The sequence below is a fragment of the Ornithorhynchus anatinus genome, chromosome 5 (assembly GCF_004115215.2).
Source record: "Ornithorhynchus anatinus isolate Pmale09 chromosome 5, mOrnAna1.pri.v4, whole genome shotgun sequence".
In the NCBI taxonomy this organism is placed as follows: domain Eukaryota; kingdom Metazoa; phylum Chordata; class Mammalia; order Monotremata; family Ornithorhynchidae; genus Ornithorhynchus; species Ornithorhynchus anatinus.
The window spans coordinates 65,401,468-65,524,309 of NC_041732.1; the positions used below are offsets into that span (position 1 = coordinate 65,401,468).

The following is a 122,842-nucleotide window of genomic DNA, read 5'->3' on the forward strand; positions in this document are numbered from 1 at the left end:
CCCCATGGATAATTTGGTAGCAAGATCAATTAAATCGACTTTCTCTTCCCCTGAATCAGCACAAACTGCTCTTAGATGAAGCTACGCTTCAAATAATCAGTCTATCAATCAGTTGTATTTATTGAGTACTTGCTGTGCACAGAGCACTGTGCTACGTGCTTGGGAGAGGTGGTTGACATGTTTCATACCCATGAATACATAAATACTGGATATGTACAGAAGTGCTATGGAGCTGAAGAAAGGAGTGAATAAAAGGTGTAAATCCAAGTGCAAGGGTGACATAGAAGGTAGGGGGAGAAAAGGAAATGAGGAGTTAGGTGGAGAAGACCTCTTGGAGGAGAGGAGGAGAGGTGCTTTTAATAACGTTTTGAAGGTGGGGATGGTGATGGTCTGTTCAATAAGAATAGGGAGAGTATTCCAGGCCAGAGACAGGTTGTGGGAGAGGTACAGTGAGCAGGTTGACATTAGGAGCCAAGTGTGAGGGCCGAGTTGTAGTAGGAATTCAGGGAAGTGAGGTAGGAGGGGGCAAGGTGATTGAGTGCTTCAAAGCCTATGGAAGGAGTTTCTGGTTAATGCAGAGGTGAATAGGTAACCACTGGAGGTTCTTGAGGATTAGGGAAACATAGACTAAATTTTTTTTAGAAAAATGATCTGCGCAGCAAAGTACAAACTGAAGTGGAATACAGGAGGCAGGGTCAATAAGGAGGCTGATTCAGCAATCAAGCCAGGATAGGATAAGAATAATGATTAATGTGGTAGGAGTTTGGATGGAGATGAAAGGGCTGATTTTAGCTATTCTGTGAAAGTTGAACTGAGAGGATTTGGTGGGTTGAATGAATGAGTGGAGTTGAGGATAACCCCAAGAAGATGGTGTTGCCATCTACAGTGATGGGAAAGTCAGGGGAGGATAGAATTTGGGTGGGAATATGAGGCATTCTATTTTGGACATGTTAAATTTGAGGAGTCAGTGGGAGATCCAAGTAGGAAAGCAGGAGAAAATACAAGACTGCAGAAAGGGAGAAAGACCAGGGCTGGAGATGTAGATTTGGGTATCATCTGCATAGAGAAGATAGTTAAAACCATGGGAGAGAATGAGTTCTCTAAGGGAGTGGGTGTAGATGGACAATAGACAGGGACCCAGAACTAAGCCTTGTAGAATTCCCACAGTTAGTGGGAGGGATGGATAGGAGGAACCCATGAAAGAGTCTGGGATGGAGCAGCTAAAGAGATAGGAGGAAAACCAGGAGAGGACAGCACCAGTGAAGTTAAGATTGGACAGTGTTTCCAGAAGAGGGTGGTCAACGGTGTCTAAGGCTGCTGAGAGGTCAAGGAGGATTAGGATGAAGTAGAGTAGATTTGTGGAGTAGATTTGGCAAGATTATTGGTGACTTTTGAGAGGACAGTTTCTGTGGAGTGAAGGGGCAGAAACCAGAATGGAAGGGGTCAAGAAGAGAATTTGAGGAGAGAAAGTGGAGACAATGGGGATAATAATAATAATGATAATAATAATAATTGTGGTATTTGTTAAGCATTTACTATGTGTCAGGCACTGTACTAAGCACTGGAGTGGATACAAGCAAATCAGGTTGGATACAGTCCTTGTCCCATGTTGGGCCACAGTCTCAATCCCCACTTTACAGATGAGGCAACTGAGGCTCAGAGAAGTGAAGTGACTTGCCCAAGGTCACACAGCAGACAAGTGGAAGAACTGGGAATAGAATCTTCCAACTCCAAGGCCCGTGTTCTATCCACTATGCCTTGCTCAAGGAATTTGGAGAGGAATGGTTGGAAGGAAATGGGGTGCTAAATGGAGGGAGCTGTGGGGTCAACTTGAGGGTTTTGTTAAGAAAGGGGAGACATAAGCATGTTCAAAAGTAGTGGGGAAAAAGCCAGTGGAGAGTGAACAGTTGAAGATGGAGGTCTTGAAGGGAAAAAGGGAAGGGACAAGCACTTTAATAAGATGTGAAGATAATGGGTCTGATGCGCAGGTGTAGGGTTTGGATTTTGAGAGGAGATGGAGCTCTCCTCTTGAGACACTGCTGGGAAAGTTGGAAAAGATGACTGAGTGGAAGTTGAAAGATGGGAAAAATCAAAGAGGTGAGGGTGAAGTTATTTATTGCCATTGTTCTTGTCTGTCCGTCTCCCCTGATTAGACTGTAAGCCCGTCAAACGGCAGGGACTGTCTCTATCTGTTGCCAACTTGTTCATCCCAAGCGCTTAGTACAGTGCTCTGCACATAGTAAGCGCTCAGTAAATACTATTGAATGAAAGTGTGCATTTCTATAAGATTTCATTGGTTGGAAAAGATCAAAAATGAGTTAAATTCATTCATTCAGTCATATTGATTCAATACTTACTGTGTGCAGAGCACTATACTAATAATGTTGGTATTTGTTAACTGCTTACTACGTGCAGAGCAGTGTTCTAAGCGCTGGGGTAGATACAGGGGAATGAGGTTGTTCCACGTGAGGCTCACAGTCTTCATCCCCCTTTTACAGATGAGGGAACTGAGGCACAGAGAAGTGAAGTGACTTGCCCACATTCACACAGCTGAGAAGGGGCAGAGTTAGGATTCGAACCAATGATCTCTGACTCCCAAGCCCGGGCTCTTTCCACTGAGCCACGCTACTTAGCACTTGGAAAGTACAGTACAGTAATAAAGAGAGCTCCCTGCCCACTTCTTATTCATTAAATGCTCAAACACAATGGATTGATTGACTGGATAGGAATTTAAGAACATAGGAGAGTTTTACCCTATACATCTGCTGGTGAAGGGCTCACCTTCCCCTCATTAATATTGATATTTGTATTTGTTAAGCGCTTACTATATGCAGAGCACTGTTCTAAGTGCTGGGGTAGATACAGGGTAATCAGGTTGTCCCATGTGAGGCTCACAATCTTAATCCCCATTTTACAGATGAGGTAACTGAGGCCCAGAGAAGTTAAGTGACTTGCCCACAGTCACACAGCTGGCAGGTGGAGGAGCCGGGATTACCCTTTCTAAACTTCAGGATGGAAAACTGGAAATTCTTGCCCAGGAATCTACTGGTATATTTGCTCTTACCTCCATTTCTGAGCCTAAAAATCCATGTCCCAACAGAGGGACGAGTATGTGAGTAAATACGGTAGTATGGTAGGGAAGCAGCTACTGGATCCTTCCTCTCACCCCACCCCACCCCACATTCCTTGTGCTTGGAAAGTTTTTCTTCTGCCACCCAAGAGTTTGGAGCGGTTAACTTTTCTAGGAGGGAGTGAAGTGACATAAGCGGTACCCTGGGAGGTAGGATTCCTGTGTTCTATTTGCAGCACCCGTTCCTGACTCACAGTGCGACCTTGAACAGGTCACTGGCCTGTGAGAAGCGGGAAGTGGGAGGGTGGGGAAGGCAAACAATAGACGTTTGCCAGCCCTCTGTTTAGGGGGCAACTGGAATAATAATATTTTCCTAGTGAGCTTGATGCCAGTTACCCCTCTGACCTCCAAAAGGTTTTGGAGAAACTTTAGGGACACGAGAGATAATAATGATAATAATTCATTCATTCATTCAATAGTATTTATTTAGCGCTTACTATATGCAGAGCACTGTACTAAGCGCTTGGAATGAACAGTTCGGCAACAGAAAGAGGCAATCCCTGTCTAATGATGGGCTTACAGTCTAATCGGGGGAGACAGACGGACAAAAACAAGACAACATAATCACGATAAATAGAATCAAGGGTATGTAGATCTCATTAACAAAATAAATAGGGTAATAAAATATTTGCAAATGAGCACAGTGCTGAGGGGAGGGGAAGGGAGAGGGGGAGGAGCAGAGGGAAAGGTGGGGAAAGAGGGCTTAGCTGAGGGGAGGTGAAGGGGGGTGCAGAGAGGCAGCAGAGGGAAAGGGGAAGCTCAGTCTGGGAAGGCCTCCTGGAGGAGGTGAGCTCTCAGTAGGGCTTCAAAGAGGGGAAGAGTTTTAGTTTGGCAGAGGTGAGGAGGGAGGGCATTCCAGGACAGCGGGAGGACGTGGCCCAGGGGTCGACGGCGGGATAGGTGTGAACGGAAGGTGGTGAGGAGGTGAGTGGCAGAGGAGCGGAGAGTGTGGGGTGGGCAGTAGAAAGAGAGAAGGGAGGAGAGGTAGGAGGGGGCAAGGTGATGGAGAGACTTGAAGCCCAAAGTGAGAAGTTTTTTGTTTCGTGCGGAGGTCCATAGGCAACCACTGGAGGTTTTTAAGAAGGGGAGTGGCATGCCCAGAGCGTTTCTGCAGGAAGATGAGCTGGGCAGCGGAATGAAGAATAGACTGGAGTGGGGAGAGACAGGAGGAAGGGAGATCAGAGAGAAGGCTGACACAATAATCCAGCCTGGATATTATGAGGGCTTTGTTATTGACAAAAATTAGACAAATTAGGAAGGGTTCGTTTAGTCGATGAAGAAATGAAAGACTCCAAGAGAACGGGTCAAAGAACAGGACAGTAGCAAAGTGGCAAGCAGCCCGTTCACCCCAGTGGGGTATGAGTGACTGCAGCGCCCCGATCCTGGGCTGCTCTGCCAGCTTTATTGGTACGGCGGAACTCCCACTGGCACAGGGCACCCAATCGGGGCTAGGCACACATAGTAACAGTAGCCAATCAGTAAGCACTTTCATGATCCCATGACACCCGACCGGCCCGCACGAGAGTGGCGCACGAGGTTTGAAGTGGCACATGGTAGAGGAGTTTCACGTGGCGTGACCATTTTACAGTCCGCATGGCACAGGCAATGGCACAGTCATGTTATAGTTCACATGGCGTAGGTCCCGTGACTTGGGCTTGAGGCTGGCGTCACCATCACCATCTATGAGGCGGTCCTCAACAGTCCCCCCTCTGCGTCCTGGTGCGTCAGGGGTCCTGGCTGTATAATAATAATAATAATAATAATGGTATTTGTTAAGCGTTTACTATATGTCAAGCACTGCTCTAAGGATTGGGGTAGGTACAAGACCATCAGGTTGGACACAGTCCCTGTCCCATGTGGGGCTCCCAGTCTTAATCCCCATTTTACAGATGATGTCACTGAGACACAGAGAAGTGAAGTGACTTGCCTATGGTCACACAGCAGACAAGTGGGAGAATGAGGGTTAGAACCCAGGTCCTTCTGAATTCCAGGTCTGAGCTCTATCCACTATTCCATGCTGTTTTCTTTTATGATTGATTCTTCATGTGATCAATCAATCAATCAGTGTGGTATTTATTGAGCACTTACTGTGTGCAGAGCACTGTATAGAGTTGGTAGTTTAATCTTCCATTAGATTATAAGCTCCTTAAGGGCAGAGATCAGGTCATCTACCTCTATGATACTCACCCAAATGTTTAGCATGTGGCTTGGCACCAGGAGGTATTCGATAAATACGATTAATTGATGATTGGTTGACTGACCCCGAGTGAGATGGACTAGGTTGAGAGAAGTGTCCAGGTCCAAAAGAGGAGGGATCGGGGGATAAAACATGGTGAACCTGTTGGGGAATCATGCCAGTCATGATCTGGGACTGGCTGGGATGGGATAGGGTTAGGGGTTGTCCCCACTACCTCTAGTGGAGAGTTTCACTAGCAGAGGCTAGAAGAGCAGAAGCTGGTGCAGGGGATCATGGTGAGGGACCCCAGTGGAGCAGCATCAGTGGGAAACCTGTTCAACTTGCCACCTGCCAGCACTTAGTCTGACTCAATTAGTACTTTCATCTACATCCAAAAATAGCCACCCCCCAGTTCCCCATTTTCAGACGCATCCACCCACTGTCTTCCAGGATCTCTGTACTTTCAGCAGCCCTTGCCTGACTGTGCAGAGCTGGGCTCAGAGGGAGCTGATGCACTTAGGATTTGAACCCAGCTCCGATAATAATAACTGCGATATTTGCTAAGCATTTTCGATGTGCCAGGCACTGTACTAAGCACTGGGCTAGATATAAGTTTTCCCCTTTAGGATCGCACCTGGAGAGCTTCCAGTCTCAGCTTTGGGAGGGAGAGTCAAGCAGAGGCCTATCCATTCCATTCCTAGCTAAGACAGTAGCTAGTGAGTGGAAGGGAGTCTGCTGAAGTCAAAACTCACCTATGCTGAGCAGCAGTAGCATGGGAGACAGCCGAAGGTGGAGATTCAATTTACTGTGCGGAAAAAGGCAATGGTAAACCACTTCCATATTTTTTCCAAGAAAACTCTTATGGAAACACTACCAGAATGAATGCAGATGGAGGAGGGGAGCTCTAGAAGAGAAGTGTCCAAGGAGTCGCTATGGGTTGGAGAAGAATAGACAGCAGATACTAGGTAATCGGGTTGGACACAGTCCCTATCCCACATAGGGCTCACAGTCTTAATCCCCATTTTCCAGATAATGAAAATGAGGCCCAGAGAAGTGAAGTGACTTGACCGAGGCCCAAAGAAGTGAAGTGACTTGCCCGAGGTCACACAGCAGACGAATGGTGGAGCCGGGATTAGAAGCCAGGTCCTTCTGACTCCCAGATCTGTGCTCTAACCACTAGTCCAGGTGAAGCCAGCCTGCAGAGGGTGAGCTGGGATACCTGAGAGGGGAGGGGTCTTGTTCCTAGACATTTGGAAAGGCATCCCTTCCAGAGACTCCCTTTGGCTTTGTCCAGAAGAGGCTGCCCAGGCTCAGAGCTCCAGACCATTGAAAGTACCCCACTAGGCTGGGTTTGGAAGTGCCTTTGTTGAATTTTCTTGTTTAAGAATCTGGTCTTTGTTGAAACAAGAGTTCTCAGACCCTGCGTCTGCTTCTCAGGAGTTGTGAGGATGGGTGGGACTGGTCCCGGGGGGTCCTCACTCAGACAACCTTTCCATGGTTTATTTCTGTCCTTCAGGAACAATTAAATTCCGGGTGTTTGGTCCAAAATAGCTGACAGCATCACAGCTTTCAGTAGGCGCTGATAGGGCTTCCCAAAATAGGATTTTCAGAGCTAGGGGGAGGAGGAGGTGGCTGGTGAGGGGAGTGGTGGGAGGGAGAAGGCGGGGGTGGGGAGGGGGAGAAGGGAGGGTAGTCTCCCTGGCAAAGGGAGCTTAGACCAGCTGTTTGAGGCTGCAGCCTCCTGCCGTGCCTCCCCTACTCAGCTTTATAGCATTGTGCCCTTTAAAATACAGCTCTTGGGGTGAGAAAAGGGGACCCCTACCATCTGTTCTTGGAGAGGGGAGAGTTAGGCCTAGCAGGAAGAGAAGACAAAATTAAACACAAATCTGCCCAGATGCAAACAACAGTTGCACCACGTGATCAACCCCTGGAGTTGCTAGAGCCAAGAAGTCTCTGAGCCTCCCACTTCACTCGGCTGTTTGAAAAATGACCCAGGTGGAGTCTGGGGCAACTGAAAGTTTGACCCAACCTGTTCCTCTGGGTAGAAGAGACCATCAGGCTGAGGTGCCCTGCTGCTTCCACTGAACATGGGAGTGACTGGGAGAGTCAAGCATCTCTGCCAGTCCCTAGGGGTAAAGTCAGTCAGTCAGTCAATTGTATTTACTGAATGCTTACTGTGTGCAGAGCACTGTACTAAGTACTTGGGGTAGTACAATAAAATATAACAGAAACATTCCCACCCCACAACGACCTTACAGTATACAGGGGGAGACAGATATTAATATAAATAAATAAAGGAAGAATAGAAGCAAAGAGGAGCATTGGGGAAGCTGCATTGCCTGGTGAATAGAGCATGGGGCTGGGAGTCAGAAGGACCTGGGTTCTAATCCTAGCTCTGCCACTTGTCAGCTGTGTGACCTCAGGCAAGTCACTTCACCTCTCTGTGCCTCAGTTATCTCAGCTGTAAAATGGGGATTAAGACTGTGAGTCCCATGTGGGACAGGGACTGTGTCCAACCTGATCAACTTGTATGTACCCCAGCACTTAGAACAGTGCCAGAAACATGGAAAGTGCTTAACAAATACCATCATCATCATCATCAAGAGGATGCCTTGAATTAGCCCACCCTAAAACCATTCCAGTGTGGATTACACTTCAGCATAGTAATAAGATGTTTAATTAAAAAGGCAGCGGTTCATGTTTATGTCCCAGTTTATGTGGTTTTGGAATTGCTTTTAAGGATGTTTAATGAAGGGAATGAAGATAAGACTCAGCAGTGTCTCTTCGTCCTCTCAGTGAACCACCAATATATATGGATATATTAGAGCTCAAACTCGAGTGCCTCAGAAAATAAATAACTGTCGAATGTATAATAAATGCCCAGTAATGAAAATTTAGGATATTAGGGAACATTTCATTAACTACCAGCGAATCTTAAATTGCTCCTGGCCAAATTATGGGAATAGAGACTGACTTCTACAGAAAAAAAAATATGGACAGGGAGAATACACTGCTGCTTTCTGCCAATTCAGGGAATCCACTTGTTTAATCCACTCCATTTACCTCCTTACAGCTCTCCCCCTTACATTTCCCAGCAGAATAATTTCCTGCCTGAAAATCCCCACAACTGCCCCCCTCCTTCTCCTTCTGCTTTGACTCCCTCTCCCTCCCCCCTTTCCCCACCGCCCTACCTCCTCTCTAAGTCGGCTGCTATCTGATCTGTGATGATATGTGATCTCTTGGATACAACCATACACGCGCAGCACGCGCGCGCACACACACACACACACTACTAAGCACTGCTGCTCGGCTGAGCAAAATGTTTCTCCCTTAGTGCGCTTCATCTTTGCCCAGAAATCTCTTACAATGAGGCTATGCTTTCCTCTCTGCCTTCTGCCTTCCTTTCTCTTTTCCTGCCTTGTCCTCCTGCCCCAAGGACAGTTCTGTCCATCTGCTTGTGTCTGCGTGGACTACCACACCGTAGACTGCAGAGACCAAGGACTCCCCAGTGTCCCAAATCCATTTCCTCTGGATGTAAGGAAACTTCTTGTGGCTGACAACAACATCCAGACCATCCCGGCGGATTTCTTCATATTTTATGGAGATCTGATTTACCTGGACTTCAGGAATAACTCCCTGACCACATTAGAAGAGGGGACATTCAGCGGCTCGAACAAACTGGCGTTTTTAGACTTAAGCTACAATAACCTGACGCAGCTCGACGCGGGAATATTCAAATCGGCGGGCAAGTTGATCAGATTGAGCCTAGGGAACAACAACCTGGCAGATGTGGACGAGGCTGCCTTTGAGACCCTGGACTCACTCCAAGTGTTGGAACTGAATGACAATAACTTGCAGAGCCTCAACGTGGCCGTGCTGGATGCCTTGCCATCCCTCCGGACGGTCCGCTTAGAGGGGAACCCGTGGCTGTGCGACTGTGAATTTGCCAATCTTTTCTTCTGGATCCAGGAAAATGCCTCCAAGCTGCAGAAAGGTGAGCTCCCGGCTGACTCTGGGGCAAGAGTCTGGCTTGCTCTTTTTATATTATTTTAATGGTATTTGTTAAGTGCTTTCTATGTGCCAGGAACTGTCCTAAGCTATGGGGTAGATACAAGGGTACAAGGTAGATACAAGATACAAGGTATGTCAGTGACCACATGGGCTCACAGTCTTAACCCCCATTTTACAGGTGCGGTAACTGAGGTCCAGAGAAATTAAATGACCTGCCCAAGGTCACATAATAGACGAGTGGTGGAGCTGGGATTAAAAGCCAGATCCTTCTGACTCCCAGGCCCAAGCTCTACCCACTAGACCACGCTGCTCCTGTTGATCTGAATGTCAGTGCGCTGCTGGGTGGGGCTGGAAATGTGGTTTTTTAGCAGGGGCTTTTCAGCATGCCTTCGAGGCAGAGAGAGCTCTTCCCGAACAGATGTTCTAATCGGGTGAGCATACAGCGTTTCTCTTTACGGGGCCCAGCCTCTGAGAACATTTACCAGAGAAATAGAAATTCAGTGTAAAAGAAAAACAACCAAGAATCATAAGCCAGGTAGGCTTGCTTTCGGCACTGAATGCCAGAATAACCTCTTTAGAAGGACTGCACTGGCTAGACTTTTTTCTCACACTGGTCTTGAAGAGGGCCCTCCCACTGATGTCTGCTCGTTGTCAAGAGCTGTAGTTGCTGACCCATTTCTAAGACTGTTCTACTGCCTAAGTAATGGTGGTATTCACTGAACACTTATTATGTGCCAAGCACTGTACTAAGTACTAGTGTAGATTCAAGATTATCTGGATGGACTCTGTCCCTCTTCAGGCACACAGTCGAAATAGGAGGGCGTAGGACTTAATCCCCATTTTACAGATGAGGAAACTGAGGCCCTGAGAAGTTAAATCATTTGCCCAAGGTAACATAACAAGTAAGTGGCAGAGCCAGGATTAAATCCAGTTCCTCTGACTCCCAGGACCATACTCTTTCCACTAGGCAAAGCGGCTTCCCAAGTCTGAGGTCCCTAACTATTCTTCCCATCTTCATCCTTTTGAAGTTTTGAGGGGCACAAATTTTAAATCTGGTTTTGTACAACTGCAGACATTAAAAACCTGAGCTATGGTCTAAACTCATTTCTTCCTTTTTGTCTTTCCCAGTATCTCAGAAACTAAAGGAAGAGTGATACCTCCACTTTGTGTTTAGAGACATATTCTCAGTCAGAAACCTCAGAGCGCCTTGCAAACAGGAACTCTGAAATCCTCCCAGCATCACTCTAAGATGCTGGGGAGTTATTACAGGCAGTAAAGATTTCAAAATGAACTGTGCCTGTGAGTAATAATAATAATACTATTTGTTAAATGCTTATTTTGAGAAGCAGCATAGCCTAGTGGAAAGAACATGGGCCTGGAAGTCACAAGACCTAGGTTCTAATCTCAGTTCTGCCAATTGCTTCACTCCTCTGTGCCTCACTTCTCCTGTTCTCCCTCCTTCTTAGCCTGAGAACCCCGTGCTGGACGGGGACTGTGCCCAACCTAATTAACTTGTACTTACCCCAATACCTAGCACTTAAAAGATACCATTAAAAAAAAACTCTATGCTAAGAACTGGGGTCTTGTCTTATGCTGTCAATTTGTTTCCGACCCATAGCGACACCACAGACACATCTCTCCCAGAATGCCCTGCTCTCCATCTGCAGTCATTCTGGTAGTGTATACAAAGAGTTTTCTTGGTAAAAATATGGAAGTGGTTTATCATTGCCTTCTTCTGCGCAATAAACTCGAGTCTCCGCCGTCGACTCTCTCCTGTGTTGCTGCTGCCCAGCAGGGGTGAATTTTGACTTGTAGCAGATTACCTTCCACTCGCTAGCCACTGTCCAAGCTAGGAATGGAAGGGGTAGGCCTCTATTTGACTCTCCCTCCCATAGCCTAGACTGATAGAGTACTGGAAACTCTCCAGATGCGACCCCAAAAGGGTTGGAGGTTCTTTGCATGAAGCAAATTTCTCCTTTTTAACTTCAAATATTTTATTTTGAAGCCTGGAAGATATAAGATAATCAAATAGGACACAGGAAGGGGCTCACAATCAACAGTGGCTCCATTTCTAATTTTCTGGAGATCCTGGGCTAGATTGTTGACCTCTCTGTGCCTTATTTTATTCATCTGTGCAGTGGAGATTTCAGGCTGGTGGTTTGGATGTATTGCTCACCTACAAATTTTTTATTCTCCTCGCAAACATGCAGGCTGGCCAAAAATTATTTGAAAACATTGTTCCAGTCCCAAATCACTTTTACCCTGTATAAGAGGGCCTGGGGTCCGTTACCGATCAGTAGTGGGTCAGGAATAAAGAAATGCTGATATGTCTTTCCTTTCTTTTAATTACCTGGGTAGTGACTGCTACTGTAAATTCCTGGTTGACAGGGATCATGTCTTCAATGTCTACTCTATTCCCCCAAGTGCTTAATACAATGTTCTGCACACACTAGGGGCTCAGTACATACTATTAATTGATTGATTAGGAAAGGCAGGGTGTCGTAGATAGTTCTGGGCTGATACACTTTTATTTAATGCCTATCTGAGAGGCTGTTTTAATAACAAGCACGATGAACATTCCGTGCATTAGAATTTCCAAGGAACAGTAACATTCCCATTTAGCTGGTGGGAAAATTCAGACCCAGAGAACTGAAATGGCTATCCTTGGCATAAAGTAAGGAAGGGGAGAATTTGGTGTGGAACTCAGGACTCTTGATTAATAGGTTCCAATCATTAGTAGTGAATCTGCTTTCTGCTAATGGTCATGGTTATTATTATTATGTAGATGATTTTATTATAATAATAAATTATATTATCAATTATCAAGAGCTTAGTACAGTGAGAGAACTTAGTACAGTGCTGTTCACAGAGTAAGTGCTCAATAAATACAATTGAATGAATTTATTGAGCATCTACTGAGTGCAATACACTGTACTAAGCACTTGGGAAAGTGCAACAGAAGCAAAAGAAACACCTCTTTCAATAATGATAATATTAGTTAAGTGTTTACTTAGTGCCAAGCACTGTACTAAGGACTGCGGAAGGTACAAAATAATCAAGCCCCACATGGGGCTCCCAGAGTAAGTAGGAGAGAGACAGTTATTGAATGCCCATTTTGCAGATGAAGGAACTGAGGCTCAGAGAAGTGAGGTGACTTGCCTAAGGTCACACAACAGATAAGTGTCAGGGCCGGGATTGGAACCCACATCCTGTGACTCCCAGGCCCGTGCTCTACCCATTAGGGTACACTGCTTCCCTATGAAAATTGTCCAGTGGAACTTACAGTGTAATTACAAAAACACAAGGCACATACATTTGGACGTAGCATAGCATGTAATCATTTTTTTTTTCCTCCCATTGCTTTGAAAATAGGATGAGTCTCTTTGTTACACTATGACGAATGAGTCTCCTGATCACGAGCAATTCAGAGAGCTTGTGACTCTGAGCAGTAACACGGTCAGCCAGAAGTTTCCTTAGCTGTTGACAGTTAACTGGTGGTCTCTGTTAAATGGAGTTAACAGTCAGCTCACATAATTTTGGGAAGGTGGGAGAGGAGTGGGAGAGGAGGGAAGAAGGAGCAAGTAGGGATAGGCCAGACCTATGTGTCAGAGAGATTCATGAAGTAAAGAGTTTTTCCATAACCTAATGGATTAAAAACTGGACTATAGATAAAGAGACTTGGGTTCTAGTTCTGGCTAAGATGCTGTGTTACCTTGGGAAAATCACTTAACTACTCTGAGCCTCAATATTTTCATCTGCCATCTATTTCTCCCTACCTAAAAGGGATGCAGTAAGTATCTCTGAAACTTTAAAACTGTATGCTTCAAAATATTTTGGGCTTTTTAGAAGCTGCTATAGAAATTCAATGATAAGGAGAGAAAACAAGAGAGATATGAAAGCGGTTCGATGTTTTTTTTTTGTCTCCCTGTCTTCAATCTCCAGGCCCCTTCTTTCTTTTCCCCTCACTCCTCCTTCTTTCTCATATGTGATCCGCTGACTTTATCTGAGTTCTCCCTTTGACCTTGAGTGGTTCATTTGGCTTTGCAAATTCATGGTTGTTTGACAGATCAGGTTTCCTGTGTCAGAACTGATTATTTTGTACCTACCCCAGCACTAATTACAGTGCTTGGCACATAGTGAGCACTTAACAAATACCATTAATCAACCCCTCTCTCCTTCAGGGAGAAGAGACAAAGCATTGTTCCTCTATTTCAATTTGTCTAACACTTGCATACCATGGTGATTATTTTGCAAAACATCTTCACATTTATTGATATTATCCTCACACATTCCTGTAAGGTAGGAGGGATCAGTATTTATTATCTACATTTTGCAAATAAGAACACTATTATTACTTGACTCTATTTATTGTCATTGTTCTTGTCTGTCCGTCTCCCCCGATTAGACTGTAAGCTCGTCAAACGGCAGAGACTGTCTCTATCTGTTGCCGACTTGTTCATTCCAAGTGCTTAGTACAGTGCTCTGCACATAGTAAGCGCTCAATAAATACTATTGAATGAATGAATGAATGAATGAATGAACACTAAGGTCCAGGTTAGTTTAGTGCATTTCTTCTGGTCACAGAGCAGATTTAGAGCCGGAACTAGGAGACCAAACCAGAACCCACTTCTTTGGATTCTGAGACCTGCACTCTTCCTCATAAAGACCCATGATAATGCTAATGAGAGTTCCCAATGAAGGCAAAAGGTGTTGGCCCCTTGCTGTTTCCCAACTATGTCAGCGGATCCTAGGATTTCTCTGGGATGAGAGGAAATTTCTAAATAAATACTAACAACGAGGGAGCATGGCTCCATTGCCACTGACTTCAGTATCACAACATGATGCAAAGTCAGAATAGGATTCAAGCGAGGTCAAGTGCCCAAGAGACAGAGCAAGGAAACAAAGATTCAGATAGATACTCCAGAGTGCTGGCTATTTCTCAATCAGTCATATCAGTCATATCTGCTGAGCTCTTAATGTATGCAGAGCACTGTACTAACACATTCCCTGCCCACAGTGATCTTCATTTCAGCTCATCAGACACTCACTTAAGCATTCACTCTTGCCTCTTGGTGACTTTCTCCTTTGAACATTAAGGTCAGGATCTAGCTATTCCTGCCAGTTCTTCTATAGGTCTAGCATTTGATAATAATGGCATTTGTTAAGTACTTACTTTGTGTCAAAAACTGTTCTAAGCAACGGGATAGGTACTAGTTAATCAGGAAAGACACAGTCCTGGTCCCACTGGGGTCTCACAGCCTAATTTAAAAAAATAAAAAATAATAATAATTGTCACCATTATTATTACTGTTATTAATACTACTACTACTACTAATTGTGGTATTTGTTAAGTGTTTACTGTGTGCCAAGCACTGTTCTAAGCACTGAGGTAGATACAAGGTAATCAGGTTGTGCCATTTGGAACTCAAAGTCTTAATCCCCATTTTACAGATGAGGACACTGAGGTCCAGAGAAGTTAAAGGACTTCCCTGAGGTCACTCACCAAGCAAATGGTGGATCTAGGACTGGAATCCAGGTCCTCTTGACTTCCAGGCTCACGCTCATTCCACTAGGCCAAGCTACTCTTCTGTGACCCACAAGTAGGCTTTTGGTGTCCTCTTTCACCTACTTCATTTTATTTTTTATTTTTTCTCCAAATTTCATCTGTTTTTATGCCCTGCTGTGCATTCCCTCTGTTCTGTCTGTATTTCTTGTTTCTCAGGTAGGTTGTCACTGGTCTGCAATCACTCATCATATTCCAACTGGATTACTGCATCAGCTTCCCTTCTGATCTCCCAACCTGCTGTCCCTCCCCACTTCAGTCTATACTTCACTATACAGCCCGGATTATCTCTCTACAGAAACACTCTGGGCATAATCACCCGCCTCAAAAATCTCCAGTGGTTGCCTATCAACCTTTTTATTAAGCAAAAACTCCTCACTATTGGCTTCAAAGCTCTCCATTACCTACCTCACGTCACTTCTCTTCTACAGCCCAGCCCACGCACTCTGCTCCTCTAGTGCTAACTTCCTCACTCTGCCTTGTTCTTACTTGTCCCGCCATTGATCCCTGGCCCATGTCCTACTTCTGGCCTGGAATGCCCTCCCTCATATCTGCCAAACTAGCACCCTTCCCCCCTTCAAAGCCCTACTGAAAGCTCTCCTCCTCCAAGAGGCCTTCCCCGAATGAGCCTCCCTTTACCTCTGCTCCTCCTCCCCTCCCCTTCACCCCACTCCCTTCCTCTGCTCTATCCCCTTCCCCACCCCACAGCACTTGTATATACATGTACATATTTATTATTCTATTTATTTTATTAATGATGTGTACATATCTATAATTCTATGTATTTATATTGATGCTATTGGTGCCTATCTAGTTTCATTTTGTTGTCTGTCTCCTCCTTTCTAGACGGTTAGCCCATTGTTGGGTAGGGATCGTATCTATTTGTTGACAAATTGTTCTTTCCAAGCGCTTAGTCCACTGCTCTTCGCACAGTAAGCGCTCAATAAATATGATTGAATGAAAGAATGAATGGTCTGGAGGTTCTGTCAGATGGTGATGAGAGTGCTGGAGGGAGAGGGCAAGAGAAGGGAAGGAGTCACAGTGGCAGTAGAGGGAGAAGTATCTGGGAGAAATGGATCTCATGAGGAGAGAAAAGAGGGTCAAGAAAAATCCCTCTTGGGCTAAACAGGTTCTTTTGGCTTCTCCTAGGCCTCCCTCTATGTGTCCCACTTTGATCCCCAGAAACTGGTCCTCCCCTAAGCTCCCCCAAGTTAGCTTTCTACCTGGCTTCTGGAAGAATTTTGGTCAAAAGCTTCTAGTGCAGGTAGAAGAACATCTGATAGACACCTTGGTTGCATTAACACAGGAAATTTAATCATCCTAGGAATTGCTAAGCAGATCCTTGTATTTCTACATATACACTTTTCTCAGCAGTTCCAAAGCAGTTTATATACTTGGATCCTCCTTTCCCCCCAAAAGGGGAAAGAAGAGCGGGGAGGCTGGAATGGGGTGGGTACAATCTTGCATCCCTTTCTTTGACCCCCCTCCTCTTCCTCGCTGGTGTTGCCTATGCTTCCCAGCTCGCAGCCAACACTGTCAATTCTCCCTCTTTTCCCATCCACCCAAATCTGCACCCTCCCCATAGTCACGATATCCAGTAAAATGGCTAATGAGCTAGGGTGAAGATGAAGGAATGGGGAGAAGGGATGGAGGTATAAAGGGGAAAAAAATCTCATTTTGGTACTGGAAGAAAGCAAGTCCCCTTGTTCTCATGACCAATAAAGAGAAGAAAGGGTTGAAAGTGCAATTCTCAGAGGTAGATATTCACATAGTAAGTGTGATCTGGGGAGAGAATTGTTCTGAAGAATCCATTGTTTGGGCCACAAATCTCCTCGAGAAAGAATATGCTCAACATGGACAAGTCTTGGGTGTGTCTGCTCCAAGGGTGCAGATGATTATAGAGAATTGTCCTTTGGATTCAAAGGGGATGCTAGCACCAGTGAAGTTCACCTAGGAGTTTGCATTTGGATGAAAAGGCCAGTGTGGGATTCACAGTCCCAGCCACACCGTACCCCCAAAAAGCCTGGTATGTTTAATGTTTACAGTACCTAGTCCTGCGGGTTTTTTTGCCTCCTTGTCTCATTCCATATTGAGTTTTTACTCAAAGAGAGTCACTCCCTTCTTGATGGTAGGCAAGTCAGGCAGGCTTAACATCAGCAAATGACTCCCAGTTTTCAGCTAGCTTGTGGCATTGTCTAGGGCTTTGTTTAATTTTGTCCTTAAAATGATCTCTGTCCTCCTTGCCTTTGATTTCCCAGTTTCAGTTCTCCATATAGCAGACATTTGAGTATTCTGCTATAGTTCATTTTCAATCAGTCAATTCAAAAATCAATCTAACAATGGTAATTGTGAGCTATTACTGTGTGCAGAGCATTATAATCAATCATATTTATTGAGTGCTTGCTATATGCAAAGCACTGTACTAAAGAGTACAGTACAACAGAATTAGCAGACATGTTCACTGCCCATAATGAGTTTACAGTCTAGAGGAACTTGGGAGAGCACTTAAGATAGTACAATACAATAGAGATGGCAGACACAATTCCTGCCTTCAAGAAGTTTACAATCTATTAAGGGAGGGATTAAAATTAGTTACAAACAGGGAAAGCAGCAGACTATAAGGATCTGAATGTAAGTACTATGAAACTGGAAGTGGGGTGAGTAACAAAATGTTTTAAGGGAAGAGACTTAAGTGCATAAGCAATGCAGAAGAGAGGGTGAATAAGGTTGGGAAGTGAGAAGGCTTTTGGAGAAGGGTGAGAAGTCTTGTTAGAAGTGTGATTTTAGTAGATCTTTAAAGGTAAGGAGAGTGGTAGTCTGTCCAGTATGAAAGGGGAGGGATTCCAGGTCACAGAGAGGATGGGAGCAAGGGATCACCAGTGAGAGATGAAACTGAGGTGCAGTAAATAGAGGAACAAAATGTGTAAGCTGTATTGTATGAGCAAGACTAAGTAGGTGGGGGGTGCTGACTGAGTGCCTTAAAGCCGATGGTAAGGAATTTCTGTTTGATGCAAAGACAGAGAAGCAGCGTGGCTCAGTGGAAGGAGCCTGGGCTGGGAAGCCAGAGGTCATGGGTTCGAATCCCACTTCTGCCACTTATCAGCCGTGTGACTGTGGGCAAGTCACTTAACTTCTCTGTGCCTCAGTTCCCTCATCTGTAAAATGGGGATGAAGACTGTGAGCCTCACGTGGGATGACCTGATGATCCTGGATCTCCCCCAGTGCTTAGAACAGTGCTTGGCACATAGTAAGCGCTTAACAAATACCAACATTGTTACTATTATTATGGATGGGCAACAGTTGGAGGTTTTTGAGGAGTGACAAGATGTGTGCAGAATGATTTTTTTTTTAGAAAAATGATCCAGGCAGGAGAGTCAAGTATGGACTGCAATGGAGAAGCAGCACAGCTTAGTGGATAGAGCAAAGGAGCTTGGGAGTCAAAAGGACATGGGTTCTAGTCCCAGCTCTGTCACTTGTCTACTGTGTGACGTTGAGCAAGCCACTTCACTGGACCTCACTTACCTCATCTGTGAAATGGAGATTAAGACTGTGAACCCCATGAGGTCCAAGGACTGTGGCCAACCTGATTAGCTTGTATCTACTCCAATACTTAGAACAGTGACTGACACATTCATTCATTCAATAGTATTTATTGAGCGCTTACTTTGTGCAGAGCACTGTACTAAGTTCTTGGAATGTACAATTCGGCAACAGATAGACACAATCCCTGCCCAATGAGGGGCTTACAGTCTAATCAGGGGAGACAGACGGACAAAAACAAGACAACATAATCACGATAAATAGAATCAAGGGGATGTACACTTCATTAACAAAATAAATGCTGAAAGGAGGGGAAGGGACGGGGGACAAGCAGAGAGAAAGGGGGCTTAGCTGAGGGGAGGTGAAGGGGGTAAGGGGGAGGGAACAGAGGGCAGAGGGGGAGCAGAAAGGGAGCAGACGGAAAAGGGGAAGCTTAGTCTGGGAAGGCCTCTTGGAGGTGAGCTCTCAGTAGGGCTTTGAAGAGGGGAAGAGAGTCAGTTTGGCGGAAGTGAGGAGGGAGATCATTCCAGGACAGCAGTAGGATGTGGGCCAGAGGTCGACGGCGGAATAGGCATGAACAGGGGACAGTGAGGAGGTGAGTGGCAGAGGAGCAGAGTGTGCGGGTTGGGCAGTAGAAAGAGAGAAGGGAGGAGAGGTAGGAGGGGGCAAGGTGATGGTGAGCCTTGAAGCCCAGAGTGAGACCTTTTTGTTTCGTGCAGAGGTTGATAGGTAACCACTGGAGGTTTTTAAGGAGGGGAGTGACATGCCCAGAGTGTTTCTGCAGGAAGATGATCCGGGCAACGGAATGAAGAATAGACTGGAGTGGGGAGAGATAGGAGGAAGGGAGATCAGAGAGAAGGCTGGCACAATAATCCAGCCAGAATATTATGAGAGCTTGTACCAGTACAATAGCTGTTTGGATGGAGAGGAAAGGGTGGATCTTGGCGATAATGTAAAGGTGAGACCAGCAGGCATTGGTGACGGATTGGATGTGTGGGGTGAATGAGAGAGCTGAGTCAAGGATGACACCAAGGTTGCGGGCTTGAGAAATGGGAAGGATGGTCGTACCGTCCACAGAGACAGGGAAGTCAGGAAGAGGACAGAGCTCGGGAGGGAAGATAAGGAGTTCAGTTTTGGACATGTTGAATTTTCGGTGGTGGGCAGACATCCAGATGGAGACGTCCTGGAGGCAGGAGGAAATATGAGCCTGAAGGGAGGGGGAGAGAACAGGGGAAGAGATGTCGATTTGTGTGTCATCTGCATAGAGATGGTAGTTAAAGCTGTGGGAGCGAATGAGTTCACCAAGGGAGTGAGTGCAGATGGAGAACAGAAGAGGACCAAGAACTGACCCTTGAGGAACCCCTACAGTTAGAGGATGGGAGGGGGAGGAGCCCGCGAAGGAGACCGAGAATGAACGGCCAGAAAGATAAGAGGAAAACCAGGAGAGGACGGAGTCTGTGAAGCCAAGGTGAGATAAAGTGTGAAGGAGAAGGGGATGGTTGACAGTGTCAAAGACAGCTGAGAGGTCGAGGAGGATTAAGATAGAGTAGGAGCAATTGGATTTGGCAAGAAGGAAGTCATGGGTGACCTTTGAGAGAGCAGTCTCGGTAGAGCAGAGGGGATGGAAGCCAGATTGGAGGGGGTTCAGGAGAGATTGGAGTTGAGGAATTCAAGGCAGCGAGTGTAGAGGACTCTTTCTAGGAGTTTGGAAAGGAAGGGTAGGAGGGAGGTAGGGTGATAACTGGAAGGGGAAGTGGGGTCGAGAGAGGGTTTTTTTAGGATGGGGAGACATGGGCGTGTTTGAAAGCAGAGAGGAAGAAGCCATTGGAGAGTGAGTGGTTAAAGATATAAGTTAAGGAGGGGAGGAGGGAAGGGGCGATGGTTTTTATAAGGTGAGCAGGAATAGGGTCCGAAGGATAGGTGGAGGAGGTGGCACTTGCGAGGAGGGAGGAGATCTCTTCTGAGGATACTGCAGGGAAGGATGGGAAAGTAGGGGAGAGGGTTGGGGGGGGCAGAAGGGGGAGGGGTGACTTTGGGGAACTCAGACCTGATTGTGTTAATTTTCGTGATGAAGTAGGTGGCCAGATTGTTGGGGGTGAGGGATGGGGAGGGGAAGGAACAGGGAGCCTGAGGAGAGAATTAAAACTCCATAGTAAGCGCTTAGCAAAAACCATTGAAAAAAAAACTGGAAGGAGGTCAGTAATAAGGCTGAATCAGTATTCAGTCTCTTTAGGTGCCCCAGCCAACATAGCTGTGTTAAGGTAAGCATAGCTTTGATGTTGAGTTTACTTATGTTTCAGAACTGCACTGTGCTACCAGAGTTTGTAGAAACTCATGGGCCTGACTCCAAACCCACCCCGTGTTTCCTGAGGTCGTCATGTCAACTTGATTGGCAGAGACCAGCTCAGGTGTTTTCACATCTTCAAGGCCTCCTTGTCCAACCCGACCCCACTGCTGCCCCAGGTGGTGTCAGAGTAGTGGCAGGATGGCTGAGTTACCACTTTACAGATGAGAAAACTGAAGCCCAGAGAAGAGACTTGCCCTACAAACGTGTGGCAGAGCCAGGATTAGAATCCATGACCTTCTGACTCCTGGCCCTGTGCTCTATCCACTAAGCCATGCCTCTTCTCTGTACTAAGCACTTGGGAGAGTACAACAGACTTAGCAGACACAAGCCCGGCCCACAGAGAGCTTACCAGCTGTCATTCCTATAGATTCCACAACCAATCAGGAGAGCCCCTCAAGGAGGCACCTTTCAAGCACCTGCTCCCTGGTTCATTGTGGGCAAAGAATGTGTCTGTTATTGTATTGTGCTCTCCCAAGTGCTTAGTACAGTGCTTTGTACACAGGAAGCACTCAGTAAATATGAATGAATGAATGAATTGTTCTCTGGGAGCCCCCAACTTCCAGTTTACCAAGCGAACTGGCTGGAAATGCAAACAGAAAAATTGTGACAACCAAACTCATTTTTGCTGGATTGCAAATCAAGTTGCCAATAGATGTGCCTTTAGGTAGAAGGTGAGATGTGCTAAGCCCCTTTTCATTTCTTCCAGGTGGCCTAGTATAAAGAGACCCAATAGACAGGTCCAAAATGGGTAGAAGTAATTTGCTGCTGAATCATTGAAAGTTGAGTGGGTATGTTAAGGAAAACTTCTGAATAGATGTCCTGAACCTGATTATCAATCAGTCAATGGTGTTCACTGTGTGCAAAGCCCTGGACTAAGCACTTAGGAGAGTACAATACAGTAGAATTGGCTAGAGACAATCCCTTCTCTCAAGGAGCTTACAGTTTAGAGGGTGTTTTTCTACAAAACGAAAGTGATGTTTCTAGATTTTAAGTCATTTTCCTTGTTCCCTGAAAGACAGCTTCGAAGTTCTGATTTGTTTTTACTGGAGGATTTTTATTCCCCGGGTGATGCTGAGGCTCTGTGCAGTTTCCTTTTATGTTGCTGTCATTGACTTTGATTCACATGAACTTGGAGAGATTTGAAGTCTCTCCAGAAGCCTTCCTGTGGAGAACCAAAGGGCAGACATGCTTAACAGTCATCCACCAAACAGGGGCTCCTGAAAAGCCCGAGATCCCCAGGACCCAGAGAGAAAGCTAGGGGAAGGTCAGAGACTGTGCTGAAGATGTCCGCAACATGTATATATATAGAAACAGTTTCTGTTTGCCAACAGCAGGTTACCTTAGTTCTGCTTGGGCAGAGAAGGTTTGGAATACAAGAAACAGCTCAGAATTTTTTGTTTCTTTCCTGCTTCTATTTAGTATGTGTTGCATGTGTTTACGTTTTGTGGCAATACGGAACTGCTCATTCTGGCCACAGAAGGGCAATTTGATGTTTGTTTTTTTCAGTGGTGGTTTGGTCTGCTTTTTCCTCTCTTAGTCTCTGCTCATGTGGGAAAGGCCCTTTTTTTGTTTATATTCCGAAGAGCAGGTCCCGGTGTTGGTGAGAGACCCAATATAAAATTCACCCCAACACCAATTCCACCACTTTGTGGAGGAAGAGATTTGAATAAGAGGACAGGTATTCTGGCCAAGCAGAGAGAAGTTTCTGTCACTGCTCATTCTCTCTCTCTCTCTTGCTCCTCTCCTGACATTAATATCAAAGCCTTCAAAAAGAGAGGGATGTCGACATAAGCAGAGACCAGCTCAGAAATTCCTAGGATTCTATATGGGTCTAATACTGATGCAGTGATGCCTCATGGGAAGGGCAGGGACCTGGGAAACAGAAGACCTGAGTTCTAATCCCAGCTCTGCCACTTGCGTGCTGTGTGATTTTGGGCAAATCACTCATCTTCTCTGTTACCACGTTTACAAAATGGGAATTAAATACTCCTTCTTCTCCTTCCCCTTAGATGGTGAACCCTGTGGATTCACTTTTCTATAGTATTTGTTAAGCATTTATAATCTACCAGACAGTGTATTAAGTTTTGTATCTACCCCAGTGTTTAGAACAGTACTTAGCACATAATAAGTACTTAAAAATACCATTATCATTATTATTATTACCATTATGACTTGGGTTGATTCCTGAACAGGCCAGTTCTGCTTTGTCATTTGGTGCTTGAAAAGTTGAGTTTGCCTCAGTAAAGAACCACAAACTATTTCAGCTGGTGAATCCAGAGTTTTGAAGAACTTGACCTAAAGGTAAGTGAGAGAGTGAGTGAGTGAGTGAGTGAGTGAGTGAGTGAGTGAGTGAGTGAGTGAGTGTGTGTGTGTGTGTGTGTTATAGCATCTGCTGATTTGAGGAAACTTTGAAAGGCCATCAAGTCCACCCCCTGGCCTTCAGGAAAATCTACACCAAAACCATGCCCAGCGGATGAGTAGTTGTATTTTTATAGACCCAGAGATGAACACAGTAAGCCTTCCTCAGTCACCTATTCTAATGTTGAACAACCCTCACAGCTAGAAGATCTCCTTAATCTGGATCCTTTTGCTCCTCTTCCAATTTCCAAGGTTAGTTTGGCTTTTAGTGTCTAAAGTAAAAGTGTATTTGGGAGGTATTTGGTTATCATAGAGGTAAGATCTAAGCACATCAGGAAGTAGTAGATACGTTTTTGGTCACAGACCAGGCAAGACCCATGGTTAGTCAAATAAAACCTAACAAGCAGAGTGGGGTGGAGCCAACAATTATTTTGAACAAGACAGTTTAGCAGGGGACCAAACTCCACAGTAGCCAACAGACTAGCCTGGCATGCCGTCATTAGGAAAATGGTTACCTGTCCCCAAGCTGAGACTTCAGGAAAAAATCAGGACCCAGAAGCATATTAGAAAACAAGCCAACACAGCCCTGCCGATTCCTTGATGTTTGTCCTTGGGCAAGTCCCGTAACTTATCTGTGCCTCAGATTTCTCAACTGTAAATTGGGGATTAAATCATACTCCCTCCTATGTAGATTTGAGTCCCAAGTGGGACAGGGACTGTGTCCAATCTGATTAGCTCGAATCTCCCCCAGTGATGCGAACAATGCTTGACACATAATAAGGGCTTAACAAATATAATAACAATAATCAGCATAAGAAGGAGGCAGCTTGATTTTATACACAGGGAGGAGTGGATTGTCAGGTCTGTTGGCCGCACCCTTGCACTGGGATAATGTCACCTTGGAACTTGAAGAACAGCTGTATATAATGAGACACAAGAGACAATGGGAATTTTCTCTTCATTGGAGTTTCTTGGATTCTTTCAAAGCTACAGTGAGGTGGAGGTGCAGGTGGAGATTTGTATTCAGAAAACTGAGGCTGATAGAGACTACTGTAATTCCCAATCAGTGTTCTTCAGCTCATTTGTTGTCATGGCAATCCCACTGCACATGGAATCACGTAAACCAGTAAAGATGCTTCTCTGCTGTCCCCCTAGCATGGGTATTGGAGGTCAGATTGCAGAGTGTAATTTATGAGGGAATTCCTCCAGTGCAAAGTCAATCAATCAATCAGTGGTATTTATTGAGCACTTTACTACATGCAGAGAACTGTATTAGGTGATTGGGAGAATACGATAATACAGAGTTAGCAGACATGTTCCTGGCGCACAAAGAGCTTACCATTTAGATGGGAGACAGAAATTAATATAAATAATTTATAATACATAATTTAAAGATATGTACAAAAGTGCTGTGGGGTTGAGGGTGGGGTGAATATCAAATGCCCAAAGGTCACAAGATCCAAGTGCGTAGATGACACAGAAGGGAGAGGGAGCTGGGGAAAAGAAAGCTTAATCATAGAAGGCCTCTTGGAGGAGTTGTCACCTTAATAATGTTTTGAAAATGGGGAGAGTGCTGATCTGGAATATACAGAGCGGGAGGGAGTTACAGGCTAGGGAGAGGATAAGAGAAAGGGGTCGGAGACCTGATAGATGAGATTGGGGTACAGTGAGTAAGCTAGTGCTGGAAGAGCAGAGGGTGCAGACTGGTCTATAGTAGGATATTAGTGAGATGAAATAGAATGGGGTGAGCCAATTGAGTGTTTTAAAGCCAATGATAAGGAGTTTCTGTTTTATAGAGTGGTGGATGGGCCGCCTTTGGAGGTTCTTGAGGAATGAGGAGACTTAGCCTGAACTGTTTTTAGAAAAATGAACAGTGCAGGAGAGTGAAATATGGACTTGAATGGGGAAATACAGGAAATAGAGCGGTAAGGGAGGAGACAGACGCAGTAGTCAAGGTGAGATAGGATAAGTACTTGGTTCAGTGTGGTAGCAGTTTGACTGGAGAAGAAAGGGTGGATTTTAGCAATGTTATGAAGGTAGAACTAACAGAATTTGGTGACAGATTGAATATGTGGGTTGAATGAGAGCTATGAGTCAATGACAACGTCAAGGTTTTGGGCTTGTGAGACAGGAAGGATGGTGGTGGTGTCTACAGTGATGGAAAAGATGGGGAGGACAGGATTTGAGCGGGAAGATAAGGAGTTCGGTTTCAGACATGTTTAGTTTGCGGTGTCAGTGGGACATCCAGGGAGAGATGTACTGAATTTGTAGGGAAAAAGCAAAAATGTGAAGTTGTAGGGAAGAAGCGAAGTCAAAGTTGGAGATATAGATTTGGGAATCATCTGCATAGAGATGATAGTTGAAGCCATGGGAGCGAATGAGTTTTCCAAGCGAATGGGTGTAGAAGGAGAATATAAGGGGACCTAGAACTGAGCCTTGAGGGTGGGAAGCAGTGGAGCAGCCAGCAAAAGAAACTTGAAAAAGAGCTTTTAGAGAAATAGAAGGAGAACCAGCTTAACTTGTTTCTACCTTAGGGCTTAGAACATTGTTTGAGATATAGTAAATACTTAACGAACCCCATAAAAAAAAAATCCAAGAGAGGATAATGTCAGTGAAGCCAAGGTTGGATAATGTTTCAAGGAGAAGGCAGAGACGTCTACAGTGTTGAAGGCAGCTGAGAAGTCTAAAAGGATTAGAATAGTGCAAAGGCCATCAGATCTGTTGAAAAGTAGGTCACTGCTTAGAGAGAGCGGTTTCTGTGAAGTGAAGGGGGTGGAAGCCAGATTGAAGGACAGCAGGTGTAAACAACTCTCAAGAAGTTTGGAGAGGAATGGTAGGAGGGAGTTGATGAGATACCTGGAGTGAGTCTAGGGGTCAAGAGAGGGTAGCTTTCTTTTTTAACATAAAGGATATGTAAACATGTCTGAAAGCAGTGGGAAAAAAAAGCCACTGAAAAATGAATAGTTGAAGATGGCAAAGAGGGAAAAAGAGAGTGGGGGAATATTTTAAAAAGGTACTAAAGGATAGAATCAGAAACACAGATGGAGGGGATAGATTTAGAGAGGAGGTGAGAGATCTCTTCTTGGGTTACTACAGGGAATGCAGGGATAATCAAAGAGGTGGAGCCAGGGGGTGGCAGGGGGAAGGGGGGATTGGAGAGGAGCAGGGGAGATTTTAGGGAGATCCCACATGATGGTTTCAATTTTGTTGAAGAAGAGTGTGGCCAGACACTTCATTAGGGTAAAGATGGTGGGTGCCGGGGGAGGGGGGGTGGCGGGGATAGGAAGTTTGAAGAGGGAGTAAAATGTCTGGAACAGCTGGTGGGTGATATGGGACTGAATTAGGAGGGAGAATCCCTTCCCTGGCTCTGCAGGGGTTTGGTTCTCCACTGGGCCAAAAAGGAAACATTCTGGGGACAGAGATGTAGAGTCCAACCTTCCATTAATTCTCTGAAGCCTGCTCACCTTCTTGCCTGCACACCATAGTCTAAGTTTAAAGTATGCTGGCAGGTTGTATATCTCACTAGGCCGCTGGTTTCTTCCAAGCAGCAGAGAGCACAGCTTCAGATGCCAGCTGAAGCTGAACTGGAGCCTGGGTAAGGCGAATTGGAAGTATGTACAAAGAGGGTCTGGGCTTACCTAGGGGCCAGGAGGTCATGCCTTACACCCTAGCTCCTGGACATTAATGGTGGTATCCATTTTTTAAAAAATATTATTTGTTATATGCTTATTATGTGCCAGGGTCTGTATGAAGCACTGAGGTAGATACAAGCTAGTCAGGTTGGACACAGTTCTTGTCCCATTTGGGACTCACAATTTTAATCCCCATTTTAAAGGTGATGTAACTAAGAGCCAGAGAAGTTAAATGACTTGCCCAAGGTCACACAGCAGACAAATGGTGGAGCTGGGATTAGAACCCAGGTCCTTTTGACTCCATGGCCCAAGGCACTAGGCAAAGCCACTTTGGAATTTTGAAAGAGGACCCCAGACCCTTGAAATAACAAGTTCTCGAATGGCAACTGGAAGACAGTGTCACAGATGAACTACAGCCTGGGGTCGTCTCAACTTTGGGAAAGGTCAAGATCCAAAAACAATCAGCATGGACAGCAGCATGGCCTAGTGGAAATAACGGGCTTGGGAGTCATAAGACCTGGATTCTTATCTCAGATCCAACACTTGTCTGTTGTATGACCTTGGGCAAGTCGCTTAACTTCTCTGAGCCTGAATTATCTCATCCATAGAACAGAGATTAAGTCCTCCTCTCTCTGACTTGGTCTGTAAGCCCCAAGTGAAATATGCATTGTGTTCAACCTGATGATCTAACTGGCCCCGAGTCAGTGCTTAGTACATAAAAAGCACTTAGGTACCATGAAAAAAATCAATCAATGGTATTTTTTGAACACTTTCTGTGCAGAGCACTGTACTAAGTGCTAGAGGATGTGGGTGAAATCAGTCACCCTCTCACTTTGCCCCAGAAGTCCAAAGGATGCCACCCTCCTGAGCCATTGGCTTCAGGGAAATCTAGAGATTGTCCTAAGGCTTCCCAGCTTCCCCACTTCTCTCTTGGAGAAAGAGGACCTCATCCAGAGAAACAGTGTGGTCTAGTGGAAAGAGCACAGGTCTGGGAATCAGAGGACCTGGGTTCTAACCCCTGCTTCACCACTTGCCTGCTGTGTGAGACCTTGGACACATCACTTAACTTCTTTGTGCCTGAGTTCCCTCATCTATAAATGGTGAGTAAGTCTGTGAACCCCATGGGGTCATGGACTGTGTTCAACCTGATTATCCCGTATTTACCCCCAGAGCTTCATACAGTGCCTGAAACAATAATAAGTGTTTAACAAAAATACAAAAAAGAGGAAAGGATGAAAGATGTTTCTTTCAGACGGCATTAGGGCTGGCTATTTTTAATCTTCATTCTCTTGATATCTCTCCTGGTTAATCTATGGGGCAGTAACCCCTCTTCATCCCCAGCCCTTCAACCCAAGAAAAGTACACCATCCACAGAGTCATCAGAAGTTGTCACCTAGAGTCAGTGGAGTAGGAGCGGGGCTGATGCCACTCCCTTCAGTATTGTTGACATCTTTTTCCCAAAGTTGACCTTGATCATCAGCCTTGAACTAACTCAGGAAGACCTATTGGAAACAGGTAAAAGAGAGACAAGCTAAGGGAAAGAAGATACCTCCGCCAAAACAACTTAAACCTTAGTTAAAAGTTATGTTAAAAATGCATTAGCCATTAGGAAACAGGGTGACTCTAGCAGCTTCCCCATGTCGCACTAAGGGAGAGTTAAAATAGCAACTGAGATTTCCACCGGTAGGGTAATTTGGCTGCTTCTGAGATTTTTTTTGGAAGAAAGATACTATATAAACCCCAGGAATTAGTGCAATTCCAGTTCCCTGCATGCACAGGTAATTTGGAGTTGGCTGAAATACACTTCCTTTTGCCAAAACCGAAACAGCCTTCATTTTCCACACTTTGCAAAGTTCCTAGGAGCCTTTTTCTTCCCAACTGAAAACTATCCTAAGGCAAATGTATACAAACTCAAGGTGCCAACTGGTCGAGCTTTTTTGTCCAACCGAGAAGTCTGTGTGGGCTCAAACCTCAACACATTACAACCCTACAATGACTCATTTCCAATTTGCCTAAAGTTATTACACAGGTATCCTCATGACATCACATTCCCCCTTATTATGGACTGTGATTTACAGGTGCTGAATTTACTGTCAAACTGAAAAAGGAAAGCGTGTTACTGAATTCCATTTCAACCCCAAAACCTGCATACTCTTTTCTTTTTATATACTTTCCACGGACAATTTTGAGCAGGGGTGAGTCACCTTTCAGGGCTAGGTGAGAGTTCGGGACTTCAACAGTCTTTGTCAGGAGGGAGAACTTCCAGGAGGGTGGGGGCCTAAGCATGCAACTTATCCCCCCTCAGGTTTCCCCCCACCTAGGTGGTGAGAGGAGGCTCTCCTAGCCCACCTGGAAAACAGTCTTTTTTTTCCTCATGGTATTTGTTAAGCACTTACTATGTGCCAGGCACTGTACTAAGTGCCGGGGTAGACACAAGCTAATCAGGTTGGACACAGTCCCTGTCACACATAGGGTAAACGGTCTTAATTCCCATTTTACAGATGAGTTAACTGAGACACAGAGTAGTGACTTGCCCAAGATCACACAACAGATAGTTGGTGGAGCAGGGATCAGAATTCAAGTCCTTCTGACTCCCAGGCCAATGCTTTATCCGCTCCACTAGGCCATGGGTGAAACTTCTGGAGGTAGCAGCTTTTATTAATGGAATGGAGTGGAATTTGGAGCATGAGGTAATAATGCCGTCAGTCACCTGGGTGACCCCCAAATCAAATAGTTGTGGGCCCAAGGGAGAGTTAATCCAGTTTGACAAACACAAACTCCTTTGGAATGTTCATCCTGGACTTGAAATTGGAGAAAGGTGTGTCCTTAAGGAATTCTCTGATCTTTTAATTTGTTTGGCAGGGCATCACTAACAAGCCCAGAGAAAGCATCATTGCTTTCTCCCCTTTTCTTCATGGAACCACCAGCCCCCAATCCTAGGTAGAGGATGCAACCATCAGAAACAGCAGGAATAATTGCCCCAGCAAGCATCAGCCATGCCCCTTAGTTTGTAAATCTACCCGTCATCATTCCAGGTGGAAGTCCTGGAATTGGAGATGGAACGGAGGGAGTGAGAGGTGAGGGAAGAGGTGGGCCAGATGGCCAGCTGGGAATCAGAAGGAAGAATGAGTCTGAAGGGTAAAATGGGAGCTAGAGTGTCATGTATAATAGCTTATGAGTTGCACAAAGCAGCTGCAGGGCTGAGACAGGAGACATTAACATGGGGGGAATTGTAAATATCCTAGTTGCACTGGGAGTATTGACTATGGAAGAACCAGAGGCAACACCCCACCAACGCAGACATGCCAGAAAATGGCACATCTGCCCAATCCACCAAAGTCACCAATCTCTGGCACAAGGGCCGGAGGCTGCCTCTTCTGCCAATCTGGGCTTTTTTGTATTTCTTGTACTACCTTCAACATTCCTTCTCCTGCTCCACCATGCCACTCTCCCCTGACCGTCTGCACCTCTCAGGAAGGAATTTCGTAGGGAGGATGAGGCGGTAGCTTCAAGACACTGCCACGATGTCTTGACAGCACAGCTTGGTGGACTCCAGGCAGAAGCTACAGCTGGATCAAATGTAGCAGCTGAAATTGTCTGGTCAGGCGGTGGCATGTCTTTTCTCTATCCCCCTCCTCCCTGCAAACCACCACTCTTACAGTCAATCGATCATATTTGTTGAGAGCTTACTATAGGCAGAACACTGTACTAAACATTTGGGAGATACAATAGAACAGTTTTTTATGCTATTTGTTAAGCGCTTACTATCCTTTCCTGCCTTAACTCTGCCCTCTCCTCCGCCAGGCAAAGCTTCTTCTCTTCCCTCATCGACACCCATGCCCGTCACCCCCGCCGATTGTTCTGGACCTTTAACTCTCTCCTTAGGCCCCCTGTTCCTCCCCCTCCCCCATCTCTCACCCCCAATGATCTGGCCACCTATTTCCTCACGAAAATCAACACAATCAGGTCTGAGCTCCCCAAAGTCACCCCTCCGCCTCTCCCCTCCCCCCCACCAACCCCCTCCCCTACTTTCCCATCCTTCCCTGCAGTATCCTCAGAGGAGATCTCCTCCCTCCTCGCAAGTGCCACCCCCTCCACCTGCGCCTCGGACCCCATTCCCTCTCACCTTATTAAAACCATCGCCCCTGCCCTCCTACCTTCCTTAACTTCTATTTTTAACCACTCAATCTCCAAGGGCTCCTTCCCCTCTGCATTCAAAAATGCCCACGTCTCCCCCATCCTAAAAAAACCCGCTCTTGACCCCACTTCCCCCTCCAGTTATCGCCCTATCTCCCTGCTACCCTTCCTTTCCAAAATCCTAGAACGAGTCGTCTACAATCGATGCTTAGAATTCCTTAACTCCCATTCTCTCCTAGACCCCCTCCAATCTGGCTTCCGTCCCCTCCACTCTACCGAGACTGCTCTCTCTAAGGTCACCCATGACCTCCTTCTTGCCAAATCCAATGGCTCCTACTCCATTCTGATCCTCCTTGACCTCTCTGCTGTCTTTGACACTGTCGACCATCCCCTCCTCCTCCATACCTTATCTCACCTCGGCTTCACGGACTCTGTCCTCTCCTGGTTCTCCTCTTACCTCTCTGGCTGGTCATTCTCGGTCTCCTTCGCTGGAGCCTCCTCCCCCTCCCATCCTTTAACTGTTGGAGTTCCTCAAGGGTCAGTTCTTGGCCCTCTTCTGTTCTCCATTTACACTCACTCCCTCGGTGAACTCATTCGCTCTCATGGCTTTGACTACCATCTCTACGCAGATGACACGCAGATCTACATCTCCGCCCCTGTCCTCTCCCCCTCCCTTCAGGCTCGCATCTCCTCCTGCCTCCGGGACGTCTCCACCTGGATGTCGGCCCGCCACCTAAAACTCAACATGAGCAAGACTGAGCTCCTCATCTTCCCTCCCGAACCCGGTCCTCTCCCAGACTTCTCTATCATCGTGGATGGCACGACCATCCTTCCCGTCTCTCGGGCCCGCAATCTCGGTGTCATCCTTGACTCGTCTCTCTTGTTCACCCCACGCATCCTATCCGTTACCGAGACCTGCCGGTTTCACCTCTACAATATCGCCAAGATCCGCCCTTTCCTCTCCACCCAAACGGCTACCTTACTGTTACGGGCTCTCGTTATATCCCGGCTAGACTACTGTGTCAGCCTTCTCTCTGACCTCCCTTCCTCCTCTCTCGCCCCGCTCCAGTCTATTCTTCACTCCGCTGCCCGGCTCATCTTCCTGCAGAAACGATCTGGGCATGTCACTCCCCTTCTTAAACAACTCCAGTGGTTGCCTATCAACCTCCACTCCAAACAAAAACTCCTCACTCTAGGCTTCAAGGCTCTTCATCACCTTGCCCCTTCCTACCTCTCCTCCCTTCTCTCTTTCTACCACCCACCCCGCACGCTCCGCTCCTCTGCCACCCACCTCCTCACCGTCCCTCGGTCTCGCCTATCCCGCCGTCGACCCCTGGGTCACGTCCTCCCGTGGTCCTGGAATGCCCTCCCTCGTCACCTCCGCCAAACTGATTCTCTTTCCCTCTTCAAAACCCTACTTAAAACTCACCTCCTCCAAGAGGCATTCCCAGACTGAGCTCCTCTTCTCCCTCTACTCCCTCTGCCATCCCCCCTTTACCTCTCCGCAGCTTAACCCTCTTTTTCCCCTTTTCCCTCTGCTCCTCCACCTCTCCCTTCCCATCCCCACAGCACTGTACTCGTCCGCTCAACTGTATATATTTTCGTTACCCTATTTATTTTGTTAATGAATTGTACATTGCCTCGATTCTATTTAGTTGCCATTGTTTTTACGAGATGTTCTTCCCCTTGACTCTATTTATTGCCATTGTTCTTGTCTGTCCGTCTCCCCCGATTAGACTGTAAGCCCGTCAAACGGCAGGGACTGTCTCTATCTGTTGCCGACTTGTTCATCCCAAGCGCTTAGTACAGTGCTCTGCACATAGTAAGCGCTCAATAAATACTATTGAATGAATGAATGAATGAACTATGTAGCAGGCATTGTTCTAAGAGCTGGGGTAAATACAAGATAATCAGGTTGGACACAGTCCATGTTCCACATGGGGCTCACAGTGTTAATCTTCATTTTACAGATAAGGTAAGTGAGGTACAGAGAAGTGAAGGGACTTGCCCATGGTCATGCAACAGACAATTGTCAGAGCTGGGACTAGAACCCATTTGAAATCCTACTCAGCCAAGAAGAACCTTGAACAGATAGGTGAAGGGGTAAAAGTCCCAGAGGTTAGATGTGGATCTACGAAGTTGTAATCAGGCATTCTCGCCCATTCATTAGGGGCTTCATCCTCCTGTCATCAGAGTTTTCGGGTCTGGATGGCCCTGTTAGCCAAACTGAAGATAGATCGGACAACCCCTGCCCCTACAAAGCCTGGATAACAGAATAGAAATGAGCACTTGAATGAACCAGTTTGGTCACACCTGCCTACTTTCAGAAAGCCCAACTTTTCCATCCTGTTGGCAGTTTGTTCAGATAATTAGCTTCCTAGTTCGTCCCCTTTCTTATCATGGCAACTTCTCTCCTAAACCAAAAAGAACAAAAAAATAGATAGCAATTGAAATGAAATCAAAAGGAAAAAAAAACCTCCCCATAGCTTTGCCTTTCTAAGTTTTTTTTTCCAGTAATGTAGCTTCAATACAGACTGATTTTCAGCTTCTCCTTGTGATTGGGAGAATTTACATTCTACTCAAACTAGAAAATGAGTAACAAATCGCGAGAGATGCAAACTGAGTTGACACTTGAGTTGATAGGAGGGAGGGCCTTGGAGAACTTGGAAGGTATAATTGGGACTGTGCTAATTTTGCAAGTCAAATCAAATTATGCTGGTCTTAAAATTTTCTAAAATTAAGTTCAGACAAAGGGGTGCAATTTTTATTCTGAGTGTGGGAGCGGAAAGGAAGCAAATATTTATGATGGGGCTGGGGACTGGGAAGGAACAAACTTCACTGAGTCAACAGGACAGAAAACGACCATTTTGGATCTTTACAGTCCTGATTGGAAACTTTCAAGGCAAGATCTGGTATGAATGAAGCCATTAGATAGTAAGAGCCTTGAGGGCAGGGGTGTGTCTACTTACTCTACCTCATTCTTTTAAGTGCTTAGTATAGTGTTCTGCACACAGTAAGTGCTCAATAAATACCAGCCCAGCTCAAAAAGTTATGGGGACAATTGACCCCATTGAGCCTATGGAGTTGGTGCTAACTTTTCATTTTGAGCATAAGGAAGAAAAGAGGGCAGAGATTTCAAATGGAGTTAGGAACTGGGATTGGGGCAGGCTTCAAAAAGCAAACAAGCTAATCAAAGAGCAATCGAGCTACAAGCCTAGCATTCTGGTTCTCTTCAGCCATGGTTGGAAACCCTCAGATCTTTATATTAGAGGCCTGAGATGAGTGAGACTGAGAATCCATGTCGTCAGGGCAATCAACCCACCGAGTCCCCTTTGAATTGGCCCTTATGCTCAGCACCAGTGGCTACCAGGCTGGACAGGCTGCTTCCTCCAGGATACACAGAATGAAGGAGAGAGGGTCTCACTAGGTTTGTCCACACAAAAGTTCAAGACATTTCACACCAGAATAATAATTATAACTGTGGAATTTGTTCAGTGCTTACTATGTGTCAGGCATTGTACTAAGCACTGGGGTAAATGCAAGATAATCATTCATTCATTCTTTCAATCATATTTATTGAACACTTACTGTGTGCAGAGCACTGTACTGAGTGCTTGGGAGAGTGCAATACAACAATAAGCAGACGCATTCCCTGCCCACAATGAGCTTAAAGTCTAGAGAACTGTAAAATAATCTAGTCAGAGAGAGTCCCTATACTATGTAGGGCTTGCAGTCTTCATCCCCATTTTACAGATGAGGTAACTGAGGCACAGAGAAGTTAAGTGATTTGTTCAAGGTCACACAGAAGATAACTGGTAGAGCCAGGATTAGAACCCAGATCTTTCTGATTCCCAGGCCATCACAAGTCTGGCTAGAATACCTAGGTCAGTCTACTCTAGAGTGAATCACTTAGTTCAGGAATTCCATCGTCCACCTGTGGGATCTTGTCTTCTTTCTCTATAGTAGTCTACTCTCTTAAGAGCTTAGTACAGTGCCCTGCAACAGTAAACATTCAATAAATGCCACTGATTGATTGATTGATAGCAGAAGATAGACTTTGGGCTGCCAGAAAGTCTGGGAGCCCACTGCACAGGGCAACTTGAGGGTAGAGAAAATTGGAAAACAGCTATTTTTTGAGAGGAATTAATATAAGGAATACCCTGGCCTACCTGTTCTCTAGAACCAGAGGAATTGTAATGGTTAAGGATCTCAGGAACAGGGAGAGGTGGGTACAGGGACCTGGAGACCTCTAAATAGGTATTCTTCCATGAACATCTCCCCCATTTAAAGACCCCCACAACATTTATATTTTAGATTTAGTCAGCATTGGAGGTGGTATAGATTCTCAAGCATGGGCCTGAGAGTCAGAAGATCTTGGGTTCTAATCCCGGTTCTGCCATTTGTCTGCTATGTGACTTTGGGCAAGTCACTTCACTGCTGTAAATCTCATTTACTTCATCTTTAAAATGGGTATTCAGATTGGGAGCCCTATGTGGGACAGGGACTGTGTCCAAACCAATTTGCTTCTATTCACCCCAGCATTTAGTACTATGTGCATTGCATATAGTAAGCACTTAATAAATACCATTATTATTATTATTATTCTCTCCTTAGCTTTGTCACTGTGTTTTATTAATAATAATACTAATGTTGGTATTTGTTAAGCGCTTACTATGTGCAGAGCACTGTTCTAAATGCTGGGGTAGACACAGGGGAATCAGGTTGTCCCACGTGGGGCTCACAGTCTTAATCCCCATTTTACAGATGAGGTGACTGAGGCACAGAGAAGTTAAGTGACTTGCCCACAGTCACACAGCTGACAAGTGGCAGAGCAGGGATTCGAACCCATGACCCCTGACTCCAAAGTCCGTGCTCTTTCCACTGAGCCACACTGCTTCTGCATTAGACAAGTCATTTAACTTCTCTGAGCCTCAGTTTTCCTGTCTGCACAATGTATGATTACCACTCTGACCTGGATAGCAGAGGGAAACAACGGGCAGGACTGGTAGAAATATCTCCTCTAACAAACAAGTTGCTCGGTCATGTTGTTTTAGCCATTTCTGTCAGGGATGAATTAGAGCCCAGAAATTCAGAGCAGAGCTCTACTAGGCTTTCCATGAAACTGCATTTAAACAGTTTCAGGGATCAGTGCTTACGTGTATGTTTCAATCAACTGTTTTAGCAGGAAGAGCCCTTCAAATAAGAAATTTGGGCTTTTTACATTCAAGAGGAGAATACATTGAATAAATTCATTTTCAAACACATTCAAATAAAAGTGCATTCTACTCAAACGTAGAGATTTTCATTATGCATCGGAATTGAAAGTGCACTTTTAAAAATAGAACTCAGCCAGATAATGTGTGTTGAAAAGATCAAGTGGTTATTCAGGCATCACTCCAAGTGGAGGTCTTTAAAAATAGGACAGATTCTCACCTGTTTTCACTGCAGTCCTGCCAGAAAGTGAAGGAAGTTACAAGACAGATATTGTGAGATCTCTTCCAGATTCTTTGATTTACCAGTAAAGATCCTTCCACACTAAAGAAGCTGCATGCCCAGCCACTTGTTGCCTTAGGTTCTCAGGGACAATGAGGACCTCGAGACAGCCATTGCCTTCTATTCATCATTTTCTACGTCCCCATGCCCTTCACATGCTGAGGAGGTAATGCAGAAACCGATCAGGTATGGGCTTTGGCTTACAGTACCCAGGTAAAGGCCTGCTGAGGCGTAGGCTTATTGCATGGGCCATGCCTGATCCTTCCTCTGTTGTGGGCAGGGAACGTGTCTGCCAACTCTATTGTACTCTCCCAAGCGCTTAGTACGCTGCTCTGTGCATAGTAAGCACTCAGTAAATACCACTGATGATGATGATGATGATTGATGATCATGACTGGACTTTGGAAAGGTGGGCTGGACCCCGAATTGGACCTCTTCCTTGCAAAAATGCCAACCCCCAGGAGTTTCTGGGTATGGGGACATTTTCACTGCTACTGGAGTGAAGTATAACTCCAGAACATATACTCGTTTACACACAGCCCATCAGATGCTGATATTTTATTGAGCACTTATTTGTGCAGAACACAGTACTAAAAAACAATTCAGTTGGAAGAGACAATCCCTGCCCTCCAGGAGCTTCTCTGACCCTCCAAACTCTCTACCCCATCCTTCAATAAAATGAGGGGAATACAGTGAGAGAACTGCAGAAAAGGAGATAAAGGGTCAAAGGAAGATTAGTGAAATCAAACAATTTGCAAACAAATTGTAGGGTTTTTTGCTCCCCCAGATCTGCTTTTTCAAAATCCGCACTGAGTGGAATGCATGAAGTATTTGTGTTCAGCTATTGGTTGGGATTTTCTGGCCATTTCCCACATGAGCTAATGGCCAGTCTTCAAATGCTAAAGACCAGTCCTTTGATTCTAGAGACTGCAAAGCCAATCAAGTCATTGGCAAAAGAGTCAACGTTTTGCACCTTCACCAATCAACCACTTACTGAGGCATTATTGGCACTATTGCTCCAGTTATGAGTACAGCAACTTTTCAGAGTGTGTGAAAAAAACGCTTTTTTGGCCATTTAATGCCAAACTGACAGCAGCATGATGCCAATACTGCCAGCAGGCAATTGTCTTTGCAGGAACTGAAGCCTTTTCTGCACGTTTGCCAGCCATTCTTCAATCTTCCAACTGGGCCCGTCCACTCAGTGAAAAATTTATGGGTTGTTTTTTTTTTTTGCCAAAAACATTCACCATTAAAGGCACTGTCCCAACAGACAGGACTGGGCCTAAAACCCTGATCTCCTAATTCCTGAAGCAGTGTTCTTTCTATTGGTCAATCAATCAGTCAATCATATTTTTTTAATGGAATCTGTTAAGTACTTTCTATGTGTCAAACACTATTCTAAGTACTGGGGTAGATACAAGTTAATTGTTAGAAACAGACCTCGTCTCACTTCAGACTCACAGTGTAAGTATGAGGGAGAACAGGAGAATTGAGACACAAAGAAGTTTAATGACTTGCTCAAGTTCACACAATAAGCAATTGGCAGAACTGGGATTAGAACTGAGGCCCTCTCACTCCCAGACCAGGGCTCTTTCCAATAGGCCAGTGCTGCTTTGTTGGTAATCAATCAGCCAGTCAATCATATTTATTGAGTGCTTGCTATGTGCAGAGCACTGAACCAGAAGCTTGGGAGGGTGCAATGTAGACATGTTCCCGGTACACAATGAGTTTTCAGTTTAGACATTATTTTAATTATTTAATTATTGTAGCCTAATGGATACAGCATAGGCATGGGAGTCAGAAGGACCTGGGTTTTAACAAGCATCACCATTTGTCTACTCTGAGATCTTAAGCAAGTCTCTTAACTTCTCTATGCCTCACCTCATCTGTAAAATGGAGGTTAAAACTGCGAACCCTATGTGAGATAGGGATTGTGTCCATCCTGATTAACTTGCATTTACCTCAGCGCTTAGTACAGGGCCTGGCACATAGCAAGCACTTAACAAATATCATTTTAAAAAAAGTGATGTGGGGCTGAGGAAAGGGTAAATAAAAGGTGCAAATCCGAGTGCAAGGGTGACACAGAAGGGAATGGGAGAAGAGGAAATGAGAGCTTAGTAAAGGGAAGGCCTCTTGGAGGAGTTGTGCTTTTAATAAGGTATTGAAAGTGGAGAGAGTGATCATCTTTCGATATGAAGAGGGAGCGTGTTCCAGGCCAGAGGCAGGACATGGGCGAGAGATCAGTGGAGAGATAATAATAACAATAATAGTTATGGTTTATTAAGTGCTTACTAAGTGCCAAGCACTCTTCTAAACACTGAAATAGATACAAGGTAATCAGGTAATCCCATGTGGGGCTCACAGTCTAAATGCCCATTTTACAGATGAGGTAACTGAGACACCGAGAAGTTAAGTGACTTGCTCAAGGTCACATAGACAAGTGGCAGAGCTGGGGTTAGAACCCACATTCTCTGACTCCCAAATCTGTGTTCTTGCCACAAGGCCATGCTGCTTCCCTTGTTGAAGTACAGTGAGTAGATTAGCATTAGAGGAGCAAAGTGTGCATGCTGGGTTGTAGTAGGACAGCAGTGAGGTAAGGTAGAAGGGGGCAAGGTAATTGAGTGCTTTAAAGCTTCTAAGGAGTTTCTGTTTGATGCAGAGGTGATGGGCAACCACTGGTTCTTGAGCAATGGGGAAACATAGACCCAACTGTTTTGTAGAAAAATGATCTGGGCAGTCCATACTGGAGTGGGGAAAAACAGGAGGCACAGAGGTCAGCAAGAAGGCAGATGCAGTAATTAAGGAGGGATAGGATAAATGCTTGGATTAACAAGGTAGTAATTTGGATGGAAAGGAAAGAGTGGATTTTATCAATTTTGTGAATGTGGAACCTACAGGATTTGGTGACTGATTTAATATGGTGGGTAGTATGAGACAGATGAGTCAAGGATAACATCCAGTTTATAGGCTTGTGAGAAAGGAGGATGGTGGTGCTGTCTATAGGGGCAGGAAACTCAGGAAAGGACAGGGTTTGGGTGGGAAGATAGGAGTTCTGTTTTGGACATGTTAAGTTTGAGGTGTCAGCTGGACACCCAAGTAGAGGTGTCCTGAAGAAAGCAGGAAATGCGAGACTACATAGAAAGAGAGAGATCAAGGCTGGAGATGTAGATTTGGGAATCATCTGCATAGTTGGTATCAGTTGAATCAGCTGGGAGTGACTGAGCTCTTTCAGGGAGTGAGTATAGATGGAGAAGAGAAGAGGACCCAGAACCGAACCATGAGAGACTCCCACAGTTAGGGGGTGGGAGGCAGAAGAAGAACGCGTGAGTAAAGCTTTGTTAATAGATAAACCAACAGCACAAATGAAATATAAATAAAATTGATGAATCCTAGAATCCCAGAGTTGGAAGGAATCGTCCCAGGTCATTGAACCAGTCCCATATCTCCAAGCAGGAAAATATTTAAGCCAGTCACCTCTTTTCAAAATTATCTAGGGAGAGTGATTCCATAATCTACCTTGGCAGCCCCTTCTAGAGTTTAAGCCCCTTGAAAGTCAAGAAGGTCTTTCTTGTATCTATTGAAATTATCGCTTCTTGCAATATATACCTTCATTAGCAATGGATGATCAGTCAATTAATCAATGGTATTTATTAAGCACTTACTTTGTGCAGAGGAATATACTTAGTTCTTGGGGAAGGACAGTACAACAGAGTTGGAAGTCACATTCCCCACTCACAAGGAGCTTACGGTCTAGAAGGGGAGACAGACATTAATCTAAATACACAAATTGTAGGTATGTACATAAGTGCTGTGGGGCTGAATATCAGGTGCTTAAAGAGTACAGATCCAAATGTATAGGCAATGCAGAAGGGAGAGGGAGTAGGGGAAAAGAGGGTTTAATCGGCCTCTTGGAAGAAATGTGAATTTAGTAAGATTTTGAAGGTAGGGATGTTGGTGGTCCGTTGGATATGAAGAGAGAGGGAGTCCCAGGCCAGAGCGAGGACAATGTTTGTTCTTTTTTACTAGCAGGAGCTGTTCCTCCAATGAGTGAGTGGCTATTTGCATGGCTGGCTATGCATGTCATATTCAGTGTTGCCAGCAAGTTGTCAAAAAAAGTTTGTTCTTGCTTTAAAAGACAGTGAGATTTTTAAGACCAGAGGTGTAGCATTTAGGTAAGGTGAGGACAGAGAAAACTGTTTAAAGAGGCTCCTCAGATGACCTTAGGTGAAACCAGACAGGAGTCTCTCATTGCAATTAGGTTTTTCCTGAAATTGCCACAGTGGGACTGAGTGTTCTCTCCCTTAATTTTCCAGTTGCCTTTGAACCAGCAGACAGGAGACAGCTTGTTACTATGGACAGTGTCCTCCTGTATCTCTCACATGGTTCTGAATTGCCACATGATGGATGTTTAGGTTGCATCTTAAAGTGATAAGGCCCCCAGGAGATTTGTAAAATTGAACATGTGCTGACTAGAGGTTAGAAGAGAAGAGGAGAAACTAGAAGTCATGGATTCCATTCTTGTTTTTCCATCTGTTTGGCTCTCTGACCTTGGTGAAGTCATTTAGTCTCTCAGGCTCTGCATCTGCCTCTGAGAAATAATAATAGCTCACCTTGTAGGGGGGTAATGATGCTTAATTAATTAATTGCTTGTGAAATATTTTACAATTGCTCCAAACAGAACCTTGCTGGCAATCAATATATTTAGTAGAGCAGAAGATCCAGAGGTGTGAAGTGCTGTCAGAACTGAAGTTACTGTTATTAGGAGATAGTAAGCTTGATTATTAGCTTTGAATTCATAATGGTATTAGGTGCCTCCATTTACCTTTAATAAATTTATTCTTGAGCTTCCACTATTGACTTGGTCTTCCACTGTTCCAGTTCATGAGAAGCAGAGTGGCCTCGTGGATAGGGCACGGTCCTGGGTGTCAGAAGGATTTGGGTTCTAATCCTGGCTCTGCCACTTGACTGTTTTGTGACCTTGGAGGATCACATCACTTTTCTGGGCCCTAGTTACTTCTTAATAATAATAATGTTGGTATTTGTTAAGCGCTTACTATGTGCAGAGCACTGTTCTAAGCGCTGGGCTAGATACAGGGTAATCAGGTTGTCCCACGTGAGACTCACAGTTAATCCCCATTTCACAGATGAGGAAACTGAGGCACAGAGAAGTGAAGTGACTTGCCCACAGTCACACAGCTGACAAGTGGCAGAGCAGGGATTCGAACCCATGACCTCTTACTCCAAAGCCCGTGCTCTTTCCACTGAGCCACGCTGCACATAGTAAGCACTCAGCAAATACCATCATCATCATCCTGACTCCTTCTTCTGTTGGTGGGTGAAATGTGAGACTTTACTTTTTTCCATGTGCCAATTTGTTACAACCCCAGGACAAATTGTTTGGCACCAAAGAGGGTGCTATTAACAAGAACCAACTTTTCCAAAGATGGCATGCCTTTTTAAAGCTAATGACATTTGTAGACAAAAAAATTGCTATTAAGGTTTCCTAACAAGATGAGACAATTTCTGGCTTTAGAGGTGCATGGGGATTCGAACCCATGACCTCTGACTCCCAAGCCCGGGCTCTTTCAACTGAGCCACGCTGCTGTAAAATGGGGATTGAGACTGTGAGCCCCATGTGGGATAGGGACTGTGTCCAACCTGATTACCTTGTATCTACCCCAGTGTTTCGTTCTGATGATGATGGTATTTGTTAAGTGCTTACTATGTGTCAAACACTGTTCTAAGCACTAGGACATAATAAGTACTTAACAAATACCATAAAAAAGCAATGGGCAGTCTCATTTAACAACTGTTGTCTGACTCTCCCCCAGAGGTAGCTGCATTTCCCAGCTACCTGGAAATTTATGCCATTTTACCTGGAAATCTAGAAGAATGCTCAGTGTGCTGGGGGATTTTTAAGAAGCTGAGTAAACTGAGTGATCATGAACATTACCTGGAAATGAAAAAAATATTTTAGCCTAATACTAGACGTAGTATAAATATCTAGAACAGTGCTGTGCAGACCTAGGGCTCTTCAGCAATACTATTTGGTCAATTCTAAGCTATGTTTTCTCTTCTAAGCAGGTCGAGTCCTGCAGGTGACTGCTTGCATCATCTTAGGGTGGCACCTCTTGCTGCTTGCTTCTCTCTGAAGGCATCTGGTGGGGAGGGTTTGCTGTTAGAAGCAAGTTGAGTCTTGGAGGAGGTCTCCAGTAGAAGAAGCAGTATAGCCTAGTGGAAAGAGCATGGGACTGGCAATCAGAGGACCCAGGTTCTAATCTGGGCTCTGCCATTTGCTTGCTTGTGTGACCTTGGGCAAATAACAAATTCTTTGTGCCTCAGTTTCCTCAACTGTAAAGTAGGCATTCAATACTTGATCTCCCTCCTACTTAGATTGTGAGCCCCATTTGGGACTGGGAATTGTGTCCAACCTGATAAACTTGTATCTACTTCAGCACTTAGAACAGTGCTGAATACATTGTAAGTACTTAACAAATACAATTTTTTTTTAAAAAAAAGAGTTTTGAGAGGGTGATTGTCCAACAGACAGGCCAAGAAGGACAGAAACTCTGAGCCATTACAACAGTGACCCCTTAGATGAATTGTAAGCTCCTTTTTTTTTAATGGTAAAAGAAGCAGCATGATGTAGTGGATAGAGCATGGTCCTGGTAGTCAGAAGGTCATGGGCTCTAATTCCAGGCCCTCCACTTGTCTGCCGAGTGACCTTGGGTGTCACTTCACTTTTCTCGCCTCAGTTACCTCATCTGGAAAATGGGGTTTGAGAATGTGAGCCCTCTGTGGGACAGGGACTGTGTCCAACCTGCTTTGCTTATCATCACCTCAGCTCTTAGTACAGTGCCTGGCACATAGTAAGTGCTTAAGAGATGTCAAGTGCTCAACAAACAGGATTAGAACCCATGTTCTTCTGACTACCAGACCCATGTGTTATCCACTACGCCAAATGGCTTCTCCTTGAGGGCAGGGAACATGTCTGCTAATCCTGTTGTATTGTACTCTCCCAAGCACTTAGTACAGTGCTCTGCAAGTAGTAAGCATTCAATAAATGCTATTGACTGATTTCCTCAACCAGATTTCTAGCCTTTGTGCATGGTTAGTCATCAGTCAGTCATCAGTCAATCGTATTTATTGAGTGCTTAGGGTATGCAGAGCACAGTTCTCCTCATGCCTGCTCAAAGATGACAATCCAATTTGGGGGGAAGCAAGCATAGTTTGGTCCTTTAGACCAAGATCCTCAGATGCCCTCCTTACAGAGGGCTGGACTTGAGCCGACATCCGGGCATTCCTGTCCCTGACCGCGGGCAATCCTCTCTTTTGGAGCGGTTGGAGGTGAAACCACGGAGAAAATTTGCTAAGCAGATCCAGTTTGCCACAGAGCTTGGCCCAGAATCCAGGGCCTGTGGTAGCACAGCCTGCAGCCTTGGCATCTTTTGAGGAAAATCAGGGAGTCTGAGAGACTTCTGAAACAACCCAGCTAAGAAAACCCCACTGAGAATTCCAGCTGGAGCTCCAGAGTCTGTTTGGATCCCAAATTTTCTATTTGCTCTTCTGCTTCTCCCTGCCTACCTGATCAAGGTGCTTTCCACCCTTCAGAGGTGTCAGGGTCGGAGAGTGCTCTCCTGGACCCATAATAATAATAATAATGATATTTCTTAAGCACTTACTCTGCACCCAGCTCTGTGCTAAATGCTGAAGTAGATATAAAATAATCAGATTGGACAAACCCTTTGTCCCACCCAGTGTTCACAACCTAATAAGGAGGGAGAAAAGTTATTTTAGCCCCATTTTACAGAGAAGGAAACCCAAGGCACAGGAAGGTTAAACAATATGCCCAAGGTCATGTAGTGGGCAAGCAGCAGAGCTGAGACTAGAACCCAGTATCCTGATTTACAGTCCCATACTCTTTCCACCAAGCCATAGAGGAGCTAAGCCAAAGTTGGTTGAAAATGAGATCTCCTTTCAAAGCAAGGATGTGGGGCTTTTAAAGACAGGGTGTAGGGACTTGTCTAGCAGCTGGAGTGCAGAGCACTAGGGAAGCAATATGTCCTAGTGGAAAGTGCACGGAACTGGGAGTCAGAGGCCCTGGGTTCTAAATGTAGATCTACCACATCTTCTGTGTGACGTTGGGCAAGTCACTTCATTTCCCTGTGCCTCAGTTTTTTCATTTGTGAAAATGGAGATTTAATACTATTCTCCCTACTTCTTAGAATAAGCAGCTTGATTAGCTGCTAATGGAAGTCTAACATAGCAACTTTTATTTTTTTAAGGTATTTCTAAAGTACTTACTATGTGCCAGGCACCATTCTAACCATTTGGGTAATCCCCATTTACAGATGAGGTAACTTGGGCTCGGAGAAGTTAAGTGATTTGCCCAAGGTCACATAGCAGACAAATGGTGAAGCTGCAATTAGAACCCAGGTCCTCTGATTTCCAGGCCCATGCTCTTTCCAGAGGCCATCCTGCTTCACACCTCAGATTGTGTGAAGAGGAAGACTGATGCTTGTATTTCTATTGGCCAGGCCTAGCTGGGCCTGACCTGAATTTTGAGAGATGATTAGGGAATAAGAGGGTGAAGAGGGAGAATGAAATTCCAAGTCTTCCAATTAGACCCAAGGTGACTGTCATTACAGAGTCAGAGTGATGGCTAGCAATAACCAGTATTCTGTTTTTAAGCAGCAGCAACAGGATACTTGGAAAAACAGAGTGAAATTTACTCTCTTGGATATCCATCTTAGTAGTTATGGATCTACCTACTAAAACATCCTTAACTTTTCCCTGTATATCCCTAAACTCTCCCCATAGGGTCTCTTTGGAAATATCTGTCTATGACTTTATCCAAACATCTCTTGATATTTTCTGCCTGTACGATTTTCTCTGGTAACAAATTTCCTATGCTTACTCCCTGCTGTGTGAAGTGTTTCCTTCTGTTTACTTGTAATCTCCCATGTCCAGATTTCATCGTTGTCTATCTTGTGACTATGGAATTCGGTGAACGATGATTCTGTGTTCATCCTGTCTACACCCTTCATAGTTTTGCAACATTCATAGCTACTATACACCCCTTGATATCTCCCTGAACACTGACTCCTAGGAAAACTCTTATAATTAATAATAATCGAGGTATTTGTTAAGCCCTTGCTATATGCCAAGCACTATAATAAGCACTGGGGTATCATCATCAATGGTATTTACTGAGCACTTACTATGTGCAGAGCACTGTACTAAGCACTTGAAAGAGTACAATAAAGAAGAGGGGTTTTATGGGGGGTTTTATGGCATTTGTTAAGTGCTTACTATGTGCCAGGCACTGTATTAAGCACTGGGGTAGCTACAAACTAATCAGGTTGGACACAGTTCACATCCCACATGGGGCTCACAGTCTTTATCCCCATTTTAAAGATGAGCTAACTGAGGCACAGATAAGTGAAGTGACTTACCCAAGAAAACATAGCAGCCAAGTGGCTAGAGCTAGGATTAGTATCCAGGTTCTTCCTATTCACAGACTTATGCTCTGTCCACTAGGCAACTCTACTTTGATAAACACATTCTCTGCCTACAGTGGGTTTATAATCTAGTGGGATGATACAAGATAATCAGGTCCTACATAAGCAGAAGGAAGACAAAGTATTGATTGAATCCCCATTTTTACAGATGAGAGAATTAGGCCCAGAGAAATTAAGTGACACAGCAGGTGATGCAGGTCACACAGCAGGGAAGTGGTGAAGCCACAATTAGGCTCTAGGGCTTCTGACTCCCAGGCCCTTTCCATTAGGTCATGATGCTTTCCCAGAGCTTGCCACTCTAGTGGAAAACCATCTCTCTGTTACTTTTGTTTGTTTTTCTATTTTTCTAGTTGCTCTATCTTCCTTTTCCCCTCTTTCTCTCCTCTCTATTTTTCCCCTTAGTTTTGGTATTCATTACTATAGGAGCTTATTAAGCATTTACTGTGTGCCAAACTCAGTGCTAAACATTGCAGTAGATACAATTAATCAGATTGAACACAGTTCCTATCCCATATGAGGTAGGGTGAGAGCCATTTTCTACCCTTATTTTTCAGAGAATGAAATTGAGATACCAAGGTGCCCAAGGCTTAGTGAAAAGACCCTGGGCTTAGGAGTCAGAGGTCATGGGTTCTAATCCCAGCTCTACCAGTTATCAGCTATGTGACCTTGGGCAAATCACTTAACATATCTGTGTCTCAGTTACCATCTGTAAAACGGGGATTAAGACTGTGAGCCCCTCGTGGGACAACCTGATTACCTTGTATCTACCTCAGTACTTAGAACAGTGATAATAATAATAATAATGTTGGTATTTGTTAAGCGCTTACTATGTGCCGAGCACTGTTCTAAGCGCTGGGGTAGACACAGGGGAATCAGGTTGTCCCACGTGGGGCTCACAGTCTTAATCCCCATTTTACAGATGAGGTAACTGAGGCCCAGAGAAGTTAAGTGACTTGCCCACAGTCACACAGCTGACAAGTGGCAGAGCAGGGATTCGAACCCATGACCTCTTACTCCAAAGCCCATGCTCTTTCCACTGAGCCACGCTGCACATAGTAAGCACTCAGCAAATACCATCATCATCATCCTGACTCCTTCTTCTGTTGGTGGGTGAAATGTGAGACTTTACTTTTTTCCATGTGCCAATTTGTTACAACCCCAGGACAAATTGTTTGGCACCAAAGAGGGTGCTATTAACAAGAACCAACTTTTCCAAAGATGGCATGCCTTTTTAAAGCTAATGACATTTGTAGACAAAAAAATTGCTATTAAGGTTTCCTAACAAGATGAGACAATTTCTGGCTTTAGAGGTGCTCAGGGTGGCACTTTAGCTTTATGTAGAATGTCTATTCCAAGAACAGTACCTAAAAGACTTTGTTCATGTGATCTCTTAGCTTCTCAATGAAGGAGGGAGAAGCATAACTTATTACCTCTGTTTTGTAGGTGAAGAAACTGAGACAAAAAGATCAACTGCCCAGAGGTGCCCCTTGTGGAAAGCTCTTAGTACAGTGCTTTGCAGACAGTAAGCACTCAATAAATACGATTGAATGAATTGAATGAATGAACATGGGCCTAGGAAATAGAGGACCTGGGCTCTACTTCCAGCTCTGCCAAGTACCTGCTGTGTGACCTTTGCCAAGTTACTTAACTTCTCTGTGCCTCAGCTACCTCATCTGTAAAATGGGAATTCAATATATTCCTACCAAGACTGTGAGCTCTGTATCAGACAGGGGCTGTGTCCAACCTGATTATCTTGTATATTCCCCCAGTTTAGAACTATGCTTGAAATACAGTAAGCACTTAATGAATACACAAATAATATTATTATTATAACCCAGGACCCGCCCTTTCCTCTCTGTCCAAACGGCTATCGTGCTGGTGCAAGCTCTCATAATATCCTGGCTGGATTGTGTCAGCCTTCTCTCTGATCTCCCTTCCTCCTGTCTCTCCCTACTCCAGTCTATTCTTTCTTCCGATGCCCAGCTCATCTTCTTGCAGAAACACTCTGGGCATGTCATTCCCCTCCTTAAAAATCTCCAGTGGTTGCCCATCAACCTCCGCACGAAACAAAAACTCATCACTCTTGGCTTCAAGGTTCTCCATCATCTTACCCCTCTTACCTCACCTCCCTCCTCTGTTTCTACTGCCCACTCCACACACTTAGCTCCTCTGCCGCTCACCTCCTCACTGTCCCCCGTTCACGCCTATCCCGCCGTCGACCCCTGGCCCACGTCCTACCGCTGTCCTGGAATGCCCTCCCTCCTCACCTCCGCCAAACTAACTCTTCTCCTCTTCAAAGCCGTACTGAGAGCTCACCTCCTCCGAGAGGCCTTCCCAGACTGAGCTACCCCTTTTCCCTCTGTTCCCTCTGTTCCTTCTCTGCTCCCCCTCCACCCTCTGCTCCTCCCCCTTCCCCCTTCACCTCCCCTCAGCTAAGCCACCTTTCCCTCTCCTCCTCCCCCTCCCCCCCCAGCACTGTGCTCATTGTATATATTTTATTGCCTTATTTATTTTGCTAATGAAGTGTATATCGTCTTAATTCTATTTATCGTGATTATGTTGTCTTGTTTTTGTCCGTCTGTCTCCCCCGATTAGACTGTGAGCCCATCATTGGGCAGGGATTGTCTCGATCTGTTGCCGAATTGTACATTCCAAGTGCTTAGTACAGTGCTCTGCACATAGTAAGCGCTCAGTAAATACTATTGAATGAATGAATGAAATGACTCCTCATCCTTTATCCACTGCTCATTCCATGAGGCAAAACCTTCCTTTTTTATCACAGTGTAAAAAGCTGACTTCATTGAGAGCCTTTCCCAAACTTAATGAGCCTCTCAAAAACACATTCTTCCATGGAGAAGTCAGCTCACACTTGCGATTGAGAAACTTGGATTGGGTCTCAGACTCATTTCCTGCTTGTTCAGTTCACATCAAATCCCTCAGTCTGAGAGGGACCTTGTGGGGTTAATGAGAAACCACGTTGGTGAAGCACCAGATCATCAGGCATGAATGGTGAGTTGGAGGTACAACTTTGTGTTTCCCCTGATATTTTCCAGGGATTTTTGCATTTGAAATGGGCCACCATGACTTCATTCTGACTCATTTCAAGGCATGTTTCTTGATCTTTTCATTATGGCTACTGCTAAGAAATAAGGAGCAAAAGAGGTTATGATGTATTTCAGAAAACATTGAGTCACACAAGCTCAGGAGGAAAGTAGACTGAATCTTAATGGTCTGGCAGTTGGAGTGTCCCTCTGAGAACAACTTCATATTTGGGGGTTTTGGCCCCTCTCCTCCCTGCCCCAGACCTGTAGTAGAAAAGTAGAATTTCAGGGTGACTTCCCCATGTTGTGAAGTTGGTGGGGTTGGGGGCTGGTCTTTGTCATCTCAAGGGGAATTGGTACATTTTGGGTGATATTTCTATGGGTTGTATGTCCCCCTAGAGACCGTGCCCAGAAAATTATGGCTTTAGCCTCCTCTAGGAGAGGCCTCTCTAGATTATTCCCATGTGTCCCTTAGTAGCTCCTTGCAGAGCAATACTTCTTATGGTGCATGTGTGTATGTGTTTCTGTGTGGAGTGGCCATTTGTTCAGTTTTATTCCAAACAGTCCAGTTTTCAGCAATCACATTTATTGAGTGCTTACTGTGTGCAGAGCACTGTACTAAGTGGCATGGGAGAGTACAATATAACAGTATAACAGACGCATTCCCTGCCCAAAATGAACTTACGGTCTAGAGGGGGAGACAGATATCATTATAAATAAAGTTACAGACACATACATAAGTGAATAATAATAATAATAATGTTGGTATTTGTTAAGCGCTTACTATGTGCAGAGCACTGTTCTAAGCGCTGGGGTAGACACAGGGGAATCAGGTTGTCCCACGTGGGGCTCACAGTCTTCATCCTCATTTTACAGATGAGGTAACTGAGGCCCAGAGAAGTTAAGTGACTTGCCCACAGTCACACAGCTGACAGATGGCAGAGCTGGGATTTGAACTCATGAGCTCTGACTCCAAAGCCCAGGCTCGTTCCACTGCGCCACGCTGCTTCCCCATAGTGCTGTGGAGCTGGGATATGGGATGAATACAGAAAGCGAATCAAGGTGATGCAGAAGGGAGTGGGAGAAGAGGAAAGGAGGGTTTAGTCAGGGATAAGGTGAGAATGTGTGAAGAGTAAATTTCTGTTGAATATGCAGAGGGAGGGTGTTCCAGGTCAGCAGGTCTGTCCCAGCTAGTACAGCTAAGGCACTAGACCCCAGACCTCGTTATGACTTGTATTCTCATTTTCAGAATGCAGTCTCTCTCTGCCTCGGCTTCTGCCAGAGTTTCATAGCTCAAAAGTGGTGTCTGTGCTCATAAGATGTTTGTAGGGTAATGTAAAGGGTCTGGACCAAGTTGAGGAGTCAGGAAACTTCTGGAGAAACATTCTAAGCAGGAACAATCTGGAAAAGTGCTGCCAATGATGCATATGATGTCATTGCTCTATACTGTGTGCCCGGCATGTATTTACTTGTCCTTTTTATTTGAAGGAGACGCCACTAATGGAGAAATTCACCTACAAGTGTGTGTCTGGCTGAAAACTCTGTCCCAACCACAATGTAGACACAAAAAAGCTTTCCCTTGTTGTGTTATCTTGTTTAATGTTTTCAATATCTGTTGCTCTTTTCTTTTTTGCTTCCTTGTCTTTTGCTCCTTGAGAAGGTTTTTGCTCAAAAAGAGCTACTACTTTATTGATATCAATGGATCATAATAATAATGGTCACTTTTGTTAAGCATTTACTATATGCCAAACACTACACTAAGGGCTGGAATAGATAAAGCAGCGGGCCTCACTTGAAAGAGCACGGGCTTTGGAGTCAGAGGCCATGAGTTTGAATCCCAGCTCTGTCACTTGTCAGCTGTGTGACTGTGGGCAAGTCACTTAACTTCTCTGTGCCTCAGTTACCTCATCTGTAAAATGGGGATTAAGACTGTGAGCCCCACGTGGGACATCCTGATTCCCCGTGTCTACCCCAGCGCTTAGAACAGTGCTCGGCACATAGTAAGCGCTTAACAAACACCAACATTATTATTATTATTACAAAGCATATGTGAATCACAGAGTCACTGTCCCACGTTAGGGAACAACCTAAGGAGAAGGGAGAATGGATATGTAATCCCCAGTTTACAGATGAGGAAACTGAAGTGTAGAAAATTAAAATGACTTGTCTTAGGGCACACAACAAGTAAGGGGTAGAGTTGGGATTAAAACCCAGGTCCTCTGACTCCCAGGCCCTTGCTTTTTCCAGTTAGCTCCTTTTGCTTGCAATCCTCATTCCATGTTGCTCTATCCTCAGCAACTGTCTCCCAGTTATCCACTGGGATGTAATATTGCCTCAGGCTTTGTTTTACCATGTCCTTTAAACGTTTCTGCTGCCTTCCTTACTTTTGGCTTTCCAATTTCAGCTCTCCATACAGCAGTTATTTGGATATCTTTTTTATAGTATTTGTTAAGCGCTTATCATGTGCCAGGTACTGTTCTAAATGCTGAGGTAGGTACAAGGTAATCAGGTTGGACACAGCCTTAATCCCAATTTTACGCATAAGGTAACTGAGGCTCAGATAAGTTAAGTCACTTGCCTAAGGTCACCCCACAGACAAGTAGGAGAGACAGGATTAGAATCCAGGTCTATCTGATTCCCAGGCCCTTGCTCTGTCCTCTAGATCACACTGCTTCCTGCTGCCACTCATTCTCCTCATCTATCCCACCCAGTTTGGCTGTGCTGAGATGAGCTGAGCTCTGATGCTAAGAGACCAACTATGTTCCACAGTGTTATTGTTCATGATCTCGTCTTACCATTTGGTATCGAGAGGGACCTGTAAATGACTCTGAGGACCAACTCAAGGAATCCCATGTAGCACTTATGTGAGGTCCAGGTCTCACAGCCGCAGAAAAGATTGACCAAAACAAAATCTTTGTAGATCTTTACTTTTGTCTGGAGCCTAATGCCATTCTGTCAGCACGCTCTGCTTGAGAGTCAGCCCAAGGACAGGTGGGCCTTCTGCATTCAGTCTTCTACTCCTTCTTTATGATTGCATCACTGGTCATTGTGCTGCCTTGGTAACAGAATTCTTGAACAGCTCTTAGGTCTGTGTTGCCCATGTGAATTTTTGGTTGTGTGCTTGGCTTCCCGGGTGCAGGATGATGTGTTGCTTCAGTTTTCTTTAGACTGGCTGATTCACCGAAACCGTTTACATTCTTTCATGTGCAGTCTTGGGTGTGGGCCTCTAGACTTCAGTCATCTGCATGCAGTAATTCTTAGATGGTTTCTAGGACTTTTGGATGATGCATAAAGTGATATCACATGAGATGTCACACGCATTTGGGTGTAGATCCTGAACACTGAGTGCATAGAGGGAGGAGAATAAGAGAGAAGGCTTGTTTGTTCTTTGTTACTACTGCTCAATAGATTGATCTAATGTGGATGCCTGTCAGTTGGTTCTTTCTAGGGCTTTCAAGCATGGTCAAGTCAGTCAATATTCCTTTAGCTTGGTGTATGCTTTCAGGCCACACTCATTTATTTTTACAACTCTATTTCTGAGGAATTCAGAATCTTGAACGTTATATCAGCCTGAAAAGGGAAAATGTGGAGATTGGAGAGGAAGGATATGGAGAGGACACAAAAGTGGGGTGTAAGGTCAGTTGAGATGACAAGCCATCGACAACCAGGCCAACCCTGAAGCAGCGTGGCTCAGTGGAAAGAACAAGGGCTTGGAAGTCAGAGGTAATGGGTTCGAATCCCTGCTCTGCCACTTGTCAGCTGTGTGACTGTGGACAAGTCACTTAACTTCTCTGTGCCTCAATTACCTCATCTGTAAAATGGGGATTAAGACTGTGAGCCTCATGTAGGACAACCTGATGATCCTCTATCTCCCCCAGCGCTTAAAACAGTGCTCTGCACATAGTAAGCGCTTAACCAATACCAACATTATTATTAAAGGTATTTGTTGAACCCTTACTATGTGCAAGATACTGTACTAAGCACTAGGATAGAAAATCTGGTTGAATGCAGTTTCTACCCCACATGGGGCTGACAGTCTTAAGGCCCATTTTAGAGATGAGTTAACAGGAACAGAGAAGTTAAATGACTTACCCAAAGTCACACAGCAGACAAGTGGCAGAGCTGGGATTAATCCCAGGAGAAAGTCTCCCAAGCCTATGTTTTATCCACTACACCACACTGCTTCTCCGGATTGGTTGAGTACACTATAAGAGGTTGGTGGAGACGTTCCTTGCCTACAGCAAGCTCACAGTCCAGAGGGGGAGACAGACATTAATAGAAATAAATAATTTCTAATATATAATTTAAAGATAGGTACATAAGTGCAGACTCTCTGGCCCCTAACTCAGTGTCACAGAGAGGCCAGGTCTTCCCCTGCACATCTTCTGCCTGCTAGTCTGCCTCTGGTCAGTTTAACAATTGAAATTCCCTCAGGAGTGGTGCAGATGTACCTTCGCTCACGGCTCTGGTGGGTTGCAGAAACCCAGAGGCACCTGACTCTCCTTGCATTACAACAGGCACACAGAATAATAAACACACCATTCTGTGGAAGTCTGCCCAAGTTCAAGCAAACCTAGAATGTTTCTCAAACAATCAATCAATCAGTGGTATTTATTGAGTGATTACTATGTGTACTAAGTGTACTAAGTTCTTGGGAGAAATTGGGCCTGGTAGAAAGACCTGGGTTCTAGTCCTGGCTCTGCCACTTGTCCACTGGGTGCCTTGGGCAAGTCATTTCACTTCTCTGTGCCTCAGTTGCCTCATTTGTAAAATGGGGACTAAGATTGTGAGTCCCCTGTGGGACATGGACTGTGTCCAACCTGATTAATTTGTATCTACCCCAGCTCTTAGTACAGTGTTTGGCACATGGTAGCACTTTACAAATACCATTTAAAATAAATTACCTGAACACCAGAATGAAGTATGGACTGGAGTGGTGGGAGACAGGGAGGTCAACACGGAGGCTGATGTAGTCAGGGCAGGAAAGGAAAGTTCTTGGACCAATATAGTAGCAGTTTGGATGGAGAGGAAAGGGTGGATTTTACCAATGTTGTGAAGGTAGAATTGTCGGGATTTGATGACAGATTGAATCTGTGGGTTGAATAAGAGGGCTTGTGAGACCAAAGATGGGGCTTGTGAGACAAAGGATGGTGGTGCTGTCTACAGTGATGTGAAAGTCATGACTGAGTTTGGGTGGGAAGATGAGAAGTTCTGTTTTGGATATAAGGACCAAGGGGACCTTTTCTCCAAGGAGACCCCTTACCTCCTCCACTTGTCATAAGTCCTCTAGACTGTAAGTTCATCATGGGCAGGGAATTTGTCTGCTAATTCTGTGTATTGTTCTCTCCCAGGAGCTTATTACAGTGGACTGCACGTAATAAGTGTTGAATAAATATGATTGAATGAGCCTTCCCGTTCCCCTCCCAGGTCTCTGTGAACACGGGAGCAGCTTGCGAGCGATGGAAGCTGTTGGCAGAAGTCATGGGAGAGGGAGAGTGGGAGCTTAAATTAAAAATACTAGACAGAAAGTCATCTGGGCATGTATCTGTACTGAACAAGGGACGGACTGTCTGATATAAACTGGATGAATGACCTCCTTAACTATACCCAGAGGTGAACTGAAAAACTCTTCCCCCTCTCTTTCTCCCTCTTCCTTCTTCTCGCCCTTCTCTCTGGGGGTCACAGTCTTAATCCCCATTTTACAGATGAGGTAACTGAGGAACAGAGAAGTTAAGTTAAGTTAAGAGAACCTTATCACTGCCCCTCTACCTGGCAAGTAGAAATTTGCCTAGATGGGAATCTAGTATATCTTATAGATAGAAGACCTTCTGGGACAATTCGATCCCAAAAGCTATTAAAGAAATGTTCCACTTATAGGGATCAGAAGATCTGGGTTCTGCTAGTGAATCCCTATGTGATCTTGGGCACTTAGTAGTCACCTCACCCTCAACCCTTCAACACTTGTATATATATATCCATAAATTATTTATTTGTATTATTGACTGTCTTCCCCTCTAGACTGTGAGGCAAGGAACATGTCTTACTCTGTTGTACTCTCCCAAGTGTTTAGTATAGTGTTCTGCACACAGCAAGCACTCATAAATACCATTGATTGATTGAAGTCACTTTTTTTGTGGTATCTGTTAAGCGCTTATTGTATACCAAGCACTAAGTGCTGGAGTAGATACAAGTTAATCAGGTTGGACACAGTCCTTGTCCCACACAGATCTGACAGTCTTAATCCACATTTTACAGATGAGGTAACTGAGGCACAGAGAAGTGAAGTTATTTACCCAAGGTCACACTGCAAACAAATGGCAGACCTGTGATTAGAACCCAGGTCCTTCTGACTCCAGTCTGTACTCTATCCACTAAGCCATGCTGCTTCTTGCTCTATGCCTCAGTTTGCCCACTGTACTCCCCAAGAGCTGAATGCAGGGCTTTGTACACAGTAACTATTCTGTAAATACCATTGTTTTAATGATTGATTGATTGATTAATAACTGCATGGTTGGGCTTTTGAGAGGGTTATTGAGAGAAGGGCACCAGAGTCTTCCTGGTGGAGAATCTAGGTCAAAATCTACATACACTGAGATGAACATTAGGATTTTTTGAGCTCTAAGGGGCTCCAAATACCTTGAAATAATAAAAGCAATTATGGTATTTATTAAGTGCTTATTAAGTGCCAAGTCCTGTGCTCAGCAATGGGGTAGGTAACAGGATAATCACACTGGACACTGTCCCTACCCAACATGGAGTTAGCAATCTAAGATTTAAGGAAAGGAGATATTTTATCCCTATTTTACAGAAGAGCAGAATTTGCCCAAGACCACACAGCAAATTAATCAGGGAGTAGATCTCATATCTCCTGGTTCTCAGTCTTAGGCTCTTCCCACTAGACACTCTTATGAAGTGGAGAGCAGTGTGGCTCGGTGGAAAGTGCAGGGGCTTGAGAGTCAGAGGTCATGGGTTCTAATCCTGACTCCGCCACTTGCCAGCTGTGTGACTTTAGGCAAGTCACTTAACTTCTCTGTGCTTCAGTTACCTCATCTGTAAAATGGGAATCAAAACTGGGAGCCCCATTCATTCATTCAGCAGTATTTATTGAGCACTTACTCTGTGTGGAGCACTGTACTAAGCGGTTGGAAGGTATAATTCAGCAACAGATAGAGACAATCCCTGCCCAGTGACAGGCTCACAGTCTAAACGGGGGAGAGAGGCAGCAAAGCAAAACAGAACAAAACAAAAACAAGACAGTATCATCAAGATAAATAGAATCAAGGGGCACCTCGTTAACAAAATAAATAGGGTAATAAATAATATATACAAATTAGCACAGTGCTGAGGGGAGGGGAAGGGGGTAGAGGGGAGGAGGACCAAGGGGAAAGGGGAGGCTCAGTCTGGGAAGGCCTCTTGGAGGAGGTGTACTCTCAGTAGGGCTTTGAAGAGGGGAAGAGAGTTAGTTTGGCGGACGTGAGAAGGGAGGGCATTCCAGGACAGCAGTAGGATGTGGGCCAGGGGTCGAAGGCAGGATAGGTGTGAACGGGGGGACAGTGAGGAGGTGAGCGGCAGAGGAGCAGAGTGTACAGGGTGCGCAGTAGAAAGAGAGAGAAGGGAGGTGAGGTAGGAGGGGGCAAGGTGATGGAGAGCTATGAAGCTAAGAGTGAGGAGCTTTTGTTTCGTGCCGAGGTTGATAGGCAACCACTGGAGGTTTTTGAGGAGGGGAGTGACATGCCCAGAGCGTTTCTGTAGGAAGATGATCTGGGCAACGGAATGAAGAATAGACTGGAGTGGGGAGAGACAGGAGGAAGGGAGATCCGAAAGGAGGTTAACACAATAATCCAGTCGGGATATTATGAGAGCTTGTACCAGCACGATAGCCATTTGGATGGAGAGGAAAGGGCCGATCTTGGTGATATTGTGAAGGTGAGACAGGCAGGTGTTGGTGACGGATTGGATGTGTGGGGTGAATGAGAGAGCTGAGTCAAGGACGACACCAAGGTTGCAGGCCTGTGAGACGGGAAGGATGGTTGTGCCATCCACAGTGACAGGGAAGTCAGGGAGAGGACAGGGTTTGGGAGGGAAGATAAGGAGCTCAGTTTTAGACGTGTGCCCCATGGACAACCTAATTACCTTGTATCCCCCCAGTGCTTAGAACAGTGCTTGGCACATAGTAAACGCTTAAAAATATCATCATTATTATTATTATTACCATGAAGCAAAAGTGAAAAGGAAATGGGGGAAGACATGATATTGCTCTGAGAAATTCATGGCTACTACAGTAGTACAATTTGATTTCCACAATCAGTCGATCCTATTTATTGAACACTTAGGGGTGTAGAGCACTAAACTAAGCACTTGGGAGAGTACAATATAACAGAGTTGGTAGATTTGTTCCTTGCCCACAAGGAGCTTATAGTCTAGAGGGGGACAAGGACATCAATATAAATAAATTAATTGTGGATGTGTACCTAAGTGCTATGGGACTGTGGGAGGGGTGAATAAATGGTGAACAACCAAGTGCCAGGGTGATTCAGAAGGGATAGGAAGAAGAGGAAATGAGGGATTAATGAGAGAAGGCCTCTTCTGGAATTCAGAACAGGGCTGTGTAAGCAGAATTGCCCCCAAATTTTCTGAATCACCCCCACCTCCAATTCAACTCCAGAAGAGGCCAGTCAAAGTGATGCCAAAACAGGGCAGTTCTCCCATGACCAAAACAAAACACCAGACCAGGCATCTGCTCAAAGCCTAGTTCACAACTCACCACCACAGAACCTGGAGCCAAGAGCTTTCCAGGACCAATGACCTTTCTGGCCGTCATGCTGATTAGCAGAGGAAGTTGGTTGTGTGTCAGAGTTCAGTGGCCACATTCAGGACATTCAAATTCATTTCTCGAATTTCCTCACCTCATTCATGGGATTCAGAGCCATGTCCAATTCATCACACTTCCAGCTCCTGGATGGCGCATGGGCCACCTCCTTGTCCAGAACAACAAAGTCCAGCTCATGTAGTTGTGGCTGATTAGAAGAGTATTCTGGTGGTGCTCCTCTGTCTGGAGGAGGAGAACTTGGATTTCCTTGCACTCAGGATAAAAGTTGAAAACTATTTTCCAGGCCTGACCCTTCTTCCATTATGTAGAGACTAGTGGTATACAATTATACGCTACATGAGATTGTTTGTATCCTAAGAGGATTGGCATGACCTTTCAGGGTCCTGTGCTTTGAAAGCCAACATGCCCAGATGTAATAGTGCAGACTAGATGCAATTCATTCAATCATATTTATTGAGTGCTGACTGTGTGCAGAGCACCATACTAAGTGCTTGGAAGAGTACAACATAACAATAAGCAGACACATTCCCTGCCCACAGTGAGCTTCCAGTCTAGTGCAGACTAGAAGTAAAGTTGCAGACCAGATGCCAAACTACAAACCAGACGCAACACTGCCGAGCATTGGTGGACCCACTGGAGTGGGTGGCAGTGAGGGGATTTCAGTATGGAGAACCAATTTCACCTCATAAAAATGTTTTGGGAACTGATTGAGGTTGATTTTCTCCAACTCCATACCACCTCAGAGACAGCTCTGCCACTGCAGATCTTATCAGAGATCTGCTTATTAGAGAAGCAGCGTGGCTCAGTGGAAAGAGCACGGGCTTTGGAGTCAGGGCTCATGAGTTCGAATCCCAGCTCTGCCACTTGTCGGCTGTGTGACTGTGGGCAAGTCACTTCACTTCTTTGTGCCTCAGTTCCCTCATCTGTAAAATGGGGATTAAGACTGTGAGCCCCACGTGGGACAACCTGATTCCCCTGTGTCTACCCCAGCGCTTAGAACAGTGCTCGGCACATAGTAAGCGCTTAACAAATACCAACATTATTATTATTATTATTATTATCACGGGAGGCTGTGGAAAAGGAGAGACAGCCAGCCATGACAAAATGATGTTTTGAAATTCTTCATCATAAATGCCATCGTTGTCAGGGTTTGCTGAGGACCTGTTTGATGCACAACCCTTTCTAGGTAATGTAGTATTTCACCAAATATTGACCATCACTAACTAAAGCATAATCTGATGTAAGGAGTGAGTCAAAACAGAGTTGAACTTCTCCAGCAAGAAGCCAGGAATAGTCCCCTGGGCCCAATAGCTTCTACCACCCTAATGGGCTTGTTCAAACTTCAAGTAATAAAAATTATGGCATTGGTTATGCTCTTTATTATGTGCCAAGCACTTTAGTAAGTGATGGGGTGCTATAAGATAATCAGATAGATCATATGGGGCACACAATCTAAAGGGGAGGGATGGGGAAACTAGTGGCCAGAGAAGGTAAATGACTTGCCTAAAGTCATCCTGCAGGCAAACTGCAGAGCTAGGATTAGAGCCCAGGTCCTCTGACTCCCAGGACTGCACTCTTTCCACTTGGTCACAGTGCAGGGTTTTTCCCCTTTGATCCATTAAACTTCCCCTCAACTGGTCTAAAAGCTCCTTATGGGCTGGGATTGTCTATACCTACCCTTTCGTGTTGCTCTCTCCCCAGAGCTTAGTACAGTGCTCTGCACACAGTAAGCACTCAATATATAACATCGATTGATTGATTAATTGATTGAATAGCACTTCCAAGCATACTCTTCCTGTAAGAGTGGATGACTCCCTGACCTAGTCAGTGCACTGATATTTATCTGGGATTTTGTGGGTCATGAGACCCTGGTTGAACAATGATTGAAAGACTTCTCTAGATCTCTGTCCCATTCTTCCTCCAAGCCAGGCTGGATCTAAACCATCCTCTCCCTTTGCTTCCTCCCCAGGACTCAATGAAATCCAGTGCTCACTGCCTATGGAAAACAGGAGAATATTTCTGCATGAGCTGTCCGAGGCCAGTTTCAGCGAATGCAAGTTCAGCCTCTCGCTAACAGACCTTTTCATCATCATCTTCTCTGGGGTCGTGGTGTCAATTGCTGCCATCATCTCCAGCTTCTTCCTCGCTACCGTGGTCCAGTGCTTCCAGAGGTGTGCCCCCAACAAGGATGAGGAGGAGGAGGATGAAGAGGAGGATGACTGAGGCAACTCCATTCCCTCTCTTTAGTTCTGAGTTTCAGAATCAGTGACTGGTCCTGCCAGCTAGAGAATGGGGAGGGAAATGCTTCCTTAGGAAGGCCTCTAACCAGCCCAAAGGACACATTAACAGCTTCATTTCTGTCTTTAAAATGTGGGTCTATGTCTCTCTGGAGTCATTGGTGTGAAGGTTTATGGTGGACATACGTAGTGGGTGGAAAGGGGCAGGGAAGGGTAGAGGGAATTACCTAGTTGACAAGATTTTGGATAAAATATTTTTTTCTTGCAGGGACAAGAAAGTCTAAAGAGGCATTAGCACCATTCAGGTGCTCTCAAAGAGACTCAACTCCTCAAAATTCCAACTTACAAGGTGGCCAGTGGCTATCTCTTCCCCAGACTGTAGGAGAATGCTTCCCAATGGACAACAGTTGATTAGCAGTTGGTTTTCAGGGCCACAGTGGACCCCAGGGATGAACAACGTCTCATTCTTAAATCAGCACCACCACCCAAGGAATGAATCTATTGATCTGCTGAATTACTACTCCAAATGTTTTATGGGGAATCAATCAATCAATCATATTTATTGAGTGCAGAGCAGAGCACTGTACCAAGTGCTTGGCAGAGTGCAGCATAGAGTGGATAGACACATTCCCTGTCCACAATGAGCCTGCAGCCTAGAGGGGAGCTTACAACCTAGAAGGGAATATAAATGAAACTATGTTCATCTGGGAATGAATCCATGGGATAAAGCCAAAAATTGGCCAAAGTGGTTTTTTACTTTGGGGGGGAAATCATTTTGGGAGAATGAATGATACATAGAATGGAAGATAGGAATATAAGGAATAAGTGCAATTATTAGTGGAATATAAAGTGGAATATAGTGCAATTCTGATTTTTTCCCCTCAGAATAACTTTTGCTAAAAATACAATGAAGTAATTATTTTCTTCCTGCAGAATGTCTTGATCTAAAGAATGGAGGGGTCTTGTAACTGGATTTTGTATATTGCAGCATTGAACAGTGTAAAGTTTAAATTCATCAACAGTGGGCTTGCCAGGATTCTAGATTCAATTAGTAGATTCTGCTAGCCATGACAAATATCATGTGGAATTAAAATTGGAACTTGCTCAAAATATTTCTATGATGGTTGCTGTAAAGAAATGAGATAAAGTAGAGATTATGAAAGTATTTTTTGGTATTTAGGATATGTTTTCAGGTTTCAAAAGAAATGAAAACTAAATTTATTTCTCCCAGTGACTCAGTACTAACTGCAAACTATCTAATGTTGTAGCATTATTCTATAACAAGAAATAGGAGTTAGATTTTAGATCCAGTAATTGATACCTTTTCCTAGTGTGGTAATGGCCTAACATCTCTACTGGCCAATATATATTGCTCTGAAACACTAAGACACTCATCTTGTACTGTTCTGTAGAAACTCCTATAACTGAATAACACTCACTGGTGAAGATGCTTAGGAAAATGAAAACTGATTACCAGAGATTTCTGGAATTGCCCCAGAGAGATTTCAAGAACAAATCTGGTGTTTGAAATGCAGTAAAATGAAAATGTTCCTAAGCTGCTAGAATGCTTAAAACAGAAATGTTTTAATTGCAGATGACAAGTGAAAATTGCACAAACTCAGTCTTGGAGAAAGAGATGATTTGAAAATGTCAGCCCCTTAGTATATATAAATGAACAAGGTGATCCTTATTTGCACATTGTATAAATATCCTGATGTGTGTGTGTATATATTTTAGCTGCAGTTAGCCACAGTCTTCACAGCTGAAATGTCTGCTGGTGAGCATGAGATTTGAATTTAGTGAAGGTGTTAGGAAAACTGGCAGTGTGGATTGTACAACCAGCATCAATTTCCTTTCTGAAGTATCACTTCTAATTATTTAAGTTGCTAAAATGTTTCTAATATAATATGAGATAACTATTTTTGCAAAATTGCTAAAACAAGTTGCACATCTTGGGTCTAGGAAGACCATAACCAATGTGTACTCAACCACTTAAGACAATCAAATGACATTTTTTTCATTCCGTGGTGCCATGTAGAAAGAGAACAAATACATTTATTATTATGAAATGGCTTTTGTTGTTGCTTTTGAACATGAGAAAGGGGGAAAATGAAGGGAAAACTTTCATGCAATAGGAGAACTAAAAGGTATGTTAGTTCTTTACCCACTAAGAAATTGACTCAAGTGATGCCATGTTGTGTCATACTTTAGCACACCTCTTATAGCAAAATGTGGACAGAAGCAAGTAACTAAATAATTTGGAGCCATTCATTTACTTTGGCTTGGATTTTACCTATACAGTCCAGGTGAAAACCCTGACTTACCAACTTGTTCACATAATTGCCTTGCTTTTGCATCATTTTTAAAACCAGCACTAAAACTGAAGTGGGGTCATGACAGTAAGGGAGTCAGGAGAAAAGGGGGAGAGGAGAGAAGAGAAGGAAGAGAAAGGTAAGAGGGCACTTCATTCATTCAATAGTATTTAGTGAGCGCTTACTATGTGCAGAGCACTGTACTAAGCACTTGGAATGTACAGTTCGACAACAAATCGAGACAATCCCTGTCCAATGATGGGCTCACAGTCTAATTGGAGGAGACAGACAGGAAAGCAAAACAGAACAAAACAAAAACAAGACAACATTATCACAAGAAATAGAATCAAGGGGATGTACATCTCATTAACAGAGTAAGTAGGGTAATAAATGATATATACAAATTAGCACAGTGTTGAGGGGAGGGGAAGGGGGCAAGGGGGAGGAGCAGAAGGTGGAGTGGGGAGGGAAGGGGGAACAGAGGGGAAGGGCCTCAGCTGAGGGGAGGTGAAAGGGGAAAGGGGAGGAGCAGAGGGTGGAGGGGGAGCAGAGGAAGGGGGGAGCTCAGTATGGGAAGGCCTCTTGGAGGGGGTGAGCTTTCATTAGGGCTTTGAAGAGGGGAAGAGAGTTATTTTGGCAGATGTGAGGAGGGAGGGCATTCCAGCACAGCTGTAGGACATGGGCCAGGGGTCGACGGTGGGATAGGTGTGAACGGGGGACAGTGAGGAGGTGAGCGGCAGAGGACCGGAGTGTATGGGGTGGCAGTAGAAAGAGAAGGGAGGTGAGGTAGGAGGGGGCAAGGTGAAGGAAACCTTTGAAGCCAAGAGTGAGGAGTTTTTGTTTCGTGCGGAGGTTGATGGGTAACCACTGGAGGTTTTTAATGAGGGGAGTGACATGCCCAGAGCGTTTCTGCAGGAAGATGATCCGGGCAGCGGAATGAAGAATAGACTGGAGTGGGGAGACTGTATTTCTTACTTCTATTTCCTCTCTTCCAAGTGCTGCATGAAATGGCACTGGATGAATGAACACGCTTTCCTTGCTTTTCTTTCTACCCCAGAGCAAGCTTATCCCAATAAAGAAACTGCCCATTTCTTGGTGAAATCTTCTGTTGTGTTATCATGATCTGACCCTTCTCTTCCTAGCCTGGTGTACACTGCTTACCACCATTTACCATTATGTGGTGCAAAAAAATCAACTTTTATCTCCTTCTCCAAAATCAAGGTGGGCAATTATGTGGTGGAGACAGTTATGTAAGATATTTATAGTTTTTTCCTATCAACCTCAGTTTTCCCTCATTTATTACAGAAAAAGTATTTATAAGAAGGAGGCTTCGGCCCAAATGTGCCCAGGATTAATTAACACTTACAGGGTACCTGCTAGCACATACTCACAGAAAGACATTTTGTGGATGTTCTCAGGTCAGACAGAACATAGAAGAGGTTGTAATTAGTTGTGTTAGAGCAAAGTAGGAGTCCAAACCTCATTTTACTTCATTCAGCAATGTTGAAGAGAGGAGGTGAGATGGGCCAAAGGAAGGGATTTGGTTAAATAGATGGAGAGAAGTGAGGTTGGTGTAAACAGGAAAACATGGTATTTACTTGACTGGAAGCAATCTGACTCAATTTCTGGGAAGGCATTTACGTTACAGCTCCCATCTAAACAAGCCACAAAACATTCCTGGGTTCATGCCTGTTGTTTTGCACCCTTAACACTTCATCTTGCTTCTTCACTATTCTGAAGTATATACAAGTTCTGTTGTGAAATTGCATGGGACAGTGGAGCTGTAAACATGCAAAATAGAAACACATAACAAAATGGAGATTACCACTACATTTTAATTTAAAACACCTTTACCTTGGGTCCTTGAATTTACACAGCTTTGAAAATAGGAGCCAATGAAGCTATTGATTCAGTTTGGGAAGCATGATATAAGTGTGATCTAGTGATTAGGACCTGAAAGTTTTCATGGGATGTTTCTGGTCCTGTTGAATGGGGACATGGCACTAAACTGGGCGAATGACATTCTGGTGGTGGACAGGTCCATCAGGAATCCTGAAATATAGTTAACTAATGTGGCCAACCAAGACTGCAGCAGCTACCAAGACAACCACATGTTGGGTCATTTTGTCCATAAATGGGCTTTGAACTTTTTTGAAAAAAAAAAAGAACATTTTAGGTATACATTATTTCACAAAATGTTGCATTTATGCCCCCACCAGCTAATGATAATAATAATACAATATTGGTTAGGCACTATGTAACAATAATAATAATAATAATAATGGTATTTGTTAAGTGCTTACTATGTGCCAAGCACTGTTCTAAGTGGTGGGGTAGACACAAGGGGCTCACAGTCTTAATCCCCATTTTACACATGAAGTAACTGAGGCACAGAGAAGTTAAGTGACTTACCCAAAGTCACACAAATGACAAGTTGTGGAGCCAGGATTAGAACCTATGACCTCTGACTCCCCAGCCCACACTCTTTCCACTAAGCCACACTGCTTCCTTCCTATGTGCCGAAAACTGTGCTAAGCGATGGAGTAGATACAAATTCTCTAGGCCCCAGTGCAAACCCTTAGCCCTGAAACCAATTTCTATGTTCAGGTTCTCAGTCCTAGGGCTTTAGGCTCATCATGTTATATGGTACCATATTGTTATATTAAACTCTCCCAAGCACATAGTATGGTGCTCTGCACACAGTAAATGTTCAGCAAATACGATTGACTGACTGACAATGGGAGATCCCATCATCATCATTTTATACCCCACATAAAATAATATGCACCTTAGGATCAGGTTCAAGAGATTTGAATAAGGATCGATTTACCATGGACAAAGTGCTCTGAATCCTTTGGCTTGTCCAGTTGCCAATAGCTATTATAAAATATGATCCATTTCCTACAATAATGGACAACATTACCCCAAATCACTGATCATAATCACGATCAAAAGTTGGCTCTTGTAATCTGGGGGAAATGGCCCCTAAAGACAGACAAGAATCCTTAATTATGATAACATGATTCTTCTAATCATTTCATGATGAAATGATTGTCAATTAATTAATTTTATTCCCTTAAATTGAGATGGTTCATTCTAATCATTTTGCTGGTGTGATTTCTTATTCAAGAGTGACATGCAGAGGGCCACCAGGTATTACAGGGATGTAATGCCACAGTTTTCAGTACAGTTGTTAAATTTTCATGCATTCCTGCCCGAAGTTCCAGAGTAAACAGACATTTCAAGAAAGAGGAATGCACTAAATTCAGCCTGTAAATATTGTCAGTTTTGACTGAGTATAAAACCTCCTTAATATCAAAAATGCAGGTTATATAAGGAAACTCTTAAAAGAAGGTATTGATTTTTGAGAATCATTTAGTAACAAACAGTGACTAATTAAATAGAGACTAGTATAGACCTGGTTTGGCCTTCCCTTTAATTCTCTCTCCTTCCCACTCACCCACCTCCATCATACTTAAAAGTCCAGGAGCATAATAATAGCAGTAATAAAAATAGTGTTTCTTAAACGTTTACTCTAATAATGTTGGTATTTGTTAAGCGCTTACTATGTGCAGAGCACTGTTCTAAGCGCTGGGGTAGACACAGGGGAATCAGGTTGTCCCACGTGGGGCTCACAGTCTTCATCCCCATTTTACAGATGAGGTAACTGAGGCACAGAGAAGTGAAGTGACTTGCTCACAGTCACACAGCTGACAACTGGCAGAACTAGGATTTGAACTCATGACCTCTGACTCCAAAGCCCGTGCTCTTTCCACTGAGCCACGACTCTATGCAAAGCACTGTTCTAAACAGTAGGGTAGATAAAAGTTTATCAGTTTGGATACCCTACCCGTCCCACGTGGGACTCACCGTTTAGATAGGAAGTAATAAAATTTTAATCCCCATTTTACAGATGAGGAAGCAGAGGCCTAAGAAAGTGAAGTCACTTACCCGAGGTCACACAGCAGACAAGCTTATAATCTTACCTAAGGTTTATATTGTTGAAGAAAAAAGTGTCTTAGTGGAAAGAGGAATCAGAGGACCTGGATTCTAATTTTGGCTCTGACACTTAATTAATTCATTAATTATGGTATTTGTTAAGCACTTACAATGAGCTAAGCACTGTTCTAAGCACTAAGGTAGTTACAAGGTAATCAGGTTGTCCCTACTGGGGGTCACAGTCTTAATTCCTATTTTGCAGATGAGGTAACTGAGGCACAGAGGAGTTCAGTGGCTTGCCCAGGGTCACACAGCAGACAAGCAGACAAGTCAGGATTAGTACCCATGTCCTCTGATTCCCAAGGCCATGCTCTTTCGACTAAACCATGCTGCTTCTCACACTGCTGATGTGTGACCTCGGGTATGTCACTTCACTTTTCTGGGCCTCAGTTTCCTCACCTATAAAATGGGGATTGAATATCTATTTTCTCTCCTTACTCAGACTGTGAGCCCCACGTGGAAGAGAGACTCTGTTTAATCTGTTTGCATTTTTTTCTACCCCAGGGCTTAGTACAGTGTTTGACACATAGTAAGCACTTAATGATTGCCTCAATTATTAATCTTTGTCCCACTGCACATTTCCAGGGTCTTTCCCCTCATCTGGCCAAACATATCCTGGGCCTAAAAAACAGTGTTACATGCTCCCTTGTGACTGAAACCCCAGAGCTTGAAAAGTTCTAGGCTTGAGGTCTATTTCTGGGGTCTGAGGCCTCTTGGCTATAAGGAATGAAGATTCAAATTGGAGCCTCCAACCAGGTTTGATATCTGAGTAAACCTTGGTTCATCTTCAAAGCAAATCCTACAGATCTGCATTTCCAGAAAGCTTCACACCACAGTTGGAATCTTGCTACTTATTTCAAAGAAATACTCTGTTATGGAGAGGGGCCTGAGGAGAGTAGGGGGGTTGAGATCTCTGTGGTTCTTAAGCATCAGTGCCCAGGTTATTTTTGTCAGACAATTACATACACAGTAATTTAAAGTCACAGACTATTACTGGAGGCAAATATTAGGCATATTGCATGTCCTAAAATCCAAACCACAAGAAGCAACGTGGCTCAGTGGAAAGAGCACGGGCTTTGGAGTCAGAGGTCTTGGGTTCAAATCCCAGCTCTGCCACTTGTCAGCTGTGTGGGCAAGTCACTTCACTTCTCTGTGCTTCAGTTACCTCATCTGTAAAATGGGGATTAAGACTGTGAGCCCCACGTGGGACAACTTGATTCCCCTGTGTCTACCCCAGTGCTTAGAACAGTGTTCTGCACATAGTAAGCACTTAACAAATACCAACATTATTATTATTATTATTATTAAGGCATCCTGCATTCTGCCCCTTGTCCCCAGAAGCTGTTTGGAGTGGTCTCTAGTGGTCTTAACACAGTTGGGCAGTTTGGTTGTGTGTGTATTTTCTAATTTATAGCCTTCACCATTTGGGAACTTTGGCAAGGAAAACTATTGAATTGAATAGGACTTTATGCCTATCATTAACAAATTACATTTTCCTTTTAAAAATCCAGCCTTCACACTTAATGGAGTTTTGACACAAAGTGAGTTTTCATTAAAAAAAAAAAATTTGGACCTTACTCAAACTTGCTGCCACTGGGCTCACCGTTTGCTTTGGTGATCTGCTGGGGACATGTGTCTGTGCATCTCCTTTGTTGAAATTTTCAGAACTTCCCCGGACCCACCACAAAATAAATTAAATTAAATTCACACCAACATTGTTCATACATTGTAAAACACCTCGCATAGCACGAGATTGGAAGAAAACTGAAAACTACTTTTCAGTGAATGATTCTTTCATTCAATGTTTAAAACTAAAAAATATCCTATAAAGTACAATTTCTAGTGATTCGTTAAACCCCTGTGTCTATGCCACCTATTCTAGACTTTCTGAAAGCATCTTTCTAGAAGCTTTGAAGAATCATCATAGAAGATAAAAAGCTTAGGGAAGTCATGCAAATAGGGTTAAAAGCCAGCAGTCTAAAGAGATATTTACCAGCCCACCACATGTCCACTAGCCCTTCTAGTTGATTATTAGCAACCTCAAGAAATAAAGCCCTGTGAAGAGTGGAAATCTCATTTCTCCTTTGATTTAACCCACAGCCTAATTATTTAAATTCCTCAGTCCTGGTCTAATTTACCTGGGAACTTGAGGGCAGGATAAAAGAAGGGAAGGAGATAATGGAGTAATGGGAAGAAGTTGAAGCAAAAAAGTTTGATGAACTTGGTTCATCAAGAGTCAACAGGGAGCTTTTGGCATTCACCTGAGCAACTGTTCAATACAAAGAACTGCAAATTGCTAATGGAGTCTGCATTGACCACTCAGAATAGCAGAGATGAACTTGAGAGTCAATCATCATCTGTTTAAATATGGAGGGAGCCGAGATGGCCTTTTTTTTCATTCTATCAGAAAAGTCAAATCATCTTGGAGGAGGTGGCTGGGTTTGCTCATAAACAAGCAGGGAATAATGAAAATAAATAGTGCCTATTGAGCTTGGCCAACTTTGTAACATTTCCTCTCTGTTGTGTGGCATTGGAAGTGTGCACACTGCTGAATAGAGATCTAAGGAAGGATTTGGAAGATGTCAGTCAAGGTAAAGTCTCAACTGAATGGTTCTCACCCTGGAAAGAGCAAGGGACTTGGAGTCAGGAGACCTGGATTCTAATCCCACCTCTGCCTTGACCTGCTGTGTGACCATGGGCAAGTCACTTCACTTCTTCTGGCCTGAGTCTCCTCATTTGTAAATTGGGGGTTTTATACCTGTTCTCCCTCCCTTTTAGATTGTGAGCCTTTTGAGGAACAGAGGCATTGTCTGCTCTGTTTACACTGTATCTACCCCAGTGCTTAGTATGCTGCTTGGCACATAGTAATCAATTGATGAAGATTACAGTTATTATCATTGCCCAAAGTCACACAGCAGGCCAGCGGCAGAGCTGGGATTAGAATTTGGATCTCTTGAATCCTATCCCTGTACTCCAGCTACCTAAGCCCATATTCCAGGATTCTAATTCAGCACTTCTGCCATCAACATGAGGATCAGCATGTTATAAGTGTGTATGGGACTCCCCAGGAAAGGGTACAACACAATTTTGGGAGAGTTCTCTCTTCTATTCTTTTTCCTCCAGGTTATCCTTGCTCCATTAATTAATTAATCAATCAGTGGCATTTACTGAATGCCTACTATGTGCAGAGCACTGTACTAAGCACTTGGGAGAGTACAATACAACAGAATAAACAGGTATGTTCTCTGCCCATAATGGGTTTACAGCCTAGAGAAAATAATAATGTTATTTAAGTACTTACTATATGTCAAGTTTTGTTCAGAGTTCTGAGGTTGATACCTGATAGTCAGGTAGGACACAGTCCCTGCCTCACATGGACTCACAGTCTTAATCCCCATTTTACAGATTAGGTAATTGAGGCACAGAGAAGTGAAGGTCACCAGCAAACAAGTGGCGCAGCTGGAAATGAATCAGAGTCTCAGTGCGAATGCCATCTTGAAATATTGAGAAATTTAGTTTTGAACTGTATCAACAGTGGCCATATAGAACACACAATCCTGGAAGGATTTGTATTTTATAGCAAACAGATGGCAGAGTGTGAGACCATTCGCGGCCATACTTCCCCAAAGGGAAAACTAGGCATCTGAATGTAGACTGTATACACAGGCCATCTATCTAATTACTTTGTGAATGAATTATGAACAGAGTAGGTAGAATAAATCCACTAGATCAATCAATCATATCTATTGAATACTTACTATGTGCAGAGAATTGGCTAAGTGCTTGGGAGAGTACAATATAAAAGAGTTGGTAGACACATTCCCTGCCCACAAGGAGCTTTTGGTTTAGAGGGGGAGACAGACATTAACATGTATAAGTAAATTATGGATATGTGCATAAGAGCTGTGTGGCTGAGGGTGGGAAATCCAAGTGCAAGGGTGACATAGAAGGGAGTGCGAGAAGAGGAAATGAGGACCTAGTCAGGGAGACTCTTGGAGGTGATATGTTTCCACTAATCCTTTGAAGGTGGGGAGATTGATGGTCTGTCAGATATGAAAGGGGAAGGAGTTCTAGGCCAGAGACACCCCTCTTCAAAACCCTCTTCAAAGCTCACCTCCTCCAAGAGGCCTTCCCAGACTGAGCTCTCCTTTTCCCTCTGCTCCCTCTACCCCCCCTTCACCTATCCGCAGCTAAACCCTCTTTTCCCCCCTTTCCCCTCTGCTCCTCCCCCTCTCCCTTCCCATCCCCTCAGCACTGTACTCGTCCGCTCAACTGTATATATTTTCATTACCCTATTTATTTTGTTAATGAGATGTACATCCCCTTGATTCTATTTATTGCTATTGTTCTTGTCTGTCCGTCTCCCCCGATTAGACTGTAAGCCCATCAAAGGGCAAGGACTGAATCTATCTGTTACCGATTTGTACATTCTAAGCGCTTAGTACAGTGCTTTGCACATAGTAAACGCTCAATGAATTCTATTGAATGAATGAATGAATAAATGTGGAAGAGGAGTTGGTGAGGAAATAGATGAGATCAAGATCAAGATCAAGACTGTAAGCTCCTCAAAGGCAGGGGTTATGTCTAATAACTCTGTTATACTTTCCCAAGTACCTAGGACAGTGCACTACACACAGTAAGCACTCAATAAATAATTTCATACGCAATAGATAAATGCACTTCACATAAGTTTTGTGGAGATCCAGGAAGGTTAAGAAGACCCTACTTTTCCCCACACAATCACACGTGTTCCATAACTCTGATAATATAATGGATTATAGGCTCAATATTTGTAAACCCACACCAGCTCGGAATCTACCTTCTGCTCACCCTCTTCCATAGTGTGGTCCCTGGAGCCTACTACAGTGGTTCTGTCAGGTTCCAGTGTTCCAGGGCCTCCTCTTCCTGTCAGTCCAGCAATACTCCTCTTTATACCCAGATGGGTAGCTGTATTATCAGTTATTCGAGGCTTAGTGCATAGAGCATGGGCCTGGGAGTCAGAAGGAACTGGGTTCTAATCCTGGCTCAGCCACGTTTCTGCTTTGTGACCTTGGACAAGTCACTTAATTTCTCTGGGACTCAGTTCCTTCATCTGTAAAATGGGAGTGTCCAACCTGATTAACATATCTACTCCAGCGCTTAGAACAGTACTTGGCATATGGTAAGTGTGTAATAAGTAGCATTATTATAATAATAATTATTATAATTATTCCCTCATTATGGACAATCAAGAGTTTAATTTAGTGTGCTTCCTCTGAAAAGCTATGTAGTATTGAGCAAAAGGGTAATCACCTTGAGTTTTCATTTATCCATCTTTCCTGGTCATTTTTGAAAATTTATCTTTTTACCATCAATGACTGAGGGAGTAAAAGATTTTCAGTTATGGCCACGTGACCCACAATTATTTCACTTAATTAGGTGGACCTGCTGTCGTGAGAATGTCTGTTTATTTTGTATTAATGCCTACAGGCAGAATGAAAAGGACATTCTTCCTGTGCCCTTGCTTCTGAATTAGATTCCTTGAGGAGATAATAACATAGTTGGGGTTCAGGTTATGCCATTTCTTAAATATTTGCTGTCTATGAGATTATACACTGAGGGGATAAGTTCTGATTTTTTTTTCCTTTATTAAAAACATCTCCTCCAAGAGGCCTTCCCGACTAAGTCTTCATTTCCTCTTTTCCCACTCCCTTCTGCTTCACTTTGTACCTCTCACTCTTTATTCACCCTTCCCGCAGCCCCATTGCACTTATGTACATATGTGTAATTTTATTCATATAAATATCTGTCTTCCCCAGACTGTAAACTTCTTGTGAGCAGAGAACGTGTTTACCAACTGCTATACTGTACTCTCCCAAACATTTAGTACAGTGCTCTGCACACAGTAAGTGCTCACTAAACGATTGATTGATTGATTCCACTCATGACATTTTGCATCCTGGCCTTTATCTTGAGTCTTTTAAAATGAAATATTAGGTATTTAGAGTGAAAAAATTATATCCTAGAAGCACAGAGAAGGACTAGTTTGAAAGGAAAGATATTGTAATGCCTCAAAACTTACTGATCATTATCATCAACATTCTAGGGGTTCTAGGAATGCACAAATTGCTATAATATGTAATAAGTTCTTAATAAATACCATATCAATGTAAGAAACACAGATCTGAGCTTGGCATCACAGATAAAAATGTTTTTCACTGCATGTACAAAAATATCCACTTGATGATTTGTGAAAATAACCTACATCTGTGGAAAAACAGCTGGTCACATTCTTACTCTCTAGCACCTGGAATTCTAAAAATCCCACCTTCTGACCTAGCAACATTGTTCTTTTCTGAACTGCATGTCACTTTAAGATGAGAAGCATCTTGATTGAGAAGCAGCGTGGCTCACTGGAAAGAGCCGGGGCTTTGGAGTCAGAGGTCATGGGTTCGAACCCCGGCTCTGCCACTTGTCAGCTGTGTGACTTTGGGCAAGTCACTTAACTTCTCGGTGCCTCAGTTCCCTCATCTGTAAAATGGGGATGAAAACTGTGAGCCCCACGTGGGACAACCTGATTCCCCTGTGTCTACCCCAGCGCTTAGAACAGTGCTCGGCACATAGTAAGCGCTTAATAAATACCAACATTATTATTATTATTATGAGAAAACATTGATCTTTCATTTACCTGAGGTTAGAGTGGAAGTTTCTTTTTTTCAAAGAAGAATTAGAATATGTGGGGAAAAGACCTTGGGCCCTAGGACCAAGCCAGGCCTGGGAGTCAGACAACTAATTCCAGCTCTGCCACTTGTTTGCTGTGTGACCTTGGGCAAATCACTTAACTTCTCTGTGCCTCAGTTTTCTCAACTGTAAAATGGGGATTGAATACCTGTTCTCCCTCCTATTTAGCTTGTCAGCCCCATGTGGGATGGGGACTGTCTAGCCTGATTATCATGTATCTTCCCAACACTTAGAAAGTTTCTTAACACATAGTAAGTGATTCATTTATTCATTCATTCAATCAATAGTATTTATTAAGCATCTACTGTGTGCAAAGCACTGTACTCAACGTTTGAGAAAGTACAATAGAACAGTAGTGACATTCCCTGCTCATGACGAGCTGACAGTTTGGGGGGTTGGGGGGTTAATAAATAAATTCCTTGTAATCATCATCGTTATTATAGGAGAAGCCCAAATAATTGTGAGTCCCTTGAAGGAGAGGGTCTGGTTCTAATTTCCACCCATGTACTCTTTCCCAGTGCTTAGTAATAATAGTAATAATAATAATGGAGGTATTTGTTACATGCTCACTATGTGCCAAGCACTGTTCTAAGCACTGGGGAAGACACAAGCTAATCAAGTTGTCCCACATGGGGCTCACATAGTCTTTATTCCCTATTTTACAGATGAGCGAACTGAGTCACAAAGAAGTAGAGTGACTTGCCCAAGGTCACACAGCAGACAATTGGCAGACCCGGGATTAGAACCCACGTCCTCTGACTCCCAAGCCCGCGCTCTTTCCACTAAGCCATACTGTTTAGTACAGTGCTCTGCCCACATTATGCACTTAATAAATACTATTCCTAAATATTAAAGGCTAAATTTCCAAAATCCAAACACTCTACAGCCCTGGAGCCGTCTGCTCTCTGGTTCTGGCCAGCCAGTGAGGGCTGGGTCTGACAACCTGGACCTCGAAATCCCAGGGTCCCACTCTAATGGGAAAAGGCCTAGTCTCTGCTGAACCAATCAAAGAAAAAATTATTTCCAGGCTACCTATCATCTTGCCCTTATGCTCCCAACAGATGGCTCCTTGTGTGCTAGAATTTAACTCAGGGGATGTTGATTGCCTGTGTTTAACAAAACAGTTACTAAAATTCAGACTCACCTCCAGGATCAGAAATGTTTTTTCTCTAAGCAGGATGATTATGTATCTTGGCAAAAAGAACATCTCTTTAATTGAAATTAGTGGGGGAGGAAATGTCAGACAGGCTCTTCTGGAGGAGGGCCTAAATGTCTCATAGCAATGGCAGATGGATTAATTTGGTTCATTTATTTAAAATACATCCTCTCTTTCATCCGTGAGTACAGAAAGCAGCCCTCATATAACTTTGTAAGCCACTGAGCTGAAATTCAGAACACAGACAGGGAATTCTTTCAGCGAAGATTCCTTCTATCAATTATACACACAGAAAAACACATACACATACAGATATAATAATTGTAGGATTTGTTAAGGACCTTTTTAATGCCAAGCACTGTACTAAGTGTGGGGGTAGATGTAAAATAATCCAGTTGGACACATTCCATGTCCTACATGGGAGTAGGATTTAATCCCCACTTTACAGATGTGGTTGCCCGAGATCGCACAGTGGCAGAGCCAGGGTAAAAATCCAGATCCTCTGACTCCCAAGCCAATGCTTTTTCCACTAGGTCAACTTGCTTGTGTAAACCCAGTTATCTTCTGGTTATGGTCTTGTAAAACGGGATGTTAAGGAAAACTCACATTTTGGTATTCACCCCTATCCACTGCCTCAAGTTATGCTCCCTAATTCCCAACAATATTCTAGCAAAATGGATAGTTAAAACACAGGTCATGACAGAAATGAGTCCATCTATAGGTAAGAGGCAGGCTAAGATCTAAAATGCAACTTTTCCGATTTCCACCAGACATGCGAGTTCTGATTTTTTACTTGGGGATGAGGAGTTTCATCCTCACAGAACCTCCAGGTCTCAGGACGCCTCCATGAGATCAATATTCTGACATTCTTTTGTAATTGGAAACCACACAGCAAATCAACTGGTTGAGCTGAGAATAGGACCCATGACAGCTGACTCCCAGGTTACTTCTGCAAGGACTCTCTGTAACTGCCACTGATCCCAGACTATAGTTCTATGGGTGCATGAGAGACAGAGACTGAACAGACACACATGCAGAGACAGAATGAATATTCCTGCAGTAGTGTAGAAAATAAGTATACCTATTAATTCCTTGGACCAAAATTAGTCCCTTCTCTAGCAGATGCTTACTGCCTCTGGTTTATAATTTCTTTCTTCCTTCTTCATGGATAGATTTTTGAATATTTCTAATTCTATGCATGCCTGAAAAGTACAGACCTAAAAATGGAGCCCGTCTGCTACTGTCATTAATCACTATTGATAGAATCTCTTCCCCTCATCTGATCACGGACCCTCTCTCAGTTCTCTCCTTGTTCTTTCATTGCCTCTCTAGTTGATTCTTCTCAGTCTGTTTCACTAGTTCTTCCTCTGCCTCCCACATCCTAACTGAGGGTGTCCCTCAAGTTTTTGTTCTGGGTTACTTCTCAATTTACACTAACTTCTTTGGGGCTCCCATAGCTTCAACTATCATAATAATAATAATAATGATGATAATAATATTTATTAAGTGATTATTATGTGCCAGGCACTATATTAACTGCTGGGGTAGATACAAACAAATCAGGTTGGAAACAGTCCCTAGTCCCCACCCCACATGAGGCTCACAGTCTTAATCCCCATTTTACAGATAAGGGAACTGAGGCACAGAGAAGTGAAGTGACTTGCCCAGCTTGACAACTGCATAACCTCCCCACCAGTCTCCCGGTCTCCAGTCTCTCCCAATCAAGCAATCAAACAATCATTGTTATTGAGTCATAACTGCATACAGAGCACTCTGCTAAGCATTTGGGATGGTACAATATAGCAGAGTTGGTAGATATTTTCCCTTTCTGCAACAAGCTTACAATCTAGAGTTTAATTGTATGTCCATCCTTCTCTCTGCTGCCCAGACAAATTTTCTAAAACATCATTCTACACTCATCTCCCCACTCCTCCACAACCTCCAGTGCCCAATCCCCTCTGCATCAAGCAGAAATTCTACTCTCAGCTTTAAAGCACCTAGTCAACTCTTTCCCTCCTACTTATCTATTCTTTTCTTGGACTCTAGCTCACAAACTTTGTTCATCTTCAACTAATTGTTCACTGTGCTTCATCCTTGTCTCACCTTGTCCCCACTTCTTGTTCATATCCTTCGTCATGCCTGTAACCCCCTCCCCCTTGATATCTGCCAGATCATGATGCTCACCATCTTCAAAGCCTTTCTGAAATTGCATATCTCCCAGGAGTCTTTCTCGATTAATTTATAGTCTCCCATTAAATCAATCAGTGGTATTTATTGAGCACTTATTGTGTGCAGAGCATTGAGCACTCACAGTTGCCCAGAGCATTTATATAGATATCTTGTATAGATATCTCTATCATTTTCTTCTATCTGTAATTTACTCTAGTGTCTTTCTCCTCCAACTAGATGGTAAACTCCTCATGGGCAGGGATTATGTCTCCCAGCTCAATTGTATTGTACTTTCCCAAGCTCTTAGCACAGAGCTCTGCACACAGTAAACACTCAATAAATACTATTGATTAATTAACAAGGCACTTTATTTTGAGAATGGATTTGTGTTGACTGCTCCTTTTCTCCTGTCCTAAGCTAGTCATCGGTTGTGTCCATCTGGTTGACCTATCAGAGAAGATTGTCTTCAAAACATCTTAGAAAACCACCACTAACTCTACCACTCCTTCAAGTATAATCATCCACTGCCTTCAGAATGATTTTCTATTTATTAAAAGCCTCAATATTTAAATTGCACTCTCAAGGATTGTTCATGATTGCCAAAGATTTGATATTCAAAAATAAGCAGCTGAGGACATTAGTGCTTTGGAGTTTCCACCACCAACTTCTCATCTGAGGTACACTAACTGCATAACTAAGTTTAAAAGTTCCCTGTCTACCAGTCAGTCAAGGATTTAGTGACATTTTTTAACACCTTCTGACTGAGTTTTCCAAGGGCATAAGAAGTTCTATTTTTGATACTATCATTAGGAAATTTCCCATGATAGTGTATGTCTATGTTTTTATGGCCACGTTGAGAGCCATCTGGTTGAGTTCATGGGAAGAGGTTTGCCCAAACGTTTGTATCTCTTGATACAAAAGTCCCTTAGATTGTCAGCTGTAGCCTGAGGATGCTGGTAGGTCTATGCTGCTCTTCATCCTGCTACCTATCTGGTGGGGCTCTGGGGACTGCCTTGAGGGCCCCCTCCTTTTTTATTTAATGGTATTTATTAAGCACTTATTACGGGCCAGGCACGCTACTAAGTGCTGGGGTAGATACAAAATAATCAGGTTTGACACAGTCCCTCTCCCACATAGGACTCAAAGTCTAAATTCCCATTTTATAGACAAGGTAACTGAAGCACAGAGAAATTAAGTGACTAGTCCAAGGTCACAAGGTATGCAATTGTCAGACCCGGGATTAGAACTCAGGTACTCTGGCTCCCAGGCCCTCCTCTTGCCACTAGGCCATGAGGGACATTGCCCTTCTGGGTTCAGAACAGGAGGAAGATGGGAACACAAGCCTGAGGCCTGGAAAAATCCCATACCCTCCATACCAGCAGGAAGTACAAGCATAAGGTTTCACAAAACAAACTTCCAAAGCCATTATCCAAGTCTGGACAACAACATCCCTGCAAAGTTTGGTGCAGAAGGATTTTTTTTTTGTCCTGTTGAGATTACGATCAAAAATAGGCACTGACAAGCTAAGCAGTAAGGGAAGCTGATACTATCTACACCATTTATCAGTTAATGCCACCTCTACAGGGGGAAAAGTGGATGAGGGACTTTAGGAGTCATGCAGTAAGATCAGCATAATGAAACATCACATTCCAGTGGTTGCCTATCGACCTCCGCTCCGAACAAAAACTCCTCACTCTAGGCTTCAAGGCTCTCCATCACCTTGCCCCTTCCTACCTCTCCTCCCTTCTCTCTTTCTACCGCCCACCCCGCACGCTCCGCTCCTCTGCCGCCCACCTCCTCACCGTCCCTCGGTCTCGCCTATCCCGCCGTCGACCCCTGGGTCACGTCCTCCCGCGGTCCTGGAACGCCCTCCCTCCTCACCTCCGCCAAACCGATTCTCTTTCCCTCTTCAAAACCCTACTTAAAAATCACCTCCTCCAAGAGGCGTTCCCAGACTGAGCTCCTCGTCCCCCTCTACTCCCTCTGCCATCCCCCCTTTACCTCTCCGCAGCTAAAGCCTCATTTTCCCCTTTTCCCTCTGCTCCTCCACCTCTCCCTTCCCATCCCCACAGCACTGTACTCGTCCGCTCAACTGTATATATTTTCGTTACCCTATTTATTTTGTTAATGAATTGTACATCGCCTTGATTCTATTTAGTTGCCATTGTTTTTACGAGATGTTCTTCCCCTTGACGCTGTTTAGTGCCATTGTTCTCGTCTGTCCGTCTCCCCCGATTAGACTGTAAGCCCGTCAAATGGCAGGGACCGTCTCTATCTGTTGCCGACTTGTTCATCCCAAGCGCTTAGTACTGTGCTCTGCACATAGTAAGCGCTCAATAAATACTATTGAATGAATTCCTCAAAAAAATGAGATCCAGCCTTCTCCAGGGGCTTGCTCAGCTTTCCTTCACTTGCATGGATTGAAAAAAAGTTTACTAGCATGAACAGGCATCAACTTCATTATCCATCTAGAGATGATGAATGCTGCAGCTAACCTTCTTTCCCTACTAATCTTTTCTTTTGCCCTCCCTTCCATTTTCTCCCCAACCAGTTCTGTTGCAATTTCAAGGCCAGGGCACCGGACTTCACCCACCCTCATATACCAACCCTACTCCCTACTCCGGGTCCCTAGCTCCACTACCTGATTTCTGCACAATTGCTGAAACAGTGTTTTTGATTCATTCAGTTGTATTTATTGAGTACTTACTGTTTGCAAAGCAGTTGGGAGAGTACAATATAACAATAAACAGACACATTCCCTGCTTACAACAAGCTTCCAGTCTTGAGAGCAAATTGGGTTGGACACAGTCCCTTTCCCACATGGGGATCACAGTCTCGACCCCCATTTTACAGATGAGAAAACTGAGGCACAGAGAAGTGAAGAGACTTGCCCAAGATCACAAAGTGGACAAGTGGCAGAACCGGGATTAAAGCCCAAGACTCTTTGACTCTCAGGCCGGGTCTCTATCCATTTCACCATGCTGCAGTATGACTTATGCCATGTTACTAAGGCACAGCTTTGAGATCACACAGACTCAAAGGTATTTATCGAGTGCTTACTGTAAAGTGCTTTCCTTCTAAACTGTAAGCTCCTTGTGGGCAGTGATCATGTCTATCAACTCTGTTGTACTCTCCCAAGTGCTTAGTATAGAGCTCTGCACACAGTAAGTGCTCAATATATACCATTGATTCATTGTAGAGCACTGTGCTAAGCACTTGGGAGAGAACAGTACTATAGAGTTGGTATACATGAACCCTGCCCTCAAGAAACTTTTAATCTTCTGGGGGAGATAGACATTGAAACAAATTTCAGTTAGGGAAACAGAATTGTTAGGATTTGGTGGCAGATTGAATATTAATGAGTGGGATGAGTCAAGGATAATGCCCATTTATGGGTTTGTGAGATGGGGAAGCTGGAGTTGTCTATAGTGATTGGAAAGTCTGGTGGACGAAAGGGTTTGGGTGGGAAGATGAGGAGTTTTGTTTAAAACAGGTTAAGTTTGAGCTGAGTAACCCATAGCCTCTAACATTGGCATTATCCTCTACTCTTCTCTCTCATTAACCCACATATTCAATCTGTCACCAAAACCTTCACAACATCACTAAAATCCACCCTTTCCTCTCTTACTAAACTGCTACCATGTTAATGCAAGCACTTCTATCCAGCCCGGAATGCTGCATCATCTTCCTCGCTAACCTCCCCACCTCCTTTCTCTCCCCACTTCAGTCCTTACTTCACACTGCTGCCTGGATCATTTTTCCACAGAACCATTCAGTTTATGTTTCCCCTCTCCTCAAAAATCTCTACTGACTATCCATCCATCTCTACATCAAGCTCCTTTAAACCATTTACTTTAAAGCACTCAATCACCTTGCCACTCCTAACTTACCTCACTGTTTTTCTATTACAAACCAGCCCACACACTTTACTCCTCTAATGCCAACCTACTCACTGTACCTCGATCTCATCTATCTCACTGCCAACCTCTTGCCCATGTCCCGCCTCTGGACAGGAAACCCCTCCCTCTTCATATCTGACAGATGATCACTCTCCCCATCTTCAGAACCTTATTAAAAGCACATTTCAGTCAGTCAGTCATATTTATTGAACACTTACTGTGTGCAGAGTGCTGTACCAAGTGTTTGAGAGAGTAAAGAATAACAATAAAACAGATAAATTCCCTGCCCACAACAAACCTGCAGTTTAGCAGGTGAGGCAGACATTAATATAATTAAATAACTGCTCTGGGGCTGGGAGGGAGGATAGATAAAGGGAGCAAGTCAGGGTGACACAGAAGGGAGCCGAAGAAAAGGAAAATAAGGCTCAGTCAAAGTTGGTTTCTTGGAGGAGATGTGCCTTCAGTAAGGTTTTGAAGGTGGGGAAAATAATGGTGTATAGGATATGAGGAGGGAGGGTGTCCCAAGTCAGAGGCAGGATATGGGCAAGAGTTCAGCAGTGAGACAGCAAAATCGAGGTACAGTGAGAAAGCATTAGAGGAGAAAAATATGTGGGCTGGGTTGTAGCAGGAGAGTAGCAACATGAGGTAAGAAGGGGCAAGGTGATTGAGTGCTATAAAGCCAATGGTGAGGAGTTTTTGTTTGATGCAGAAGTGGATAAGCAACCACTGGAGATTCTTGAGGAGTGGGGAAAAACTGATGGAATGTTTTTGTAGAAAAATGATCCAGGCAGCAGAATGAAGTATGGACTGGAGTGGGGAGAGACAGGAGGCAGGGAGGTCAGTAAGGAGGCTGTTACAGTAATCAAGGTGGGATAGGATAAGTGATTGGATTAATGTGGTAGCAGTTTGAATGGAGAGGAAATGGTAGATTTTAGAGATACTGTGAAGGTTGAACCAACAGGATTTAGTGATGGATTGAATATTTGGGTTGAATGAGAGAGAGGAGTCAAGGATAATGCCAAGGTTACCAGCTTGTGAAACAGAAAGGATGGCGGTGCCGTCTACAGCGATGGGAAAGTTAGGAAAAGGAAAGAATTAAGGTGGGAAGATAAGGAGTTTTGTTTTAGACATTTTAAGTTTGAGGTGAGGAGAGGACATCCAAGGAGCGATGTCTTGAAGGCAGGAGGAAATGTGAGACTGCAGAGAAGGAGAGAGATCAGGGCTGGAGATGTGGATTTGGGTATCATCCACAGAGAGGTGGTAGTTGAAGCCATGTGAGCAAATGTGTTCTCCAAGGGAGCAGCTGTAGATGGATGATAGAAAGAGACCCAGAACTGAACCTTGAGGGATACTCACAGTTAGTGGGTGAGAGGTAGAAGAGGAGACCATGAAAGAGACTGAGAATGAGCTGCCAGAGTGATAGGAGGAGAACGAGGAGAGGACAGTGTCAGTGAAGCTTCAGTTGGATAGTGATTTCAGGAGCAGGGGATGGTAGACAATATCAAGGGTAACTGAGAGGTCAAAGAGAATTAGGATGGAGTAGAGACCATTTAATTTGTCCAGAAGGAGTTCATTGGTGAGCTTAAAGAAGGCAGTTTCCAAGGAGTGGAGGGCATGGAAGTCAGTTTGCCAAGGGATCAATCAATTAATCAGCTATATTTATCAAGCACTTACTGTGTGCAGAGCACTGTACTAAGCACTTGGCAGAGTGTAATATAACAGAGTTGGTACAGATGTTCCCTGCCCACAATGAGCTCATAGACTAGAGGATCAAGGACAGAATTGGAAGATGGGAAGTCGAAGCAGAGGAATAATAATGATGGTATTTGTCAAGTGTTTAATATATGTCAAGCACTCCTCTGAGCACTGATAAAGAAATGATATGAGGGAGATGGAGCAATAACTGGAGACCGCTGTGGGTTCTGTGGAAGGCATTTTTAGGAGAAGGGATTTATGGGCATGTTTGAAAATAGTGGGGAAAAGCCACTGGTGAATAAATGGTTGAAAATACTGGTCAGAATGGGAAGAATGGAAGGGGCAAGTGTTTTAATAAGGTGTGAAATGTTGGCGTTAGAGATGCAGATAGAGGAGGTAGGTTTTAAGAGGAGGTGGAAAATCTCTCGAGACACTTTTAGGAAGGATGGAAAATCAAAGCAGGTGGCAGGGTGGACCTGGAGGGGATCAGGGAAGATTTTAAGGAGATCATGCCTGATGGGTTTAGTAAGTGCTTAACAATGCCACAATATTAAAAAGACATAGGTGGAGGCAGGAGGAAATCCTATTAAAAAAACATGAATGATTGACATACATCAGATAATAAAGAACTATTACTCTACTCATAGTTCTACTTAGGGCAAAATATGGTTTTAGTTACATGGGAAAATGGCTAAAAAGATTTATTATTGAACATCTGTGCCAAACTTCAGAGTGACTGACTCCCAGCTAGATTACACAAAGCCTAGTAATCCTGAAAGAAGGTTAATACCAGACACCATCTTCCAAATTCTCTGACGCAAGGAGGACAAGGATTTCATCTTGTATAAGAGAAGGATTTTCGAAGATAAAAGGAAAAAAACAACAGAAAATGATGTCCCTGACCCGAGCTTTGAGAAGAAAAGCCAGGTTCTGCACCCTGCCTCTGGGGTAAAGGATGGATAGATTTTTTAAAAAATCATTTCTGTGAAAAGTCCAGTAATTGATCACATCTCTTTCAAGTGGCCTTCCCTGAGAAAGCCCTCAGTTTTTCTTAGTTGCCCTCTCTTCTGTGTCATCTATACACGTGGATCTGTACCCCTTAAGCACTTGATATTCATCCCACCCCTACTCCCACAGCACTTAGATATGTGACCACATATTCTCCCATTTCCTCTATTTGTAATTTATTTTACCTTGACTCCCCCTCTAGACTGCAAGCTCCTTGTAGGCAGGTATCATGTCCACCAATTCTATTGTATCGTACCCACCCAAGCATTTAATGCAGTACTGCATACAGAGAATACATTAAATAAATGCCATTGACTGTTATCCCTTTTTCTCTCTGTGACCAGCCTTTATAGGATGAATCAATTGCAAGGAACAGTTTTGGTCCATGAGAAGGATTTTTTATAGTTAAACCCAATTTTCTACAAAAGGAAACTCCATATTCAATAATTTAGGGACTTTTATCATTAACAATGGTATTAACTGAGCATATACTGTGCGGTGATTACAGTACAACAGAGTTCGTAGACACAGTCCCTGCTTGCAGTGAGCTTTAATAGTGGTAAAAAATGACCTACTCTGCCCTGTATGCCACTGAGAGCCACAAAAATCCTACTATTTGAGAGCCACAAAAACATCTATCCATGTATATACACACATGCGCACACCTGATATTTATGATTTCTCCATTATAAAGTTGCTTCTAAGTACCATGGGTTCTGGGTACTAACCCAGAACTAACAGAGTCATGTTGTCTGTATTCAAGGAAATCGGCCTCTCCCAGCCTTACTTATTCATTTTTAAGAAGCAGCTACTTACTTCAATCAATCAGTCAATCAATATTTGCCAAGCATTGTACTAAAGGACTTTATGCAATGCTAGGGAAACATACCTGTTGAGGGAAATATGGAAATATACAGATTCAGAACTCAATGTGTTTCTGATCAACCATTCAGTCATTCCACCAGTATTTATTATTATTATTAATAATAATAATAATTATTATTATTATGGTATTTGTTAAGCACTTACTGTGTGCCAAGCACTGTTCTAAGCACTGGGGTAGATACAAGGTTATCAGGTTGTCCCACGTGGGGCTCACAGTCTTCATCCCCATTTTACAGATGAGGTAGCTGAGGCACAGAGAAGTTAAGTGACTTGCCCAAGGTCACACAGCAGACAAGTGGCAGAGTTGGGATTAGAACCCACGTCCTCTGACTCCCAAGCCCGTGCTCTTTCCACTAAGCCACGGTGCTTCTCATAAATTATTTAATTATTGAAATTATTGAGCACCCACATGCTCAATGGGCCCATGGAGGGTTCTGTACCTTTCCTTTATATTTACTGAATTAGATGTTAGGTTTTAGCCCTTCCAGAAGCTCAGTTGCCCTCTGGTGGTCAAATAAATTATGTACTTAATCACATTTTCAGTTCATTTGGCCCGTAATTAAGGACCGTTTAATGCACAGCAGCTTCAGGACATTGATGATGACTTGGAAGAAATTCTCTCCCAGGGCCATGGCCTTCACACTGAACCTAGTTCCACCCAGCTGAGGGAGGGTACAAACTATGAAGGTGAAGAGGATGCCAAGCACTTCTTCAGATCAGCACATCCTGTGCAGGGAACAATAATAATTTATTAATTATTATTACTCATTATGGGCCAGGAACATGTCTGTTAATTTTGTTGTATTGTACTCTCCCAAGCACTTAGTACACTGTCTTCACATAGTAAGTGCACAATAAACACCAATGACTGATTGATTATTATTATCATTATTACTGCTACTACTAAAAATACTACTACTTCTAATAATAATAATGATATTTGTTAAGCACTTACTATGTGCCAAGCACTGTTCTAAGCACTGGGAATAGATACAAGGTAATCAGGTTGTCCCACGTGGGGCTCACAGCCTTAATCCCCATTTTACAGATGAGGTAACTGACGCAGAGAGCAGTTAGGTGACTGGTCACACGTGGCCCAAGGTCACACAGAAGATGAATGGTGGAGCCGGAATTAGAACCCACATCCTCTGACTCCCAAACCCATGCCCTTGACACTAGGCCATGCTGCTACATTTACTAAGTGCTTATTAAGTGCCATATACTAATCTAAGTACTGGGGTAATAATAATAATAATGTTATTTGTTAAGTGCTTACTATGAGCCAAGCACTGTTCTAAGCACTGGGGTAGATACAAGGTCATCAGGTTGGACACAGTCCTGTCCCACATGAGGCTCACAGTCTAAGTTAGCGGGAGACCAGGTATTGAATTTTCATTTTACAGTTGAGGAAGTTCAGGCCCAGGCAAGTAAAGCGACATGGTATTTGTTAAACACTTACTATATGCCAATCCTACTGTACTAAGCACTAATAAAGCATCTGGCTTTGATAGACTTCCTACTGAAGTATCTCAGGTATCTGGAGAGGAACTGGTTAAAGTCCTTACCAAATTAGGTCAATGGGTATGGCTAACCACTCAATAGCCATTTGATTGGAAGAGATCAGTTTATGTTCCAATACTGAAGAAAGGAGATACAACTAAATGTCACAATTATTGTACAGTTTCCTTGATCGCACATGCCAGCAAACTATTGCTAAAAATTATACAGCATGGATTGGAGACTTATGTGGAAAGTGAATTGCCCGATGTTCAAGCAGGATTCCGGAAAGGACAAGGAAGCAAGATATTATTGCTGATGTCCGTTGGATAATTGAAAGGACAAGAGAATATCAAAAGGAAGTCAGCATGTGCATTATTCATTATAGTAAAGCTTTTAACTGTACGGATCATGAGAAGCTTTGGAGCACTTCAAGGAAAATTGGGCATGCCAGACCATTTAATTGCATTAATACCGACCTGTATGCCAGACAGGAGGCTTACAATAAGAACAGAATATGGAGAAACTGATTGGTTTCCCATTAGTAAGAGAGTAAGACAAGGATATATGATTCTATTTATCTTGATGATATTTATGCCAGACTACTTATTTTGTTTTGCTCTTTTTTGTTTTGCTGTCTCTCTCCCCCGTTTAGCCTGTGAGCCCATTATTGGGCAGGAAAAAAGAACCTTGGGGCAAGATAAAGAAAATTGTTTAAGACTAGGGAAAGTCTTGTTGTTAGTACCAGAATTTGCTTTCTTTTCCTTTGGGTCATTTACTGTGACCATTCTGTATTCACTGTGAACTAGTTCTGATTCTCTTTTAGCATCTATTAATATGGTAATAACTTTTCTGTAAATAATGCTCTTTACCTCTTCCATTTACAAAGAAGGGTGCTAGTAGGTTTCTATGCTGTAAACTTGTGCTTTCTCAGGCAACACCACCTTGGGAGATGGGCTAGACATTAGGAAACCCCTCCAAACGTTAGATGCCAACCTCCCTAAGTGCAGGATTAGCCCTAAATGCAGGATTAGGATTAGAGAAACCCTGAGAGATCCTTGGGCCTTAATTGGGGAGGGGTTTAAGGAATGGGAGAGTGGCAGCAATTTACCTGGAAATCTTGGGATACATTAGCTGGAAACATTCTGTAACATATGTGCGTGGAAGATAAAAAGCTCCAAGCTGGTCTCCTTGAACTTTCAGAGTTTGGGAAATGTCCCAGTGTTTACCCCTTCCTGGGCAGGAAGGTGAAATAAGCTAGGTAATGATAATAATGATGGTATTTGTTAAGCACTTACTAAGCACCAAGCACTGTTCTAAACACTGGGGTAGATACAAGGTATTATGTTGTGCCACGTGGGACTCACAGTCTTAATCTCTATTTTACAGATGAGGTAACTGAGGCACCGAGAAGTGAAGTGGCTTGCCCAAGGTCACAAAGTAGACAAGTGGCAGAGTTGGGATTAAAACCCATGTCCTTTGACTCCCAAACCCATGCTCTCCTCATTAAGCCACACTGCTTCAAAGGTACTTTGGGCAAAGCAACCCAGCAATGCCCTGATCTGCTCCATGGGGAACACAGTCCCTGTTCCATATTTATTCAATCATATATATTGAGTGCTTACTGTGTATAAAGCACTGTATTAAGCACTTGGTAGAATTTTGTTAATGGGGTGCATATCTCCTTGATTTTATTTATCTTGATGATGTCTTATTTTGTTTTGTTCTGTTTTGCTTTGCTGTCTCTCTCCCCTGTTTAGATTGTGAGCCCGGAATTGGGCAGTGATTGTCTCTATCTGTTGCCGAATTGTACATTCCAAGCGCTTAGTACAGTGCTCTGCACATAGTAAGCACTCAATAAATGCTATTCAATGAATGAATGAATCCCATATGGTGCTCACAACATAAGTAGGAGGGAGAATAGGTATTTAATCCCCATTTCATAGAGGAGGAAACTAAGTCCCAAGGAAGCTAAGTGATTTGCCCAAGGTCACACAGGAGACAAGTCACAGAGATGAGATTAGAACTCCGGTCCTCTAACTCCCAGGCTTGTTCTCTTTTGAGTCTCTAAAGGGGTGCAGTTTGCATAAGAGGCGTTTGGTTGGCTTACTAATTTGTTCAAGCATCCTATCAGTTCTATCAGTCCTGAAGTGAAGGGGTGTAACTATGATCCAAAATGGGACTGGTGCGGACATCGGGCCAGGGGAGTGAGTCACAGGTCCATTTGGGAAATGGAAAAGAAATGTCAAATCTAGCTTTATTTTTCATCTTTTTTAAAATAAAAAAGAAAATAAGCACGAGGGGCGAGTGATCCCAGCATTCGTGCTTTCCCCTCTCTCTGGATGTCGCTCCAGAGTCCGGTATGAGTTGGGAGATGGACGTTGGGCACCACGATCCCTCGAGGTCTGGGATCAGGTGAGGAGTAGCAAGCAGTATCCTGCTTTCACTACTTCGGCCACCACTCTGAAGCCCAGGCTAATATAGTAAGAGCAGTAAAAGAAAATGTGCTTTCCTGCCTTCCCAGCTTCATTGCCCTGCAGAGAAAACAGTGCAGGTATCCCCTTTCTCAATCAATCAGTGGTATTTCTTGAGCACTTCCTATGCACAGAGCATTGTACTAAGCACTTGGGAGAGTACAATATAACAGAACAAGCAGACACATTCCCTGCCTATAACGAACTTACAGTCTGGAGGACTCCAAAACGCACTTTGGTTTCAGAGGAAACCTTACATATTTGTGTGGCCCCAGTGGACAGTCTGTTTCCGCCACGAGAATCTTTTCCTCCTTTGGAGGCTCACAGAAAGTCCCAGCATTGTTCGCTGCTTGGCCTAGAAATTTAAGCCATGAGATGATCCATCAGTAGACATTTAAAACCTCTTGTTTGTCATATCATCTTGAAGGATTTCTCCTCATTAACAGTTTGTGACGCAAACTATACCAGCTTGTTATGGGACATTCTTTTCATTCATTCATTCATTCATTCAATAGTATTTATTGAGCACTTACTATGTGCAAAGCACTGTACTAAGCGTTTGGAATGTACAATTTGGCGATAGAGACAATCCCTGCCTACTGACGGTCTAACTGGGGGAGACAGACCGACAAAAACAAGACAACATAATCGCAATAAATAGAATCAAGGGGATGTACACCTCATTAACAAAATAAATAGGGTAATAAAAATATATACAAATGAGCACAATGCTGAGGGGAGGGGAAGGGAGAGGGGGCAGAGCAGAGGGAAAGGGGGGAAAGGAGGTTTAGCTGAAGAGAGGTGAAGGGGGTGCAGAGAGGGAGCAGAGGGAGCAGAGGGAAAAGGGGAAGCTCACATTCTTTCCATTTAGGCCACACTGTAATAAAAATATTAATAATGGTGGTATATGTTAAGCATTCAGTATGTGCCAAGCACTGTTCTAAGCACTAGGGTAGAGACAAGATAGGTTGGACACAGTTCCAGTCCTACCTGGGACTCACAGTCTTAAATCCTCATTTTACAGATGAGGTAATTGAGTTACAGAGAAGTTAAGTGACTTGCTTAAGGTCACACAGCAGACATGTGGCAGAGCCGGGATTAACAAATACCACTGAGTTGCATTCAGGTAACTGAAAGTAGAATTCCACTCTGAATATCTCAGATCCCAAAGAGATCAATAAAGATCACACAAATGGCTTGTGTATCAGAGCTGAGCTGTCCTCATTTTGGACCGTGTCGCTGACTGCAAATATAAATAGTAGATTGGCAAGGTTGAGGGAGGTAGGGGGTAGAGTTGTCATTACTGCCTTAGAAAAACACCAAAATAAAATATTTTTCAAACTGAAAAAATTTTCAGTAAAAACACTTTGGGGAAGACTTGACCACACAAAGCAGTAAAAGTGCTTGTGGTTAGGCTTGGGAGAGCCAATCTCTAAAAGCTGTTGTGTGAAATTTCCATTGAGGGCTGTTTTTAAATGAACACGATTTTAGAATCCCCAGGCCGAGATCAAAACCAGAACGTGGTAGGACACCAGCAACAGCCACCCCTGTGTTTCCCAGCTGGCAGCTGGAATCAACAGTAAACACTGCCCATTTAGCTGAGTACTTCACCCAGGGCTTAGGCCTGCTCAGTGATGCCAAGCTCGTCCCATTCAGACGCCTAGGAAAAGAGGGGGCAGTTCAGCCCTTAAAACCACCTGGGACTCTCCCTCTTGCTGAACCAGTAGAAAGCTTAGCTGGAATCTGCTTTCCTAGTGGATCTTTAGTGGTGTGTTTTTTAGCTCCCACTTAAGCTAGTGCCAACCAAACCCCTGCTTCTGTTCAGCTCTGCATCAGGTATATCTGTGTGCCTCTGAGTTTGCATCTGTGTGTGCTTGTCTAGGGACTGTAGTGTCTGTCCATGGTTGTCTGAAAAGGTTTGTTGAAGGAGCACTTGAGACTGTGTGTGGGACTTCAATCATTTGTATTTATTTTAGTGCTTACTGTGTGCAGAGCACTCTACTTAAGCACTTGGTAGATTTGATGTACATGTTCACTGTCCACAAGGAGCTTTCAGCGTCAAGGGAGAGACAGACATTAAAATAAATCATGGATATAAAATAATAATTATGGTATTTATTAAGTTCTTACTATGTGCCGAGCTCATACTAAGCTCTGGGAAAAATACAAATTAATCAGGTTGGACACAATCCCTGTCCCACATTGGCTCAAACTCTTAATCCCCATTTTTTACAGATGAGATAACTGTGGCACAGAGAAGTTAAGTGACTTACCCAAGGTCACAGAGCATACATGTGGCAGAGCTGGGACTACAAACCAGGTCCTTCTGTCTCTCAAGCCCATGTTCTATCCACTAAGCCAAGCTGCTTCCCCAGATATGTGCATTAAGTGCTGTGGGGCTGAGGACAAGTGAATAAATGATGTAGATTGAAGTGCAAGGGTGATGAAGAAGGGAGTGGGAATAGGAGAAATGAGGACTTAATAATGAGGGAAGGCTTCTTGGAGGAGATTTGCTTTTTAGTAAGACTTTGAAGGTGGGGAGAGCAATCATCTGTCGAATATTAAGGGGAAGGAAGTTCCAGGCTAGAGGCAGGATAAAGGTAAGGGATCAGTGGTGAGACAGATTAGATCGAGGTACAGTCAGGAAGATGGTGACAGAGAAGCAAAGTGAAAGCACTCGGTTGAAGAAGAAAATCAGCAAGGTCAAATAGAAGGGGACAAGGTAATTGAGTGCTTTAAAGCCACTGGTAAGGAGTTTCTATTTGATGCAGCGGTGGATAGGCATGCACTGGAGGTTCTTGAGGAGTGGGAAAACATGGACCAAATGGCTTTGTAGAAAATTGATCTGGGCAGCAGAAAGAAGTATGGACTAGAGTGGGGAGAGATAGGGATGTCAGCAAGGAGACTGATGCGGTAAGCAAGACAGGGAAGGATAAGTGCTCCCATCAACATGGTAGTAGCTTGGATGGAGAGGAAAGAGCAGATTTTAGCAGTGTTATGAAAGTAAAATGGACAGGATTTGATGACAGACTGAATATATGTGTTGCATGAGAGAGCTGAGTTGAGGATAACACCAAGGTGTGAACTTGTAAGACAGGGAAGACGGGTGCTGTCTACAGTGATGGGAAAGACAAGGGGAGAGCAGGGTTTGGGTGAGAAGATGAGGAGTTCTGGATATGTTAAGTTAGAGGTGTCAGTGGACATCCAAGAAGAAATATCCTGAAGGCAGGAGGAAATACAAGACTGAAGAGAAGAAAAGAGAATGTGCCTGGAAATGCGGTTATGGGAATCATACTCATAGAGATGGTGGTTGAAGCCATGATAGTGAATGAGTTCTCCAAGGGAGTAGGTAAAGGTGGAGTATAGAAAGGAACTCAGAACTGAACCTTGAGGGATTACTACTGTTAGGATGTGAGAGGAAGAAGAGGAACCTGTGAAAGAGCCTAAGAATGATCATCCAGAGAAATAGGAGGAGAACCAGGAAACCAAGAGAAGACACAATGTCAGTGAAGCCAAGGTTAGATCATGTTTCCAGGAGAAGGGGGTAATCAACAGTTTTAAAGGCAGCTAAGAAGTAGAAGAGGATTAGGATGGCATAAATCCTATTGGATTTGGCAAGAAGGAGATAAGTGGGCGATGACCATTGAGAGGGCGGTTTCAGTGCCTTCTGTAGTGGGTAGAAACCAGATTGGCGGGGGCCAAAGAGAGAATTGGAGGAGAGGAAATGGAGGCAGCAGGTGTAGACAACTCACTCAAAGAGTTTGGAAAGGAATGGTTGGAGAGAGGTGGGGCAATAGCTGGAGGGATCAGTGGGGTCAAGGGAGGGTTAAATCACATATGTTACATTATGCGGGTAGCACAATCAACCAGTGGCATTTATTGAGCATTTACTCTGAGTGGAGCACTGTACTAAGTACCTGGGAGAGTGCAACACAACAGAGTGGGTAGACACATTCCCTGCACACCAGAAACTTACAATCTAGATGAGGAGACAGTGTGGGCATGGAATGTGTCTGTTTTTTGTTATATTGCTATAATGATAACAATAACAATGGTATTTGTTGAGTGCTTTTTATGTACCAAGCACTGTACTAAGTGCTGAGGCAGGTACAAGAAAATCAGATTGGACACAGTCTCTCTTCCACGTGGGGCTCACAGTCTCAATCCGCATTTTACAGATGAGGTAACTGAGGCCCAGAGAAGTTAAATGACTTGCCCAAGGTTACTCAGCAGACTAATGGCAGAGCCGGGATTAGAACCCATGAGCTTCTGACTCCCAGACCTGTATTCTACCCACTACACCATGTACTCTTCCAACTTTTAGTACAGTGCTCTGCTCATCATAAGCACTCAATAAATACAATTGACAGGCTGCTGTTAAAATAAATTATGGATATGTTCATAAGTATTGTGGGGCTGAGGGAGGGGTGCATATCTGGAGCTTCAGGAGTTCAGGTCCAACTGCATAGGTGACACAGAAGGGAGAGGGAGTAGGGGAAATGAGGGAAGAGTTGGGGAAGGCCTCTTGGAGGAGATGTGATTTTAATAAGACTTTGAAGATTGGGAGCATGGTGGTCAATTGGATATGAAAGGTAAGGGAGTTCCAGGTGAGAGGGAGGATGTAGGAAATGGATCAGTGGCAAGGTAGATGAGCTCGAGGTACAGTAAGTATGTTTGGTGTTAAGAAGAGTGAAGTGTGCACTCTAGTAACGTAGGAGATCAGCGAGTTGAGTGCCTTAATACTGACAGTAAAGAGTTTCTGCTTGATGCAATCTGCCTCCTGTCCAGTTCCAGTGTGGTATTGGACATATGTCCTTTTTTTTTCAATTTTCACCATTGCACCTCTCTCTAGCAAGGATCCTGCTGCAAAGTTCTTTGGCTCATTTACGGTGACAGAGTTCATGTGGACTTAAGACATGAACATGAGACTCAGGAACAAGTAAAGAGTTCAGGAGGCTCTCCCAGCAGAAACACTAGATAATAATAATAATAATGATGGCATTTGTCAAGTGTTTACTACGTGCCAAGCACTGTTCTAAGCCCTGGGGTAAATACAAGAAAATCAGGTTGTCCCCCATGAGGCTCACAGGCTTTAATCCCCATTTTACAGACGAGGGAACCGAGGCACAGAGAAGTTAAGTGACTTGCCCAAGGTCACCCAGAAGACAAATGGCAGAACTGGAATTAGAACCCATGACCTCTGACTCCCAAGTCTGGGCTTTTTCCTCTAAGCCCCGCTGGATCGTGCAAGCTTGGTATTCTTCTACAAAATGGCAGATCTCATGCCATCACATTGAACTGCAGGCTCCATCTAATGACACAGTGTCACATGAGCCTCCTGGCCCACTATTTAACTCACCTGGCCCAGTATTTGGGAAGTGTGGAGGAGGCCAGCAATGGCCTAACTTAGAAATGGCACCTAAACTTTGGACTCTAGAAAATCTGATCATTTTGTGCATATGGGCAAGTAAAGATATGTTGACAGGGTCTAAAACTTCTATCCGTTCATCTGGATCGTTTTCATTCCATGTTCAACAAGAACTAGGCAGCCTAGCTAGCAGCATCTCCATAGCAACCACAATATACTTTCATCTGAAACACAGACTTCCTATGTCAGAATGAAGGAACAGGAAGTAATGTTACACCTTCAAGGAGCCTTTCCTATGAATAATTTCTGTTACAGCCCGAGGGTAACATTTCAGGCTTATTATCTTTGTAACGCTACCACCTTCCAAGTAGGGTGTTACTTTTTTCCAGTTGTCTTAAAAAAAACTATAATTGTGTTTAACTTTGGTAGTAAAATAATTGAGTCTGTTTCAGTTTAGAGCTAGTGGTCATAGATTGCCAGTTAGGGCTATGTTCAAGAGGCAACAGAAAATAGAAATTGAAACTATGTACTACTAATTGTTCATATAAGAGATCCCAATATCCCACAGATAAATGATAACTGGTAGAAGGGTACTAGGATGGAAGCCAGGAGACGAAGGTTTGAGATCTGAATAGGGTGGCCAATGATTGCTTTCTCATCTCCCATATAAGGAGATGAATGAGAAATCACACATGTAATGCTGGCCTCACAATGCATGTAGTATGATGACACTGGAGACTCCATTTTCCTGAATTAGACAGTTTTCAGAGGGTAATACAGGTTTCCTTTTGTTTTTTGGGCTTTGCTTTTTGTTAAGGTTCCCTTACTGGACAGGGAATGTGTCTGCTAATTCTGTTGCATTGTTCTCTCCCAAGCGCTTAGTGCAGTGCTCTCCATATAATAAGCACTTATCAAATACCATTGATTGACTGATTGATTGGTTACTATTTACCACGCACTGTAGTAAGCGCTGGGATAGATTCAAGTTAATCAGGTTGGATGCACAATCTAAACTGCCCCCATTATTACCTCATGAGATAACTGAGGCCAAGAAGTTAAGGAACTTGCCTTAGGTCACAGAGCAGACAAGTGGCAGAGGAAGGATTAGAACCCAAACCCTTCTGGCTCCCAGGCCCATGCTCTATCCACCAAGCCATGCTGCCTCTCTTGGGAGATCCCTGAATCCTCCCTTGTTCCCAAACGTTTGTGTTCTCCTCTCAGGTTAGTGTGAAATCTGTGACATATGCTGTGTTAGAGGAAAGCTGGGGGCTGAAATTTTTGAAAAGGAACAAAAAGGGCCCAGTTCCACCTTGGGAATGGACAGGGGACCAGTCACCTAGAAACCAGGCCTTCCAGGATAAAACCTGATGACTGGATAGGCTCCTTAATTCTGATTCTTCCACTTAATTGTTGTTTGACCAAATGCAAGTCAATTGGTGTGTGCAACTCTGGAAAAAGAGTTGTTAGATTACTAATTGTGACTAACATATTCATAGGGAAAAAGAGAGGCTCCTTCTAAATGTCTAAAGGCACAGAGAGGATGCTAAAATGATGAGGAACACAACCTTACAGAATATTTCTCAGTTTTCTGCACAACGATTAACCACATTGGGAATTGTCTGATAGCCTGAAAGAAGGGTAGAGGGGGATTAGGATAGTCGACCAGATTATCAGGTTGGATTTTGAAGGCTAAATTGGAAATTCAGGGTATTTGATCTTTAAGGAAGCTTAGGTTCTGGGAAGAAGGGGAATTGGAGTGAGGAGAAGAGGAACAGCTGGCTGTAATTGATCTGATGTTTTCACCTATATTTTTGTTAAGCGCTTACTATATCCCAGGCACTGTACAGAGAACTGGAATAAAAATAAAATAATTGGGTTGGACACAGTCCCTGACCCACAAAGGGCTCAGTCTTAATCCCCAGAGAAGTTAAGTGACTTGCCCAAGGTCACACAGCAGACAAGTGGTAGAGATATCATTAGAACCCAGGCCCTCTGACTCCCAGGTCTTTTTCCACTAGTCCACACTGCTTCTCACTTATCGAGGATTCTGATCCCTGCCTTAGTGAGGATAATTGAGAGAAAGATCACCATTTCTCCAGAGTGATCCCAAAGGCAAATGATCATTTTATTCATTCATTCATTCATTCAATAGTATTTATTGAGTGATTACTATGTGCAGAACACTGTACTAAACACTTGGAATGTACAATTTGGCAACAGATAGAGACAATCCCTGCCCAAAAATGGGCTCACAGTCTAAACGGGGTAGACAGCAAAGCAAAACAAAACAAAATGAAACAATTTATTAATAAGAAGAATCAATAAAAACCCTCAGGACCAGCAGGGGTTTGCAGATGATTAGAGGGGAAGCAACGAAATGAGTGAAAATAATCTGACTGAGTGCAGATCTTACTATTCATGTGACTTTGACTTTTCAAAATGATTCCCATCTTAGCATAAAATCCATCGTGGTGTGGTGGAAAGAGAATGATATGGAAGTCAGAAGCTTCCCGATTCTAGTACCAACTTTGCCAGTGGCCTACTGTCTGTCACTTGGGTAAGCCACTCTCGCTGTGGTGCCACAGTTTCCCCATCTGGAAAATGGGGATAAGATACTGGTTTCTCATTCATTTAATCAATGCTATTTATTATCTACCTCTGTGCAAAGTACTGAATTCAGCGCTGAGGTAGTGTACAATAAAAGATGAATAAGAGCAGTTCCTGGCCCTCAAGATGCTCAAAATCTAAAAAGAGGGAGCCAGAAAGTTGGCAGCAGGCACATAAGGAATTTTTGAATTCATAAAGACAACTTAATAACACAGACAACAATAAATACATTGCAGCTGAGGGGGCTGTTTCCCCAGAGAAGTTTTTCCCCCATTCTGTCATTATCCCATCCCTCTTCTCTGAATCCTCTATTAGCCTGCTGCGTGACCCTGGGCAAGTTGCCTAACTTCTCTGTGCCTCAGTTTCTTCATTTGTAAAATGGGTATTTGACACCTGTTCTCCCTACCCCTTAGCTGTAAGCCTCATGTGGGTAGAGATTGTCCAACTTGATTGTCTTGTATCTATTCCAGTGCTCAGGATCTTATCTAGAGAGTTTCCAGTACTCTTATCAGTCTCAGCTATGGGAGGGAGAGTCAAGCAGACGCATACCCATTCCATTCCTAGCTTGGGCAGTGGCTAGCAAGTGAAAAACAATCTGCTACAAGTCAAAATTCACCTGGGTTGGGGAACAGAGGCATGGGAGTCGAGGGCGGAGACTTAAGTTTACTGCATGGAAGAAGGCAATGGTAAACCACTTGTGTATTTTTACCAAGAAAACTCTATGGATACTCTACCAGAACAATTGCAGATGGTGAGTGGGGTGTTCTGGGAGAGATATGTCCATGGAATTGCTATGGGCCAGAGATGGCTCAACAACATAAGGCAAGACAAGACTCCAATGCTTAATAAAATGCTTTGCACACAGTAAGCTCCTGACAAAAGCTATTATCATTAATGGTTATTATTATTATTATTTATTATTATCTCCTTCCCTTGTTAAATATGATAACAACTGAACACAACAGTCTGAAGATGGAGTCTCCCATCAAGAATGACAGAAGACCTTCCTATTTCCAGACTAACTGCCTAAAGGAATTGACAATAAGAATTGCACTTTTTTTGAAATAATACTAAGGGGAGAATGATGTTCTCTTATTTGAAAGTATCTTTTATGGGGTTGTATGGGGTTGTGTCAACTGGAGTGTGAGAGGAAGGAAATGATCTTTTCACTGAACTCTGCACTGACCAAACTCTTGTTAGAGTGATGTGCCCAGAGGTCAGTTTTCCTGTGCCTTCTCCACCAATGCTGCTTTTCCATCAGGCTGTCTGCTGCCAGTGCAAATCCTTTGAAGAAAATAAATGGGGTCAGGTTTGATCAATAGAGGTAGAGTGGAGGACTGCATTTAATTGGCGATCTCAAGTCAGTGGTATAAATTCCATGTGACTAAGGATTGATTGCTGCTGTCTCCCTTGCTCTCCTTCCCTCTCCTTAGCTGTTTCTTTGACTCATCAAGTAGTCCCCATGACCTACCTCCTTATTCCCCAGAAGAAAGGGCTGCATTAGCTGTCCCCCCTGGAAAACATTTTCCCAAGAAAACTTTTGAAAGGGAAATCCTTCCCCATAGGGGATTAGATGTAAAATTATCAGATTTCTGAACACTTTAGGAGGGGAAGAGGATGGGATGTTGATGGGAGCAGAGATTTAAAATGGATCAGGGACAGAAAGGGGAGGGAGCAGAGAGGAAGAACAAGGAAAATGGAAGAGGAGAGAAATGTAGAGGGATGGGGAAAAGTAGAGAAGGAGGAAAGAGGAAAGGTACGCAGTTGGGGATGTGCTTTGCATAAGTGACATCTAGTTGAATTACAGATGTGTCTGGGAGACCTATCAAATCTACCAAACCCTAGTAGAAGCCGTTGAATTAAAACCCAACATGGCTCTGCATTCCCTATGATTGACATCTGTCGGTGATATGAGAATCTGACATTGGCCTGACTCCTGCCCCTGGATCCACTCTTCAGTCAGCTTTGCTGGAGGGAACCACACACCAGAGACTCCATCCCTACTGCCCTGACCACGGGGGTCAGCTCCAGAGTAAGGGAACAGGGAGAGATATGAAAGATATAATCAAAAGGAAGGTGGCTTCCTATGAATTACTTCCTAAATAATTGAAAGTGGGGTAAAAGCAACTTTAAATATTCTTAAATGCTCCTCCCAGCCTGCCCTTCCTCCATCCGTTCCACCGTCAATTCACTTCTGGGAGAGCTTGCTTAGAGTCATGGAAAGTCCTGCCTCCCTCTTCTATAGCTGTTGTTCCAAGATCAGGTGACTTCATTATTTAAACTATGAAGACAATTGATCAGAAACTGATATAAAATCTCTCATTTATTGGATCAACTTGAAGGATTTTGTCTGATTACCATGTCATAGCACAAAATGTGCCTCTTCATCATGGAACCAGAAGGAAGAGTGAAAATAAAACAGAGAGAGCTAAAGAGGAAATGTGGATGGGGAAAGAGGGGAGAAAAAGAGAAAGAAAGATGGGGAGGAGGGAAATAGGAGAAGTGAGGTCTTCCATTTCTCCACTGCTGTTGTTCTACTCCACTTGGTTACAATAGTATCAAAGCAGCAGGCCTAGTAGATAGAGCACTAGGCCTGGAGTCAGAAGGACCTGGGTTCTAATCCCAGCTCTGCAGGTTGTCAGCTGTGTGACCTTGGGCAAATCACTTCTCTTCTCTGGGCCTCAGTTACCTCATTTGTAAAATGGGGATTAGACTGTGAGTTCCACGTGGGACAAGGACTGTATCCAACCTGATGATCTTGTATCTACCCCTACACTTAAAACAGTCCTTGACATATAATAAGCCCTTAACGAATACCATCATCATCATCAACAGGTGATGGGAGTAGACAGATATCCAGAGACCATCACCTGCTATATTCACCCAGCCATCCACCCACACCAATCTATACTTTCCAAACAGTACAGTGCACTGCACACATTAAACACTCAATAAATACGAATGAATGAATGAATGAATGAATGAATGAATGGCTCTTTTAGCCACACTGATAGGAGTTTCAGGTGCAGCCAAATGGTGTATTTCAGCCAATCCAGAAACTTCTATCAAGAGGGTCCAGTTGCAGTAGAAGTGGTTAACTCTGCCACCAACACACAGCCAAGAATTTCTATCCAGGCACCTCAGCCTGGGATCCTAGATCGTAGTCTCCTGGATGGAAGGAATCAGGTCTAGGAGTGCTGGTGTACTCTCCCAAGTCTTACTATGGAGCTCTGCATAGAGTAAGCCCTCAATCAACCAATCAATAATTATTCAATTCTACTGCATTGTCCTCTCTGGTACTGTACTGTGTGCTGTGTGCTGAGCAAATAGTAAGTTACCAGAGAAGACAATACAATAGAGTTGGAAGGCACGATCCGTGCCCACAAGAAGCTTGCAATCAATAAATATTATTGTTGATTGATTTGAAAATACACCATTTCATAGGAAAATAAATTAAATATCCACATTTTGTTTTTCAGGTGTTCTCAGATCTATCCAAAGGCCACCAATATTGAAAAATGTTCTTTAAGAGCTTATTTATCGTGTGTGCTATACAATCACAGAGAAGCAGCCTTGGTCCCTGCCCTAAAGGAGTTTATTATCTAATGCCATGGCAGCTCTGCAAGCAGCCTCTCAGAGGAAACATGAAGGTCATCCATAACTGCTAACTTTTGCTATAGCTCTATCTCCATCCAGCTCTGGTCTAGGAGAAAAGAAGGTGAGAATGGGGCCAGGAGAGAGTCCCAGGGCCCTGGACAATGAAAGAGAGAAATTTTCACTAGTGCATAACAGTGATAACATCCTTTCCAGGAAATGGCATTGCAAAGCTTTGGGCAGAGATGTGGGAAGGAGACACGCACCATCTCTCCTGGAACCGAACCCAGCTTGAGGCAATGTCCCATTTGCATAAGAGACTTTAGCCAAAACGTAACAATAAGGAAGGATTTTCCATCAGTGATCCAAAGACAGCAGCCAACTCCAGCTTCATTTTTACCAGGCTGATTGGTAGCCTTAATGACCAGCCTCCAGCTAGCCTTTTCCTGCAATCTCCACCTTCCCACTGTACCCAGAGTGATTCTATCTGGCCACTGCTCTGCCTCTTCCAATTCCATTTTGAAACGCTGGCTGAAGTTGGGACCATTCTGGGAGAGACCAGGAAAAAAGACTCTTTCACCCTTCAAGGCTCATGTCACCAAAGACAGCACCTGAGTTCAGAAGCGAGATTTTTCTGAAGCATCCATAGCACAGCAAATTACGCCCCATGTTTTCAGACCTTTGAGAAGGTTCCAACCTCCCATTCGCAAGAGGGACTAGAAACCAGTCAGCCCCTGTGGAAGGAGAAAGTTAGGTAGATAATGGCTCTCTTGATTTTTGAGAAGAGGTTTAGGAAATCCTCAGATCTAGAGTGAAATAAAGGACAGTTATATTGGCAGGGAATTCATAAAGTATTGGTGCCTCTCTAAATTTGAGCAACTTTTGACATCTGTACAAGAAAAAGGCACTTTACAAGGACTTAAAAGCATAATTCATGCAGTTTTACAGCACTAATAGAACCCTCCATATGCCATGTCCTTCAAATGTGTTATTTTTATTTCAGATTCCAGCCCGACAAATCGGACAGTGCTAGAAGAGATAACCTGTGTGCGCAGGTTAGCTGAAAGGAAGTCAAAAACAGCAGGAAAAAGAAATAAGCCTTATCTTGCAATACGTCTTCATAAAGTGTGCTTTTAGCAACCATTTAAAGTATTTTTTTAATCAGTTGGATGTCAAAAGTTACAAAAGTTAGGTGTTTCATGAGGACTTCTTAGCACCCTGTCTACTGTAGAGCGAAATCTTGATTCTCCAACCTGAAACCCATTTGTTTCCTCCTCATGCTCCTCAACCTTAACTCAGAACCACTAACAAAAATAAAAATGGACTGGATTTCAGTTACATCTCAGCTGTGCCATCTCTTCTTCCCTCCAGAATGGTTTGAGGGAAACATCCTACTGGACAGGTGGAGAGGGAGAGGAGGGAGAGCAGGAAAATGAGGAGGAAGAGGACAAAAAGGAGGAGAAAGAGGAGGAGGAAGAGGAGAAGGAGCCCCCAGAGACTCAGATAATTCAAGTGAAAGTTGATTTATTTTTCTGAACTTTCAGTAAATCTGAGCAGCCAGAGAGGGATAAAATGGACAGCTGAGAGCACTGAAATATTGAGATTTATTTTGCTAACCTACCCAGGTCCAGTCCCAGGAAATAGACTTAAAATTAATGGGGATTATTAAGCCTCTACTTAAGCTCGTCTAGGAGTGGAAGACAGCAACTGTCAACCTGCCCCTGGATTCTGGAAGTTTGGAAAGGGATTGAGAATGCTTTTACATCCAATTCTGGGAAACAGGGTAAAGAATAAAGTAACTTTGTCTACAAGGTCCTACAGCCACCATGGTTTCTAACCTCTGGTCAGAGGAAGGATTAAGTGATTTCTGACTTCCAGACTGTAAACTCATTGTGAGCAAGGCACGTCTGCTAATTATTGTACTGTATTCTCCCAAGTGCTCAGTATAGTGCTCTGCACATAGAATTGCTCAATTAATGCCACTGATGATGATTATGAATGAACTATTCAACTATTCAGTGAGGTGCCTAGAGTAGAAGCCAAATGCATAATTTTGCCACACAGAATGGAATCCCCAAAGATCTCAACTAAAGGCTTATTGAAACCCAGTGTCAACAACGAATTTACATAGTTGCTCCCCATTTCCCTTCCCCTACTGCCAAAAAACTGTTACAGGACAGTGAGACAGCCCTGCTTCCCAAATAGATTTCCTAACAGAATTCCCTCTCTGGCTTCCCAGCCAAAGGCAGGACCATCACAAGCAGGAAGGAGGAAGGGGAATCTCTCTGAAAAGGGGAAGACAGGTGAGGGAACAGGCAGCAGACAGGGACCACCGAAAGGTGGAAGATCTGGAGTCATTCATTCATTAATCATATTTATTGAGTGCTTACTATGTGCCAAACACTGTACGAAGCACTTGGAAGAGTACAATATAACAATAAGCAGAAATCTACCGTATATCTACCCTGCCCACATGCAATTTACAATCTAAAGAGGGAGACAGGCATTCATAAAAATAAATAAATAACATATGTATAGAAGTGCTATGGGGCTGAGAAAGGGAATGATCCCAATGCAAGGGGTTGGCATTCCAAGGGGAGGTAGGGGGAGATTGTGGAGGGCAAGGAGGTAGGTTTCTGAGCCCAGATGAGTTGCTGAAAATGTGTTTATGGAGCAAAGGGGGATTGGATTGTAGCAGCTCACCAAAGAGGACTTGCAGGAAGGATTTAACCTACTTGGGACAACACTACCTGTAGTCAACAGTGACCCTAAGACTTGCTCATTTCCAGCTAATTCTCAATGTCTCTGAAACTGACTAATCAGCTTGTAAACTGAGAAGTAGCATGGCTCAGTGGAAAAGGCCCGGGCTTGAGAGTCAGAGGCCATGGGTTCTAATCCCGGCTCCACCATGTGTCAGCTGTGTGACTGTGGGAAAGTCACTTCACTTCTCTGTGCCTCAGTGACCTCATCTGTAAAATGGGGATGAAGACTGCGAGCCTTACATTGGACAACCTGATTACCTTGTATCTACCCTAGTGTTTAGAACAGTGCTTGGCACATAGTAAGCACTTAAATACCAACATCATCATTATCATTATTATTATTATTATTAATAAACTGCTCAGGCCCCAAGCCTCTGTAACTCTCTGCTGCTGCCTGGTTTCCAACCCATTCCCTCCTGATTAGCACCTCTGGCAAATGTGGAGGGAGAAAGAGAGAAGAAGAGTGGGAATACAAAAGCTACCGTTTTTCTGCCCCTCCTCAGCTTTGGTAAAAAGATTGAGAATGGAAGCAAGCATGGCATAGTGGATTGAGCACGGGCCTGGGAGTGAGAAGGTCATGAGTTCTAATCCAGGCTTCTCCATTCGTGTGCTGTGTGACCTTGGGCAAGTCACTTCACTTCTCTGTACTTCAGTTACCCCATCTATAAAATAGGGATTAAGACTGTGAGCCCCATGGGGGACAGAGACTTTGTTCAACCTGATCAGCTTGTATCTACCCTAGCGCTTACAATAGTGTCTGGCACCACATAATTGCTTAGCAAACACCATAAAAAAAAACCTTTCCCTGAGGAGCTGTGCAGAGGGCAAGTGACAGGGAAAGTTACCACAGGCAGCCGCAGGCAGCCTTGCATTTCTAATTCATTCAAACGTATTTATTATTTATTTACTTACTTTTATTTACTTTCATTTATTTACTGTGCGCAAAGCACTGTTCTAAGCAGTTGGAAAGTACAATGCAGCAACAGATAGAGACAGTCAGTGGAGGAAGTGTGTCTGTAGTGCCAGGATGTGCATAGGAGGAAGCAGGTTAATGATTTCCCCTCATATAGACCTCCTTCCCTTTCATTGTCCACTCACATCCTGCCCAGCTAGGAGGTAGGCTGGGTGCCAGTAGAGAGGGCACCCAAGGACTGCCCTACTGTGAAAAAGTGGCTGATAGCTGTTAGAGAGGGAGGGATTCAGAAAATGGTTTATGTCTCTTAAAGTATTAAATTACACTGCATCAAGGACTCTGCTGAGCACTCAGGTAGATACAAGAAAGGAACCGATCCATGTTTAATGAGGGGCTAAGAGTTAGGGAGCGCAGGTATCTGATCTCTTCCCTATAGATGAGCTAACTGGGGCCCAGAAAGTTTAAGTGATTGCCCACAGTCACCCAGTGGGACAGGAGCAGAGCCAGAATTAGGTCCCAGGCCTCCTGACTCTTTTCACTAGGCCACACTGCTTCAGTTTCACAGCCAGATCCCACTAGGCCAGGCAATGCCCTACTTCCTCAGATTTGGTAATGGTCTGTTTGCCCTGCTTTAGCAAAAGGCAGGGTTACCTGGTAGAAAGAGCAGGGGATTAGGAGTCAAGAAACCTGAGTTCTACTCCCTCTTCTAGTACTTGGCTGCTGTGTGATCCCGGGGAAGTCACTTAACTTCTTTCTGCCTCAGTTTCCTCAACTGCCACATAGAGATAAAATACCTGTTTGCCCTCCTTCTTAGACCTAGAGCCCCGTTTGGAATAGGAACTACCTTGTATCTCCCCCAGCTCTTGGCATACTGGCACATAATAAATACCAACATTACTAAGAGCCAAATACCAGAGGAATCCAGTTCAAGGGTGTGCTTTCTGCCGAAAGGCCTAACTCCATATTGGATGTGTCTCTCTCCTCAATTCTTGAGAGCAGAGTTGAACAGTGACTTCCCCTTTCAGAAATGGGGAGGGCTAGAAGAAATCCTATTACTCAGGCACAACCAAGGCCATCTCTGGCCTCCAGGGGCCTGTGACTTTTCCCTATTAACTACCCTGGAGTTTTCCCTTTGCTGGTGCATGAAAATGTTCTCACCTCAGTTGGCAGGGTGCCGTTATTTTGATTTTTCTCATTAGGAGCTGGGGAGTAGCGAGGGGGCAGGAGCCCAAAAAGGATCCTATGTAATTACAATGTATTTTTGCCTGTTACAGGAGTGGGTGATGAGGAGCCATGAGTAACACGGCCTATAGGACCTTACAAATGTTGGACTATAAATGGACATGGTTGGTTGCGCCTCTCTCCGGAAAACAAACTACCACACATGGGAAGCCATTACTCAGAGTCATAGCAAGTGTGAAGTAGATTTAAGAGGTAAGATGCTCACCTTTCCTTCCAGGATTGATGCCTGGCTTCTGTTGTCACGCCCCTCATTCTGCAACTCCACTGGGTCACTGGGAACCAACTCCATCAGCTCTCACTCATCCTCATCAGTGGTATTTATTGAGCACTTACCTTGTGCAGAGCATTATGGAGTACAACACAGCAGAGTTGGTAGACATGATCCTTGCCCATAATAAGCTAACAGTCTAGAGGTCGAGTCAGATATTAATATAAATAAATGTATAACATATAATTTATAGATATTTATGTAAGTGCTGTGGGGTTGAGGGTGGGGCAAATACCAAATGCCCAAAAGCCACGGATTCAAGTACAAAGATGATGCAGAAGGGAGGAGTTGGGGGAAAAGGGTTTAATCGGGGAAGTCCTCGTGAAGGAGATATGACCTTAATAAGGTTTTGAAGGTAGGGAGAATGGTGGTCTGGTTTATATAAAGGGGGAGGGATTTCCAGGCCAGAGGAAGGACGTGGGAAAGGGGTTGGGAGCAAGAGAGATAAGATGGGGGAACATTGAATAAGCTTGCTCTAGAGATAATGCTGATAGGCAGGTGTAGCTCACCCAAAACCCCAGTTTTGATCCTTAAGTCAGCCTGAGTCCCATCTAGGCATGGCCTAGCATTCTGTTGCTCATCATTCCAGGCCCAAAAATGCATTTCATCACCCACTGTGGTCAGAACCCTGCACTAGGAACTGGGACTATTGTAAAGATATCAGTCCTGATCTCTACAGGCAGGAGTTTATGATCTAAAGGGGAGGAAAAGGAGATGAGGGAAAAATTTTAAATGCTCTGCAATGATATATAGTTCAACTGCTCGACTGTGGTCACTAAGGGAAGTGGAATTCCACTGGTCTAGCGAATTGTGGATCTTCTCTCTGCTCTTCAATCACCTTTCCCAGCTATGTTTATCCTGGGTCTTTGGGGGTGACTTTCATTCAACTGGATGTTCAACTGTTTATTTCAATTATTCTATATGTAAATAAATTTTATCTTTCTCCCCCATTAGATTGTAAGCTTCTTATGGGCAGGGAATATGTCACTTTGCTTTGTATATTCCATGTGCATAGTATAGTTCTGCACCAAGTGGACACTTCATAAGTATTATTACTACTTAAGAAGCAGCTTGGCTTAGAGGATAGGGCAGGGATCTGGAAGTCAGAAGGACCTGGATTCTAATACCGGTTCCGCCATATGTCTGCTGTGTGACCTTGGGAGTCATTTCACTTCTCTGGGCCTCAGTTACTTCATCTGTAAAATGGAGATTAAAAATGTGAGCCCCTTGTGAGACAGGACTCTGTCTAATCTGATTAAGTTGTATCTATCCCAGTGCTTAGAACAGTCCTTGGCATATGGTAAGTGCTCAGCCAGTACCATAATTATTATTAAGTATTATTATTACTTTTAGTGTTAACACTTTGGGTCAGGCTCTGCATCCTGACCCAGAATGATATGATTCCTGCCTTTGGGGATCTCCCACCTATCCCCCGGGCAGAAGTCTTGTCTTTGCTCCATAGTTCACAGTGGAGAGTTTGTGCCCTGTGTGGTCTTCTCATTGGATTAAGGCCCTGCCTGCCTGATTGACAATCGCTGATCAAGGGGGCTGATGGATCTGGTCTGCCCTATCACCTCCTGGCCCACCAGTTCGGACTCGGATCTGCCCCAAGACTCACCCAGAAGGCAGCAGGATGGCGAAGCTGAGGTGAGGGTTGGAAGTGTCTGAAGTTCAGTCTGTCTGACAAAGAAAGAGAGCTTGTGCTGGGGGTGGTTGGTACGTGGCTTCAAAGTCTTTCATCTTGTTGGCACTGAACAATTCCCACTAATGCTGGTTTGGGATTTAGCATTGAGCTTGAAGATTATGGGCAAAAATCAGATTTTTCTACTAGAAAAACTTCTGCCTACTCAAATATTGTTTCTTTTAGTAACAATTGTACTCTTTAGCATTTATTTTTGTCCTCATTTATTCTCAAGGAAACCCAGAAAGACTCAACCATATGTATTTGAAAGTGGGATTTGACTGCTGCAATTTGTCACTAGCCTGGAAGGGAGTAACCTGCAGCTCCTCCAGGTGGTGGTGGGGAGGGGATGGGAGAGAGGTGACCCTTCCTCTGGGGGACCCAGTGAGCACATGCTGCCCTGCCCTCTCTTGGACTTTAATCTGCTTGATATGCTAGCCCCTTATTTGGGTTACACCACTTTAGATGGGCTTAGAACAGTGCCTGGCACATAGTAAGCACTTTATAATGCTTAACAAATACTACTTTCCACAGCCCAATGTGGAAAGATTTCATGTGCCTTCAAATGGCCGACCCTAGGAAGTTTGCAATTCTAGTTTTATTTTATTTCATTTATTTATTTATTTCTGAAATCCCTCAAAACATCCTAGACAAATAGCACCTTAAATAGTCCTGAAATGTGTTTTTGAAAAACCAACCTAAATACATATTTACTCACTTGGTGGAAACAGTCCAATGCCTGGAGGCACATTTAGCAAAGGCACATTTCCTGTTTCAGAGAGTCATCCATTTGGCCAGATATTCTCTTTTAGAATTTTTTTAACCTATTTAATTAGCTTTTTATCTTCCTTACCAGAACAGTTCTCCCACTGGTGAATCTGAAGAGCAGCTTTTATCAGTGCCACAGTATTTGGAGATATATGAGAAAAGTCCATTCAAAGCTATTCTGACATATTTCTTGATTGTATCAGTTTTCTAGTTTTTTCCTTTCAAATTGGGCAAAATCTCAAAGGCAGCCTGGTTCAGTAGACAGAGCACTGAATTGAAAATCTGAAATGGTTTCTATTCCAAACCCTCTGGCATAGGGACCTTGGGCTGGCCACTTGAGCACTCTGGGCCTCAACTTTTTTTTTTAATGGTACTTGTTAAAGTAATAATAATAATAATGGTATTTGTTAAATGCTTAACTATGTGTCAGGCACTGTCCTAAGCACTGGGGTGGATACAAGCAGAAAAGGGTGGACGCAGTCCCCGTCCCACTTGGGGTTCATAGTCTCAATCCCCATTTTACAGATGAGGTAACTGAAGCCCAGAGAAGTGAAGTGATTTGCCCAAGGATACACAGCAGACAAGTGGCAGATCCGGGATTAGAACGCAAGACCTCTTGACTCCCAGGCCCATGCTCTATCCACTTTGCCATGCTGCTTCTCTACTACTCCTACTATCTTCCAGGTCCCGTACTAAGCTCTGGGATAGATATGAGATAATCAAGTTGGACACAGTCCTTGTCCCAAATGGGGCTCAAAGTCTTAGTTGAAGAGAGGATGATTTAATCTCCATTTTACTGAGAGGTAACTGAGGCACAGAGTTGTTAAAAGACTTGCCGAAGGTTCCACAGCAGACAAGTGGCAGAGCCGGGCCTAGAACCTAGGTCCTCTGACTCCCAGATTCATATTCTTTCCACTAGGCCACAGTGTCTCTTTACATATATTTTCTCTCTCTCTCAGTGACCCCATCCATCACCTAACCCTTCCTTATCCACTCCCTCCATCCATCCATATGTATATCCTTGCCACTTGCCATATACAATCCTTCTAGGCCCTGAAATATGAAAATGTAAAAATTATCTGACACGATGCAAATGATGAAGAAGTGGAGAGACATTCAGTGGATTTGTAGGGCTTGCTTGGATTTTTTCCCAGTTTCAGTAAAGGATTAGAGAATCTGGATCTGGGTAAAGAAAAATGAAACTGAATTGCAAACCTTCAAAATATTATCCACCTTCTAGTCTCTTGCATTTCTTATTTTTTTATTTTTATTTTATCTGAGCTGGGGATGTGGGGAGAAGGACAATATTTCTTAGAAATTCCAGATTATTTTAGCTATAGAACAACTCCTCCAAGTGCAGAGGAATAATATAACTAAGTAGTTTCCCTGTGGGACCCAGGATGGATTACAGTATTTTGGGAGACTGAGCCATCGGTTTTGGGCAACCTTAAGGAAGGTTATTTTGTGGCTGTGACAGATATCAGTGTCAAAAACATATATGAAATATATACTGAAGTTTGACTTTGTAGACCAAGTTAGAATTTCCCTATTCCCTGGGATAAAGACAGAACTATCCTCTGCCTCCTTGACTCTGAACATTCCTAGACTCACTTTCCCTTTGGAATCTCAGTGGTGATGAATGCTCTGGGCTTGTTGGACAGGTGCCCAAACCAAAATATAAAAGTCTCCAACCAACACTCTTCTCTCTGGTTTGACTACTGTCTCCACTACCCAATCTTCTGAACATGACAAACTGAACTCATTGTAGACAGGGAACATGTCTACCAACTCTATTATACTGTACTCTCCCAAGCCGCTTAGTACAGTACTCTGAACACAGTAAGCGCTCAATAAATACAACTGATTGATTGCCACCATAGCAGCCTGAGGTGGGGGGCTGGAAGGTGGGGATGGCAGAGAGGGAAGGAAGTATGCTAGTTTAGACACAATCCCAGTGCTTGATGGGACCAACCAATCCCAGCCATTGACACATGTGTGATCTCTGATCAAGGGGTCCTTGATTACTTTCCCAGGTTCGTGCACTGCGGTACTCTTGGGTTTTTTGCCATTCTGTCACTATTCATGCCCCTGGAATGAGTTTGTTCATACAGTTCATTCCCTTTAAATCCATTTCTAGTACTTCTGGGGTTTTGTTGTTGTTGTTTTTTCCTTTTCCCAACTTTTATTCTAGCGCTAGCCATCAAAATTCAAAATCCTGAGCTTGGCACTGTATGAAAAAAAGGTGGAAAACAGTCTCTTGTTTGGGGGTGACTTTTCTCTCTCGGGCCACTAGGGATTCCATTAACCACTTAGTAAATCAGTCATTCATTCGTCTACCCTGTTTTTTTGTATACATCATTCAATCGTATTTATTGAGTGCTTACTGTGTGCAGAGCACTGTATTAAGCGCTTGGGAATATACAATACAACAATAAGCAGTGATATGCCCTGCCCACAGAGAGCTTATAGTCTAAAGGGAGGAAAAGAATCAGAGATGGAGATAGCAGGGATTGAACTCAGAGCCTCGTCCACTGAGCTACATTCATTCATTCATTCAATAGTATTTATTGAGCGCTTACATGTGCAGAGCACTGTACTAAGTGCTTGGAATGTACAATTCAGCAACCCAACACTTGTTGATTTGGGGGTTTTATGTTTACTCTGAAACCAAAATCCACTTTGATTAGTTAAAGCTGGGATCACTTTCCACAGATCCTGCCTTCTCTCCAGACAGAGAAGCAGTGTGGCTCAGTGGAAAGAGCCTGGGCTTGGGAGTCAGAGGTCATGGGTTCTAATTTCAGCTCCACCAACTGTCAGCTGTGTGACTTTGAGCAAGTCACTTAACTTCTCGGTGTCTCAGTTACCTCATCTATAAAATGAGGATGAAGACTGAGCCCTATGTGGGATAACCTGATTACCTTGTATCTACCCCAGTGCTTAGAACAGTGCTTGGCACATCATAAGTGCTTAGCAAATACCAACTTATCCTCCAGAAATAGAAAGCCAGGGCAGCAGTGGTTCAGGAACCCTCTGAAGCTTTGCAACATTGAACCCCAATTCTTCTCAGTGAGGCACAAGGGGAAGGGTATGTTGGACTTTGTCATTTTAATAATAATAATAATAATTGTGGTAGTTGCTAAGCACTTACTATGTATCAGGCACTGTACCAAGCATTGGGGTGGATACAAGCCAATTGATTTGACAAAGTCCCTGTCCCACTTGAGGCTCACAGTCTCAATCCCCATTTTACAGATGAGATAACTGAGGCACAAAGAAAGTGAAATGACTTGCCCAAGGTCGCAAAGCACACAAGTGCAGGGCCGAGATTAGAACCTTCTGCCAACCAGGCCCATGCTCTATCCACTACAACATGCAGTTTCTCTAGAACATCTTGCAGTCAAGGAAACAACTTTTTTGGGGGAGGGAGACATTTGTTAAGTGATTTCTATGTGCCAGATAGGCACTAAGAACTGAGGTAGATACAAGATAATAATAATTCTGATATTTGTTAAGAGCTTACTGTGTGCCAGGCACTGTACTAAGCAGCGTGGCTCAGTGGAAAGAGCACGGGCTTTGGAGTCAGGGCTCATGAGTTCGAATCCCAGCTCTGCCACTTGTTGGCTGTGTGACTGTGGGCAAGTCACTTCACTTCTCTGTGCCTCAGTTCCCTCAACTGTAAAATGGGGATGAAGACTGTGAGCCCCACGTGGGACAACCTGATTCCCCTATGTCTACCCCAGCGCTTAGAACAGTGCTCGGCACATAGTAAGCGCTTAACAAATACTTTTTATATATATATACACTGGGGTGTATATAAGCAAATTGGGTTGGACACAGTCTCTGTCCCACGTGGGACTTAAGTCTTAATCCCCATTTTACTGATGAGGAAACTGAGGCACAGAGAAGTGAAGTAACTTGCCCAAAGTCACACAGCATTCAAGTGACAGAGCTGGGATGATCACAGTCTATGTCCTACATTGGGCTCACAGTCTTAATCTCCATTTTAGAGATGGGGCTACCTGAGGCACAGAGATGTTAAGTGACTTGCCCAAGGTCACACAGTTGACAAGTGGCAGAGCTGGTATTAGAACCAAAGTCCTTCTGACTCCCATGTCCATGCTCTATCCGCAAGGCTATGCTGCTTCTACAGTCTACAGTGTGGATAGGCAGCTTTCTCCTGGGAACTAGCCTCTTAGCTTTTCCCTCCTTTTTATCAGATTTACCCCTGTCTCTCTCCCTCTCTGTAGGTTAACATCTCCCTCACCTTCAAGACATCTCTACTTGGATGCCCTGCAGTCAGCTCAAACTTAACATGTCTAAAACAGAACTCCTTATCTTCCCACCCAAACCCTGTCCTTTCCCATTATTATAGACAACACCACCATCCTTTCTGACTCACAAGCCCATAATCTTGGCATTATCCTAGACTCCTCTCTCTTATTCAACCCACACATTCAATCTATCACTAAATCCTGTCAGTTCAACCTTCACAACATCGTTAAAATCTCCCTTTTCCTCTCCATCCAAGCTGCTGCTGTGTTAATCCAAGCATTTATCCTTTCCCTCCTCAATTACTGTAACAACCTCCTTGCTGACCACCCTGCCTCCTCTCTCTCCCCACTCCAGTTCATACTTCTCTCTGCTGCCAAAGTCATTTTTCTACAAAAACGTTCAGTCCATGTTTCCCCAATCTTCGGGAACCTCCAGTGGTTGCCCATCCACCTTTGAATCAAACAGAAACTCCCATAGGCTTTAAAGCACTCAGTCCCCTTGCTCTCTCCTACCTTTCCTTGCTACTCTCCTACTACAACCCAGACCACACACTTCCCTCCTCAATGACAAACTACTCACTGGACCTCGATCTCATCTATCTTACCTCTGATCTCTTGTCCACAACCTGCCCCTAGCCTGGAACACCCTCCCTCTTCATCTCCAATGGACAATTATCCTCCCCACCTTTAAAACCTTATGGAAGGCACATCTCCTCCAAGAGACCTTCCCTGACAAGCCCCCTTTTACTTTTCTTCCACTCCCTTTTGCATCACCCTGACTTCCTCACTTTATTCATCACCATCCCAACTCCCCAGCACTTATGTATAGAGCCCCATTCGGTACAACCTGATAACCTTTTATTTCCCCCTAGCGCTTAGAACAGTGCTCGGCACATAGTAAGTGCTTAGCAAATACCAACATTATTATTATCTGTAATGTATTTATTTATATAATGTCTGTTTCCCCCTTTACTGAAAGCTCATCATGGGCAGAGAATGTGTCTGTTATATTGTTATATTGTATTCTCCCAAGCACTTAGTACAGTGCTCTGCACACCGTAAGTGCTCAATAAATACATTCGATGGATTGATTTGATTGGTTCATTTAGGTTCACAGTCCAGAGGTTCACTTTGCATGCCTTATCTCAGAAACCTTAGGATGAGAGAGGCTTATCCTTAACCTGATCAGAAAATGAAACCCCATTAGCCTGTGAGAGCTATGAAAACTGAGTGATTTCTTCCCTTCTCAGGCCCCAAAAGCTTGAGACTCAATAGGATTTATTGAGCGCTTACTTTGTGCAAAGCACTGTACTAAGCCCTTGGGAGAGTACAATATAATAATAAACAGACACATTCCCTGCCCACAGTGAGTTTACAGTCTGTAGTCCAGAGATTCACAACCTCTCTGTGGAGATTGTATATTGGGTAGGAATTGTATCTTGTGCCAGTTTCTTCAGTCAACAGTCCTTCCACCCTGAGGAGACCCCATGGGGAAGGCCCTCTCCACTTTGACTTTCATCTGGAGGAAATTCTCTCTCTGCCACTCAGGGAGAATGGCATGGGCAGAAGGAAGAAGAGGAGAGTTCAGGCCTGGGGGAAGGAAGACCCTTTTTTAGCGTCTCCTCGTTCATCAGAGTCACAGAAAAATTGGAAGCTTCAATCCTGGGGCCACATTAGGGCCCTCTCCATTGGAAATCAAGTGGCCAGTTTTGATATTGCCCACTCAAAGATAATAGAAATACTGGTAATAGTAGTAGCAGTAATAATAGTATTTATTAAGGGCTTACTGTGTGCAGAGCACTGTATTCATTCATTCATTCATTCAATAGTATTAATTGAGCGCTTACTGTGTGTATTAAGAGCTTGGAAAGTACAATTTAGCAATAAAGAGAGACAATCCTGACCACACTGGAATTACAGTTAAAAGGGGGAAGAGACAAACATCAAAACAAATAAACAAACATCAATATAAATAAACAGAATTATAGATATATACATATATACATAAGTGCTGGGAGACAGGGAGGTTGGGGGAGAGCAAAGGGAGTGAGTCAAAGTGATGCATAAGGGAGGGGGAGCTGAGGAAAAGCACTGTACTAAACTCTGAAAAACAATACATAGATGGGGATTAGACCATCTAATTAAGAAGTCCCCAAAAGGTAACTCCCAAGTTCTTGCCATGACCGCTGTAGAAACAGAGAGAGGCATTATTTCTAGCCCTGCTAGGCTGAAGGGAAACTGAGACCCAGAAAAGGAATTTCAGGAGCCTGGAATAGTTCCTCATGATGCCGGTAACCAGAGTGATGGGGGAGGGGCATGGTCACACCCAGGATCATGATGTGTCTGGGAGCCTGTGGGGAGTGGGGTGAGGTGGGGTGGGGGGGCATAGAGGAGACTTGAGCCTACTCAAATCAAAAGGAGAGTCAATGTAATTGAGAAACAGGTCCAGGGGGACTATAGAGATGAAAGAAGTTGAGAAAACACAGGTCTGACATGGGGCAGGCATTTGATATAATAAGTGCACTGTAACTAAAAGACTACTATCCCCTTCTGAATTCTGGGAAATATCCATTTAAATCAACCCCATTGAATGCCACACGACTTTGCATGGGCTGTGGGTAATGGGACCACCCTGGAGGGCAAAAGGCGCCACTTATGATCAGATTTGGGAAGAGACATAAGCGGTCCATGCTGGAGCCAGCTAGCGCTGTGACTCACTGGAGTAGACTTAGTTCGGGAGACCTGGAAGAGGAGGGGGGAGAGTGTGTAACCAGTGGGCTGTGAAGGAGTGATTCTTTCCACCCGTCATTTTCAGAGTAACATTTCACTAATGGGAAAATTTTGCCAGGGAATAGAGCTTTGTTCCCCTCTCTAGCCCCAAGATGATTTGTTTAGTGAATGTTGTCTGAGTCTGACTTCTAGCATCCATCTTCAGGTAGAACCGGACAGGCACATGGGAGAGAGTGAATATATGAATTACAGGGTGTTCTGCTACAAAAGCAAGTTAAGCTTCTATCGCGTCTCTCTCTCTCTCTCTCTCTCTCTGACTAATTGCACATGTACCTTATGGAAGAGTGTGTCTGTGATTGCTGGATTGAGTTACCTAAACCAATAGACCCAATTTGTTTGACTGGAGACATCCTAAAATATACTTTTTAAAAACGTATTTCCTCAACATCTTCCCTCCTGCTGTGGAGACAGACATTTTATTGTTTCTGTATGAAAGATTCTGAATAAACATTTCTGAAGCTTCAAATTTATGTCATTGAACATAGAAGCAAATGGTAAATTATGGTTTATTGCCCTATGTTTTCAGAGACAAATTTTAAATGAAATCAAAATGCCAAGAATTTTTCAAAAACAGAGGTTCTAAAAATCAATATTATACTGAATTGATTTTGAAATAAATTAAGAGTCCTGAGTGTGTCTATTACTCTCCTCCAGACATATGGAGTCGGGGAGATATATAGGTGTCTTTAGCAAACACCCTCTCAACTGACATTTATTTCTCCACTGTCTATTTTTCTCTCCCTCTTTCCTGTTGTGGTTTGAGAGGAAGAGAATTCTTGTGAATCTTGAACTCTGATAGAAAGACCTTCCAGGGACCTCAAGAGATTGGAGCCAGTCTGGAAGAGTGACAGTCTATGGCTATTGTTGGGAGTTTTGGGCCCTTCCCTAAATTGTTGTAATTACTTTTGTTCATTTCAAAATGAGCTCCAACTCCTATGATAGTGATGAAGTCTCCCTTTGAGATGACAGATGAGCCTCTGTCCTGAGACTTCAGGATGGAGAACCTGTGTGGAGGCATTGATTACTGATTGTGCAGGGCCAATCTCACTCTCTGTTCCCTGCCATCCACATTCCTGCAGAGGAGCGGGAAAGCTAGGGAGCTCCTGATAAGCTCATCTAGAGGGCTGGAGAAAGGAGAGAGATTCCATGAAGGGACCACAGGAATGGCAGGACAGAGTCAGGGGTGCTTCTGCAGCACTAATCTCGAGGTCTATGAGCAGAAGAGAGGCTCCACAGGAATAGAAGGACAGAGTCAGGGTTTGTGAGTGCAAGGGGTGGACTTGGGAACCAGGTTAGGGAATGCACAGGAGCTGTGGGGAAATGAGGAAGCCATTTCAAAAGTCATGATGGGGAGCAGGGAGAAGGGAGGAAAGTCTAAGAAAATGGAGGGTGAGGGCAAGAGTGGCAGAGGTGAGGGGGAGAGGGCAGTGGAGGAGAGGGCAACCTGGGAGGCAGAGGTTGGGTGAGCAGGTTTTAGTCAGTCAGTCTTGCTTATTGAGCACTTACTGTGCAGAACACTATACTAAGAAGTTGGGAGAGTACAGTACAACAATAAACAGAAACATTCCCTGCCCAAAACAAGCTTACAGTCTAGATAACAAGGACACCAGGTCCATTTTGAATGATTAATAATAATAATGGTACTTGCTAAGCGCTTACTATTCGCCAAGCACTGTTCTAAGTGCTGGGGTAGATACAAGTTGGACACAGTACCTGTCTCACATGGGGCTCCACTCTTAATCCCCATTTTACAAATGATGGAACTGAGGCCCGGAGAAGTTGATTCATTCAATCGTATCTATTGAGTGCTTACTGTGTGCAGAGCACTGTACTAAGTGCTTGGAAAGTACAATTCAGCAATAAAGATAATAATAATAATAATGTTGGTATTTGTTAAGCGCTTACTATGTGCCGAGCACTGTTCATTCAATATTCATTCAATAGTATTTATTGAGCGCTTACTATGTGCAGAGCACTGTACTAAGCGCTTGGGATGAACAAGTTGGCAACAGATAGAGACAGTCCCTGCCATTTGACGGGCTTACAGTCTAATCGGGGGAGACGGACAGACAAGAACAACTGTTCTAAGCGCTGTTCTAAGAAGAACTGTTCTAAGCGCTGGGGTAGACATAGGGGAATCAGGTTGTCCCACGTGGGGCTCACAGTCTTAATCCCCATTTTACAGATGAGGGAACTGAGGCACAGAGAAGTGAAGTGACTTGCCCACAGTCACACAGCCGACAAGTGGCAGAGCTGGGATTCGAACTCATGAGCCCTGACTCCAAGAGAGAGACAAGAGACAAGCCCTGCCCACAATGGGTTTAAGTGACTTGCCCAAGGTCACACAGTGGACTAGCCGGGTCTAGAACCCACATCCTGCTAACTTCTAGGCCCGTACTCTATCCACTGGGCCACGCTGCTTCTCGAGTTAGATGAAGTTAAAACTGGCTCCCCTATTGCAGAACTTCTCTGACTCGAAATAAATACACATAATGTAATTATGTTACTATTTGTAAAGGATTGAGTTCTAGGATCTTTTGGTAAAAATAAGTCCTCTTACCTTGGTTCAGAACAATCCCCCATTTAGAGCGCTATTCCTTTGGGGAAAATTGGTTTAATTCGACTTAAGATGTAGTGTTCAGGAACCGTTTGTTTTGCAAATCTGGGGAACACTGGTACAAGGGTCCTTATACTATGAATTTAAATGTTTTTAGTTTGGGGTTGTTGTTTTTTTTAGTTTCAGCTTCAGGTTTTAGTCTTTTTCTCTGAAAAATGACCCTCCCCTATTCTCTCAAAATATTGCTGCTGAAGCTGGTCCTATGCACTCAATCTGGAAATCCCCCACTGCTTGACTGAAACGAACTTCTTCAGAAGATTGATTCTTCAACAAATTCCGTGTTTCTTTTATTCTCCCACCAGATGGCGATCAAAAACCACGGTATCCCCATCCAGACATTCCCCTCTGAATTTCAAGGATTTTTGAAGATCCAGCTGGTTCCGAGCTTGTTCTTTTGACTTGGGAATGGATATCTTATCCTGAGGTGGAGAAGTGGAGGGTTTCTCTCCCTTAGTCAGATCCTGAGCTGGCCTGAGAGGATGTCATGGCTGACCTTCCATGAGGAACCGTGGCACATAGTTAGCACTTAACAAATAACATAATTGTCATTGATTATTAACCAGTAGAAAAGCAGTGTTGCCTAATGGATAGAGCATGGGCCTGGGAGTCAGAGGAACCAAGTTCTAATCCCTGCTCTGTCACTTGTCTGCTGTGTGACCATGGGCAAGTCATTTAACTTCTCTGTACCTCAGGTACCTCATCTGTAAAATGGGATTAAGACTGTGAGCCCCATGTGGTATATGGACTATGTCCATCCTAATTAGCTTATATCTACCCTAGTACATATATAGTGCCTGACACATATCAATCAATTGCATTTATTGAAGCTTACTTTGTGCACAGCACTGTATGAAGCACTTGGAAAAGTATAACACAACAATATAACAGATACCTTCCCTGCCCATAACGAGCTTACACTCTAGAAGGGCAAACAGACATTAATATGAATAAATAAATTATGGATATCTATACTTAAGTGTTATAGGGTTGGGGGGGCAGAGGCGATGAATAAAGGGAGAAAGTCAGGGAGATGCAAAAGGGAATGGAAGAAAAGGAAAACAGACCTCAGTAAGGAAAGGCCTGTTGGAGGAGATGTGCCTTCAATAAAGTTTTGAGGGCAGGGAGGGTAATTGGCTGTCAGCTAGGAAGAGCGAGGGCATTCCAGGCCGGAGGCAGGATGTGGGCGAGAGGTCGGCAGAGGTCGATAGATGAGATCAAGGTACAGTGAGTAGGTTGGCATTAGAAGAGTGAAATGTATGGGCTGGATTGTAGTAGGAGAGTAGCAAGGAAAGATAGGCAGGAGGAAGGTGACTGAGTGCTTCAAAACTGATTGTGAGGAGTTTCTGTCTGACGCAAAGGTGGATGGGCAACCACTAGAGGTTCTTGAGGAATGGGAAAATATGGCCTCAACACTTTTTGTAGAAAAATGACCCTGGCAGGAGAGTGAAGTATGGTTTGGAGTGGGGAGAGACAGGGCACAGGGAGGTCAGTTATACTTTCCCAAGTGCTTCATACAGTGCTGTGCACAAAGCTTCAATAATTACAATTGACTGATATGTGTCAGGCACTATATATGTACTAGGGTAGATACAAGCTAATTAGGATGGACATAGTCCATATACCACATGGAGCAGACAAGTGACAGGGAGGCTGATACAGTAATCAAGGTGAGATAGGATAAGTGCTTGGATTAACGTGGCAGCAGTTTGGATGGGGTGGAAAGGGTGAATTTTAGCGATGTTGTAAAGATCGAACCAACCAGATTTATTGAAGCAGTGTGGCTTAGTGGAAAGAGCACGGGCTTGGGAGTCAGAAGTTGTGGGTTCTAATCCCTGCTCCACCACTTGTCAGCTGTGTGACTTAACTTTTTGGTGCCTCATTTACTTCATCTGTAAAATGAGGATTAAGACTGGGACCTCCATGTGGGGCAACCTGATAATTATTATTACTATTACTACTACTAATACTACAGCAGAGTTAGTAGATGTGATTCCTGCCCTCAAGGAGCTGAAATCCACCCCAGTGCATAATACAGTAATGAGATGTTCAGTACAGTATGAGATGTTCATCCCCTTGATTCTATTTATTGCTATTGTTTTTGTCTGTCCGTCTCCCCCGATTAGACTGTAAGCCCGTCAAAGGGCAGGGACTGTCTCTATCTATCTGTTACCGATTTGTACATTCCAAGCACTCAATAAATACTACTGAATGAATGAATACAGTGTCTGGCCCATAGTAAGCACTTAACAAATACCAAAGAAGAAAGGAAGTGAGGCTGTTGTGGAGGCAAGAAAGCAGCAGAGAGTGCCCTAGGCTGGTCAGCCCATTGCACGCCAGAGCTGGTGATGCCAGAATGAGGGTTTATCTACTAGGACTGGCTGCTTCCCAAAAACTGAGCACTTGGAAGCTCTAGTCAGCTGTCAGACATGGAAGCCCATGTCCTGTCTCTGGAGATACAGACAGTGATAAACTGGAAGATTAGTACACTGAGGCCTGGTGGCTCTGAAGCCTGCCTCTGACCTACAATCAGGGCAGCACTGGCCCAGAGACAGAGAGCACTCTATAACTTGAGCACAGGCCGGGGCGTCAGAAAAATGTTGTTTCTAATCCCTGCTCTTCTACTTGTCTACAGTGTGACCTTGGGCAAATCACATCTCACAAGCTCGCAACCTTGGTGTCGTCCTTGACAACGTTCTCTCGTTCACCCCACAAATCCAATCCATCACCAAAACCTGTCGGTCTCACCTTCACAACATCGCCAAGATCCACCCTTTCCTCTCCATCCAAACTGCTACCTTGTTGGTACAATCTTTCATCCTATCCCGACTAGATTACTGCTTCAGCATCCTCTCTAATCTCCCAACCTCCTGCCTTTCACCGCTTCAGTCTATACTTCAACTCTGCTGCCCAGATTGTCTTTCTACAGAAATGTTCAGGGCATGTCACCCCCTCTACAGAAATGTTCAGGGCATGTCACCTCCCTCCTCGAAAATCTCCAGTAATTGCCTATCAACCTCCATATGAAGCAAAAACTCCTAACTATCAGCTTCAAAGCTCTCCATCACCTTGCCTGCTCCTACCTCACCTCCCTTCTCTTCTTCTACAGCCCAGCCTGCACACTCCGCTCCTCTGCCACTAACCTCCTCACTGTGCCTCCTTGTCGCCTGTTCCGCCGTCGACCCTTGGACCAAGTCCTACCTCTGGCCTGGAATGCCCTCCCTCCTCACATCTGCCAAACTAGCTCTCTTCCCCCCTTCAAAGCCCTACTGAGGGTTCACCTCCTCCAGGAGGCCTTCCCAGACTGAGCCCCCCTTTTCTTCTGCTCCTCCTCCCCTCCCCATTGCCCCCCCCCCGCTCTACCCACTTCCCTGCCCCACATATTTATGTATATTTGTACATATTTATTATTCTATTTATTTTACTAATGATGCATAAATATCTATAATTCTATTTAACTATTTTGATGCTATTGTTGCTTGCCTACTTGTTTTTTTTGTTGTCTGCCTCCCCCTTCTAGACTGTGAGCCCCTTGTTGGGTAGGGATTGTCTCTATCTGTTGCCAAATTGTACTTTCCAAGTACTTAGTACAGTTTTCTGCACATAGCAAGTGCTCAATAAATATGATTGAATGAATGAATGAATGAATGAGTGAATTTAACTTCTCTGGGCCTCAGTCACCTCATCTATATAGTGTGGATTGAGAGTGTGAGCCCCATGTGGGAGAGAGGCTGTGACCAACCTAATAACTTGTATCTACCCTAGTGCTTAGAATAGTGCTTGACACATAGTAAGTGCTTAACAGGTACCATTAATATTATTTTATTATTATTTTTATTATTATTATCATCTTCCATCCCAGGGGCTGTACCTAGTGAAAAACCAAAGTTCTCTCCCAGTCAAGCACACTGGAGACAGACGCTGTAAATTCTTCATTATCTGAGGGAACGCTGAATCCCAAACCTAAGATGAGGAACCTGCCTGGCTGCATTTTCCTGCTGTTTTGTGCCCCCTAGCAAGGAGGGGGGTGGGGGTAGTGAGTGATATCAATTAGCTTGGGGAAGTTTGGGCAGAGGATTGGGGCAGAGGCCTAACCTTGATTCTGAGCAGGGGTGGAAAGGAAACTAGAGGGCTGGGGGTGGGCGTAGGAGGGACCCCTAAACTCTGCCTCACCCTGTCCCACTGCTCCTCCTTCCTACTGTCAGAAAGGTTGGCCCCACCCCCAAAGTCCTACTATGTGGCCTGCAGTCCCAAGAATTTTCCCACAGCTCAGAGGAGCAAACCCAAATCCAGAAGAAATCCGGTTGCCGCTTCCACAAACATGCCTCGAGGGAGTTTGAATGGACTCAGAGAAGATCTGCTGGTCTGAGTGGCCCTGGGTTTCCTACCCTGTCCCCTGACCACTGCCCAGAGATGTGGGGGCTGTGATTGCCCCCTGAAACTGCCATAGCTGCTTCCAAACTTCCTGCCCTTCAACAGAGCAGAGAGGGGTCTGAGTCATGGTATAGAGTGTAAACTCACTGTGGGCAGGGAATATGTCTGTTCATTGTTATACTGTACTGTCCCAGGCACTTAGTACAGTGCTCTGCACACAGTAAGCACTCAATAAATACAATTGAATGAATAAATGAAAGTTGGAAATTACTCCAGGTGAATATAAAACTAAATTGTGGGATTAGCCCAGAGAGTACCCCCTCCTGAATACACAACAGGGGGGCAGTTTGCATAAGAGGAGTTTGGTTGCCTTACAAAGTTGCCTGGGCATCCTATTTCTCTCATTCCCAAGTGATGGGGTTGAACTGTGGTCCAATATGACGCCGCCTCCCCTTTCCAGTCATATGATGCTATCTGATGCTGGCCTGTTGCCCTCCCCATCATGCACCATCCCGGTCATGGGGCTGTCTACCCTGGCCAGTCATATGATGCAACCTGATGCCACAGTCTTGCATCCACTCCCCTAACTCAGCCTCACTGGTAGCTGCCATGCTACCACCAACGCCGCCACCAGGCTGCATGGGTGAAGGGAGGCATGAGTCCACAAGATGGGAGGGGCGGTGCCCTTTTCCCTCACCTCAAAGCAGGAAAGCAGTAAAAATAACAATAATAAAGGTATCTGTTGAGCGATTATTATGTGCCAGGCACTGTACTAAGCACTGGGGTGGATTCAAGCAAATCAGGTTGGACAGTCACTGTCCTGCATGGAGCTCACAGTCTTAATCCCCGTTTTACAGATGAGGGAACTGATGCCCAAAGAAGTGAAGTGACTTGCCCAAAGTCACAAACCAGACAAGCAGTGGAGCGGGAATTAGAACCCATTACCTTTGGACTCCCAGTCCCGTGCTCTATCCACTACACCATGCTGATTTTCAAACCAAAATAGCTCTGTAGTAACTTCTTGGGAAGATTTGGGCTGCCTGAAGTCATGCTGGACCTCAGGTAGCTTAAGAGGCTCTGTACTAGCACGAATCCTTCCAAGGAGCTGGGAGAGCCCAGGCTGCAGCAGCCTAGACTGGGGCCCCCCTACCATGGGGGTCAACTCTAGATTCACCTACACACACTTCACCTTTGGAGGAAAGCATGCCTGTGCCTGAGATCGGCCTGGTCTCCTTGCCCCCAAACTTTCTGTGAAGCTTCACAGAAAGTTCTGCCTCGCCCTTCCCCAGCACTATCCCCTCCTACAAAGGTCTGGTGACTTCACAATTTAAAGTACGTGGAGACACCTTCAGGAGCCTTTATAAAGTGTTTTTGCAGATTATCTTGAAGGATTTCACCTGAATAACATTTGGTAGAGCAAAATCCACCAACCCATCATGGTACCTCGCTCCTTTCTCTGAGCTATCCAGAGAAGTCTGGTCTCTCAGCTGACCACTTCAGAGTTAATTTCCTACCCCATATCTAACCAAATTCTTTATTGCTGCAGTTTAAGATCATTTCCTTGGGAAGGCAGCAAGGACTACTGAAAAAAGCATGGAACTGAACACCAGGAAACCCACTGATCCTACCTCTGCTTCTCCCCTGCTGTATGATCTTGGCCCCGATGCCCTGCTCTCTGGGAGTCAGCGGCCAAGCAGCTCCCCTCCAAAGACATTTGAAGAAGCATCATGGCTTAGTGGCTAGAGCACGGGCTAATCCCA

General features: G+C 44.0%; 1 protein-coding gene, 1 long non-coding RNA gene and 1 other non-coding gene across 3 annotated transcripts; 2 read left to right on the forward strand and 1 right to left on the reverse strand.

Moving 5' to 3' along the window:
• The first annotated feature begins 8,517 nt into the window (after positions 1-8,517).
• LRRC38 (leucine rich repeat containing 38) lies at positions 8,518-60,626 on the forward strand. The gene is made up of 2 exons (XM_029064373.2): positions 8,518-9,300; positions 59,749-60,626. Exons 1-2 carry the CDS (start codon positions 8,673-8,675, stop codon positions 60,000-60,002), a joined length of 882 nt encoding a protein of 293 aa, XP_028920206.1. The 5' UTR covers positions 8,518-8,672; the 3' UTR covers positions 60,003-60,626.
• LOC114812527 lies at positions 11,125-11,262 on the reverse strand. Its single transcript, XR_003760178.1, has one exon. It is a non-coding gene; the product is annotated as a small nucleolar RNA SNORA7 (small nucleolar RNA).
• Positions 60,627-99,286: 38,660 nt separating the features above from the next.
• On the forward strand, positions 99,287-100,737 carry LOC114812250. Its single transcript, XR_003759909.1, has 2 exons — positions 99,287-99,523; positions 100,403-100,737. It is a non-coding gene; the product is annotated as an uncharacterized LOC114812250 (long non-coding RNA).
• Positions 100,738-122,842: the final 22,105 nt, after the last annotated feature.

Coding starts and splice junctions, on each gene's coding strand:
- LRRC38 (XM_029064373.2), top strand. CDS start 8,673: ATGAGGCTATGCTTTCCTCTCTGCCTTCTGCCTTCCTTTCTCTTTTCC. Junction 9,301..59,748: donor TGCCTCCAAGCTGCAGAAAG/GTGAGCTCCCGG, acceptor CTTCCTCCCCAG/GACTCAATGAAATCCAGTGC.